Raw genomic sequence first — 144,179 nt, 5'->3', positions numbered from 1 at the left:
TCCTCTCTTCGCTCTAACGATTGAGCCATTGGCTGCTAAAATAAGAGCAAATAGTAATATACATTGTATATAGTGATTGCGAAAACAAATGATAAAATCTCATTATTCGCAGACGATATTATTCTGACTTTAGCAAGCCCTCAGACTTCTTTACTCAACCTCCAAAAGGCGCTATCAGACTTTGGAAAAATCTCTGGATATAAAATGAACAGCGACAAGTCACAGTCTTTTAATCTGAATCTTTCGGATCCAGAGATAAAATTACCAAAACTGAATTTCAGCTACAGATGGAGTTCCTCACATATTAAATATCTGGGAGTAAATGTGTCTAGGAACTACCACTCCCTATATCAAGGCAACTATCCACCATTGTTTGATAAGATTAAAAGGGATCTGGCAAAGTGGGAAGGATATCAGGTGTCATGGATTGGGAGAATAGTATCAGTCAAGATGAATATACTCCCTAGGTTATTATATCATTTCCAGACTCTCCCAGTCCGGATACCGGGATCCGAACTGAAAAATTTCCCAAATAGAATATTTAATTTTATTTGGCAAGGTAAAAGGCCTAGAACAGCTAGATCGGTGATGATGGCTTTAAAGACAAGAGGAGGTTTGGGTGTCCCAGATATCTCGAAATACTACCAAGCTGCCCAACTAAGGCAGGTGGTGATGTGGAACGCTGATCCAACACAATATTGTTGGTTAGCCATAGAATCCCAATATGCTAGAACGTCTTCTCTGCCAGTGTCCCTATGGGCACTGGCTAAGGAGGTGTACGCCAAAATGTTTGAGCTAGAAAATGTTTGAGCTAGATCCGACGAGATTTACCTGGGAGAGTTGGAGCAAGTCTAAGGGCAAATTTAATCTTGTGTCTCCCGTTTCGCAACTCACTCCGCTTTTTAACAATCCCAATTTCCCCCCAGGCTGTGATTATAAACAATTCGACCAAATTAAAGCTAAACATATTAGAGTAGTTGCCGACCTAGTGCATAAAGGAAAACTTTCTAGTTTCCAAGAGTTCCTAACTAGGTATGAGGCACCAGACCTTAGTATGTTTAAATATCTACAGATCAGAATTTTTTTCCAAAAATGTCCCCAAAATTAGAATTTACTCCCTTCACAAGTTTTGAAGCACTATGTAGGAGAGGTAAGTGGTGTTTATGGTACATCACCATAGATGGCTCATTAGTATACTGATAATTCCATATACCATAATGGATCCAGGTTCAGGGACATAGAGTATAATCCACCTTGAGAAAGTCCTTTACGGACGAAACGCGTAGGTGCGCTCCTACCATTGTTCTGTTTTGCACTGACCATTAAAGTACTCTTTGGAGTTACCCTCATTTTGGCGATCCACTAGCTGGTATGCTGCCAAGAAACGCTGCTGTGCTCCTCTACATCTCAGGAAGAAGGGGGTAGGATGGTCCGTGGTTCACAGCAACTTCAGCAGCCAACGCATGGATGTCTAAAAAAACTTTATTGATCGCTAGCAGCAAACATCAGGCAACCACTCTAACATGTTTCGTCCAGGCTATGGACTTTTGAAAGCTATCTTCATGTCATGTGTTTCAGCCTGCGTTCCATCTGTATCCAAGATGGCCGCCTCCCGTTTCAGTTAAAGACACAGCTTCCCTAAAAAAAAAAACCACAGCCAGATCCTAAGTTGTCTATGACAATACTGAATGTTGATGATCCATTAAAAATGTGCTAAAGGGATGGGTTTCCGATGATGTCATCAGGAATGGGGGTGTAGGAGGGGAGCTCCGCAGACCCACCGGCTAAAACTTAATAAATAACGCTCCCAAACCAGAAATTCAAGGCTCAAAAACATACCCCCATTACTTGGAGAGATCGGAGCATGTCCAAACACACAAAGAAGCCCGCAGCACCGGCGGTGTCACGGTTCTTCTCCCCGACACAGAAGAGTCCAGCAAACCAAGAGGGTGGCGGACCACGAGGCTCACAAGAGCCGCAAGCAGCTCTAAATATGGGTACGAAAGCCCATGCAACTCTTGAAATGGAGATAGAGGAACCGATCACCCGATCCTACCTGGAGAGCCTATTCTCCACCATGCATGTCAAGCTCCAAACATCCCTGCAGGCAGAAATCAAAGCAGCAGTAGCGGAGATTAAACAGGAGATGTCTGGCCTAACAGAGAGGACAACGACTCTGGAAGGTGGACTGGAGGAGTCCCTGGCAAGACAAACAGCAGCCGAGGAAGAAATTATCCGGCTAGGAGAGGAGATCTCCCGTCTCAAAGACGGGCAGGAAGACCAAGAAAATAGGGACAGGCGCCAGAATCTGCGCATAAGAAATGTACCGGAGACGGTCTTACCTGGCCAGCTTCGTCCCTATCTTGCGGAACTGTTCACATCGCTCTGCGGCCCGCTAGAGGACATGGACCTAGAGATGGATAGGGCCCACCGGGCGGTAGCTCCCAGATCAGAAGATCCCAACTGGCGACGCGATGTAATCATAAGATTACACAGCTATACAGTAAAGGAGAAGATCATCACCGCCTTTCCAAAATGAAACTCTCCAAATTTTCAACGACCTGTCACGGATAACAGTCGACCGAAGGAGAGAAATGAAGCCCTTGACCTCATTCCTCCGGGAGGAGGTGAAGTACCGCTGGGGCTTTCCGTTCAAGCTTACGGTAAGCTATGACGGCAAATTCCTAACCATCCGCCGCCCTGAGGACATGGCCCCATTCGTGAAAGCCCTGGGTCTGACCCCGCCGCTTTCCTGGACAACGGAGCAACTACAAGACCCACCGCACCGGGAGGACGCGGAACCACGCAGCACCCGTCCCACGAGGAGAACGGCGGCGCCAAGGCAGTCTAAGAACAGATGAGAAGCACCGTAGTCCACAGCGAAGACGGGAGCACATGACGGCTCAAGAACCACACCAGACCCAGCCAGATGCATAGCTTCTGAATCCGACCCCTGACGATCGGAGGCAACCCACAGCTGAAGCTACTATAACTTTTGACGCTGACCGAATGGCAGTTGAAGAGTGCTGAGGTCCGGCTGGGCTTTAGGGGTTGGCGGGGGGAATAGGAGGGGAGCGCGATGCTCCGACAACAGCACTGCGATCTACTAAATGTAAGTAGCAAAATTTAATCTGTCTAAGGCCCGGGTACAGGACTATGGACCCCAGGCTCGGTTCGCACGACTGTTGCTACCCTCCCCACCCCCCCGGACTAGGAAATACTAGTTAACAGGGAAGCTGCCTAATGAGCCCTGCACAAGACAGGAAGCCCAAATGACTTCGATAATGGAAGCAGCGGCAGTGACACTATTATAGTAACTGGCAGTCTAGATTAGCTGGCCACATGGATCTAGTGCTAAGCCGTCCCTATGCCACAGTTGAGTTATGTAAAAAAAAAAAAAAACCTGTTCCTCAGTTGATGAATGTTGAAGTTGAGAAAAGTTGTATGTGTTATAATATAATGTACTCCCTTTTCTCTCCCCCCCTCACGCTCCAAATCCCATAAGCCTGCCCTTCCGCCGCAGAAGATATGGCCGCACGGCCCCATACTAATGATGCTGCCTGCAGTAATAAAATACGTTGTCAAACCCTCTGAGGAAGGCACACGGCGGGCCACATAGATCAAATAGAAATGTCATAAGGATCCTCGGATATTAACTTCACTAAATGTAAGAGCCCCATCCCTCCCCCCCTCTTCCCCGACCAGCAAGCGTAGGAAGTATTCCGTTTATGTTCAGCATGATACCTAAAAACATTAATGCAATGTGCTGTTGTGTTACCTGTCAACCCAGGTCTCCCCCTCCCCCCTATCTCCCCACCCCCCCATCTCCCCCCCTTTTCCCAGGTCCAAAACCTATAAGCTTGACCGTCTGACAAAAAGAGAGGTTATAATGCTTTTCATGTACTGAGCTTGTTAAGAGTTGTTCTCACGTTTATTACACTGGTTTTAAGGATTGTCAGAAAGATCTCCATGTTATGGCTATGCTAGGAGTTTTCCCTCCCCTCCCCACGCCTTCCCCATGTCCAAAACCTATAAGCTTGACCGTAGTGGGTGAGGGATATTATCCCAATATTCAGGGCTCTGCTGTCCTAGGAACATACATGCATATTCAGAGTAATAAAATATGTAACCAAGGCATTAGAGCATGTATAAGAGCTAAGGAGACTCATTAGGATGATATAAACATAGGAGTGTACTAGTTACGCTGGACGGCTAACACAGATCTCTATATATACCATAAAAGTCCTGTATAGACCCCCAGCAAAACAAAAGTACATACCAATCAAACGATCAATGTGAGGAACTCCCTTGAAGCACAGCTCAGTCCTTGATTAGTGGGTGCATCATGCCAGACGTAATTGCAGAGAGTAGTCCCATAGGGTACAGTGGCGGAGCACAACCGTGCAAACAATGGGGGCTGCAAACCAGTATCGGATATAAAAAGGTTTATTAAGTGGTCAAAAGGAGTACATAGTAACTCTGACGCGTTTCGGGACCTGCGTCCCTTTGACCCCTTTCCCCCCCTCCCATTTCCCCCCCCCCCTCTTAAACTAAGGTAGAGCTTACACAAAGCAAGTACAAGGGTCCGCACCTTCCCTGCACGCCCATGCCTGAACCATCGGATTCCCCCCCCCCCATTGGGCCTTAAGCCCAAATGCCGGTAGCCAATCCCGGCCGTACTTATTGGAGGTCCTTAGCTGACCTCGTCCCACTTTGCCTCTTGCTGCTGACCCTGTCCCAGCAGCCTATTCCCCCCCCCCTCTCGACCTTCCCTGCCCTCCTCCCACCCAACCCCTCGTCGGGCGGGCCTGACACCCATACTCAAACAGCACCATCAAGAAGCGTTAAAAAGGTTCTCTGAACCAACGAACCAGGTTCTCCCCGGTGGGAAGGGCGAGACCCCGATGGATACTAAACTCTCTCGCCCAAATGGCTAGTCAGTCCGCAATTAAACTTGTATCACTAAACGTAAAGGGCCTGAATAATAATAGAAAAAGACGACTGGCGCTCCAAGAGCTGAAAAAGTCCAAGGGAGATATCATCTTCCTCCAAGAGACGCACTTTACATCCCAAGAGCTGCCCAAATTGATTAGCAATGTATTCCCTACGGGTTTCTTCTCATCATTTAACAGTAAAAAGCGGGGAGTAGCGATCCTGCTCCGACAAGGAACCCCATTCAATATCACCAAAACCACTTCAGACCCAGAGGGTAGATTTCTAATGGTATATGGCTCACTGGCTGGCTCGCCGGTCGCTCTGATCAACATCTACGCGCCAAATGATAATCAAACGGAATTCCTGAAAGCAGTGTTAGAAAAGGTTGACCCTACCTACCTATCTTCGTTGATTGTGGGCGGAGACTTTAATATGGCCATAAACTCTGCGGAGGACAGAACCTCAGGCCAACAAGGCCAACACAGAGCTCCACCTCAGAGGATGGAGAAACAATTTAAAACAATCACCAAGGAATATTCCTTAATGGACATCTGGAGAATCCAACACCAGGGCCAAAAAGATTACACATTCTATTCCGCACCCCACCAGTCATACTCTCGTATAGACTATTTTTTTGCTACCAAATATATCCTGGAAGCCTGCACAAATTCGGACTTAGGCCCCATTACATGGTCAGATCACGCCCCCATCACATTAACCCTATCCACCCCATTTCATAAGTTAACCGCCTACACTTGGAAGCTGAACGACTCCCTACTGAACCACCCGGAGGTAGAAAAAGAAATTAAAAAGGCTCTTAGGGAGTACTTCGCTCTCAACTGGGGCATAGTAGACTCTCCGGCGGTTCTGTGGGAAGCGCATAGGGCAGCAATTAGGGGAACTTTTATTTCAATTGCATCCCACAGAAAGGCCAAGGTGAAATTAATAACAGATCTGACAACTAAAATAATTATACATATATAAGGAGACAAAGGATGCTCCTAAAAAGATCCCACTTTAATGCACAGCAAAGCCGAAAATAGTCCACAGGTATAGTAACCCACTAGAGTAATGGTAAGGCTATAAGGGTACAATTAAGTAACCCGCTCCCAACACCGTGGGAGGACAATTACCACTAAAATGCCCTAGGGCAAAAATAATAAATGATTTATTGATATTCAGAAGTCGACGCAGTAACACACACTCAAAATAACCATAAAAACAATTAAAACATAAATCACGGGTGAGGCTGAACCTTGAGAAAGCGCCAGCCTCTTATGCGCGAAACGATCGTCGGCATGACGTCACCACGTTGACGTCGTGTAGGAGGAGTCACGGGTGAGACTGTTCCTGGTAGTTTGTGTGGGGTTGTTCGAGTTGTTAACTGCCTAGCAGAGGTAGTTTATGCATATATCAGGTCCGGTTTTTGATGCACATGCCGCGATTCATTTATATAATGTGGTATAATGTGCACTAATGATTTACTGAATCATTGATCATGTGACCTAGTACCTATATAGGTTTTGTGATATATGACAGTGGCACATTTATTTGCATTCACTACTCTGCATGCATCACTACCTACTGTCAGTGTGATATCCAACTATTGATACTGAGCAGATCAATCACAGCATGCAATGATTAGTGCAACCTCCACCATACCCTGAGACCAGAGGCTCTAGCATTCTCTATTGCCTATCATTTGTATTTACCATTGTGTCTCACACTACCACCTGGTACTGGTAAGGGGACATACACTAATATTTGGGAATTCATCTTATAATAATATCCCCTTACCCTGCCTCACCCGTGATTTATGTTTTAATTGTTTTTATGGTTATTTTGAGTGTGTGTTACTGCGTCGACTTCTGAATATCAATAAATCATTTATTATTTTTGCCCTAGGGCATTTTAGTGGTAATTGTCCTCCCACAGTGTTGGGAGCGGTTACTTAATTGTACCCTTATAGCCTTACCATTACTCTAGTGGGTTACTATACCTGTGGACTATTTTCGGCTTTGCTGTGCATTAAAGTGGGATCTTTTTAGGAGCATCCTTTGTCTCCTTATATATGTATGTCTGTCATCCCTATCATAGAGTTGGTATTCAATATTGAGGTGAGCGGTATGTCACTAGTTGTTACAACTAAAATAATTAAGCTGGAACAACAGCACAAACCCAACCCCTCGAAAAAGATTTATAAAACCTTGACCGCAGCCAGGAATGAGCTAAAACAAGCCCAAATGGAAGAAGTAGAAAAAGCTCTTACATGGACTTGTCAGAAATACTCTGACAAGGGCAATAAGGCTGACAGACTTTTGGCGAGCAAACTAAGAGGTATACAGAAGCGTTCCCAGATCACAGCGATAAAAAATTAATCGTGAGAAATAATCTATAACGAACAGAAAATAGCGGAGGAATTTACCGCATTTTATATTAAACTTTATAACCTCAAGGCTCAGGGTGGGAACACGGGGACACCAACCACTGAACCTATTAGTAATTACCTGTCCGATTGCCTCCTACCAACACTGACAGAGGAGGAGAATCAAATGCTTAACGCAAAAATTACCCAAAAAGAGCTGGCGGACGCAATAAAAACATTAAAAATCTCAAAAGCCGGAGACTTCCGGTGACGTCAAGGGGAATGGCAGCTTGAAAGAGACGCTCCCGACCCCCTCTGAATGAATAGCACTAACGAAGCATATTAAATAATAAAATAATCAGGAGAAGCGGAGGAATCCCTAAGTGAACCCCCAAAGACTTTGCTCCGGTGACTAGCTGGGCTCCGAAGTGGCTGGCTCCGGCGTCCCGGAGAGCTGTGTCGGAGACCCCCTGCCCCCGGTGCGGGACTTTCCCCTCTGCAGCCCGCAAAATTCAAATCTGACGGAGAGACTCCGGAGACGAGAGGCGACGGGACTCCGCGCGCCCCGAGGAGCCAAGAATAGAGGGGAATCAGCGGTGATCGGGGACGGAACCCCCGACCCCGTGTGGGGTAAGAGAAGCGCCCGCTGTGGCCGCCTGAGGCCGTGAGGAAAGGCGCGAGCGGAGACCCCCGTTACGGGTCCAGCTCCCCCCCCCAGGACGGCACACGTAAATAAAAGGTACAAACCTGACCTAGGACCCTGCTGGGAGTGAAGAACACCGGGAGGGGACCCACTAGTGAAGGGAGCCATAGGCCTCAGTAGCGTGGTGAGGGAGGAGGCGGCCATCTTGGAGGAGCACCACCATGTGGAAGCACCACCACCACACAAAGGTGCCTCAGAGAGAACGTAGGTTGGTAAGGGTGCCTCAGGTGCCTCAGAGAGAACGACCTGCAGGTCAGAAACACAGCCCTAAGGCCAGAACCCCTGGGTCCAATAACCAGATATCTACCCAGACAAGCTGTACTAGACTAAACAAGCAATCCTATCCTACTGCACTAAAAAGACCCCACAGTTCCTGCGGCATCTCTACATCTAAACCCCCCCAATAAATACATACAAGCGGAGGGGAAGGTAGCCAGCATGAGCGGCAAAAATAAGAAGGCAGCTCAGCAGTCAGTGACGAGCTACTTCCCACAAAGCCAGCGGACCGCGGGGAGTTGCGAGACCTCCCAAGATGGCGGCTTAGCCGATACGCGGGTGGGCCCGAGCGGGGCGCACGAGCAGGAAATTGAAAACATAGATGTGAACAAAACATATTTAGAAAACCTCTTCACCAGAATGAGGAAGGAGTTTCGGGATGATTTGGGTAAAGCCATTAACACCCTAAGGGCGGACTTGAATCTCCAGAATGAGGAAGGAGTTTCGGGATGATTTGGGTAAAGCCATTAACACCCTAAGGGCAGACTTGAATCTCCTAACGGCCAAAACAGATGGGCTGGCAAACACAGTGGAAACACTGGAGCAGGCTCAGTCCTCCGCGGAGGACGAGATCAACCGCCTGCACTGGGAGATCAGAGGGCTCAAGGAAAGTGCCGAGGACCAGGAAAACCGCGATCGGCGGCAGAACTTGAGACTGAGGTATGTCCCAGAAACAGTGGAGACTGAACAGCTGCACACATACCTATCAGACCTCTTTATTCATCTGGTACCTGACCTAACTCCTTAAAAGCTAGAGATGGACAGAGCCCATAGGGCCCTCGGACCTAGGTCCACAGACCCCAAGAGGACCAGAGATATACTGGTCAGGTTCCATTATTACTCCACAAAGGAGAAAATACTGACGGCGAGCAGGGAGAAAGGACACATCCAGTTCCGGAATGTACATATTGAGATATACAGTGATCTCTCAAAACGTACAGTAGACCGCAGGAGAGAGCTCAGACCCCTCACACTAAAATTAAGGGACAACAAGATTAAATATCGCTGGGGATTCCCTTTTAAAATTGTGGCCCAGGCTGGAGGCAAATTCCACACCCTTTCCTACCCGGAAGAGATACCAAGATTCCTAAAGGGGCTCGGTGTCCCCCACAAGAATGGAGGTGGAATTGCCCCTGAAGATACGGACGGAGACCCAGATCACAGGCCAACAGAGAGGGGACCACGCTCCTCTCAGAGAATAGCCACCCAACGTAACCAGGCAGGTGAGGACTGAGAAATGTCACCTGGAGAGGAAAAGACTACTCCCGGCAAAATTTATATGTTTGGACGACCTATTGCCCCCCCCCCCCCCTTACGAGCTTCTGAGACACATACGAGATGAGGAACGCTGGTCTGCCCCCGGCGGGGAACACATACCTACCTGTCCACAAAGAGGGCGCATGCCCCTGGAGCTACAAGGATCTACACATCCCAGCGCAGCAAAGAAGTGGAGACCCCTTTGACCTGGTGAAAGGATTTGAACGCAGAGCCTAAAGCTTATGGGAAAGAGGGGACCCGACTGTATCCGGAAAGTCCTGGAGCTGTTTGCTGGATGGCTCCGAAAATGGCTCCAAATACAACACTTAATGGCTCCAAATACAACACTTAGGGACTAGTGTCCCTAAATGTTAGGGGACTTAACTCAGCAATCAAAAGAAAGCTCGCCTTACAAGAATTAAAAAAAACAAAAGGAGATGTGCTATTCTTACAAGAAACGCACATTAATACGATATCGCCCCCTAACACCTTTCAGAGATACTACCCCCAGGCATATTATGCATCCTGCTCCACTAAAAAAAAAGGGGTAGCCATCTTATTTAGACAAAATGTCAAATTCACACTTCAAAAACAGACCGTAGACCCAGAAGGTAGATTCCTCATTCTGCAAGGCACACTATCAGATGTGGAGATTACCCTTGTTAATATATACGCCCCAAATGAGGGTCAAGCTGACTTTTTGAGAGATCTATGTGACAAGCTAGCCCCCCAACCTAGAACTACGCTATTGATAGCAGGAGATTTTAATATGGTTGTAGCACCTGATCAAGATAGGACAAGCCCACTGGGTACTCCCGACCCACGCATTACGACCACAAATGCCAAAAGGTTTCAGAACATACTGAAAGAGTTTTCGCTGATAGATATTTGGCGGGCGCAGCATCAGGGCCAGAGGGACTATTCGTATTTTTCTCCCCCGCACCAGACCTATTCAAGGATTGATTATTTTCTGGGTACTAAAGATATCTTTCAGGCAACCTCCCAGTCGGACATAGGTTCTATAACATGGTCGGACCACGCTCCGATCTCGCTGACGCTCTCCCTCCCCTTCTATAAATATAATCAATATAATTGGAAACTAAACGATTCTGTTAAACCAAATAGATGTAGAGATAGAGAGATAGAGATTAAGCAAAAGCTCAGAGAATATTTTGCGCTGAACAAGGGCTCTGTAAAGTCATCAGCGATGCTATGGGAGGCCCATACGGCCACGATTCGAGGGAATATAATTTCCATAGCATCATATAAGAAAAAGCAAAAACAGAAATTGTACGACGAATTAGCGGAGAAAGTTAAACTCCTAGAACATAAACATAAAGCTAATCCCTCAAAACAACTACGCAAAGTACTGGACAAGGCTAGATCTGATTTCAGGCAGATACAAATAGATGAAGTGGAGAGGGCGCTGAGGTGGACGAAGCAGAAATATTATGACAAAGGAAATAAGGCCGACCGGTTATTAGCATCTAAATTAAGAGGTCTGAGAACCAAATCCCAAATATCCGTCATACAAACAAAGACGGGCATCAAAACATATTGCGAAAAACAGATAGCGGCCACATTCTCAGACTTCTACTCCAAACTATATAATTTGAACTTCCCCCAAAACAGCTCCTCAAATGCAGAAGCTATTACTAAGTACCTAGCGTCATGTAACCTTCCAAGCCTTTCAGAAGCTGACTTACTAGAGCTAAATAAAGAAATCGCGCAGGATGATTTACTAGAAGCCATCTCACAACCAAAACCTAGTAAAACGCCAGGCCCGGATGGGTTTTCCAATCAATACTATAAAAAATTTAAATTGATCTTGGCACCACATCTCCTGGATATGTTTAATGAGTTTCTGGAGGGAACGGCTATCCCCGCTTCTATGTCTAGAGCGAATTTGGCACTCATACCAAAGGAAGGGAGAGACCCACTACAGTGTGGTAATTATCGCCCCATAGCCCTCCTTAATTCGGACCTAAAACTTTATAGCAAAATCCTAGCTAACAGACTAACTCCCATTCTCCCAGGCCTGATCCACAAGGACCAAGTCGTATTTATTTCAGGCAGACAAGCCTCAGATAATACGAGAAAAATTATAAACATAATCGACCATGTACATCTCTCATCCACGAAAGCCATCCTGTTACGTTTAGACGCGGAAAAGGCGTTTGACAGGATCAGATGGGAATTTTTAGACCAAACATTAATTAAATTCGGATTTAAGGGCCCATATCTTGAGGGGGTTAGAGTCCTCTATAAAACTCCCACGGCTGTAGTGAAACTCCCAGGAGGAAACTCGAACCCTATAAACATTAGGAATGGTACTAGACAGGGATGTCCCTTGTCTCCACTTCTGTTTGCCCTCTCTATAGAACCCTTGGCAACAACAATCAGAGAGGACAACAATATAAGTGGCATTACAATTGGAGATACGGATTACAAGATATCCCTTTTTGCTGACGACATTATCCTAACTCTAGCCAACCCCTTGACTTCACTCCCGAATTTACATTCACAATTAGATACATTTAGCAAAATCTCGGGGTATAAAATCAATATGGATAAGTCGGAAGCATTAAATGTATCTCTACCTAATCCCGAGGCCAAACTGCTACAATTAAATTTTCATTATAAGTGGAGTTCCACGAAAATCAAATACTTGGGAATCCAAATAACACGGGAGGACAAATCACTATATCAATATAACTATCCGTCCCTATTTGAGAGGCTAAAAAAAGACTTACAGAGCTGGAATGAATACCAGATATCTTGGTTAGGCAGAATAGCTACGGTCAAAATGAATATCCTGCCAAGACTTCTGTATTACTTCCAGACTCTCCCAATTGATATCCCAATGTCGGAATTAAATAATATGAAACAAGTGATAATGTGGAACAATGACCCAACTACAAGCTGTTGGACAGGGATAGAGTTTTCCTACGCGAGACCCCTCTCACTCCCGGCCACCCTGTGGACTGTGCGGGGTAGAGAGATCCTCTCGGAAACATTAAAACTGGGAGCAATGAAATGTACATGGAGAGTATGGACCAAAAATAAAGACAAATATGGCTTGACGGCTCACCCCTCCCTATTAACACCCATATTCGATAACCCAGAATTTCCCCCCGGCGGGTTCCCACAGAGACTCAGTAAATTTAAACAGCTGAAGATGATGATAGCAGAGGATTTCTCTGGGCAAGGTAGGCTCTTGCTGACCCAAGAACTGGAAAAAAAATATCAAACGACAAACCTCCCAATATTTGGCTTTTTACAAATCAGGCACTACCTGCAAACAGTATCCAAAGATAAGGCTTTCCAGCAGCTAACAAATTTTGAACGACTGTGCAGGAAAGGGTACTATGCTAAAGGATTGGTCTGGGAAATATATCTGGGCCTGGCGCGATCAACAGGCTGTTCCCAACACAGGTATATGTCCAAATGGGCGGAGGATTTAAATATAGAGATTGATAGAGAAGACTGGGAGGATATCTGGGAGGCAGCATCCAAAACATCGATTTGTACTACCATTAAAGAGAACATCTATAAAATTATATTTTACTGGTACCTAACCCCGAATAGGTTGAGCCAGATCTTCCCCGGGACCCCAGATTTGTGTTGGAGGAGTTGCGGGCAAAGAGGAGACATGGCTCATATCTGGTGGAACTGCCCCAAGACTCAGGTGTTCTGGGTCATGATTCAAACACTAATCCGAGAGTACCTGGGGGTAGAGATTGAGGTGGACCCGCTGACCATGGTGCTGGCCAAGCCAATTGACGAATTAGACACAGCAGAGAGTAAGATGGTGAGCCATGTGCTCACGGCGGCACGTTGTTCCGTTGCTGCAGCGTGGAAGAAGGTGAATGCCCCTGCTAAACAGACCGTACTCCGCAGAATGCGAGAAATAAAGACAATGGAACTTCTTATGGCAAAACTGACCCAAAAGATGGATAAGTTCCATAAGACATGGGAAATTTGGTCAGGTACATAATAAATTCCTAAAGGAAAAGGCAGGATATATACAAAACTGGACGCCATCCCGCAGCACCTCCCCCCCCCTTATCTCCCTTCTTTTTTCTCTCCTCTCTCTTTCTCTGCTCTCCACCTTTTCTTTTCTCTACTATACTACTAAAAACAGGACACACGGAAGCGGCAGCTTCCTAGTTAGAACCATAACAGCAGAAACGTACGAGCATTCAGACATACAAACATTTAGATAAACACCTATCTGAATAAAGAAAACGGAATACGGATGTTTTTATTAATATATGCAAATATCAATGTTTATCCAATCTATGTACAACAAAGTTTACTATCTGTTGTGTACCCTGATAAAACAATAAAAAAATTGAAACAAAAAAAAATATCTCAAAAGCCCCTGGCCCCGACGGCTTCTCCAATGTTTATTACAAAAGATTCTCCCCGATCCTAACTAAACACCTACTCAGCTTATTCAATTCATTCATGGAGGGCAGCCCAATCCCCCCATCAATGACCCAGGCCAATCTCGCCATCATCCACAAAGAGGGTAGGGACCCACTGCTATGTGGGAGCTACCGACTAATCTCCCTACTAAATAACGATCTTAAGCTATACAGCAAAATCCTGGCAAATAGACTGAATCCCATCCTACCGAGATTAATTCACAACGACCAGGTGGGGTTTGTATCTGGCAGACAAGCCTCAGACAACACCCGCAAAATTATAAATATAGTTGATCATGCCCACCTCACAGCTACCAAAGCGGTTCTGTTAAGCCTGGACGCAGAGAAGACGTTCGATAGAATTGATTGGCTATTTCTTGACAAAACAATGCAGAAATTCAGCTTAAAAGATGCGTATCTAGCGGGAGTCCGAGCGCTGTACTGCTGCCCGTCTGCAGTGGTGAAACTCCCGGGGGGTACAGCAAAAAAATTTGAAATGAAAAATGGAACGAGACAGGGATGCCTTTTGTCCCCTCTCCTCTTCGCCCTAACAATCGAACCACTAGCGTCTAAAATACGAGACAATATAAATATACAGGGGGTACCAATTGGCGGAATAAACTATAAAGTCTCATTGTTCGCAGACGATATCATATTAACATTAACGCAGCCCCAGATCTCCCTTCCCAACTTACACAAAGAATTAAAGGAATTTGGCAAAATATCAGGATACAAAATTAACAGTGATAAGTCAGAAGTCCTCAACTTAAATCTATCAGAACCAGAGATGCGGACATTGAAATCAAACTTTAATTATAAGTGGAGCCCTATATACATCAAATACCTGGGAGTACATGTATCGAGGCACTATTGCTCCCTATACCAAAATAATTATCCCAACCTATTTAGGAAAATTAAAAAAGATCTGGATAAATGGGAAAAATACCAGATCTCATGGATCGGGAGAATGATCTCAGTTAAAATGAATATACTCCCCCGATTATTATATTATTTCCAGACGCTCCCGATCCATGTCCCTGGTTCTGAATTAAAAACTATCCAAAATAAAATCCTCCAATTTATTTGGAACGGAAGGAGACCCCGGGTAGCTAGGTCGGTTCTTATGGCGCCTAGGACAAAAGGAGGACTGGGGGTCCCAGACATTAATAGATATTACCAAGCTGCCCAATTAAAACAGGCGGTAATGTGGAACTCGGACCCAGACAAGCTATGTTGGCTAGCAATTGAATCTCATTACTCCAGAACGCCTTCTCTACCAGCTTTTCTCTGGAGCGGTGACAGGGGAAATGACATGGCGCCCAAATTCGGGCTGGGGGCAATGAAACATACTTGGGACATATGGGCAAAAACTAAAACTAAATTCTTACTCTCGTCCCCTTGCTCTCAGCTCATTCCAATATTTGACAACCCTAAATTCCCACCAGGGTGTGAAACCCGACAATTCGACCTATTTAAAACAATGGGGATCAGAGCGATCGCGGACCTGCTGAGCGATGGACAGTTCCTGAGTCTCCAAGAATTGCGAACCAAATTAAAATGACCCCACCTGGATACATTTAAGTTTCTCCAAATTCGACACTTTCTACAAAAAATGTCCCCATCATTGAAATTCCCCCCTCTCACAAAATTTGAGAAACTCTGTCGCGAAGGAGTACATCAAAAAGGTCTAATAACACAAATATATGCCGGCATGGAGAATCCGGTGAACTCTACCGCTCACGACTATATGCTTAAATGGGAAGCGGAATTGGACATAGTTATTGACAGAGAGGACTGGGAGGAAATATGAGACGCAGCCTCAGGAACTTCCATCTGTACCACGGTGAAGGAAAACATCTATAAAATAATGTATCATTGGTATCTTACCCCAGTGAGGTTAAAACAAATCTACCCTCTGGCCTCAGATCTATGCTGGAGAGGCTGTGGACATAGAGGGGACATGGCCCATATCTGGTGGTCATGTCCAGAAATTCAGAAATACTGGCTTACGGTACAAGATTTGATAAAAGAGGTCACAGGCCTCACAATTCCTATAGATCCACTGACCTTCCTACTGGGCAGGCCGATAGAGGACATCGATCGCCCAGTATGGAAATTAATCTCCTTTATTCTAACAGCAGCAAGGTGTTCAGTCGCATACTCTTGGAAGAAGATAGCGCCCCCCACCAAACAGCTAGTGAAAAAAAGAGTTAACGATGTTATGAGTTTGGAAAAACTCACGGCCTTCTTGAACTGCTCAACTGAAGGTTTCTATAAAATCTGGGAACCCTGGTTAACCCATTAATCCGAACCAAATCAGGATACAACCCCAGACGGATCTGAACCACAGTAGAGCCGTGAAGGATGGATGCCGGGACCCGGCCGGACGAGGGTGGAATGACTCCCTCTCTCCCCCCCCCTCCTCCTCTCTTTCTTTTTCCACACCCCAGAGACCATGACGTGGCCTTAGGGGATCTTTCCTTTCTTTCTCTCTCCCCCCACATGAACAAGGAAAATACAACTGTATCAGGCCAACACTGATAATGTAAAACCAATGTCTGTAAAGATGATTATGCCTATTAAAAAGGTTTGGGGAAATTTTTTTTTTTAAATGGTACGAGACAAGGGTACCCATTATCTCCTCCTCTCTTCGCTCTAACGATTGAGCCATTGGCTGCTAAAATAAGAGCAAATAGTAATATACATTGTATATAGTGATTGCGAAAACAAATGATAAAATCTCATTATTCGCAGACGATATTATTCTGACTTTAGCAAGCCCTCAGACTTCTTTACTCAACCTCCAAAAGGCGCTATCAGACTTTGGAAAAATCTCTGGATATAAAATGAACAGCGACAAGTCACAGTCTTTTAATCTGAATCTTTCGGATCCAGAGATAAAATTACCAAAACTGAATTTCAGCTACAGATGGAGTTCCTCACATATTAAATATCTGGGAGTAAATGTGTCTAGGAACTACCACTCCCTATATCAAGGCAACTATCCACCATTGTTTGATAAGATTAAAAGGGATCTGGCAAAGTGGGAAGGATATCAGGTGTCATGGATTGGGAGAATAGTATCAGTCAAGATGAATATACTCCCTAGGTTATTATATCATTTCCAGACTCTCCCAGTCCGGATACCGGGATCCGAACTGAAAAATTTCCCAAATAGAATATTTAATTTTATTTGGCAAGGTAAAAGGCCTAGAACAGCTAGATCGGTGATGATGGCTTTAAAGACAAGAGGAGGTTTGGGTGTCCCAGATATCTCGAAATACTACCAAGCTGCCCAACTAAGGCAGGTGGTGATGTGGAACGCTGATCCAACACAATATTGTTGGTTAGCCATAGAATCCCAATATGCTAGAACGTCTTCTCTGCCAGTGTCCCTATGGGCACTGGCTAAGGAGGTGTACGCCAAAATGTTTGAGCTAGAAAATGTTTGAGCTAGATCCGACGAGATTTACCTGGGAGAGTTGGAGCAAGTCTAAGGGCAAATTTAATCTTGTGTCTCCCGTTTCGCAACTCACTCCGCTTTTTAACAATCCCAATTTCCCCCCAGGCTGTGATTATAAACAATTCGACCAAATTAAAGCTAAACATATTAGAGTAGTTGCCGACCTAGTGCATAAAGGAAAACTTTCTAGTTTCCAAGAGTTCCTAACTAGGTATGAGGCACCAGACCTTAGTATGTTTAAATATCTACAGATCAGAATTTTTTTCCAAAAATGTCCCCAAAATTAGAATTTACTCCCTTCACAAGTTTTGAAGCACTATGTAGGAGAGGTAAGTGGTGTTTATGGTACATCACCATAGATGGCTCATTAGTATACTGATAATTCCATATACCATAATGGATCCAGGTTCAGGGACATAGAGTATAATCCACCTTGAGAAAGTCCTTTACGGACGAAACGCGTAGGTGCGCTCCTACCATTGTTCTGTTTTGCACTGACCATTAAAGTACTCTTTGGAGTTACCCTCATTTTGGCGATCCACTAGCTGGTATGCTGCCAAGAAACGCTGCTGTGCTCCTCTACATCTCAGGAAGAAGGGGGTAGGATGGTCCGTGGTTCACAGCAACTTCAGCAGCCAACGCATGGATGTCTAAAAAAACTTTATTGATCGCTAGCAGCAAACATCAGGCAACCACTCTAACATGTTTCGTCCAGGCTATGGACTTTTGAAAGCTATCTTCATGTCATGTGTTTCAGCCTGCGTTCCATCTGGATCCAAGATGGCCGCCTCCCGTTTCAGTTAAAGACACAGCTTCCCTAAAAAAAAAAACCACAGCCAGATCCTAAGTTGTCTATGACAATACTGAATGTTGATGATCCATTAAAAATGTGCTAAAGGGATGGGTTTCCGATGATGTCATCAGGAATGGGGGTGTAGGAGGGGAGCTCCGCAGACCCACCGGCTAAAACTTAATAAATAACGCTCCCAAACCAGAAATTCAAGGCTCAAAAACATACCCCCATTACTTGGAGAGATCGGAGCATGTCCAAACACACAAAGAAGCCCGCAGCACCGGCGGTGTCACGGTTCTTCTCCCCGACACAGAAGAGTCCAGCAAACCAAGAGGGTGGCGGACCACGAGGCTCACAAGAGCCGCAAGCAGCTCTAAATATGGGTACGAAAGCCCATGCAACTCTTGAAATGGAGATAGAGGAACCGATCACCCGATCCTACCTGGAGAGCCTATTCTCCACCATGCATGTCAAGCTCCAAACATCCCTGCAGGCAGAAATCAAAGCAGCAGTAGCGGAGATTAAACAGGAGATGTCTGGCCTAACAGAGAGGACAACGACTCTGGAAGGTGGACTGGAGGAGTCCCTGGCAAGACAAACAGCAGCCGAGGAAGAAATTATCCGGCTAGGAGAGGAGATCTCCCGTCTCAAAGACGGCAGGAAGACCAAGAAAATAGGGACAGGCGCCAGAATCTGCGCATAAGAAATGTACCGGAGACGGTCTTACCTGGCCAGCTTCGTCCCTATCTTGCGGAACTGTTCACATCGCTCTGCGGCCCGCTAGAGGACATGGACCTAGAGATGGATAGGGCCCACCGGGCGGTAGCTCCCAGATCAGAAGATCCCAACTGGCGACGCGATGTAATCATAAGATTACACAGCTATACAGTAAAGGAGAAGATCATCACCGCCTGCAGAGGGAAAGAGTCACTACCTTTCCAAAATGAAACTCTCCAAATTTTCAACGACCTGTCACGGATAACAGTCGACCGAAGGAGAGAAATGAAGCCCTTGACCTCATTCCTCCGGGAGGAGGTGAAGTACCGCTGGGGCTTTCCGTTCAAGCTTACGGTAAGCTATGACGGCAAATTCCTAACCATCCGCCGCCCTGAGGACATGGCCCCATTCGTGAAAGCCCTGGGTCTGACCCCGCCGCTTTCCTGGACAACGGAGCAACTACAAGACCCACCGCACCGGGAGGACGCGGAACCACGCAGCACCCGTCCCACGAGGAGAACGGCGGCGCCAAGGCAGTCTAAGAACAGATGAGAAGCACCGTAGTCCACAGCGAAGACGGGAGCACATGACGGCTCAAGAACCACACCAGACCCAGCCAGATGCATAGCTTCTGAATCCGACCCCTGACGATCGGAGGCAACCCACAGCTGAAGCTACTATAACTTTTGACGCTGACCGAATGGCAGTTGAAGAGTGCTGAGGTCCGGCTGGGCTTTAGGGGTTGGCGGGGGGAATAGGAGGGGAGCGCGATGCTCCGACAACAGCACTGCGATCTACTAAATGTAAGTAGCAAAATTTAATCTGTCTAAGGCCCGGGTACAGGACTATGGACCCCAGGCTCGGTTCGCACGACTGTTGCTACCCTCCCCACCCCCCCGGACTAGGAAATACTAGTTAACTGGGAAGCTGCCTAATGAGCCCTGCACAAGACAGGAAGCCCAAATGACTTCGATAATGGAAGCAGCGGCAGTGACACTATTATAGTAACTGGCAGTCTAGATTAGCTGGCCACATGGATCTAGTGCTAAGCCGTCCCTATGCCACAGTTGAGTTATGTAAAAAAAAAAAAAAACCTGTTCCTCAGTTGATGAATGTTGAAGTTGAGAAAAGTTGTATGTGTTATAATATAATGTACTCCCTTTTCTCTCCCCCCCTCACGCTCCAAATCCCATAAGCCTGCCCTTCCGCCGCAGAAGATATGGCCGCACGGCCCCATACTAATGATGCTGCCTGCAGTAATAAAATACGTTGTCAAACCCTCTGAGGAAGGCACACGGCGGGCCACATAGATCAAATAGAAATGTCATAAGGATCCTCGGATATTAACTTCACTAAATGTAAGAGCCCCATCCCTTCCCCCCTCTTCCCCGACCAGCAAGCGTAGGAAGTATTCCGTTTATGTTCAGCATGATACCTAAAAACATTAATGCAATGTGCTGTTGTGTTACCTGTCAACCCAGGTCTCCCCCTCCCCCCTATCTCCCCCCCCATCTCCCCCCCTTTTCCCAGGTCTAAAACCTATAAGCTTGACCGACTGACAAAAAGAGAGGTTATAATGCTTTTCATGTACTGAGCTTGTTAAGAGTTGTTCTCACGTTTATTACACTGGTTTTAAGGATTGTCAGAAAGATCTCCATGTTATGGCTATGCTAGGAGTTTTCCCTCCCCTCCCCAAGCCTTCCCCATGTCCAAAACCTATAAGCTTGACCGTAGTGGGTGAGGGATATTATCCCAATATTCAGGGCTCTGCTGTCCTAGGAACATACATGCATATTCAGAGTAATAAAATATGTAACCAAGGCATTAGAGCATGTATAAGAGCTAAGGAGACTCATTAGGATGATATAAACATAGGAGTGTACTAGTTACGCTGGACGGCTAACACAGATCTCTATATATACCATAAAAGTCCTGTATAGACCCCCAGCAAAACAAAAGTACATACCAATCAAACGATCAATGTGAGGAACTCCCTTGAAGCACAGCTCAGTCCTTGATTAGTGGGTGCATCATGCCAGACGTAATTGCAGAGAGTAGTCCCATAGGGTACAGTGGCGGAGCACAACCGTGCAAACAATGGGGGCTGCAAACCAGTATCGGATATAAAAAGGTTTATTAAGTGGTCAAAAGGAGTACATAGTAACTCTGACGCGTTTCGGGACCTGCGTCCCTTTGACCCCTTTCCCCCCCTCCCATTTCCCCCCCCCCCTCTTAAACTAAGGTAGAGCTTACACAAAGCAAGTACAAGGGTCTGCACCTTCCCTGCACGCCCATGCCTGAACCATCGGATTCCCCCCCCCATTGGGCCTTAAGCCCAAATGCCGGTAGCCAATCCCGGCCGTACTTATTGGAGGTCCTTAGCTGACCTCGTCCCACTTTGCCTCTTGCTGCTGACCCTGTCCCAGCAGCCTATTCCCCCCCCCCCTCTCGACCTTCCCTGCCCTCCTCCCACCCAACCCCTCGTCGGGCGGGCCTGACACCCATACTCAAACAGCACCATCAAGAAGCGTTAAAAAGGTTCTCTGAACCAACGAACCAGGTTCTCCCCGGTGGGAAGGGCGAGACCCCGATGGATACTAAACTCTCTCGCCCAAATGGCTAGTCAGTCCGCAATTAAACTTGTATCACTAAACGTAAAGGGCCTGAATAATAATAGAAAAAGACGACTGGCGCTCCAAGAGCTGAAAAAGTCCAAGGGAGATATCATCTTCCTCCAAGAGACGCACTTTACATCCCAAGAGCTGCCCAAATTGATTAGCAATGTATTCCCTACGGGTTTCTTCTCATCATTTAACAGTAAAAAGCGGGGAGTAGCGATCCTGCTCCGACAAGGAACCCCATTCAATATCACCAAAACCACTTCAGACCCAGAGGGTAGATTTCTAATGGTATATGGCTCACTGGCTGGCTCGCCGGTCGCTCTGATCAACATCTACGCGCCAAATGATAATCAAACGGAATTCCTGAAAGCAGTGTTAGAAAAGGTTGACCCTACCTACCTATCTTCGTTGATTGTGGGCGGAGACTTTAATATGGCCATAAACTCTGCGGAGGACAGAACCTCAGGCCAACAAGGCCAACACAGAGCTCCACCTCAGAGGATGGAGAAACAATTTAAAACAATCACCAAGGAATATTCCTTAATGGACATCTGGAGAATCCAACACCAGGGCCAAAAAGATTACACATTCTATTCCGCACCCCACCAGTCATACTCTCGTATAGACTATTTTTTTGCTACCAAATATATCCTGGAAGCCTGCACAAATTCGGACTTAGGCCCCATTACATGGTCAGATCACGCCCCCATCACATTAACCCTATCCACCCCATTTCATAAATTAACCGCCTACACTTGGAAGCTGAACGACTCCCTACTGAACCACCCGGAGGTAGAAAAATAAATTTAAAAGGCTCTTAGGGAGTACTTCGCTCTCAACTGGGGCATAGTAGACTCTCCGGCGGTTCTGTGGGAAGCGCATAGGGCAGCAATTAGGGGAACTTTTATTTCAATTGCATCCCACAGAAAGGCCAAGGTGAAATTAATAACAGATCTGACAACTAAAATAATTATACATATATAAGGAGACAAAGGATGCTCCTAAAAAGATCCCACTTTAATGCACAGCAAAGCCGAAAATAGTCCACAGGTATAGTAACCCACTAGAGTAATGGTAAGGCTATAAGGGTACAATTAAGTAACCGCTCCCAACACCGTGGGAGGACAATTACCACTAAAATGCCCTAGGGCAAAAATAATAAATGATTTATTGATATTCAGAAGTCGACGCAGTAACACACACTCAAAATAACCATAAAAACAATTAAAACATAAATCACGGGTGAGGCTGAACCTTGAGAAAGCGCCAGCCCCTTATGCGCGAAACGATCGTCGGCATGACGTCACCACGTTGACGTCGTGTAGGAGGAGTCACGGGTGAGACTGTTCCTGGTAGTTTGTGTGGGGTTGTTCGAGTTGTTAACTGCCTAGCAGAGGTAGTTTATGCATATATCAGGTCCGATTTTTGATGCACATGCCGCGGTTCATTTATATAATGTGGTATAATGTGCACTAATGATTTACTGAATCATTGATCATGTGACCTAGTACCTATATAGGTTTTGTGATATATGACAGTGGCACATTTATTTGCATTCACTACTCTGCATGCATCACTACCTACTGTCAGTGTGATATCCAACTATTGATACTGAGCAGATCAATCACAGCATGCAATGATTAGTGCAACCTCCACCATACCCTGAGACCAGAGGCTCTAGCATTCTCTATTGCCTATCATTTGTATTTACCATTGTGTCTCACACTACCACCTGGTACTGGTAAGGGGACATACACTAATATTTGGGAATTCATCTTATAATAATATCCCCTTACCCTGCCTCACCCGTGATTTATGTTTTAATTGTTTTTATGGTTATTTTGAGTGTGTGTTACTGCGTCGACTTCTGAATATCAATAAATCATTTATTATTTTTGCCCTAGGGCATTTTAGTGGTAATTGTCCTCCCACAGTGTTGGGAGCGGTTACTTAATTGTACCCTTATAGCCTTACCATTACTCTAGTGGGTTACTATACCTGTGGACTATTTTCGGCTTTGCTGTGCATTAAAGTGGGATCTTTTTAGGAGCATCCTTTGTCTCCTTATATATGTATGTCTGTCATCCCTATCATAGAGTTGGTATTCAATATTGAGGTGAGCGGTATGTCACTAGTTGTTACAACTAAAATAATTAAGCTGGAACAACAGCACAAACCCAACCCCTCGAAAAAGATTTATAAAACCTTGACCGCAGCCAGGAATGAGCTAAAACAAGCCCAAATGGAAGAAGTAGAAAAAGCTCTTACATGGACTTGTCAGAAATACTCTGACAAGGGCAATAAGGCTGACAGACTTTTGGCGAGCAAACTAAGAGGTATACAGAAGCGTTCCCAGATCACAGCGATAAAAAATTAATCGTGAGAAATAATCTATAACGAACAGAAAATAGCGGAGGAATTTACCGCATTTTATATTAAACTTTATAACCTCAAGGCTCAGGGTGGGAACACGGGGACACCAGCCACTGAACCTATTAGTAATTACCTGTCCGATTGCCTCCTACCAACACTGACAGAGGAGGAGAATCAAATGCTTAACGCAAAAATTACCCAAAAAGAGCTGGCGGACGCAATAAAAACATTAAAAATCTCAAAAGCCGGAGACTTCCGGTGACGTCAAGGGGAATGGCAGCTTGAAAGAGACGCTCCCGACCCCCTCTGAATGAATAGCACTAACGAAGCATATTAAATAATAAAATAATCAGGAGAAGCGGAGGAATCCCTAAGTGAACCCCCAAAGACTTTGCTCCGGTGACTAGCTGGGCTCCGAAGTGGCTGGCTCCGGCGTCCCGGAGAGCTGTGTCGGAGACCCCCTGCCCCCGGTGCGGGACTTTCCCCTCTGCAGCCCGCAAAATTCAAATCTGACGGAGAGACTCCGGAGACGAGAGGCGACGGGACTCCGCGCGCCCCGAGGAGCCAAGAATAGAGGGGAATCAGCGGTGATCGGGGACGGAACCCCCGACCCCGTGTGGGGTAAGAGAAGCGCCCGCTGTGGCCGCCTGAGGCCGTGAGGAAAGGCGCGAGCGGAGACCCCCGTTACGGGTCCAGCTCCCCCCCCCCAGGACGGCACACGTAAATAAAAGGTACAAACCTGACCTAGGACCCTGCTGGGAGTGAAGAACACCGGGAGGGGACCCACTAGTGAAGGGAGCCATAGGCCTCAGTAGCGTGGTGAGGGAGGAGGCGGCCATCTTGGAGGAGCACCACCACGTGGAAGCACCACCACCACACAAAGGTGCCTCAGAGAGAACGTAGGTTGGTAAGGGTGCCTCAGGTGCCTCAGAGAGAACGACCTGCAGGTCAGAAACACAGCCCCAAGGCCAGAACCCCTGGGTCCAATAACCACATATCTACCCAGACAAGCTGTACTAGACTAAACAAGCAATCCTATCCTACTGCACTAAAAAGACCCCACAGTTCCTGCGGCATCTCTACATCTAAACCCCCCCAATAAATACATACAAGCGGAGGGGAAGGTAGCCAGCATGAGCGGCAAAAATAAGAAGGCAGCTCAGCAGTCAGTGACGAGCTACTTCCCACAAAGCCAGCGGACCGCGGGGAGTTGCGAGACCTCCCAAGATGGCGGCTTAGCCGACACGCGGGTGGGCCTGAGCGGGGCGCACGAGCAGGAAATTGAAAACATAGATGTGAACAAAACATATTTAGAAAACCTCTTCACCAGAATGAGGAAGGAGTTTCGGGATGATTTGGGTAAAGCCATTAACACCCTAAGGGCGGACTTGAATCTCCAGAATGAGGAAGGAGTTTCGGGATGATTTGGGTAAAGCCATTAACACCCTAAGGGCAGACTTGAATCTCCTAACGGCCAAAACAGATGGGCTGGCAAACACAGTGGAAACACTGGAGCAGGCTCAGTCCTCCGCGGAGGACGAGATCAACCGCCTGCACTGGGAGATCAGAGGGCTCAAGGAAAGTGCCGAGGACCAGGAAAACCGCGATCGGCGGCAGAACTTGAGACTGAGGTATGTCCCAGAAACAGTGGAGACTGAACAGCTGCACACATACCTATCAGACCTCTTTATTCATCTGGTACCTGACCTAACTCCTTAAAAGCTAGAGATGGACAGAGCCCATAGGGCCCTCGGACCTAGGTCCACAGACCCCAAGAGGACCAGAGATATACTGGTCAGGTTCCATTATTACTCCACAAAGGAGAAAATACTGACGGCGAGCAGGGAGAAAGGACACATCCAGTTCCGGAATGTACATATTGAGATATACAGTGATCTCTCAAAACGTACAGTAGACCGCAGGAGAGAGCTCAGACCCCTCACACTAAAATTAAGGGACAACAAGATTAAATATCGCTGGGGATTCCCTTTTAAAATTGTGGCCCAGGCTGGAGGCAAATTCCACACCCTTTCCTACCCGGAAGAGATACCAAGATTCCTAAAGGGGCTCGGTGTCCCCCACAAGAATGGAGGTGGAATTGCCCCTGAAGATACGGACGGAGACCCAGATCACAGGCCAACAGAGAGGGGACCACGCTCCTCTCAGAGAATAGCCACCCAACGTAACCAGGCAGGTGAGGACTGAGAAATGTCACCTGGAGAGGAAAAGACTACTCCCGGCAAAATGTATATGTTTGGACGACCTATTGCCCCCCCCCCCCCTTACGAGCTTCTGAGACACATACGAGATGAGGAACGCTGGTCTGCCCCCGGCGGGGAACACATACCTACCTGTCCACAAAGAGGGCGCATGCCCCTGGAGCTACAAGGATCTACACATCCCAGCGCAGCAAAGAAGTGGAGACCCCTTTGACCTGGTGAAAGGATTTGAACGCAGAGCCTAAAGCTTATGGGAAAGAGGGGACCCGACTGTATCCGGAAAGTCCTGGAGCTGTTTGCTGGATGGCTCCGAAAATGGCTCCAAATACAACACTTAATGGCTCCAAATACAACACTTAGGGACTAGTGTCCCTAAATGTTAGGGGACTTAACTCAGCAATCAAAAGAAAGCTCGCCTTACAAGAATTAAAAAAAACAAAAGGAGATGTGCTATTCTTACAAGAAACGCACATTAATACGATATCGCCCCCTAACACCTTTCAGAGATACTACCCCCAGGCATATTATGCATCCTGCTCCACTAAAAAAAAAGGGGTAGCCATCTTATTTAGACAAAATGTCAAATTCACACTTCAAAAACAGACCGTAGACCCAGAAGGTAGATTCCTCATTCTGCAAGGCACACTATCAGATGTGGAGATTACCCTTGTTAATATATACGCCCCAAATGAGGGTCAAGCTGACTTTTTGAGAGATCTATGTGACAAGCTAGCCCCCCAACCTAGAACTACGCTATTGATAGCAGGAGATTTTAATATGGTTGTAGCACCTGATCAAGATAGGACAAGCCCACTGGGTACTCCCGACCCACGCATTACGACCACAAATGCCAAAAGGTTTCAGAACATACTGAAAGAGTTTTCGCTGATAGATATTTGGCGGGCGCAGCATCAGGGCCAGAGGGACTATTCGTATTTTTCTCCCCCGCACCAGACCTATTCAAGGATTGATTATTTTCTGGGTACTAAAGATATCTTTCAGGCAACCTCCCAGTCGGACATAGGTTCTATAACATGGTCGGACCACGCTCCGATCTCGCTGACGCTCTCCCTCCCCTTCTATAAATATAATCAATATAATTGGAAACTAAACGATTCTGTTAAACCAAATAGATGTAGAGATAGAGAGATAGAGATTAAGCAAAAGCTCAGAGAATATTTTGCGCTGAACAAGGGCTCTGTAAAGTCATCAGCGATGCTATGGGAGGCCCATACGGCCACGATTCGAGGGAATATAATTTCCATAGCATCATATAAGAAAAAGCAAAAACAGAAATTGTACGACGAATTAGCGGAGAAAGTTAAACTCCTAGAACATAAACATAAAGCTAATCCCTCAAAACAACTACGCAAAGTACTGGACAAGGCTAGATCTGATTTCAGGCAGATACAAATAGATGAAGTGGAGAGGGCGCTGAGGTGGACGAAGCAGAAATATTATGACAAAGGAAATAAGGCCGACCGGTTATTAGCATCTAAATTAAGAGGTCTGAGAACCAAATCCCAAATATCCGTCATACAAACAAAGACGGGCATCAAAACATATTGCGAAAAACAGATAGCGGCCACATTCTCAGACTTCTACTCCAAACTATATAATTTGAACTTCCCCCAAAACAGCTCCTCAAATGCAGAAGCTATTACTAAGTACCTAGCGTCATGTAACCTTCCAAGCCTTTCAGAAGCTGACTTACTAGAGCTAAATAAAGAAATCGCGCAGGATGATTTACTAGAAGCCATCTCACAACCAAAACCTAGTAAAACGCCAGGCCCGGATGGGTTTTCCAATCAATACTATAAAAAATTTAAATTGATCTTGGCACCACATCTCCTGGATATGTTTAATGAGTTTCTGGAGGGAACGGCTATCCCCGCTTCTATGTCTAGAGCGAATTTGGCACTCATACCAAAGGAAGGGAGAGACCCACTACAGTGTGGTAATTATCGCCCCATAGCCCTCCTTAATTCGGACCTAAAACTTTATAGCAAAATCCTAGCTAACAGACTAACTCCCATTCTCCCAGGCCTGATCCACAAGGACCAAGTCGTATTTATTTCAGGCAGACAAGCCTCAGATAATACGAGAAAAATTATAAACATAATCGACCATGTACATCTCTCATCCACGAAAGCCATCCTGTTACGTTTAGACGCGGAAAAGGCGTTTGACAGGATCAGATGGGAATTTTTAGACCAAACATTAATTAAATTCGGATTTAAGGGCCCATATCTTGAGGGGGTTAGAGTCCTCTATAAAACTCCCACGGCTGTAGTGAAACTCCCAGGAGGAAACTCGAACCCTATAAACATTAGGAATGGTACTAGACAGGGATGTCCCTTGTCTCCACTTCTGTTTGCCCTCTCTATAGAACCCTTGGCAACAACAATCAGAGAGGACAACAATATAAGTGGCATTACAATTGGAGATACGGATTACAAGATATCCCTTTTTGCTGACGACATTATCCTAACTCTAGCCAACCCCTTGACTTCACTCCCGAATTTACATTCACAATTAGATACATTTAGCAAAATCTCGGGGTATAAAATCAATATGGATAAGTCGGAAGCATTAAATGTATCTCTACCTAATCCCGAGGCCAAACTGCTACAATTAAATTTTAATTATAAGTGGAGTTCCACGAAAATCAAATACTTGGGAATCCAAATAACACGGGAGGACAAATCACTATATCAATATAACTATCCGTCCCTATTTGAGAGGCTAAAAAAAGACTTACAGAGCTGGAATGAATACCAGATATCTTGGTTAGGCAGAATAGCTACGGTCAAAATGAATATCCTGCCAAGACTTCTGTATTACTTCCAGACTCTCCCAATTGATATCCCAATGTCGGAATTAAATAATATGAAACAAGTGATAATGTGGAACAATGACCCAACTACAAGCTGTTGGACAGGGATAGAGTTTTCCTACGCGAGACCCCTCTCACTCCCGGCCACCCTGTGGACTGTGCGGGGTAGAGAGATCCTCTCGGAAACATTAAAACTGGGAGCAATGAAATGTACATGGAGAGTATGGACCAAAAATAAAGACAAATATGGCTTGACGGCTCACCCCTCCCTATTAACACCCATATTCGATAACCCAGAATTTCCCCCCGGCGGGTTCCCACAGAGACTCAGTAAATTTAAACAGCTGAAGATGATGATAGCAGAGGATTTCTCTGGGCAAGGTAGGCTCTTGCTGACCCAAGAACTGGAAAAAAAATATCAAACGACAAACCTCCCAATATTTGGCTTTTTACAAATCAGGCACTACCTGCAAACAGTATCCAAAGATAAGGCTTTCCAGCAGCTAACAAATTTTGAACGACTGTGCAGGAAAGGGTACTATGCTAAAGGATTGGTCTGGGAAATATATCTGGGCCTGGCGCGATCAACAGGCTGTTCCCAACACAGGTATATGCCCAAATGGGCGGAGGATTTAAATATAGAGATTGATAGAGAAGACTGGGAGGATATCTGGGAGGCAGCATCCAAAACATCGATTTGTACTACCATTAAAGAGAACATCTATAAAATTATATTTTACTGGTACCTAACCCCGAATAGGTTGAGCCAGATCTTGCCCGGGACCCCAGATTTGTGTTGGAGGGGTTGCGGGCAAAGAGGAGACATGGCTCATATCTGGTGGAACTGCCCCAAGACTCAGGTGTTCTGGGTCATGATTCAAACACTAATCCGAGAGTACCTGGGGGTAGAGATTGAGGTGGACCCGCTGACCATGGTGCTGGCCAAGCCAATTGACGAATTAGACACAGCAGAGAGTAAGATGGTGAGCCATGTGCTCACGGCGGCACGTTGTTCCGTTGCTGCAGCGTGGAAGAAGGTGAATGCCCCTGCTAAACAGACCGTACTCCGCAGAATGCGAGAAATAAAGACAATGGAACTTCTTACGGCAAAACTGACCCAAAAGATGGATAAGTTCCATAAGACATGGGAAATTTGGTCAGGTACATAATAAATTCCTAAAGGAAAAGGCAGGATATATACAAAACAAGACGCCATCCCGCAGCACCTCCCCCCCCCTTATCTCCCTTCTTTTTTCTCTCCTCTCTCTTTCTCTGCTCTCCACCTTTTCTTTTCTCTACTATACTACTAAAAACAGGACACACGGAAGCGGCAGCTTCCTAGTTAGAACCATAACAGCAGAAACGTACGAGCATTCAGACATACAAACATTTAGATAAACACCTATCTGAATAAAGAAAACGGAATACGGATGTTTTTATTAATATATGCAAATATCAATGTTTATCCAATCTATGTACAACAAAGTTTACTATCTGTTGTGTACCCTGATAAAACAATAAAAAAATTGAAACAAAAAAAAATATCTCAAAAGCCCCTGGCCCCGACGGCTTCTCCAATGTTTATTACAAAAGATTCTCCCCGATCCTAACTAAACACCTACTCAGCTTATTCAATTCATTCATGGAGGGCAGCCCAATCCCCCCATCAATGACCCAGGCCAATCTCGCCATCATCCACAAAGAGGGTAGGGACCCACTGCTATGTGGGAGCTACCGACTAATCTCCCTACTAAATAACGATCTTAAGCTATACAGCAAAATCCTGGCAAATAGACTGAATCCCATCCTACCGAGATTAATTCACAACGACCAGGTGGGGTTTGTATCTGGCAGACAAGCCTCAGACAACACCCGCAAAATTATAAATATAGTTGATCATGCCCACCTCACAGCTACCAAAGCGGTTCTGTTAAGCCTGGACGCAGAGAAGACGTTCGATAGAATTGATTGGCTATTTCTTGACAAAACAATGCAGAAATTCAGCTTAAAAGATGCGTATCTAGCGGGAGTCCGAGCGCTGTACTGCTGCCCGTCTGCAGTGGTGAAACTCCCGGGGGGTACAGCAAAAAAATTTGAAATGAAAAATGGAACGAGACAGGGATGCCTTTTGTCCCCTCTCCTCTTCGCCCTAACAATCGAACCACTAGCGTCTAAAATACGAGACAATATAAATATACAGGGGGTACCAATTGGCGGAATAAACTATAAAGTCTCATTGTTCGCAGACGATATCATATTAACATTAACGCAGCCCCAGATCTCCCTTCCCAACTTACACAAAGAATTAAAGGAATTTGGCAAAATATCAGGATACAAAATTAACAGTGATAAGTCAGAAGTCCTCAACTTAAATCTATCAGAACCAGAGATGCGGACATTGAAATCAAACTTTAATTATAAGTGGAGCCCTATATACATCAAATACCTGGGAGTACATGTATCGAGGCACTATTGCTCCCTATACCAAAATAATTATCCCAACCTATTTAGGAAAATTAAAAAAGATCTGGATAAATGGGAAAAATACCAGATCTCATGGATCGGGAGAATGATCTCAGTTAAAATGAATATACTCCCCCGATTATTATATTATTTCCAGACGCTCCCGATCCATGTCCCTGGTTCTGAATTAAAAACTATCCAAAATAAAATCCTCCAATTTATTTGGAACGGAAGGAGACCCCGGGTAGCTAGGTCGGTTCTTATGGCGCCTAGGACAAAAGGAGGACTGGGGGTCCCAGACATTAATAGATATTACCAAGCTGCCCAATTAAAACAGGCGGTAATGTGGAACTCGGACCCAGACAAGCTATGTTGGCTAGCAATTGAATCTCATTACTCCAGAACGCCTTCTCTACCAGCTTTTCTCTGGAGCGGTGACAGGGGAAATGACATGGCGCCCAAATTCGGGCTGGGGGCAATGAAACATACTTGGGACATATGGGCAAAAACTAAAACTAAATTCTTACTCTCGTCCCCTTGCTCTCAGCTCATTCCAATATTTGACAACCCTAAATTCCCACCAGGGTGTGAAACCCGACAATTCGACCTATTTAAAACAATGGGGATCAGAGCGATCGCGGACCTGCTGAGCGATGGACAGTTCCTGAGTCTCCAAGAATTGCGAACCAAATTAAAATGACCCCACCTGGATACATTTAAGTTTCTCCAAATTCGACACTTTCTACAAAAAATGTCCCCATCATTGAAATTCCCCCCTCTCACAAAATTTGAGAAACTCTGTCGCGAAGGAGTACATCAAAAAGGTCTAATAACACAAATATATGCCGGCATGGAGAATCCGGTGAACTCTACCGCTCACGACTATATGCTTAAATGGGAAGCGGAATTGGACATAGTTATTGACAGAGAGGACTGGGAGGAAATATGAGACGCAGCCTCAGGAACTTCCATCTGTACCACGGTGAAGGAAAACATCTATAAAATAATGTATCATTGGTATCTTACCCCAGTGAGGTTAAAACAAATCTACCCTCTGGCCTCAGATCTATGCTGGAGAGGCTGTGGACATAGAGGGGACATGGCCCATATCTGGTGGTCATGTCCAGAAATTCAGAAATACTGGCTTACGGTACAAGATTTGATAAAAGAGGTCACAGGCCTCACAATTCCTATAGATCCACTGACCTTCCTACTGGGCAGGCCGATAGAGGACATCGATCGCCCAGTATGGAAATTAATCTCCTTTATTCTAACAGCAGCAAGGTGTTCAGTCGCATACTCTTGGAAGAAGATAGCGCCCCCCACCAAACAGCTAGTGAAAAAAAGAGTTAACGATGTTATGAGTTTGGAAAAACTCACGGCCTTCTTGAACTGCTCAACTGAAGGTTTCTATAAAATCTGGGAACCCTGGTTAACCCATTAATCCGAACCAAATCAGGATACAACCCCAGACGGATCTGAACCACAGTAGAGCCGTGAAGGATGGATGCCGGGACCCGGCCGGACGAGGGTGGAATGACTCCCTCTCTCCCCCCCCCCTCCTCCTCTCTTTCTTTTTCCACACCCCAGAGACAATGACGTGGCCTTAGGGGATCTTTCCTTTCTTTCTCTTTCCCCCCACATGAACAAGGAAAATACAACTGTATTAGGCCAACACTGATAATGTAAAACCACATGAACAAGGAAAATACAACTGTATTAGGCCAACACTGATAATGTAAAACCAATGTCTGTAAAGATGATTATGCCTAATAAAAATGTTTGGGGAAATTTTTTTTTTAAATGGTACGAGACAAGGGTACCCATTATCTCCTCCTCTCTTCGCTCTAACGATTGAGCCATTGGCTGCTAAAATAAGAGCAAATAGTAATATACATTGTATATAGTGATTGGGAAAACAAATGATAAAATCTCATTATTCGCAGACGATATTATTCTGACTTTAGCAAGCCCTCAGACTTCTTTACCCAACCTCCAAAAGGCGCTATCAGACTTTGGAAAAATCTCTGGATATAAAATGAACAGCGACAAGTCACAGTCTTTTAATCTGAATCTTTCAGATCCAGAGATAAAATTACCAAAACTGAATTTCAGCTACAGATGGAGTTCCTCACATATTAAATATCTGGGAGTAAATGTGTCTAGGAACTACCACTCCCTATATCAAGGCAACTATCCACCATTGTTTGATAAGATTAAAAGGGATCTGGCAAAGTGGGAAGGATATCAGGTGTCATGGATTGGGAGAATAGTATCAGTCAAGATGAATATACTCCCTAGGTTATTATATCATTTCCAGACTCTCCCAGTCCGGATACCGGGATCCGAACTAAAAAAATTCCCAAATAGAATATTTAATTTTATTTGGCAAGGTAAAAGGCCTAGAACAGCTAGATCGGTGATGATGGCTTTAAAGACAAGAGGAGGTTTGGGTGTCCCAGATATCTCGAAATACTACCAAGCTGCCCAACTAAGGCAGGTGGTGATGTGGAACGCTGATCCAACACAATATTGTTGGTTAGCCATAGAATCCCAATATGCTAGAACGTCTTCTCTGCCAGTGTCCCTATGGGCACTGGATAAGGAGGTGTACGCCAAAATGTTTGAGCTAGATCCGACGAGATTTACCTGGGAGATTTGGAGCAAGTCTAAGGGCAAATTTAATCTTGTGTCTCCCGTTTCGCAACTCACTCCGCTTTTTAATAATCCCAATTTCCCCCCAGGCTGTGATTATAAACAATTCGACCAAATTAAAGCTAAACATATTAGAGTAGTTGCCGACCTAGTGCATAAAGGAAAACTTTCTAGTTTCCAAGAGTTCCTAACTAGGTATGAGGCACCAGACCTTAGTATGTTAAAATATCTACAGATCAGAAATTTTTTCCAAAAATGTCCCCAAAATTAGAATTTACTCCCTTCACAAGTTTTGAAGCACTATGTAGGAGAGGTAGTTATCAAAAAGGTTTGATAACTAGAATAAAAGCCAGTTTGGAGGCCTTGGTCAATTCACATGATCATGACTGCATGCTCAAATGGGCAGCGGATTTGTAAATATAAATTGACAGGGATGATTGGGAGGATATATGGGAGTTTGCTGCAAAAACTTCCATATGCACAGCAACTAAAGAAAATATATATAAAATTGTATTCATTGGTACCTCACGCCATGGCGGCTGAAGCAAATCTACCCTGTGGTGTCTGATCTGTGCTGGAGGGGTTGTGGGCAGAGAAGCGATATGGTCCACATTTGGTGGACGTGTCCGGCAATAGAAATATTGGATCGTTATCCAATCTATTAAAAAAAGAAATAACGGATGTGTCCATTTCTATGGACCCACTGACTATTTTGTTGGCTAAAACAGTTGAAGATATTGGCTGCCCGCCTTCTTGCGCCCTACCTGATCCCTCCTGAGCCTGCCTGCGCCCCCACTGTGAAGAGAGGGTCTGATCAGAGCTGTGGTCTGAAAAAGAGCTTTCTGAGTAGGAGCTATCTTCATGTCATGTGTTTCAGCCTGCGTTCCATCTGGATCCAAGATGGCCGCCTCCCGTTTCAGTTAAAGACACAGCTTCCCTAAAAAAAAAAAACCACAGCCAGATCCTAAGTTGTCTATGACAATACTGAATATTGATGATCCATTAAAAATGTGCTAAAGGGATGGGTTTCCGATGATGTCATCAGGAGTGGGGGTGTAGGAGGGGAGCTCCGCGGACCCACCGGCTAAAACTTAATAAATAACGCTCCCAAACCAGAAATTCAAGGCTCAAAAACATACCCCCATTACTTGGAGAGATCGGAGCATGTCCAAACACACAAAGAAGCCCGCAGCACCGGCGGTGTCACGGTTCTTCTCTCCGACACAGAAGAGTCCAGCAAACCAAGAGGGTGGCGGACCACGAGGCTCACAAGAGCCGCAAGCAGCTCTAGATATGGGTACGAAAGCCCATGCAACTCTTGAAATGGAGATAGAGGAACCGATCACCCGATCCTACCTGGAGAGCCTATTCTCCACCATGCATGTCAAGCTCCAAACATCCCTGCAGGCAGAAATCAAAGCAGCAGTAGCGGAGATTAAACAGGAGATGTCTGGCCTAACAGAGAGGACAACGACTCTGGAAGGTGGACTGGAGGAGTCCCTGGCAAGACAAACAGCAGCCGAAGAAGAAATCATCCGGCTAGGAGAGGAGATCTCCCGTCTCAAAGACGGGCAGGAAGACCAAGAAAATAGGGACAGGCGCCAGAATCTGCGCATAAGAAATGTACCGGAGACGGTCTTACCTGGCCAGCTTCGTCCCTATCTTGCGGAACTGTTCACATCGCTCTGCGGTCCGCTAGAGGACATGGACCTAGAGATGGATAGGGCCCACCGGGGGTAGCTCCCAGATCAGAAGATCCCAACCGGCGACGCGATGTAATCATAAGATTACACAGCTATACAGTAAAGGAGAAGATCATCACCGCCTGCAGAGGGAAAGAGTCACTACCTTTCCAAAATGAAACTCTCCAAATTTTTAACGACCTGTCACGGATAACAGTCGACCGAAGGAGAGAAATGAAGCCCTTGACCTCATTCCTCCGGGACAAGGAGGTGAAGTACCGCTGGGGCTTTCCGTTCAAGCTTACGGTAAGCTATGACGGCAAATTCCTAACCATCCGCCGCCCTGAGGACATGGCCCCATTCGTGAAAGCTCTGGTCTGCCCCCGCCGCTTTCCTGGACAACGGAGCAACTACAAGACCCACCGCACCGGGAGGACGCGGAACCACGCAGCACCCGTCCCGCGAGGAGAACGGCGGCGCCAAGGCAGTCTAAGAACAGATGAGAAGCACCGTAGTCCACAGCGAAGACGGGAGCACATGACGGCTCAAGAACCACACCAGACCCAGCCAGACGCATAGCTTCAGAATCCGACCCCTGACGATCGGAGGCAGCCCCCAGCTGAAGCTACTATAACTTTTGCCGCTGACCGGATGGCAGTTGAAGAGTGCTGAGGTCCGGCTGGGCTTTAGGGGTTGGCGGGGGGATTTGTGGGTGGGATAGGAGGGGAGCGCGATGCTCCGACAACAGCACTGCGATCTACTAACTGTAAGTAGCAAAATGTAATCTGTCTAAGGCCCGGGTACAGGACTATGGACCCCAGGCTCGGTTCGCACGACTGTTGCTACCCTCCCCACCCCCCCGGACTAGGAATTACTAGTTAACTGGGAAGCTGCCTAATGAGCCCTGCACAAGACAGGAAGCCCAAATGAATTCGATAATGGAAGCAGCGGCAGTGACACTATTACAGTAACTGGCAGTCTAGATGAGCTGGCCACATGGATCTAGTGCTAAGCCGTCCCTATGCCACAGTTGAGTTATGTAAAAAAAAAAACCTGTTCCTCAGTTGATGAATGTGTAAGTTGAGAAAAGTTGTATGTGTTATAATATAATGTACTCCCTTTTCTCTCCCACCCCTTTCCCCTCCACCCCCTCACGCTCCAAATCCCATAAGCCTGCCCTTCCGCCGCAGAAGATATGGCCGCACGGCCCCATACTAATGATGCTGCCTGCAGTAATAAAATACGTTGTCAAACCCTCTGAGGAAGGCACACGGCGGGCCACATAGATCAAATAGAAATGTCATAAGGATCCTCGGATATTAACTTCACTAAATGTAAGAGCCCCATCCCTCCCCCCCTCTTCCCCGACCAGCAAGCGTAGGAAGTATTCCGTTTATGTTCAGCATGATACCTAAAAACATTAATGCAATGTGCTGTTGTGTTACCTGTCAACCCAGGTCTCCCCCTCCCCCCTATCTCCCCACCCCCCCATCTCCCCCCCTTTTCCCAGGTCCAAAACCTATAAGCTTGACCGTCTGACAAAAAGAGAGGTTATAATGCTTTTCATGTACTGAGCTTGTTAAGAGTTGTTCTCACGTTTATTACACTGGTTTTAAGGATTGTCAGAAAGATCTCCATGTTATGGCTATGCTAGGAGTTTTCCCTCCCCTCCCCACGCCTTCCCCATGTCCAAAACCTATAAGCTTGACCGTAGTGGGTGAGGGATATTATCCCAATATTCAGGGCTCTGCTGTCCTAGGAACATACATGCATATTCAGAGTAATAAAATATGTAACCAAGGCATTAGAGCATGTATAAGAGCTAAGGAGACTCATTAGGATGATATAAACATACTGTAGGAGTGTACTAGTTACGCTGGACGGCTAACACAGATCTCTATATATACCATAAAGGTCCTGTATAGACCCCCAGCAAAACAAAAGTACATACCAATCAAACGATCAATGTGAGGAACTCCCTTGAAGCACAGCTCAGTCCTTGATTAGTGTGTGCGTCACGCCAGACGTAATTGCAGAGAGTAGTCCCATAGGGTACAGTGGCGGAGCACAACCGTGCAAACAATGGGGGCTGCAAACCAGTATCGGATATAAAAAGGTTTATTAAGTGGTCAAAAGGAGTACATAGTAACTCTGACGCGTTTCGGGACCTGCGTCCCTTTGACCCCTTTCCCCCCCTCCCATTTCCCCCCCTCCCCCCCCTCTTAAACTAAGGTAGAGCTTACACTAAGCAAGTACAAGGGTCCGCACCTTCCCTGCACGCCCATGCCTGAACCATCGGATTCCCCCCCCATTGGGCCTTAAGCCCTAATGCCGGTAGCCAATCCCGGCCGTACTTATTGGAGGTCCTTAGCTGACCTCGTCCCACTTTGCCTCTTGCTGCTGACCCTGTCCCAGCAGCCTATTCCCCCCCCCCCTCTCGACCTTCCCTGCCCTCCTCCCACCCAACCCCTCGTCGGGCGGGCCTGACACCCATACTCAAACAGCACCATCAAGAAGCGTTAAAAAGGTTCTCTGAACCAACGAACCAGGATCTCCCCGGTGGGAAGGGCGAGACCCCGATGGACACTAAACTCTCTCGCCCAAATGGCTAGTCAGTCCGCAATTAAACTTGTATCACTAAACGTAAAGGGCCTGAATAATAATAGAAAAAGACGACTGGCGCTCCAAGAGCTGAAAAAGTCCAAGGGAGATATCATCTTCCTCCAAGAGACGCACTTTACATCCCAAGAGCTGCCCAAATTGATTAGCAATGTATTCCCTATGGGTTTCTTCTCGTCATTTAACAGTAAAAAGCGGGGAGTAGCGATCCTGCTCCGACAAGGAACCCCATTCAATATCACCAAAACCACTTCAGACCCAGAGGGTAGATTTCTAATGGTATATGGCTCACTGGCTGGCTCGCCGTTCGCTCTGATCAACATCTACGCGCCAAATGATAATCAAACGGAATTCCTGAAAGCAGTGTTAGAAAAGGTTGACCCTACCTACCTATCTTCGTTGATTGTGGGCGGAGACTTTAATATGGCCATAAACTCTGCGGAGGACAGAACCTCAGGCCAACAGGGCTAACACAGAGCTCCACCTCAGAGGATGGAGAAACAATTTAAAACAATCACCAAGGAATATTCCTTAATGGACATCTGGAGAATCCAACACCAGGGCCAAAAAGATTACACATTCTATTCCGCACCCCACCAGTCATACTCTCGTATAGACTATTTTTTTGCTACCAAATATATCCTGGAAGCCTGCACAAATTCGGACTTAGGCCCCATTACATGGTCAGATCACGCCCCCATCACATTAACCCTATCCACCCCATTTCATAAATTAACCGCCTACACTTGGAAGCTGAACGACTCCCTACTGAACCACCCGGAGGTAGAAAAAGAAATTAAAAAGGCTCTTAGGGAGTACTTCGCTCTCAACTGGGGCATAGTAGACTCTCCGGCGGTTCTGTGGGAAGCCCATAGGGCAGCAATTAGGGGAACTTTTATTTCAATTGCATCCCACAGAAAGGCCAAGGTGAAATTAATAACAGATCTGACAACTAAAATAATTATACATATATAAGGAGACAAAGGATGCTCCTAAAAAGATCCCACTTTAATGCACAGCAAAGCCGAAAATAGTCCACAGGTATAGTAACCCACTAGAGTAATGGTAAGGCTATAAGGGTACAATTAAGTAACCGCTCCCAACACCGTGGGAGGACAATTACCACTAAAATGCCCTAGGGCAAAAATAATAAATGATTTATTGATATTCAGAAGTCGACGCAGTAACACACACTCAAAATAACCATAAAAACAATTAAAACATAAATCACGGGTGAGGCTGAACCTTGAGAAAGCGCCAGCCCCTTATGCGCGAAACGATCGTCAGCATGACGTCACCACATTGACGTCGTGTAGGAGGAGTCACGGGTGAGACTGTTCCTGGTAGTTTGTGTGGGGTTGTTCGAGTTGTTAACTGCCTAGCAGAGGTAGTTTATGCATATATCAGGTCCGGTTTTTGATGCACATGCCGCGGTTCATTTATATAATGTGGTATAATGTGCACTAATGATTTACTGAATCATTGATCATGTGACCTAGTACCTATATAGGTTTTGTGATATATGACAGTGGCACATTTATTTGCATTCACTACTCTGCATGCATCACTACCTACTGTCAGTGTGATATCCAACTATTGATACTGAGCAGATCAATCACAGCATGCAATGATTAGTGCAACCTCCACCATACCCTGAGACCAGAGGCTCTAGCATTCTCTATTGCCTATCATTTGTATTTACCATTGTGTCTCACACTACCACCTGGTACTGGTAAGGGGACATACACTAATATTTGGGAATTCATCTTATAATAATATCCCCTTACCCTGCCTCACCCGTGATTTATGTTTTAATTGTTTTTATGGTTATTTTGAGTGTGTGTTACTGCGTCGACTTCTGAATATCAATAAATCATTTATTATTTTTGCCCTAGGGCATTTTAGTGGTAATTGTCCTCCCACAGTGTTGGGAGCGGTTACTTAATTGTACCCTTATAGCCTTACCATTACTCTAGTGGGTTACTATACCTGTGGACTATTTTCGGCTTTGCTGTGCATTAAAGTGGGATCTTTTTAGGGGCATCCTTTGTCTCCTTATATATGTATGTCTGTCATCCCTATCATAGAGTTGGTATTCAATATTGAGGTGAGCGGTATGTCACTAGTTGTTACAACTAAAATAATTAAGCTGGAACAACAGCACAAACCCAACCCCTCGAAAAAGATTTATAAAACCTTGACCGCAGCCAGGAATGAGCTAAAACAAGCCCAAATGGAAGAAGTAGAAAAAGCTCTTACATGGACTTGTCAGAAATACTCTGACAAGGGCAATAAGGCTGACAGACTTTTGGCGAGCAAACTAAGAGGTATACAGAAGCGTTCCCAGATCACAGCGATAAAAAATTAATCGTGAGAAATAATCTATAACGAACAGAAAATAGCGGAGGAATTTACCGCATTTTATATTAAACTTTATAACCTCAAGGCTCAGGGTGGGAACACGGGGACATCAACCACTGAACCTATTAGTAATTACCTGTCCGATTGCCTCCTACCAACACTGACAGAGGAGGAGAATCAAATGCTTAACGCAAAAATTACCAAAAAAGAGCTGGCGGACGCAATAAAAACATTAAAAATCTCAAAAGCCGGAGACTTCCGGTGACGTCAAGGGGAATGGCAGCTTGAAAGAGACGCTCCCGACCCCCTCTGAATGAATAGCACTAACGAAGCATATTAAATAATAAAATAATCAGGAGAAGCGGAGGAATCCCTAAGTGAACCCCCAAAGACTTTGCTCCGGTGACTAGCTGGGCTCCGAAGTGGCTGGCTCCGGCGTCCCGGAGAGCTGTGTCGGAGACCCCCTGCCCCCGGTGCGGGACTTTCCCCTCTGCAGCCCGCAAAATTCAAATCTGACGGAGAGACTCCGGAGACGAGAGGCGATGGGACTCCGCGCGCCCCGAGGAGCCAAGAATAGAGGGGAATCAGCGGTGATCAGGGACGGAACCCCCGACCCCGTGTGGGGTAAGAGAAGCGCCCGCTGTGGCCGCCTGAGGCCGTGAGGAAAGGCGCGAGCGGAGACCCCCCGTTACGGGTCCAGCTCCCCCCCCCAGGACGGCACACGTAAATAAAAGGTACAAACCTGACCTAGGACCCTGCTGGGAGTGAAGAACACCGGGAGGGGACCCACTAGTGAAGGGAGCCATAGGCCTCAGTAGCGTGGTGAGGGAGGAGGCGGCCATATTGGGGGTGCACCACCACGTGGAAGCACCACCACCACACAAAGGTGCCTGAATATTGATGATCCATTAAAAATGTGCTAAAGGGATGGGTTTCCGATGATGTCATCAGGAATGGGGGTGTAGGAGGGGAGCTCCGTGGACCCACCGGCTAAAACTTAATAAATAACGCTCCCAAACCAGAAATTCAAGGCTCAAAAACATACCCCCATTACTTGGAGAGATCGGAGCATTTCCAAACACACAAAGAAGCCCGCAGCACCGGCGGTGTCACGGTTCTTCTCCCCGACACAGAAGAGTCCAGCAAACCAAGAGGGTGGCGGACCACGAGGCTCACAAGAGCCGCAAGCAGCTCTAAATATGGGTACGAAAGCCCATGCAACTCTTGAAATGGAGATAGAGGAACCGATCACCCGATCCTACCTGGAGAGCCAATTCTCCACCATGCATGTCAAGCTCCAAACATCCCTGCAGGCAGAAATCAAAGCAGCAGTAGCGGAGATTAAACAGGAGATGTCTGGCCTAACAGAGAGGACAACGACTCTGGAAGGTGGACTGGAGGAGTCCCTGGCAAGACAAACAGCAGCCGAGGAAGAAATCATCCGGCTAGGAGAGGAGATCTCCCGTCTCAAAGACGGGCAGGAAGACCAAGAAAATAGGGACAGGCGCCAGAATCTGCGCATAAGAAATGTACCGGAGACGGTCTTACCTGGCCAGCTTCGTCCCTATCTTGCGGAACTGTTCACATCGCTCTGCGGCCCGCTAGAGGACATGCACCTAGACATGGATAGGGCCCACCGGGGGTAGCTCCCAGATCAGAAGATCCCAACTGGCGACGCGATGTAATCATAAGATTACACAGCTATACAGTAAAGGAGAAGATCATCACCGCCTGCAGAGGGAAAGAGTCACTACCTTTCCAAAATGAAACTCTCCAAATTTTCAACGACCTGTCACGGATAACAGTCGACCGAAGGAGAGAAATGAAGCCCTTGACCTCATTCCTCCGGGAGAAGGAGAAGTACCGCTGGGGCTTTCCGTTCAAGCTTACGGTAAGCTATGACGGCAAATTCCTAACCATCCGCCGCCCTGAGGACATGGTCCCATTCGTGAAAGCCCTGGGTCTGCCCCCGCCGCTTTCCTGGACAACGGAGCAACTACAAGACCCACCGCACCGGGAGGACGCGGAACCACGCAGCACCCGTCCCACGAGGAGAACGGCGGCGCCAAGGCAGTCTAAGAACAGATGAGAAGCACCGTAGTCCACAGCGAAGACGGGAGCACATGACGGCTCAAGAACCACACCAGACCCAGCCAGACGCATAGCTTCAGAATCCGACCCCTGACGATCGGAGGCAGCCCCCAGCTGAAGCTACTATAACTTTTGCCGCTGACCGGATGGCAGTTGAAGAGTGCTGAGGTCCGGCTGGGCTTTGGGGGTTGGCGGGGGGATTTGTGGGTGGGATAGGAGGGGAGCGCGATGCTCCGACAACAGCACTGCGATCTACTAACTGTAAGTAGCAAAATTTAATCTGTCTAAGGCCCGGGTACAGGACTATGGACCCCAGGCTCGGTTCGCACGACTGTTGCTACCCTCCCCACCCCCCCGGACTAAGAAAAACTAGTTAACTGGGAAGCTGCCTAATGAGCCCTGCACAAGACAGGAAGCCCAAATGACTTCGATAATGGAAGCAGCGGCAGTGACACTATTACAGTAACTGGCAGTCTAGATTAGCTGGCCACATGGATCTAGTGCTAAGCCGTCCCTATGCCACAGTTGAGTTATGTAAAAAAAAAAAACCTGTTCCTCAGTTGATGAATGTTGAAGTTGAGAAAAGTTGTATGTGTTATAATATAATGTACTCCCTTTTCTCTCCCCCCCTTCCCCCTCCACCCCTCACGCACCAAAGCCCATAAGCCTGCCCTTCCGCCGCAGAAGATATGGCCGCACAGCCCCATACTAATGATGCTGCCTGCAGTAATAAAATACGTTGTCAAACCCTCTGAGGAAGGCACACGGCGGGCCACATAGATCAAATAGAAATGTCATAAGGATCCTCGGATATTAACTTCACTAAATGTAAGAGCCCCATCCCTCCCCCCCCCTCTTCCCCGACCAGCAAGCGTAGGAAGTATTCCGTTTATGTTCAGCATGATACTTAAAAACATTAATGCAATGTGCTGTTGTGTTACCTGTCAACCCAGGTCTCCCCCTCCCCCCTCCCTCTTATCTCCCCACCCCCCCATCTCCCCCCCTTTTCCCAGGTCCAAAACCTATAAGCTTGACCGACTGACAAAAAGAGAGGTTATAATGCTTTTCATGTACTGAGCTTGTTAAGAGTTGTTCTCACGTTTATTACGCTGGTTTTAAGGATTGTCAGATAGATCTCCATCTTATGGCTATGCTAGGAGTTTTCCCTCCCCTCCCCACGCCTTCCCCATATCCAAAACCTATAAGATTGACCGTAGTGGGTGAGGGATATTATCCCAATATTCAGGGCTCTGCTGTCCTAGGAACATACATGCATATTCAGAGTAATAAAATATGTAACTGTGACGATAGTGAGGGTTATAAAATTTTATATATTTTTTCTTTAGTTGCTCTGCATATGGAAGTTTTTGCAGCAAACTCCCATATATCCTCCCAATCATCCCTGTCAATTTCTATTTTCAAATTAATTTGTGCTCCGACCTGTTTAACCCCGGGGTGCGTCTGGCCAGCAGAAACAACCAGGGGTCGGTCCAAAGGGATCGCGCAATCGAGAATTCTCTGGAGCCAATTTCTGATATCTTCCCAGATTGGGAGTACAGTATCTTGGTGCAACCCCACAGCATGTGCAGCAAGTCTGCCTGCTCCCCACATTGTTTAGGGCACAATGGAGGGTAGCCCCAGACAAACTTTGATAATCGTAATGGGGTCAAATACCACCTCATCAGGACCTTATACGCGTTCTCCTTCAATGTCGTGCAGATTGAGCTCTTAGCTGCCGCCAAGGCAATATAGTCCCAGTCCTCGTCCTCTAGTGTGTCCCCCAGATCTCTTTCCCATCTATTCTTATATTTTAGTGTCACGTCGGCGTCAGGAGTCGGACAGACTACCGCTTTGTACATCGTAGAGATAAGTCCCTTGGTTCCTGTTCCAGTAGAACACAGCTGTTTAAAATTAGTGCGTTGAGCTCGAATGGGAAATTTATCATAGAAAGCTCTTAGCTGGAGGTATCTAAAAAATTCTGAATTTGGAACTGATTTTTCAGACTTAATTTGCTCAAACGGTTTGATACTGTAGATATTCTACCCTCCAGGTGTAAAAGGCGAGTGTAGCCCTTCTGTGTCCATATAGTTAAATCTTTCTTCTGCAGGCCCAGAGCGAAATCAGGGTTTCCCAAAATTGGGGTCATCAAGGAGTGTTGTCTCATTAATACGTGCTTATATTTGCTTTTGTCCCATACTGCCAAAGAGCTGGCAATCGCGGGGAGCGGGTGTTTGAAGTCCTTGCGAACCTTATTTGGGAGCCAGATCAGGTCCTGCAATGCCACCGGGGCACAGCAGGCCGCCTCCAGTTCCACCCATCGCCTCCGACTAGGGTGGGTGTGCCACTGGATAATTTGGGTCAATTGGGCCGCTCTGAAGTATGATAACAGGTAAGGTACCGCTAATCCTCCTCTTGTTGTGGGCCGAATTAGTGTGCTAGTTTTGATGCGGGGGGTTTTATTACCCCAGACAAACTTCACCATTGCGGACTGTAACCGAAGGATCTCTTCCCTGATTATAGGGACCGGAAGAGTCTGAAATAGGTACAGAATTCTGGGAAGTAGATTCATTTTTAGAGACTGAATTCTGCCAATCCTGGATATGTTGTACCCTGCCCATTTCCGTAGATCTTCCTTCAGTGTCCGTATTAGTCTGGGGTAATTCGCCTTATAAAGGGTGCCTGATTGCTTCGTGATATTTATCCCTAAATATTTTATGGAGGAGGTTTGCCATTTGAATTCAAAGTTCACCGTGATCAGTTTCTCGGTGGCCTTAGGTAAGTTGATATTTAGGGCTTCTGATTTTGCCTGGTTAATTTTGAACCCAGATATCGCATTAAATTCCCCTAGCAATTGAAAGACGTTCGGCAGAGAGGTGAGGGGCTGTGATAACGTGAGTATCACGTCATCAGCGTATAGGGCCACCTTATGTGGCTGGTCACTAATTTGGATTCCTGCTATATTCGGGCTGAGGCGGATGTGCGCCGCTAGGGGTTCGATGCATAGCGCAAAGAGAAGGGGTGACAGAGGACAGCCTTGTCTGGTGCCGCTCTTAATCAGGAATTCATCCGAGGGGAAGCCCTGGTGCCTGACCTTCGCCGTCGGTCCCCGATACAGAGCGAGAATTGCCTCTATCATTCTCCCACCCAAGCCGAACGCTCATAGCGTCTCCCTCAAGTAGGGCCAATCAATTCTGTCGAACGCTTTTTCTGCATCTAAACTAAGCACCATAGACGGGATATGTTTTTTTTGCGCCAGATCAATCAAATCTATAATCCGGCTGGTGTTATCAGCTGCTTGTCAACCACATATGAACCCCACTTGATCAGGATGGACCAACTTGGACAACACCTGGTTAAGGCGGTTAGCTAAAAGTTTGGAAAAGATTTTTGTATCAGAGTTTATTAAAGAGATGGGCCTATAGCTTTTACAGTCCGCTGGGTCTTTTCCTTGTTTGTGGATTACTGAGATAGACGCCTGGAGCATCGAGCTCGGGATGGGGGCACCATCCAGGAAAGAATTACACAGTTTTAGTAGATGAGGAGCTAATATTTTGCGAAATTTCTTATAATAGAGATTGGAAAAGCCATCTGGGCCTGGGGCCTTGGCTGCTTTTAATGACTTCATTACCTCTAGAGGTGTTCCTCGATAGTAAAGTCTGCCTGTAGTGCGTCCCTCTCCTCTCTGGTCACTTTAGGCAATTGAGCCTCTGTTAAGAACGTCTTTAGTCGTGCTTTTGTGGTTGGCGTGTGTGCCACCTTCGCCCCATAATATAGGGTTTCATAATGTTTTAAATTCATAAACTATTTTTTTGGGGTCAGAGGTCAGATCCCCCTGTTCTGTTCGAATTATCTGAATTTGGGAGACGTGGTTTTTGTCTCGTAATTTGTTGGCAAGTAGGGTATCTGGCCTGTTTGCTTTCTCAAAAAAATTCCGCTTAGACCATGCCAGCTCCTTTTCAGCACGGGAAGTTAATCTGGGCTCAGCCTGCCTTTCTTTTTCAAGTATCGCCTTATGGTGAGTTATGTCCTGCACTAAGCAGAGAGCACCGACCACAATGTCGTACTTGCAAAGTCTCGGCCACACTCTCACATATTAATAATATTATGGAGAGTATTGTGAGATTATTATAAAGAAAGGTCACTTAGAGTTTGTATAAGATAAGGTTTATCATTTATTGTATCACAACAATATTCAGAAATATCAGAAATATCACAACAAGCTTCTTATAAGCTGATGGCTAGCAGTTACAGTATGTTACCAATCCATTCCTAACTATGCAGAGATTATAACTATACAGTATATGCATTGTCAATACTCACAAACCAAAAGATATTACGATAGGTCAGCCAGTCCCAGCTCAAGTCTCATCTGTGTGACTTCACACCTAAGTTCGGTTCTGGTTTAACATGGAGTCGTGCAAACCTATTATAGTGTTCATTGTTTGCTGCGTACGTGTGACACGTGTCATGTGTCCATGCTCTGTGGTTTGTGACGTATGATGTTTACCATCAGAATTTACAGTTAGTGACGTATGATATATGTCGTAAGTTACCTTTAAACCACGGCCTGTTTACCGGTGTTAGTTCCCCTTTTATGTCTATGTAACCTGTCCCAATATCCTGCCACTTCTGAGCAAAACAAGCTATTATTTCTAAGACAAGAAAAACCAGGATTTTAACAGTATACTCTAAGCTATACAAGGCCTTATAATGATACTATGTATATATGTACCTGTGACCTGTATTCATTATGCGTTATATGCCAGAAAATACCTGTAATCCATAACACCCTCTCCTACACATAATTATCATATGTTTGCAAATGCAGAAAAACTATCAAAGCAGAAAATATTCATTATGTGTACTTTTGGAAGACAGTGTCACCGCTCTCTGATGTTGATGAGCTTGAACTCACAGGAGTATGTGATTGATCGCCAAAACACCCACAACTGCGCATATGTGCACAAGTTATTCCACGATGGGAAGGTATCAATTTGTAAAAATCACCCAATTGTAAAGCGGGTTGATGTTGACGTTCATACATACTTAAAAGCGTAGTATCCCAACGGGCCCCAAAACAATGTTGATGTTTATTACCTGAACATGCAAACAAAGTGGTACAATTATATGACCCGTGGCTAACAATGCTGATATGACCTTCTTCAATTGTATAAAAAGACATTTGAAATATTTGACGGTGAATGTCTCTACACTTGAAGTTGGGTTGATCACCAAGAGATAGCAAAGATTTCACTTGCCAAAAATTACATAACATTAGCAAGCTACGCGGTAGCAATGTCCCATTAGGTGTTAAAACTGAAAACTGTCCTGAGGAAGCAAGAGAGTTCTGATACATAAAGTCTCTCATCGTGTTGTGAACTGCATGCACTTTGCGTGGTTTCCGATGTGGTAAAACCAGTTCATCTACAGTAAGTACATCCTCATGGAAGTTTGATAGGACCGTGGTAGACGCAAGATTTGTGAAGTATCTTTCTTTTCGTCTGTGTCCTTGCAACAAAGCATACTGCAGCAGGTTAGATTTGACCTGTGTGCTTAAAACAGTATATTAGTATCTAGGTAAAAATATAAGAATATATGCTAGAAAGCAAAATGTGATTAAGCTGAACGCCTCTTCTTCTTCGGAAGAAAAGAGAAAATACAAAGCAAAATAACAAGGATTATTATCCCTAAAATAAAAAACAATAGTGGTTTCAAATAACCTAGGATTCCAAACGCATTTCCTAGTCCACTAAAAATACTTTTACCAGTAGTTTGTAGGCTAGTGCCTATTTTTGTCAAAAAATTACCTGTCATTGGCCAAAAAGTTTTCAATGATTCACCTAGTGTAGTCAACCACTGGGGAAAATCACCCGGGTGTAAATCAACACGTAGTAATTCACTGTGAACTCTCTGTCAAAGGGTATGAACTATATCATGTGTGAACCCTATAGTAACCTTCATTTTCTTTAAATGTGCCAAATAGGCTGTCATGTGAGGAAGGATCAGTGTGATAGCTGGTACCTGGAAATGTACTCCAGATGTGAGTGTCTGATGTAACAGAGGTGGAATAAGTGTAGTACCATAACACTGTATACATTAACCGTGACAAGTCATGCCTGAAAAGGAGGAATATCGCAATCCTCTTCTGTAGATAATACTATGTAACTCCCATTATCTAAGCTGTGAATTAATGTAAAAGGAGTTTGAATGGGTGTTGCAGTTATCGGGCAGTTGCTACCTTGCATTTGATCATTGCAAGGCATGTGCTGTATAATGTCATCACAAATTAAATAACCTCTATCAACACATCTTCTAGTGCTGATGAAAAATTCACGATCACATTTCACAGACATGTACTGAAATGGTTGAGCAACCTGTACCCTTGCGAAATAAGAACCTGTGTGTGTTAAGTGTCCAAAATTAAGCAGTTCCCAATTTGTTGTATAAACCTCTCCTGGAATAAATAATTCATAGTACAAAAATACTTCCCATAATGAGTCATCAGGGTTATGAACCCGTCTGTGGTTTCTTTCTCGTATGTCATAAACTACAGTATAGACCATGTCAGCTCCTTTTCAGCACGGGAGGTCAGCAAGATATTAAGTTTGGTTTTGGTGTCTAGCAACTCCTTAAGGGTCATTCCATCTTTGTTATTTTTATGTCGAGCTGAGAGGACTGCCAATTCCTTCTGTAACTGATTGATTTTTTTGTCCTTCTCCCTCTTTCGCCTGCTTGCAATCCTTATGAGCTCTCCTCTCAGTGTCGCCTTATGGGCTTCCCATAGGGTAGCCTGCGAAGTCACACTTCCCATATTCTCCTGAAAATATTCCCTGATTCTATCCCCCACATTTTGTGCAATTTCGGGGATTTTTAGTAAAACTTCGTTAAGTTTCCAGTTCGCTCCTGGTCTGTCCAGAATAAAATCGGAGCACCGCAACTCTATCGGCGCATGATCTGACCACGAAATATCGTGGATGCCCGAGTGGGAGATCTGTGAAACCATTCTACTGGATACAAAGAGGTAGTCTATCCTACTATATCTGTCTTGCGGGTGGGAGTAAAATGTAAATCCTTTGTCCTGGCGGTGCTGTTCCCGCCATATATCTAAAAGATTATTAGTTCTCAGCCCTCTATTCCAGGTTTGTCTAACCTTTGAGTTAGCTTTACCGCTCGGGGTGCATCTATCCATTACTGGATCTAGTGTCTGATTAAAGTCATCCCCTAGTATTACGCATCCCTGTGCCATCCTCTGGAGGATGGAGAAGAACCTTTCCAGGAAAGCCTCTGTGCCTTCACTTGGAGCATAAACGTTTGCCAATGTGATCGGCTGACCTCTTATTTCGCCGCTTATAATCAGAAATCGGCCGTTGTTGTCTTTTTTAATGGTTTTAATCGCATAGGGCAAACGGTTATGTAGTAGAATGGCTACTCCTCTTTTTTTTTGTTGGATGAAGCTGAGAACCAATTCCTAAACCTATAGTCAATATATTTCGGGGAACTGGATTTCGAAAAGTGTGTTTCTTGTAATAGAATTATGTCAGGGTCTGTTTTCTTATAGTCTGCCATAGCTAGCCTGCGCTTCCCTGGACTGTTAAAGCCTTTCACATTGTGTGAAATAATAGTGATCTCTTTACTCATGAGTGTATTTCCAAACCTTTACTCGTTTGTAATCAACCGTCCGAGCCCATGGTGTCAGCGTCGAGAATCTTCTATTTCTTTCCGAGGATTCGGACTGCAGCCGGGAAGAACAAGGGAAAGTACACTGGGGGAACAGATAAACACATGTAACGAAACATAAAAACACAAAATTAGCACATCCGGCAATAGGGCGAGACAAGTCCTCCCCAAGTGCCTTCTCTGCCTCTCCTAAACGTACAGCACGAGCGTAGTCCGGGATGGACCTCCATCCCCCTCTACCGCTCCTCGTTGCTGGTTCAGTGAGGACTTTCATGGGCCGCCGGACGGAGTTACCCCCCGCGCCCATGTGGAGGCTCATGCCCTCGTTGAGACTGGAGGGCACTCCACCCTCCCCCCGACAACATTAGGTGATTCATCTTCATTATAGATAATATAGATAAATGAACAAACAGAAAAACAGAACCCTTCTTTTGGCAGTTTAACTGAGATACTGCAACTTTTTCTCCCCCTCCCCCCCCCCCCTTCTCGGTCCCGAGTCTTTTCTTTATATATTTGTTTTTATTCCCCCTTTTTTTTTATTATTTTTTTTTTTATTATTTTTTTTTTCTCCCCCCCCTTTTTTTTTCAAGGGGGACTGCCACTTTAATAAGCTAGTGTGGCTTTATGACCCTCCCAACACCCCCAATTTGGTATCGTGTCTTTGGGTGGGGGGATTAGCCCCTAGGGGAATGAATGGGCACACAGCTACATTTGCCTGGGGACAGTGTTTATTATCTCCGCTACTCCGCTGCTTGCATGATGGGCCTTGCTTGCTTGCAACGTGGTGGTGTGGTGGTTCGTGGGCCCTCCTTCCGGATCGCTGTAGGATGTTGTCCACGCCTTCTCTTCTTCCTCTGCCATCAGGTAGAGAGTTGTCCCTCTGCTGCATTCCTGGTACTTTATCCTCTTCCTTACCCGGTTTATGAGTCAGAGTCTCTTCTCGCGAGACTAGATGGTGTTCGGCGCTCCGAGATGACGTCAGCGGTAATCTCTCTTTAGCCTCCTACAAGATGGCGCCCAGCACACTTCCGGTGACGCTGTTCCGGGGAACGCCATTTTCTCACCTGAAGCCCGCGAGGAAGGTCGCCACTCCCATAGCTCTCCCGCCGAAACTTGCAGCACTTCCGTAAAGCCGCCTTGTGGACTCCATCGAGCTCTTCCGCCATGATGGGCAGCTTGTGTTCCACCGCCCACCGCCATGATGTATGCAGGTACGATTTTCCACTTTTTAGTTGGTGTTTCTTGCAGGAATGCCTTGGAGGGTTGCAGGGTCCCATAATGTGCAGTGTTGAGTCCGGCTATAGCCACGTAAGCAGCCAGCTCCTTGTTCGTCACACTCGGGGTTAATCAAGGGGGGAGACAGTTCAGGAGCAACATATAACTTTACTAACTAGCCTCTAACCATGAGGTAACTTCAAGATACGAGACTTTAAGCGAGCTCATGTGAGAGCTTCCCGGCTTTCGCCCACAGCCCCCACCACTTGCCAATCCGTTTCTTTGGGCTTTTCTCCTCTAGGGCTCGTGGGTGAGTTCTCCTTGATCCCTAGTTTTTGTAGGAACTCAGCTCCCTCTTCTATCTCCTTCATGGAGATGGCCCTTCCGTTGCGGATGACCAGCAGGCCAAACGGAAAGGTCCACCTATATCTGATGGCTCTGTCCCTCAGTGTGCGGGTGATGGGCTGGAGTTTCCTTCTCCTGGCCAGGGTAAGCGGTGAGAGATCTTGGAAGAGTTGCATTGTGATCTCCTCGAATCTGCAGGCTTCTGCCACTCTGGCCTTCTGTAGGATAGCATCTCTGGTGCGATAATGGTGCAGCCGGGCTATTACATCTCTCGGCTGCTCTGTTGCTGCTGGTTTGCTTCTTAGGGCACGATGGCAGCGATCCATTATTCTTTCATTGGGTGGGCAGTCAGGGAGTAACTCCGCCATCCATCTTGAGATGAAATCCTCCACATTGGTGACGGTTTCAGGGATCCCCCGTACCCTAATGTTATTCCTGCGGTCCCTGTTCTCCGCATCTTCCTGTCTGTCAGCCAATTCCGAAAGTTGTACTTGTAAGTATGTGGATCGTTTGTCAGCTTTTTTAATCAGTTTTGTATTGGTGCTGACTTTCTCTTCCAGGGCTCAGGTGCACTCACGAGCCCCTGCACCTCCTTTTTTAAGTCCTGCATTTCCAGGTGTATAAGGGCTTTCATGTCTCTATACAACCTCTCAAAATCACAGCGGCGGACAGGTAATTGCTCCGGTCCCTCCGCTGTGTCTTCGTCGCGTTCTGACTCTGATCCTGCATTTGAATCCGGCGCCATTGTTGCTGCCACGCTCCGTGAGCTCGATCGGCCCAGATATTTGCGGAGGTCTCCTTCTTTTTTGCCTGCATCGGTGCCATCTCTAATGTTTTAATGGTATTGTGAAAGTAGTTAGGGGTGATAAAGGTTCGTTTTGCTTGCTTTATGAGTGTATTGTCGGGGATGAGGGATGGAGCTCAAGGCTTAAGCTGCCATCCGTCTCACTCTGGGGGCGGGGTCTCCGTCTAAGGGCAAATTTAATCTTGTGTCTCCCGTTTCGCAACTCACTCCGCTTTTTAATAATCCCAATTTCCCCCCAGGCTGTGATTATAAACAATTCGACCAAATTAAAGCTAAACATATTAGAGTAGTTGCCGACCTAGTGCATAAAGGAAAACTTTCTAGTTTCCAAGAGTTCCTAACTAGGTATGAGGCACCAGACCTTAGTATGTTTAAATATCTACAGATCAGAAATTTTTTCCAAAAATGTCCCCCAAAATTAGAATTTACTCCCTTCACAAGTTTTGAAGCACTATGTAGGAGGTAGTTATCAAAAAGGTTTGATAACTAGAATAAAAGCCAGTTTGGAGGCCTTGGTCAATTCACATGATCATGACTGCATGCTCAAATGGGCAGCGGATTTGAAAATAGAAATTGACAGGGATGATTGGGAGGATATATGGGAGTTTGCTGCAAAAACTTCCATATGCACAGCAACTAAAGAAAATATATATAAAATTGTATTCATTGGTACCTCACGCCATGGCCGCTGAAGCAAATCTACCCTGTGGTGTCTGATCTGTGCTGGAGGGGTTGTGGGCAGAGAAGCGATATGGTCCACATTATGTGGACGTGTCCGGCAATAGAAATATTGGATCGTTATCCAATCTATTAAAAAAAGAAATAACGGATTTAATCTGTCTAAGGCCCGGGTACAGGACTATGGACCCCAGGCTCGGTTCGCACGACTGTTGCTACCCTCCCCACCGCCCGGACTAGGAAATACTAGTTAACTGTGAAGCTGCCTAATGAGCCCTGCACAAGACAGGAAGCCCAAATGACTTCGATAATGGAAGCAGCGGCAGTGACACTATTACAGTAACTGGCAGTCTAGATTAGCTGGCCACATGGATCTAGTGCTAAGCCGTCCCTATGCCACAGTTGAGTTATGTAAAAAAAAAAAACCTGTTCCTCAGTTGATGAATGTTGAAGTTGAGAAAAGTTGTATGTGTTATAATATAATGTACTCCCTTTTCTCTCCCCCCCTTCCCCCTCCACCCCTCACGCACCAAAGCCCATAAGCCTGCCCTTCCGCCGCAGAAGATATGGCCGCACGGCCCCATACTAATGATGCTGCCTGCAGTAATAAAATACGTTGTCAAACCCTCTGAGGAAGGCACACGGCGGGCCACATAGATCAAATAGAAATGTCATAAGGATCCTCGGATATTAACTTCACTAAATGTAAGAGCCCCATCCCTCCCCCCCCCTCTTCCCCGACCAGCAAGCGTAGGAAGTATTCCGTTTATGTTCAGCATGATACTTAAAAACATTAATGCAATGTGCTGTTGTGTTACCTGTCAACCCAGGTCTCCCCCCTCCCTCTTATCTCCCCACCCCCCCATCTCCCCCCCTTTTCCCAGGTCCAAAACCTATAAGCTTGACCGACTGACAAAAAGAGAGGTTATAATGCTTTTCATGTACTGAGCTTGTTAAGAGTTGTTCTCACGTTTATTACACTGGTTTTAAGGATTGTCAGAAAGATCTCCATGTTATGGCTATGCTAGGAGTTTTCCCTCCCTCCCCACGCCTTCCCCATGTCCAAAACCTATAAGCTTGACCGTAGTGGGTGAGGGATATTATCCCAATATTCAGGGCTCTGCTGTCCTAGGAACATACATGCATATTCAGAGTACTAAAATATGTAACCAAGGCATTAGAGCATGTATAAGAGCTAAGGAGACTCATTAGGATGATATAAACATAGGAGTGTACTAGTTACGCTGGACGGCTAACACAGATCTCTATATATACCATAAAGGTCCTGTATAGACCCCCAGCAAAACAAATGTACATACCAATCAAACGATCAATGTGAGGAACTCCCTTGAAGCACAGCTCAGTCCTTGATTAGTGTGTGCGTCACGCCAGACGTAATTGCAGAGTAGTCCCATAGGGTACAGTGGCGGAGCACAACCGTGCAAACAATGGGGGCTGCAAACCAGTATCGGATATAAACAGGTTTATTAAGTGGTCAAAAGGAGTACATAGTAACTCTGACGCGTTTCGGGACCTGCGTCCCTTTGACCCCTTTCCCCCCCTCCCATTTCCCCCCCTCCCCCCCTCTTAAACTAAGGTAGAGCTTACACTAAGCAAGTACAAGGGTCCGCACCTTCCCTGCACGCCCATGCCTGAACCATCGGATTCCCCCCCCCCCATTGGGCCTTAAGCCCTAATGCCGGTAGCCAATCCCGGCCGTACTTATTGGAGGTCCTTAGCTGACCTCGTCCCACTTTGCCTCTTGCTGCTGACCCTGTCCCAGCAGCCTATTCCCCCCCCCCTCTCGACCTTCCCTGCCCTCCTCCCACCCAACCCCTCGTCGGGCGGGCCTGACACCCATACTCAAACAGCACCATCAAGAAGCGTTAAAAAGGTTCTCTGAACCAACGAACCAGGATCTCCCCGGTGGGAAGGGCGAGACCCCGATGGACACTAAACTCTCTCGCCCAAATGGCTAGTCAGTCCGCAATTAAACTTGTATCACTAAACGTAAAGGGCCTGAATAATAATAGAAAAAGACGACTGGCGCTCCAAGAGCTGAAAAAGTCCAAGGGAGATATCATCTTCCTCCAAGAGACGCACTTTACATCCCAAGAGCTGCCCAAATTGATTAGCAATGTATTCCCTATGGGTTTCTTCTCGTCATTTAACAGTAAAAAGCGGGGAGTAGCGATCCTGCTCCGACAAGGAACCCCATTCAATATCACCAAAACCACTTCAGACCCAGAGGGTAGATTTCTAATGGTATATGGCTCACTGGCTGGCTCGCCGTTCGCTCTGATCAACATCTACGCGCCAAATGATAATCAAACGGAATTCCTGAAAGCAGTGTTAGAAAAGGTTGACCCTACCTACCTATCTTCGTTGATTGTGGGCGGAGACTTTAATATGGCCATAAACTCTGCGGAGGACAGAACCTCAGGCCAACAAGGCTAACACAGAGCTCCACCTCAGAGGATGGAGAAACAATTTAAAACAATCACCAAGGAATATTCCTTAATGGACATCTGGAGAATCCAACACCAGGGCCAAAAAGATTACACATTCTATTCCGCACCCCACCAGTCATACTCTCGTATAGACTATTTTTTTGCTACCAAATATATCCTGGAAGCCTGCACAAATTCGGACTTAGGCCCCATTACATGGTCAGATCACGCCCCCATCACATTAACCCTATCCACCCCATTTCATAAATTAACCGCCTACACTTGGAAGCTGAACGACTCCCTACTGAACCACCCGGAGGTAGAAAAAGAAATTAAAAAGGCTCTTAGGGAGTACTTCGCTCTCAACTGGGGCATAGTAGACTCTCCGGCGGTTCTGTGGGAAGCCCATAGGGCAGCAATTAGGGGAACTTTTATTTCAATTGCATCCCACAGAAAGGCCAAGGTGAAATTAATAACAGATCTGACAACTAAAATAATTATACATATATAAGGAGACAAAGGATGCTCCTAAAAAGATCCCACTTTAATGCACAGCAAAGCCGAAAATAGTCCACAGGTATAGTAACCCACTAGAGTAATGGTAAGGCTATAAGGGTACAATTAAGTAACCGCTCCCAACACCGTGGGAGGACAATTACCACTAAAATGCCCTAGGGCAAAAATAATAAATGATTTATTGATATTCAGAAGTCGACGCAGTAACACACACTCAAAATAACCATAAAAACAATTAAAACATAAATCACGGGTGAGGCAGGGTAAGGGGATATTATTATAAGATGAATTCCCAAATATTAGTGTATGTCCCCTTACCAGTACCAGGTGGTAGTGTGAGACACAATGGTAAATACAAATGATAGGCAATAGAGAATGCTAGAGCCTCTGGTCTCAGGGTATGGTGGAGGTTGCACTAATCATTGTATGCTGTGATTGATCTGCTCAGTATCAATAGTTGGATACCTGAACCTTGAGAAAGCGCCAGCCCCTTATGCGCGAAACGATCGTCGGCATGACGTCACCATGTTGACGTCGTGTAGGAGGAGTCACGGGTGAGACTGTTCCTGGTAGTTTGTGTGGGGTTGTTCGAGTTGTTAACTGCCTAGCAGAGGTAGTTTATGCATATATCAGGTCCGGTTTTTGATGCACATGCCGCGGTTCATTTATATAATGTGGTATAATGTGCACTAATGATTTACTGAATCATTGATCGTGTGACCTAGTACCTATATAGGTTTTGTGATATATGACAGTGGCACATTTATTTGCATTCACTACTCTGCATGCATCACTACCTACTGTCAGTGTGATATCCAACTATTGATACTGAGCAGATCAATCACAGCATGCAATGATTAGTGCAACCTCCACCATACCCTGAGACCAGAGTCTCTAGCATTCTCTATTGCCTATCATTATAAAACCTTGACCGCAGCCAGGAATGAGCTAAAACAAGCCCAAATGGAAGAAGTAGAAAAAGCTCTTACATGGACTAGTCAGAAATACTATGATAAGGGCAATAAGGCTGACATACTTTTGGCGAGCAAACTCAGAGGTATACAGAAGCGTTCCCAGATCACAGCGATAAAAAATTAATCGTGAGAAATAATCTATAACGAACAGAAAATAGCGGAGGAATTTACCGCATTTTATATTAAACTTTATAACCTCAAGGCTCAGGGTGGGAACACGGGGACACCAGCCACTGAACCTATTAGTAATTACCTGTCCGATTGCCTCCTACCAACACTGACAGAGGAGGAGAATCAAATGCTTAACGCAAAAATTACCCAAAAAGAGCTGGCGGACGCAATAAAAACATTAAAAATCTCAAAAGCCCCTGGCCCCGACGGCTTCTCCAATGTTTATTACAAAAGATTCTCCCCGATCCTAACTAAACACCTACTCAGCTTATTCAATTCATTCATGGAGGGCAGCCCAATCCCCCCATCAATGACCCAGGCCAATCTCGCCATCATCCACAAAGAGGGTAGGGACCCACTGCTATGTGGGAGCTACCGACTAATCTCCCTACTAAATAACGATCTTAAGCTATACAGCAAAATCCTGGCAAATAGACTGAATCCCATCCTACCGAGATTAATTCACAACGACCAGGTGGGGTTTGTATCTGGCAGACAAGCCTCAAACAACACCCGCAAAATTATAAATATAGTTGATCATGCCCACCTCACAGCTACCAAAGCGGTTCTGTTAAGCCTGGACGCAGAGAAGACGTTCGATAGAATTGATTGGCTATTTCTTGACAAAACAATGCAGAAATTCGGCTTAAAAGATGCGTATCTAGCGGGAGTCCGAGCGCTGTACTGCTGCCCGTCTGCAGTGGTGAAACTCCCGGGGGGTACAGCAAAAAAATTTGAAATGAAAAATGGAACGAGACAGGGATGCCCTTTGTCCCCCCTCCTCTTCGCCCTAATAATCGAACCACTAGCGTCTAAAATACGAGACAATATAAATATACAGGGGGTACCAATTGGCGGAATAAACTATAAAGTCTCATTGTTCGCAGACGATATCATATTAACATTAACGCAGCCCCAGATCTCCCTTCCCAACTTACACAAAGAATTAAAGGAATTTGGCAAAATATCAGGATACAAAATTAACAGTGATAAGTCAGAAACCCTCAACTTAAATCTATCAGAACCTGGGCGTGGCCTGGAGTCTAACTGCAAAGGCTGTGTCTGTCTTAAGCTCCTGCAGACAAAACTTCAAACAAAGAAATAGCGAACATCAATCTGGCCAAAATAAATTTAAAACACCACACTATAAGACAGCAGGAGACGGGGGTGATTTTAACACAAACAATAACGAAATTGGACATTGCTAAGCCCCCCAAATATACAGAACAAGGGAGCAGAAAATAAAGTGAGTAAAAGAAGCTGCTGAGGCCCGTGCGTGACAGGGAGACTCTGTGGAGCTGAGAGGTTCAGCGTGGCCCCCGACAAAACCGCCCAGCCCCCCCCCCCCTCTCCGCTTCCCCGCAAAAGATTATCACAGCAGACAGATCCCGGAGCAGCTTACCAGCCGGTAGGAGACTCGCCAGCACCAGTGGCGATCTCGAGTGCTCGGGAGGGAGCCGAGGGGGAAGGCGGAGCGGCCATCTTGACTCGGCAGCGGAGGCTCACGTGGCTTCCCCGAGGGGGTGAGTGACACGGCGGGGTCCCGGAGGGGAGAGGAGGAAGCCCCACAGAGGTGAGCAGAGCCGTGGGCCGGGGGAGACGAGGCCGAGAGTACCCCTCCAGTCCCGATTGAGCCCCGGCGTGGAGGAGCAGCACCACCTAAGATGGCCGCCGGGCTCACACGCAGGGAATAGTGGCATAACATAGTGGCATAACAGACGGGGAGGCTCCCCAGAGACGACCGGACAGCTGACCGCAGGCAGAGTGGGGAAGCCTGGCCAAGTGATACCAGAGCACCCCTCCCCCCCCGGCGGTGAATAGTGCTGCCTGGCTCCCTGCGTTTCAGCCTGTGTGTCGGCTACATCCAAGATGGCCGCCGCAGGTCTGATTTAAATACACAGCCCCCCACAGGAAAATAAATAATTAAATAAACAGAAAATAAAAAAACAAAGCCAGATAAGATGGACGTGTGAGAGCTGAGCTCCGCCGGCCCGCGCGCATAGACCGCTATACAAGCGCCCCTCACCCCACCACCCAACCCCAAAAACATAACCCCTAGCAGAATAAACACCCCGCAATGGCTGCGAAGCAAAAAGCGCCGCCCGGCCAGGGCTCATTAAACTTTTTTCCGCCATCTCAGCGGAGCTCGGAGCCTACCCCGAGAAACCAAGATGGTGCCGGGCCAACGAACACACGAGGCCCTAAGCAGCAGGCCGCGGCCCGAGAACAAAGGGAGCGAGCGCAAAGCCCAGAGACTATCCCAACAAGGGAATTCATGCAAGACTTGATGAAGGGCATGCTAGACAAACTGCACACTTCTATACAGCAAGACCTGAAGGCTGCCGTAACAGAACTGAGGCACGAAATAGCAGGCCTCGCTGAACGGACGACAACACTAGAAACTAAAATGGTGGAATCTCTCCAGACACAAACAGATGCAGACAATGAAATCTTCCGGCTTGGAATGGAGATTAGATATCTGAAAGATAACCTCGAGGACCAGGAAAACCGCGAGAGACGACAGAACCTGCGGATCCGCGGAATTCCAGAGACGATCCAGTCAGATAAACTACAGCCATACCTCTTAGGGCTCTTCTCCTCGCTGTGCGCAGACCTGGACAAAAAGGACTTTGAGATGGATAGGGCCCATCGCGCCCTCGGGCCAAGGTCAGACGACCCAAATAAGACCAGGGACACCATAGTCAGGCTACACCGCTACACCACTACACCACCAAAGAGAAGCTTATGACAGCCTGCAGGAAAAAAGACCCGCTCACTTACCAAGATGACCATATGCAAATCTATAATGATTTAGCAAAGCAAACTATCAACAAGCGGATGGACTTAAAACCCCTGACCACCCTCCTCAGAGACAAAGGTATCAAGTACAAATGGGGGTTCCCATTTAAACTAATAATCATCAGAAATGGGAAGACACATGTCATTAGACACCCGACTGAGATGTCCAGACTGGCGAAAGCAGTGGGCCTGTCTCCCCCCCCCATCGTGGAATGCTGATCCACCTGACTCCCACGAACAGGAGAATGAGGGTCCCTCAGTGAGGACCTCAGAGCGCCTCGCAGGTCGAAAACAAAGAAAATAAAGACATAATAAACGTATCTTTCTGTTGTCTGTTCTCCCAGTTTCAGCGCTATAGTGTCACAAAAACGCCACACGAGGACTCAGCAAGATACCTACCCATAAACCAGAGCGACTACTAGAAACCCAGCCACAACGAGGATCAAGCATAACAGAGGGAGACGCCATACCTGCCTGCTGCAGAGAATAAAGAAGACCGCCTGCCAAGCCGGAGTGTCCACCATGAAAGGCTGCTCATCCGCCCAAGAGGAGCCGGCCGCAAGACCGACACAAGGCTGTCAGCCGGAGCCGTATTAAAGAGGCCTTCTATTTGGGAGGGGGTGGGGCTCACTGTTGCGGGAGGGGGGAGGGAAGAGAATCTTACAGGAGGAGCAAGGTTCGATGGGGAACCCCATGGCCCCCTCTACCCCCGTCGCCCCCACTCCTCACTAACCCCCGAGCAACAGCAGCCGGCACCTCAGGGCAATCAGCCCTATGAGAGGCCGGCACACAGGTCCACACCAGGTAGGCATCGGCCCCCCCCCCCGAAACTGTAAGTACGTTACCCTTACAAGTGTGGCATCTGCGTTCCCTGGAATAACTCCCCATACGCAGGCAATCCCTGAGTCCTCAGAGTCCTTACAACCTAATAGATGACACTAAGCTGTGCGTAAGGACTGAAGCGAGAGTGACACTAGCTATCCCCCATCCCTACAAGTTCAAAATTGCTAGGAGTTTATAGAAGCACACCCCCTACCCCATCCCTACCCGTTTCCCTCCTGCCCCCACTCCCCCCCCTACATTTCCCTCTCCCCCCCCAGTCTACCCGTAACCCCCCCTCCCCTTTCCCCCCCCTCCCCGCACTCCCCTATCCCCCCCACTTACTAACCTAAACAGAAGCACTACAAGACTCGCTGAATCCGGAGCTTGCCTCCAACTCCTACCACTCCAACCAACAGACCGAGAACAGTGCTGAAACGAAGGCGCTAAGGAAGAACCAGCAGGTTCCAGTAACACCAGTTGCGGTCTGTGTCTTGCCGGATCGACACTGTATTATCACATGCATATCATATGTCAAAAGCTAGGCATCAGCTATGTCGACATAATTGTACTCACCGTTAGCCACCCACCCAAACAGCAGACCCCACCCCCCTTCCCCTCTCTCCCCTCCCTTGCCCCCCACATGCTCCCCCCCCCCCCGCAACCCACCCCGAAATCCACCCAGGTTCCCCCCCGCGCATCCTCTGCTAACCCACGGATAGAAATAAAACATACAGCCTAACAGAGGGAAGGCGGGTGGCCATGACAACCGCTAGGAATCACGTGGTGATAAAAACAAAGCGTTATACCAAATGTATACCATGTACGTAAATCAATGTACCCGCACTGAAATGATAAACGCATGTATTCCCCTTTCCCAATTTCAACAAATGTACTAATATATGTATGTATGTATGTATGTATAACATGCACTGAGCTTCATACCCCAGCAAAAGATGGGGTAAAAGGGGTAAATGTGAAATATGGTTTGCATCTGACCAACTAAAGACCCGGACCTACCTCCCTCTTTCCCCTCCTACTTACTTTCCCTTCCCCTCCCTCCCCCCCCAACCCCCCCCAACCCTTCACCTCCTCACCGCACTGCTCTTCCCTCTATAGCCCCTCCCCCACCGCTCTCTACTCCGACACCCGGCCAAAAATCCCTCCCCCCTCTCCTCACCCGTCACTCCCCCCCCCCACACCTTTACCTTGGTCCCCCCCATCATAGCCACCCGTACCCAAGGGTCGAGGGGTCGAAGGGCAACATACGCAGCAGCGGGCCAGGACCTCCCTGTTGCACTCCGGCCTCGGGCTCCGGACCCACCCCAGAATGGGCAAATTTGTCCGAATGCCGGTCTCCAGGAGACATGGCAATATCACTTTAGGACCTGTACAAGGCCTAATCCTACTTCTCTTCCATCTGCTGACCCTGTCCCAGCAGATCTTTCCCCCCCCTCCCCCCCTCCCCTTGGCAGCTCAACAGCAAGCCGCAAAGGGCCAATAAAGAAGTTACACCTTCAACCCACCAAGCCCATAGACGAAAATATGTCACACTCCCAGGAAACAGGAGCAAGGTCTCAACTAGTGGGAAAGATGAGACCCCGAGTCCACGACCCACGAAAATAAAATATAAGAATGGCAAATACAGCCCCGATTAAAGTGAGATCTTTAAACGTCAAAGGGTTGCAAATCAACAGGAAACGGAGATTGGCCCTTCGGGACATGAAAAAATCAGGGGGGGACATCATATTCTTACAGGAGACACACTTCACATCTCAAGACCCCCCAAATTTATTCAAAAAAATGTTCCCAACAAGCTTTTTTGCTTCATTTAGTAGTAAAAAGAGGGGTGTGGCTATCCTAATCAGACAAGGCACCCCATTCAATCATATCAAAACGACAGTGGACCCAGAGGGTAGATTCCTTGTGGTATATGGCTCCTTAGCGGGCTCGACAATTGCCCTGATCAATGTATACGCCCCAAACGAGAACCAAACAGAATTTCTCCAAGCTGTTCTCGAGGGCGTAGACCCGGGATATCTATCATCGATGATAGGGGGTGATCTAAATATGGTCTTAAACCCTACCGAGGATAGATCAACCACGATGGGTCCCCCCCGTACAACCTACTCCCAGATCATGGGGAAAAGGTTCAGGGGAATTCTAAACGGATTTTCACTAGTGGACGTGTGGAGATCCCAACATCAAGGCCAGAGAGACTATACCTTTTTCTCAGCGCCTCACCAGACTTACTCTCGAATAGACTTTTTCTTGACCACAAAAAACGTGATGGCGGCAGCCATTGAATCAGACATTGGCTCAATCACCTGGTCGGATCATGCCCCAATCACCTTAACACTATCACTCCCCTTTGAAAAAACAACAAGCTATTCCTGGAGACTTAATGATTCGTTATTAAACCACCCAGAGATAGAAAGAGAAATTAGAGCCTCACTTAAGGACTATTTCTTCTTCAACGCAGGAACAGTCTCCTCTCCAGCAATCCTATGGGAAGCCCATAAGGCAAACATCAGAGGGAAATTTATTTCCATCGCCTCCCATAGGAAAAAAGCCCGCCTAACACAAATCAAAGAAGTTACAGATAGCATTAAAACCATAGAACAAGCCCATAAGGCCAACCCTACAAAGAAATTATATAAAACGCTGGTTACAGCTAGAACAAAACTTAGGCAGATTCAGCTGGAGGATGTAGAAAAGGCCCTCAAATGGACAAACCAACTCTATTACGACAAGGGAAACAAGGCTGATAGACTCTTAGCAAGTAAACTAAGAGGGGTGCAAAAGAGATCTCAAATAACAGCTATCAAAAGTAAATCTGGTGAGATACAATATACTGTAGTGACAAGAAAATTGCAGAGGAATTTACAAAATACTATACTGAGTTATATAATTTAAGATCTAAAATTGACCGCCCCGCACCAATAGCCATAGAGGCCATAACACAATATTTGAACAAATGTCAGCTCCCCACTTTAACGGAGGAGGAAAACACAGTCCTCAATGCTGAGATTACAAAAGAGGAACTGGAGGAGGCGGTCAAATCATTAAAGATCACTAAGTCTCCTGGCCCTGACGGTTTCACCAACGTCTACTACAGTATAAAAGATTCTTGCCCACACTATCTAAGCATCTTCTAAAAACATTTAACTATTTCATGGAAGGGAACCATATTCCCACATCAATGTCTTTAGCCAACCTGGCCATTATACATAAGGAAGGCAGAGACCCGATGCAGTGTGGAAGCTATCGTCCAATCTCCCTCCTCAACAGTGATCTCAAATTATATAGTAAAATTTTAGCAAACAGATTAAACCCCATCTTGCCGAGATTAATTAATATTGACCAAGTCGGATTTGTCAAGGGCAGACAAGCCTCGGATAACACTCGGAAGATAATCAACATCATTGAACATGTACACCTCACAGGGACCAAAGCACTTTTGTTAAGCCTAGATGCAGAGAAGGCGTTCGATAGAATAAACTGGCAATTCCTGGACCAAACTATGCGCAAATTTGGCTTCAAAGACGCATATCTAGAGGGGGTCCGTAGATTATACCAAAACCCATCAGCAACGGTAAAACTACCAGGGGGCAATAACCAGAGGTTTGAGATCACCAATGGTACTCGACAGGGATGCCCCTTATCTCCTCTCCTCTTTGCACTAACCATAGAACCGCTGGCATCAGCAATACGACTCAATAGAGACATCCAAGGAATAGAAATTGGACACAGGCAGCACAAAATATCCCTATTCGCTGATGATGTCATCCTAACCCTTTCCAAACCCCAAATCTCCCTGCCCAACCTACAAAAAGAGCTCCGAGACTTTGGACAAATCTCGGGATATAAAATAAATAACGACAAATCGGAGGCCCTGAACCTCAGCCTGCCGGAGCCAGAGGTGGAACTCCTCAAATTAAATTTTAACTATCGTTGGAGCTCCTCTTGTATCAAATACTTGGGAGTTAAGATATCGAGGACCTACCAAACACTATATCAATATAACTATCCGGCCCTGTTCAAAAAAATTAAGCAAGACTTAGATAAATGGGGAGGATACCAGATATCATGGATCGGGAGGATGGTCTCGGTCAAAATGAACATACTCCCTAGGCTACTATACTATTTCCAGACCCTCCCGGTTCCCATCCCTGGCTCAGAATTAAAAAATATTCAAAAATTAATCTTCCACTTTATCTGGCAAGGCAAAAAGCCTAGAGTCGCCAAAACGTTTCTCTTGGCCTCAAGGGGGAGAGGAGGACTAGGAGTTCCAGACATAACAAGATACTACCTAGCCGCACAACTACGGCAGGCAGTGGTATGGAACGCTAGCCCAAAACAATACTGTTGGCTAGGTATAGAAACACACTATGCCGGGACGCCTTCACTACCAGCTTGCCTTTGGTCCATGAGCAGGGAAGACATGCTAAGCAACAAATTCAAACTAGGCCCGATGAGACACACTTGGGAGACCTGGACGAAATGCAGATATAAATTTAAGCTCACGACACCTCGTTCCCAACTCACACCAATCTACCAATCTACAAAAATCCAAAATTCCCACCTGGATGTGAGCCCAGACAATTTGATCAATTTGAAATCAATAATATTAGAGCAATTGTCCAACTCCTGAGCTTCGGGGAGTTCCTGAGTTACCAAAACTTAAAATCCAAATATGAGATAGTAGGGCTGAATGTCTTCAAATACAAATTCGACACTTTACCCAAACATTATCCCCAACGTTGGAATTTCCCCCTCTCACTGGCTTTGAAAGGCTATGCAGGGAGTCCGGCCATCAGAAAGGTCTCATAACACAAATCTGTGCAGAACAGCTTCAGGAACTTCCATATGTACCACAATAAAAGAGAATCTATATAAAATACTGTTTCGCTGGTATCTCACCCCAGCCAAAATTAACCAAATCTACCCCCTGGCCTCTGATCTGTGCTGGAGAGGCTGCGGTCAAAAGGGGGACATGGCCCACATCTGGTGCTCATTTCCAGAAATTCAGAAATACTGGGAAACCATACACAATCTTATAAAAAGAGGTCACAGACCTCACAATCCCGGTTGAACCGCTGACCTACCTATTGGCCAGGCCCCTAGAAACACTGGACCGACCAACAGGCAAATTGATCTCCTTTATTCTCACTGCGGCTAGATGTGCGGTGGCAGCCGCCTGGAAGAAAGTGTCCCCCCCCTCCAAACAGACAGTAATAAATAGAATCAACGAAGTAAAGGAAATGGAGAGACTGTCAGCATTTCTGAAACGGTCCACCACTGCCTTCTACAATATTTGGGACCCATGGTTCACTAGAATGGCCCTGACACACAGAAACGCCATATAAGGATAGAGGTAGGAGCCACAATGGGTAACGGAAACTAAAGGCGCATGACAAGGCGAGGGAAGGGTACAACTACTCCCCTCCTCCCCCCCCCCCCACCTCTCCTCTCTCTCTTTTCCCCTCCTTCTCTTCCCTTTTCTACTTCAATTCTCGCGTCACCCCAACAGACCCTGGAGGAACAGGGGGACGTCGAGACTTTTCTTTCATATGTAAAAAATTGTGTTAGGCCACAAATGGACTGTCATAGAAAATATGTTTACTGTTATAACTGCCTAATAAAAAAATTGAAATCAAAAAAATCTATCAGAACCAGAGATGCGGACATTGAAATCAAACTTTAATTATAAGTGGAGCCCTATATACATCAAATACCTGGGAGTACATGTATCGAGGAACTATTGCTCCCTATACCAAAATAATTATCCCAACCTATTTAGGAAAATTAAAAAAGATCTGGATAAATGGGAAAAATACCAGATCTCATGGATCGGGAGAATGATCTCAGTTAAAATGAATATACTCCCCAGATTATTATATTATTTCCAGACGCTCCCGATCCATGTCCCTGGTTCTGAATTAAAAACTATCCAAAATAAAATCCTCTAATTTATTTGGATGGAAGGAGACCCCGGGTAGCTAGGTCGGTTCTTATGGCGTCAAGGACAAAAGGAGGACTGGGGGTCCCAGACATTAATAGATATTACCAAGCTGTCCAATTAAAACAGGCGGTAATGTGGAACTCGGGACCCAGACAAGCTATGTTGGCTAGCAATTGAATCTCATTACTCCAGAACGCCTTCTCTACCAGCTTTTCTCTGGAGCGGTGACAAGGGAAATGACATGGCGCCCAAATTCGGGCTGGGGGCAATGAAACATACTTGGGACATATGGGCAAAAACTAATACTTAATTCTTACTCTCGTCCCCTTGCTCTCAGCTCATTCCAATATTTGACAACCCTAAATTCCCACCAGGGTGTGAAACCCGACAATTCGACCTATTTAAAACAATGGGGATCAGAGCGATCGCGGACCTGCTGAGCGATGGACAGTTCCTGAGTCTCCAAGAATTGCGAACCAAATTAAAATTACCCCACCTGGATACATTTAAGTTTCTCCAAATTCGACACTTTCTACAAAAAATGTCCGCATCATTGAAATTCCCCCCTCTCACAAAATTTGAGAAACTCTGTCACGAAGGAGTACATCAAAAAGGTCTAATAACACAAATATATGCCGGCATGGAGAATCCGGATAACTCTACCGCTCACGACTATACACTGGCGACACACTTTATTCGAGCTCGGCTAGTCCCACGAATTCGGGTATACCCGGGTGTATTGAGGTTTGTGACTGTTTTCTGCCCGAGTGCATTGAGTTATTTTCCAAGCAGGGATTGAAGCATTTTATTCCTGCTGGCTTCAATTCTGCACAGTATATATATATATACTGCATTACAATTCATGAATTTATGCCATCTGGTAGACACGCGAAGCATTGCAGCCTATTAAATCCTAATCATTATCATTTAACAGATCATCCGCCCATCAGCCAGGCATGAACCCAGGCTGGGAAGGCAAATGCAACGGGGCTTGTCAGAGGTGAGGAGCGGCGCATTCCAGGTATCTGCCAGGTACATACCGGGTATTTGCTCGAATAAAGTGTGTCGGTGCAGTATGCTTAAATGGGAAGCGGAATTGGACATAGTTATTGACAGAGAGGACTGGGAGGAAATATGAGACGTGGCCTCAGGAACTTCCATCTGTACCACGGTGAAGGAAAACATCTATAAAATAATGTATCATTGGTATCTTACCCCAGTGAGGTTAAAACAAATCTAGCCTCTGGCCTCAGATCTATGCTGGAGAGGCTGTGGACATAGAGGGGACATGGCCCATATCTGGTGGTCATGTCCAGAAATTCAGAAATACTGGCTTACGGTACAAGATTTGATAAAAGAGGTCACAGGCCTCACAATTCCTATAGATCCACTGACCTTCCTACTGGGCAGGCCGATAGAGGACATCGATCGCCCAGTATGGAAATTAATCTCCTTTATTCTAACTCCAGCAAGGTGTTCAGTCGCATACTCTTGGAAGAAGATAGCGCCCCCCACCAAACAGCTAGTGAAAAAAAGAGTTAACGATGTTATGAGTTTGGAAAAACTCACGGCCTTCTTGAACTGCTCAACTGAAGGTTTCTATAAAATCTGGGAACCCTGGTTAACCCATTAATCCGAACCAAATCAGGATACAACCCCAGACGGATCTGAACCACAGTAGAGCCGTGAAGGATGGATGCCGGGACCCGGCGGGACGGGGGTGGAATGACTCCCTCTCTCCCCCCCTCCCCCTCCTCTCTTTCTTTTTCCACACCCCAGAGACCATGACGTGGCCTTAGGGGATCTTTCCTTTCTTTCTCTCTCCCCCCACATGAACAAGGAAAATACAACTGTATTAGGCCAACACTGATAATGTAAAACCACATGAACAAGGAAAATACAACTGTATTAGGCCAACACTGATAATGTAAAACCAATGTCTGTAAAGATGATTTTGCCTAATAAAAATGTTTGGGGAAATTTTTTTTTTTTAAATGGTACGAGACAAGGGTACCCATTATCTCCTCCTCTCTTCGCTCTAACGATTGAGCCATTGGCTGCTAAAATAAGAGCAAATAGTAATATACATTGTATATAGTGATTGGGAAAACAAATGATAAAATCTCATTATTCGCAGACGATATTATTCTGACTTTAGCAAGCCCTCAGACTTCTTTACCCAACCTCCAAAAGGCGCTATCAGACTTTGGAAAAATCTCTGGATATAAAATGAACAGCGACAAGTCACAGTCTTTTAATCTGAATCTTTCAGATCCAGAGATAAAATTACCAAAACTGAATTTCAGCTACAGATGGAGTTCCTCACATATTAAATATCTGGGAGTAAATGTGTCTAGGAACTACCACTCCCTATATCAAGGCAACTATCCACCATTGTTTGATAAGATTAAAAGGGATCTGGCAAAGTGGGAAGGATATCAGGTGTCATGGATTGGGAGAATAGTATCAGTCAAGATGAATATACTCCCTAGGTTATCATATCATTTCCAGACTCTCCCAGTCCGGATACCGGGATCCGAACTGAAAAATTTCCCAAATAGAATATTTAATTTTATTTGGCAAGGTAAAAGGCCTAGAACAGCTAGATCGGTGATGATGGCTTTAAAGACAAGAGGAGGTTTGGGTGTCCCAGATATCTCGAAATACTACCAAGCTGCCCAACTAAGGCAGGTGGTGATGTGGAACGCTGATCCAACACAATATTGTTGGTTAGCCATAGAATCCCAATATGCTAGAACGTCTTCTCTGCCAGTGTCCCTATGGGCACTGGCTAAGGAGGTGTACGCCAAAATGTTTGAGCTAGATCCGACGAGATTTACCTGGGAGAGTTGGAGCAAGTCTAAGGGCAAATTTAATCTTGTGTCTCCCGTTTCGCAACTCACTCCGCTTTTTAATAATCCCAATTTCCCCCCAGGGTGTGATTATAAACAATTCGACCAAATTAAAGCTAAACATATTAGAGTAGTTGCCGACCTAGTGCATAAAGGAAAACTTTCTAGTTTCCAAGAGTTCCTAACTAGGTATGAGGCACCAGACCTTAGTATGTTTAAATATCTACAGATCAGAATTTTTTTCCAAAAATGTCCCCAAAATTAGAATTTACTCCCTTCACAAGTTTTGAAGCACTATGTAGGAGAGGTAGTTATCAAAATGGTTTGATAACTAGAATAAAAGCCAGTTTGGAGGCCTTGGTCAATTCACATGATCATGACTGCATGCTCAAATGGGCAGCGGATTTGAAAATAGAAATTGACAGGGATGATTGGGAGGATATATGGGAGTTTGCTGCAAAAACTTCCATATGCACAGCAACTAAAGAAAATATATATAAAATTTTATTCATTGGTACCTCACGCCATGGCGGCTGAAGCAAATCTACCCTGTGGTGTCTGATCTGTGCTGGAGGGGTTGTGGGCAGAGAAGCGATATGGTCCACATTTGGTGGACGTGTCCGGCAATAGAAATATTGGATCGTTATCCAATCTATTAAAAAAAGAAATAACGGATGTGTCCATTTCTATGGACCCACTGACTATTTTGTTGGCTAAACCAGTTGAAGATATTGGCGGCCCGCCTTCTTGCGCCCTACCTGATCCCTCCTGAGCCTGCCTGCGCCCCCACTGTGAAGAGAGGGTCTGATCAGAGCTGTGGTCTGAATAAGAGCTTTCTGAGTAGGAGCTATCTTCATGTCATGTGTTTCAGCCTGCGTTCCATCTGGATCCAAGATGGCGCCTCCCGTTTCAGTTAAAGACACAGCTTCCCTAAAAAAAAAAAAAAACCACAGCCAGATCCTAAGTTGCCTATGACAATACTGAATATTGATGATCCATTAAAAATGTGCTAAAGGGATGGGTTTCCGATGATGTCATCAGGAGTGGGGGTGTAGGAGGGGAGCTCCGCGGACCCACCGGCTAAAACTTAATAAATAACGCTCCCAAACCAGAAATTCACGGCTCAAAAACATACCCCCATTACTTGGAGAGATCGGAGCATGTCCAAACACACAAAGAAGCCCGCAGCACCGGCGGTGTCACGGTTCTTCTCTCCGACACAGAAGAGTCCAGCAAACCAAGAGGGTGGCGGACCACGAGGCTCACAAGAGCCGCAAGCAGCTCTAAATATGGGTACGAAAGCCCATGCAACTCTTGAAATGGAGATAGAGGAACCGATCACCCGATCCTACCTGGAGAGCCTATTCTCCACCATGCATGTCAAGCTCCAAACATCCCTGCAGGCAGAAATCAAAGCAGCAGTAGCGGAGATTAAACAGGAGATGTCTGGCCTAACAGAGAGGACAACGACTCTGGAAGGTGGACTGGAGGAGTCCCTGGCAAGACAAACAGCAGCCGAGGAAGAAATCATCCGGCTAGGAGAGGAGATCTCCCGTCTCAAAGACGGGCAGGAAGACCAAGATAATAGGGACAGGCGCCAGAATCTGCGCATAAGAAATGTACTGGAGACGGTCTTACCTGGCCAGCTTCGTCCCTATCTTGCGGAACTGTTCACATCGCTCTGCGGCCCGCTAGAGGACATGGACCTAGAGATGGATAGGGCCCACCGGGGGTAGCTCCCAGATCAGAAGATCCCAACCGGCGACGCGATGTAATCATAAGATTACACAGCTATACAGTAAAGGAGAAGATCATCACCGCCTGCAGAGGGAAAGAGTCACTACCTTTCCAAAATGAAACTCTCCAAATTTTCAACGACCTGTCACGGATAACAGTCGACCGAAGGAGAGAAATGAAGCCCTTGACCTCATTCCTCCGGGAGAAGGAGGTGAAGTACTGCTGGGGCTTTCCGTTCAAGCTTACGGTAAGCTATGACGGCATATTCCTAACCATCCGCCACCCTGAGGACATGGCCCCATTCGTGAAAGCCCTGGGTCTGCCCCCGCCGCTTTCCTGGACAACGGAGCAACTACAAGACCCACCGCACCGGGAGGACGCGGAACCACGCAGCACCCGTCCCACGAGGAGAACGGCGGCGCCAAGGCAGTCTAAGAACAGATGAGAAGCACCGTAGTCCACAGCGAAGTCGGGAGCACATGACGGCTCAAGAACCACACCAGACCCAGCCAGACGCATAGCTTCAGAATCCGACCCCTGACGATCGGAGGCAGCCCCCAGCTGAAGCTACTATAACTTTTGCCGCTGACCGGATGGCAGTTGAAGAGTGCTGAGATCCGGCTGGGCTTTGGGGGTTGGCGGGGGGATTTGTGGGTGGGATAGGAGGGGAGCGCGATGCTCCGACAACAGCACTGCGATCTACTAACTGTAAGTAGCAAAATTTAATCTGTCTAAGGCCCGGGTACAGGACTATGGACCCCAGGCTCGGTTCGCACGACTGTTGCTACCCTCCCCACCCCCCCGGACTAGGAAATACTAGTTAACTGGGAAGCTGCCTAATGAGCCCTGCACAAGACAGGAAGCCCAAATGACTTCGATAATGGAAGCAGCGGCAGTGACACTATTACAGTAACTGGCAGTCTAGATTAGCTGGCCACATGGATCTAGTGCTAAGCCGTCCCTATGCCACAGTTGAGTTATGTAAAAAAAAAAAATCTGTTCCTCAGTTGATGAATGTTGAAGTTGAGAAAAGTTGTATGTTTTATAATATAATGTACTCCCTTTTCTCTCCCCCCGCTTTCCCCTCCACCCCCTCACGCTCCAAATCCCATAAGCCTGCCCTTCCGCCGCAGAAGATATGGCCGCACGGCCCCATACTAATGATGCTGCCTGCAGTAATAAAATACGTTGTCAAACCCTCTGAGGAAGGCACACGGCGGGCCACATAGATCAAATAGAAATGTCATAAGGATCCTCGGATATTAACTTCACTAAATGTTACCCCCATGTTTTATGCTATGGTTGTGAGGTTAGTCAGGAAGGTTCCTATGCTAAGAGCCCCATCCCTCCCCCCCCCCTCTTCCCCGACCAGCAAGCGTAGGAAGTATTCCGTTTATGTTCAGCATGAAACCTAAAAACATTAATGCAATGTGCTTTTGTGTTACCTGTCAACCCAGGTCTCCCCCTCCCCCCTATCTCCCCCCCCCCCCCCCCCTCATCTCTCCCCCTTTTCCCAGGTCCAAAACCTATAAGCTTGACCGACTGACAAAAAGAGAGGTTATAATGCTTTTCATGTACTGAGCTTGTTAAGAGTTGTTCTCACGTTTATTACGCTGGTTTTAAGGATTGTCAGAAAGATCTCCATGTTATGGCTATGCTAGGAGTTTTCCCTCCCCTCCCCACGCCTTCCCCATATCCAAAACCTATAAGCTTGACCGTAGTGGGTGAGGGATATTATCCCAATATTCAGGGCTCTGCTGTCCTAGGAACATACATGCATATTCAGAGTAATAAAATATGTAACTGTGACGATAGTGAGGGTTTGGCCCAGGATTAACGGGGTTACTCCCCAAGGGCCCCCCTCTAACCTCGCCAGGGAGACAAGGGGTTAACTGGGCTGAGGTCTAGAAATGTGATTTAACCCTTGTTATAACATGAAAATGCTTATTCCCCTATGTAAAATGTATTGTTGCTGGGTCAGTGTCTGCATAACCCACCCACTGGGACTTAAGGGGTTAATCTTATATGCAGTGCTGAATAAACAGTTACGTGAAAACTGGTAATTTGGTAACGGAGTAAGCCAGGACCCTGAGCCTTGGGGGTACAGCCTCCGGGTCACCCCCCAAGTACACACATATTAAAAATATAACTTTGTCTTAAGAGGAACATATATTTTTGATAAAGTGACTTTTTGCAGTCTTACAAGGTACAGGCCAAATGCTAACTACCTCTGCCTGCCTTTGTAATGCGTGCCAGGACCAACTGGTTTGACTCATGAGTCTATTCACGTTTGATATGCAAGATTCCTCTCTGGAAGTGCATATCCAAAAAGGAGGTGTGAATTGGCCAGTTGGATGCTAAATAGGACATCCTGCTAGAGTTTAGCCTGCTTCACAGGGGAATTGCTATGCAAGACCCAGGAAGGATCAACAGGTAACTACCTAGTTGGTTATGCGAGAAGCCACAAGCCTACTTCAAAAGGTTTTATTGATGGGGTAGGGGTGGAGCTACCCAAGAAGGGAATCAAAAGGAGTAACCTTATTAAATATAAGAATATTATGAGATGTCCTTGGCTGAAAAGGATAAGAATTACATATTTGTATTCGTGGGACTTAGCATATCTTTGGGAGTCTAAACACTGTATATGTAACTGCTGCTAAATGCCAGATATTAATATCTCTATTAATTTTCATATTACACTGTAATGTTTGGTCTCTCTGTGAGCGTCCGGTGGCACGGACTGTATTAATATATCTCACCTGACTGTATGTATTACTGAACTCAAGTTATGAGGTGATTTGCAGTAAATATGACATTTTGGTTGAGTTCTGAGGAACCCCTGTTGTGATGAGCAGGAAAGGCTAGAATTTACATAGCCTGGTCATCAAAGACCAAATTGCTAATTGTTTATGCTTGGCCTAGGGACCAAGGGAAGTGGATGTTTTTGTAAATGTGGTAATTCACACTTCAATGGAAGCCAAAGGAGCTTCAAAGACTTTTTGCTAGCCGTCGCGGCACCTAGGGTTAAAGAGATGAGTTTGACATAGTATATAAGTCAAAGCCATCCTTTACCCATGTTGTTCATGTTCTTCATTGTCTTGATGCAAATGTCTTGATGCCTGCATGCAAAGGCTTCATGTCCTGCATTTGTCCTGCATGTATTGCTGTGATGTCAACTGAAATCTGGGAGAAGTGGCCAAGTCTGTGTCCTGATGGCCTTCTGTCCTAATCTTTAAATAAGTGTCTATATTTTGCCTGTTATTTGTACATATCTGTTGTGTTCACCTTTATCAAGGAATAAATTATATTTATCATATCTAAGTCTCGTCCCAGTTCAAACCCAGGTATATATATATTTATATATAGTTTTGGTGTAAATTACAACCTGTCACAAGCTACCGTGACAGTAACCAAGGCATTAGAGCGTGTATAAGAGCTAAGGAGACTCATTAGGATGATATAACATAGGAGTGTACTAGTTACGCTGGACGGCTAACACAGATCTCTATATATACCATAAAGGTCCTGTATAGACCCCCAGCAAAACAAAAGTACATACCAATCAAACGATCAATGTAAGGAACTCCCTCGAAGCACAGCTCAGTCCTTGATTAGTGGGTGCGTCACGCCAGATGTAATTGCAGAGAATAGTCCCATAGGGTACAGTGGCGGAGCACAACCGTGCAAACAATGGGGGCTGAAAACCAGTATCGGATATAAAAGGGTTTATTAAGTGGTCAAAAGGAGTACATAGTAACTCTGATGCGTTTCGGGACCTGCATCCCTTTGACCCCTTTCCCCTCCTCCCATTTCCCCCCCTCCCCCCCGCCTTCCCCCCCCCCCCTCTTAAACTAAGGTAGAGCTTACACTAAGCAAGTACATGGGTCCGCACCTTCCCTGCACGCCCATGCCTGAACCGTCGGATTCCCCCCCATTGGGCCTTAAGCCAAAATGCCGGAAGCCAATCCCGGACGTACTCATTGGAGGTCATTAGCTGACCTCGTCCCACTTTGCCTCTTGCTGCTGACCCTGTCCCAGCAGCCTATTCCCCCCCCCCTCTCGACCTTCCCTGCCCTCCTCCCACCCAACCCCTCGTCGGGCGGGCCTGACACCCATACTCAAACAGCACCATCAAGAAGCGTTATAAAGGTTCGATGAACCAACGAACCAGGATCTCCCCGGTGGGAAGGGCGAGACCCCGATGGACACTAAACTCTCTCGCCCAAATGGCTAGTCAGTCCGCAATTAAACTTGTATCACTAAACGTAAAGGGCCTGAATAATAATAGAAAAAGACGACTGGCGCTCCAAGAGCTGAAAAAGTCCAAGGGAGATATCATCTTCCTCCAAGAGACGCACTTTACATCCCAAGAGCTGCCCAAATTGATTAGCAATGTATTCCCTACAGGTTTCTTCTCGTCATTTAACAGTAAAAAGCGGGGAGTAGCGATCCTGCTCCGACAAGGAACCCCATTCAATATCACCAAAACCAGAGGGTAGATTTCTAATGGTATATATGGCTCACTGGCTGGCTCGCCGGTCGCTCTGATCAACATCTACGCGCCAAATGATAATCAAACGGAATTCCTGAAAGCAGTGTTAGGTAGGTAGGGTCAACCTTTTCTATCTTCGTTGATTGTGGGCGGAGACTTTAATATGGCCATAAACTCTGCGGATGTCAGAACATCAGGCCAACAAGGCCAACACAGAGCTCCACCTCAGAGGATGGAGAAACAATTTAAAACGATCACCAAGGAATATTCCTTAATGGACATCTGGAGAATCCAACACCAGGGCCAAAAAGATTACACATTCGCACCCCACCGGTCATATTCTCGTATAGACTATTTTTTTGCTACCAAATATATCCTGGAAGCCTGCACAAATTCGGACTTAGGCCCCATTACATGGTCAGATCACGCCCCCATCACATTAACCCTATCCACCCCATTTCATAAATTAACCGCCTACACTTGGAAGCTGAACGACTCCCTACTGAACCACCCGGAGGTAGAAAAAGAAAGTAAAAAGGCTCTTAGGGAGTACTTCGCTCTCAACTGGGGTATAGTAGACTCTCCGGCGGTTCTGTGGGAAGCCCATAGGGCAGCAATTAGGGGAACTTTTATTTCAATTGCATCCCACAGAAAGGCCAAGGTGAAATTAATAACAGATCTGACAACTAAAATAATTATACATATATAAGGAGACAAAGGATGCTCCTAAAAAGATCCCACTTTAATGCACAGCAAAGCCGAAAATAGTCCACAGGTATAGTAACCCACTAGAGTAATGGTAAGGCTATAAGGGTACAATTACGTAACCGCTCCCAACACTGTGGGAGGACAATTACCACTAAAATGCCCTAGGGCAAAAATAATAAATGATTTATTAATATTCAGAAGTCGACGCAGTAACACACACTCAAAATAACCATAAAAACTATTAAAACATAAATCACGGGTGAGGCAGGGTAAGGGGATATACTTATAAGGTGAATTCCCAAATATTAGTGTATGTCCCCTTACCAGTACCAGGTGGTAGTGTGAGACACAATGGTAAATACAAATGATAGGCAATAGAGAATGCTAGAGCCTCTGGTCTCAGGGTATGGTGGAGGTTGCACTAATCATTGCATGCTGTGATTGATCTGCTCAGTATCAATAGTTGGATACCTGAACCTTGAGAAAGCGCCAGCCCCTTATGCGCGAAACGATCGTCGGCATGACGTCACCATGTTGACGTCGTGTAGGAGGAGTCACGGGTGAGACTGTTCCTGGTAGTTTGTGTGGGGTTGTTCGAGTTGTTAACTGCCTAGCAGAGGTAGTTTATGCATATATCAGGTCCGGTTTTTGATGCACATGCCGCGGTTCATTTATATAATGTGGTATAATGTGCACTAATGATTTACTGAATCATTGATCGTGTGACCTAGTACCTATATAGGTTTTGTGATATATGACAGTGGCACATTTATTTGCATTCACTACTCTGCATGCATCACTACCTACTGTCAGTGTGATATCCAACTATTGATACTGAGCAGATCAATCACAGCATGCAATGATTAGTGCAACCTCCACCATACCCTGAGACCAGAGGCTCTAGCATTCTCTATTGCCTATCATTATAAAACCTTGACCGCAGCCAGGAATGAGCTAAAACAAGCCCAAATGGAAGAAGTAGAAAAAGCTCTTACATGGACTAGTCAGAAATACTATGATAAGGGCAATAAGGCTGACATACTTTTGGCGAGCAAACTCAGAGGTATACAGAAGCGTTCCCAGATCACAGCGATAAAAAATGAATCGTGAGAAATAATCTATAACGAACAGAAAATAGCGGAGGAATTTACCGCATTTTATATTAAACTTTATAACCTCAAGGCTCAGGGTGGGAACACGGGGACACCAGCCACTGAACCTATTAGTAATTACCTGTCCGATTGCCTCCTACCAACACTGACAGAGGAGGAGAATCAAATGCTTAACGCAAAAATTACCCAAAAAGAGCTGGCGGACGCAATAAAAACATTAAAAATCTCAAAAGCCCCTGGCCCCGACGGCTTCTCCAATGTTTATTACAAAAGATTCTCCCCGATCCTAACTAAACACCTACTCAGCTTATTCAATTCATTCATGGAGGGCAGCCCAATCCCCCCATCAATGACCCAGGCCAATCTCGCCATCATCCACAAAGAGGGTAGGGACCCACTGCTATGTGGGAGCTACCGACTAATCTCCCTACTAAATAACGATCTTAAGCTATACAGCAAAATCCTGGCAAATAGACTGAATCCCATCCTACCGAGATTAATTCACAACGACCAGGTGGGGTTTGTATCTGGCAGACAAGCCTCAGACAACACCCGCAAAATTATAAATATAGTTGATCATGCCCACCTCACAGCTACCAAAGCGGTTCTGTTAAGCCTGGACGCAGAGAAGACGTTCGATAGAATTGATTGGCTATTTCTTGACAAAACAATGCAGAAATTCGGCTTAAAAGATGCGTATCTAGCGGGAGTCTGAGCGCTGTACTGCTGCCCGTCTGCAGTGGTGAAACTCCCGGGGGGTACAGCAAAAAAATTTGAAATGAAAAATGGAACGAGACAGGGATGCCCTTTGTCCCCCCTCCTCTTCGCCCTAACAATCGAACCACTAGCGTCTAAAATACGAGACAATATAAATATACAGGGGGTACCAATTGGCGGAATAAACTATAAAGTCTCATTGTTCGCAGACGATATCATATTAACATTAACGCAGCCCCAGATCTCCCTTCCCAACTTACACAAAGAATTAAAGGAATTTGGCAAAATATCAGGATACAAAATTAACAGTGATAAGTCAGAAGCCCTCAACTTAAATCTATCAGAACCTGGGCGTGGCCTGGAGTCTAACTGCAAAGGCTGTGTCTGTCTTAAGCTCCTGCAGACAAAACTTCAAACAAAGAAATAGCGAACATCAATCTGGCCAAAATAAATTTAAAACACCACACTATAAGACAGCAGGAGACGGGGGTGATTTTAACACAAACAATAACGAAATTGGACATTGCTAAGCCCCCCAAATATACAGAACAAGGGAGCAGAAAATAAAGTGAGTAAAAGAAGCTGCTGAGGCCCGTGCGTGACAGGGAGACTCTGTGGAGCTGAGAGGTTCAGCGTGGCCCCCGACAAAACCGCCCAGCCCCCCCCCCCCCTCTCCGCTTCCCCGCAAAAGATTATCACAGCAGACAGATCCCGGAGCAGCTTACCAGCCGGTAGGAGACTCGCCAGCACCAGTGGCGATCTCGAGTGCTCGGGAGGGAGCCGAGGGGGAAGGCGGAGCGGCCATCTTGACTCGGCAGCGGAGGCTCACGCAGGGAGAAGCGTGGCTTCCCCGAGGGGGTGAGTGACACGGCGGGGTCCCGGAGGGGAGAGGAGGAAGTCCCACAGAGGTGAGCAGAGCCGTGGGCCGGGGGAGACGAGGCCGAGAGTACCCCTCCAGTCCCGATTGAGCCCCGGCGTGGAAGAGCAGCACCACCTAAGATGGCCGCCGGGCTCACACGCAGGGAATAGTGGCATAACATAGTGGCATAACAGACGGGGAGGCTCCCCAGAGACGACCGGACAGCTGACCGCAGGGAGAGTGGGGAAGCCTGGCCAAGTGATACCTGAGCCCCCCCCCCCCCTGGCGGTGAATAGTGCTGCCTGGCTCCCTGCGTTTCAGCCTGTGTGTCGGCTACATCCAAGATGGCCGCCGCAGGTCTGATTTAAAGTCACAGCCCCCCACAGGAAAATAAATAATTAAATAAACAGAAAATAAAAAAACAAAGCCAGATAAGATGGACGTGTGAGAGCTGAGCTCCGCCGGCCCGCGCGCATAGACCGCTATACAAGCGCCCCTCACCCCACCACCCGACCCCAAAAAACATAACCCCTAGCAGAATAAACACCCCGCAATGGCTGCGAAACAAAAGCGCCGCCCGGCCAGGGCTCATTAAACTTTTTTCCGCCATCTCAGCGGAGCTCGGAGCCTACCCCGAGAAACCAAGATGGCGCCGGGCCAACGAACACACGAGGCCCTAAGCAGCAGGCCGCGGCCCGAGAACAAAGGGAGCGAGCGCAAAGCCCAGAGACTATCCCAACAAGGGAATTCATGCAAGACTTGATGAAGGGCATGCTAGACAAACTGCACACTTCTATACAGCAAGACCTGAAGGCTGCCATAACAGAACTGAGGCACGAAATAGCAGGCCTCGCTGAACGGACGACAACACTAGAAACTAAAATGGCGGAATCTCTCCAGACACAAACAGATGCAGACAATGAAATCTTCCGGCTTGGAATGGAGATTAGATATCTGAAAGATAACCTCGAGGACCAGGAAACCCGCGAGAGACGACAGAACCTGCGGATCCGCGGAATTCCAGAGACGATCCAGTCAGATAAACTACAGCCATACCTCTTAGGGCTCTTCTCCTCGCTGTGCGCAGACCTGGACAAAAAGAACTTTGAGATGGATAGGGCCCATCGCGCCCTCGGGCCAAGGTCAGACGACCCAAATAAGACCAGGGACACCATAGTCAGGCTACACCACTACACCACCAAAGAGAAGCTTATGACAACCTGCAGGAAAAAAGACCCGCTCACTTACCAAGATGACCATATGCAAATCTATAATGATTTAGCAAAGCAAACTATCAACAAGCGGATGGACTTAAAACACCTCACCACCCTCCTCAGAGACAAAGGTATCAAGTACAAATGGGGGTTCCCATTTAAACTAATAATCATCAGAAATGGGAAGACACATGTCATTAGACACCCGACTGAGATGTCCAGACTGGCGAAAGCAGTGGGCCTGTCTCCCCCCCCATCGTGGAATGCTGATCCACCTGACTCCCACGAACAGGAGAATGAGGGTCCCTCAGTGAGGACCTCAGAGCGCCTCGCAGGTCGAAAACAAAGAAAATAAAGACATAATAAACGTATCTTTCTGTTGTCTGTTCTCCCAGTTTCAGCGCTATAGTGTCACAAAAACGCCACACGAGGACTCAGCAAGATACCTATCCATAAACCAGAGCGACTACTAGAAACCCAGCCACAACGAGGATCAAGCATAACAGAGGGAGACGCCGTACCTGCCTGCTGCAGAGAATAAAGAAGACCGCCTGCCAAGCCGGAGTGTCCACCATGAAAGGCTGCTCATCCGCCCAAGAGGAGCCGGCCGCAAGACCGACACAAGGCTGTCAGCCGGAGCCGTATTAAAGAGGCCTTCTATTTGGGAGGGGTGGGGGCTCACTGTTGCGGGAGGGGGGAGGGAAGAGAATCTTACAGGAGGAGCAAGGTTCGATGGGGAACCCCATGGCCCCCTCTACCCCCACTCCTCACCAACCCCCGAGCAACAGCAGCCGGCACCTCAGGGCCATCAGCCCTATGAGAGGCCGGCACACAGGTCCACACCAGGTAGGCATCGCCCCCCCCCCGAAACTGTAAGTACGTTACCCTTACAAGTGTGGCATCTGCGTTCCCTGGAACAACTCCCCATACGCAGGCAATCCCTGAGTCCTCAGAGTCCTTACAACCTAATAGATGACACTAAGCTGTGCGTAAGGACTGAAGCGAGAGTGACACTAGCTATCCCCCATCCCTACAAGTTCAAAATTGCTAGGAGTTTATAGAAGCACACCCCCTACCCCATCCCTACCCGTTTCCCTCCTGCCCCCACTCCCCCCCCTACATTTCCCTCTCCCCCCCCAGTCTACCCGTAACCCCCCCCTCCCCTTTCCCCCCCCTCCCCGCACTCCCCTATCCCCCCCCCTTACTAACCTAAACAGAAGCACTACAAGACTCGCTGAATCCGGAGCTTGCCTCCAACTCCTACCACTCCAACCAACAGACCGAGAACAGTGCTGAAACGAAGGCGCTAAGGAAGAACCAGCAGGTTCCAGTAACACCAGTTGCGGTCTGTGTCTTGCCGGATCGACACTGTATTATCACATGCATATCATATGTCAAAAGCTAGGCATCAGCTATGTCGACATAATTGTACTCACCGTTAGCCACCCACCCAAACAGCAGACCCCACCCCCCCTTCCCCTCTCTCCCCTCCCTTGCCCCCCACATGCCCCCCCCCCCCCCACAACCCACCCCGAAATCCACCCAGGTTCCCCCCCGCGCATCCTCTGCTAACCCACGGATAGAAATAAAACATACAGCCTAACAGAGGGAAGGCGGGTGGCCATGACAACCGCTAGGAATCACGTGGTGATAAAAACAAAGCGTTATACCAAATGTATACCATGTACGTAAATCAATGTACCCGCACTGAAATGATAAACGCATGTATTCCCCTTTCCCAATTTCAACAAATGTACTAATATATGTATGTATGTATGTATGTATAACATGCACTGAGCTTCATACCCCAGCAAAAGATGGGGTAAAAGGGGTAAATGTGAAATATGGTTTGCATCTGACCAACTAAAGACCCGGACCTACCTCCCTCTTTCCCCTCCTACTTACTTTCCCTTCCCCTCCCTCCCCCCCCTCCCCCCCCAACCCTTCACCTCCTCACCGCACTGCTCTTCCCTCTATAGCCCCTCCCCCACCGCTCTCTACTCCGACACCTGGCCAAAAATCCCTCCCCCCTCTCCTCACCCGTCACTCCCCCTCCCCCCCCCCCACACCTTTACCTTGGTCCCCCCCCATCATAGCCACCCGTACCCAAGGGTCGAGGGGTCGAAGGGCAACATACGCAGCAGCGGGCCAGGACCTCCCTGTTGCACTCCGGCCTCGGGCTCCGGACCCACCCCAGAATGGGCAAATTTGTCCGAATGCCGGTCTCCAGGAGACATGGCAATATCACTTTAGGACCTGTACAAGGCCTAATCCTACTTCTCTTCCATCTGCTGACCCTGTCCCAGCAGATCTTTCCCCCCCTCCCCCCCTCCCCTTGGCAGCTCAACAGCAAGCCGCAAAGGGCCAATAAAGAAGTTACACCTCCAACCCACCAAGCCCATAGACGAAAATATGTCACACTCCCAGGAAACAGGAGCAAGGTCTCAACTAGTGGGAAAGATGAGACCCCGAGTCCACGACCCATGAAAATAAAATATAAGAATGGCAAATACAGCCCCGATTAAAGTGAGATCTTTAAACGTCAAAGGGTTGCAAATCAACAGGAAGCGGAGATTGGCCCTTCAGGACATGAAAAAATCAGGGGGGGACATCATATTCTTACAGGAGACACACTTCACATCTCAAGACCCCCCAAATTTATTCAAAAAAATGTTCCCAGCAAGCTTTTTTGCTTCATTTAGTAGTAAAAAGAGGGGTGTGGCTATCCTAATCAGACAAGGCACCCCATTCAATCATATCAAAACGACAGTGGACCCAGAGGGTAGATTCCTTGTGGTATATGGCTCCTTAGCGGGCTCGACAATTGCCCTGATCAATGTATACGCCCCAAACGAGAACCAAACAGAATTTCTCCAAGCTGTTCTCGAGGGCGTAGACCCGGGATATCTATCATCGATGATAGTAGGGGGTGATCTAAATATGGTCTTAAACCCTACCGAGGATAGATCAACCACGATGGGTCCCCCTCGTACAACCTACTCCCAGATCATGGGGAAAAGGTTCAGGGGAATTCTAAACGGATTTTCACTAGTGGACGTGTGGAGATCCCAACATCAAGGCCAGAGAGACTATACCTTTTTCTCAGCGCCTCACCAGACTTACTCTCGAATAGACTTTTTCTTGACCACAAAAAACGTGATGGCGGCAGCCATTGAATCAGACATTGGCTCAATCACCTGGTCGGATCATGCCCCAATCACCTTAACACTATCACTCCCCTTTGAAAAAACAACAAGCTATTCCTGGAGACTTAATGATTCGTTATTAAACCACCCAGAGATAGAAAGAGAAATTAGAGCCTCACTTAAGGACTATTTCTTCTTCAACGCAGGAACAGTCTCCTCTCCAGCAATCCTATGGGAAGCCCATAAGGCAAACATCAGAGGGAAATTTATTTCCATCGCCTCCCATAGGAAAAAAGCCCGCCTAACACAAATCAAAGAAGTTACAGATAGCATTAAAACCATAGAACAAGCCCATAAGGCCAACCCTACAAAGAAATTATATAAAACGCTGGTTACAGCTAGAACAAAACTTAGGCAGATTCAGCTGGAGGATGTAGAAAAGGCCCTCAAATGGACAAACCAACTCTATTACGACAAGGGAAACAAGGCTGATAGACTCTTAGCAAGTAAACTAAGAGGGGTGCAAAAGAGATCTCAAATAACAGCTATCAAAAGTAAATCTGGTGAGATACAATATACTGTAGTGACAAGAAAATTGCAGAGGAATTTACAAAATACTATACTGAGTTATATAATTTAAGATCTAAAATTGACCGCCCCGCACCAATAGCCATAGAGGCCATAACACAATATTTGAACAAATGTCAGCTCCCCACTTTAACGGAGGAGGAAAACACAGTCCTCAATGCTGAGATTACAAAAGAGGAACTGGAGGAGGCGGTCAAATCATTAAAGATCACTAAGTCTCCTGGCCCTGACGGTTTCACCAACGTCTACTATAAAAGATTCTTGCCCACACTATCTAATCATCTTCTAAAAACATTTAACTATTTCATGGAAGGGAACCATATTCCCACATCAATGTCTTTAGCCAACCTGGCCATTATACATAAGGAAGGCAGAGACCCGATGCAGTGTGGAAGCTATCGTCCAATCTCCCTCCTCAACAGTGATCTCAAATTATATAGTAAAATTTTAGCAAACAGATTAAACCCCATCTTGCCGAGATTAATTAATATTGACCAAGTCGGATTTGTCAAGGGCAGACAAGCCTCGGATAACACTCGGAAGATAATCAACATCATTGAACATGTACACCTCACAGGGACCAAAGCACTTTTGTTAAGCCTAGATGCAGAGAAGGCGTTCGATAGAATAAACTGGCAATTCCTGGACCAAACTATGCGCAAATTTGGCTTCAAAGACGCATATCTAGAGGGGGTCCGTAGATTATACCAAAACCCATCAGCAACGGTAAAACTACCAGGGGGCAATAACCAGAGGTTTGAGATCACCAATGGTACTCGACAGGGATGCCCCTTATCTCCTCTCCTCTTTGCACTAACCATAGAACCGCTGGCATCAGCAATACGACTCAATAGAGACATCCAAGGAATAGAAATTGGACACAGGTAGCACAAAATATCCCTATTCGCTGATGATGTCATCCTAACCCTTTCCAAACCCCAAATCTCCCTGCCCAACCTACAAAAAGAGCTCCGAGACTTTGGACAAATCTCGGGATATAAAATAAATAACGACAAATCGGAGGCCCTGAACCTCAGCCTGCCGGAGCCAGAGGTGGAACTCCTCAAATTAAATTTTAACTATCGTTGGAGCTCCTCTTGTATCAAATACTTGGGAGTTAAGATATCGAGGACCTACCAAACACTATATCAATATAACTATCCGGCCCTGTTCAAAAAAATTAAGCAAGACTTAGATAAATGGGGAGGATACCAGATATCATGGATCGGGAGGATGGTCTCGGTCAAAATGAACATACTCCCTAGGCTACTACACTGGCGACACACTTTATTCGAGCTTGGCTAGTCCCACGAATTCGGGTATACCCGGGTGTATTGAGGTTTGTGACTGTTTTCTGCCCGAGTACATTGAGTTATTTTCCAAGCAGGGATTGAAGCATTTTATTCCCACTGGCTGCAATACTGCACAGTATATATATATAAACTGCATTACAATTCATGAATTTATGCCATCTGGTAGACACGCGAAGCATTGCAGCCTATTAAATCCTAATCATTATCATTTAACAGATCAGCCGCCCATCAGCCAGGCATGAACCCAGGCTGGGAAGGCAAATGCAACGGGGCTTGTCAGAGGTTAGGAGTGGCGCATTCCAGGTATCTGCCAGGTACATACCGGGTATTTGCTCGAATAAAGTGTGTCGGTGCAGTATACTATTTCCAGACCCTCCCGGTTCCCATCCCTGGCTCAGAATTAAAAAATATTCAAAAATTAATCTTCCACTTTATCTGGCAAGGCAAAAAGCCTAGAGTCGCCAAAACGTTTCTCTTGGCCTCAAGGGGGAGAGGAGGACTAGGAGTTCCAGACATAACAAGATACTACCTAGCCGCACAACTACGGCAGGCAGTGGTATGGAACGCTAGCCCAAAACAATACTGTTGGCTAGGTATAGAAACACACTATGCCGGGACGCCTTCACTACCAGCTTGCCTTTGGTCCATGAGCAGGGAAGACATGCTAAGCAACAAATTCAAACTAGGCCCGATGAGACACACTTGGGAGACCTGGACAAAATGCAGATATAAATTTAAGCTCACGACACCTCGTTCCCAACTCACACCAATCTACAAAAATCCAAAATTCCCACCTGGATGTGAGCCCAGACAATTTGATCAATTTGAAACCAAAAATATTAGAGCAATTGTCGAACTCCTGAGCTTCGGGGAGTTCCTGAGTTACCAAAACTTAAAATCCAAATATGAGATAGTAGGGCTGAATGTCTTCAAATACAAATTCGACACTTTACCCAAACATTATCCCCAACGTTGGAATTTCCCCCTCTCACTGGCTTTGAAAGGCTATGCAGGGAGTCCGGCCATCAGAAAGGTCTCATAACACAAATCTGTGCAGAACTGGAGAGAGCCTCAGAAGCCCCCACGCATGACTATATGCTGCATTGGGCAGCAGAATTGGACATCGTTATAGACCGAGAGGATTGGGAAAGTATTTGGGAAACAGCTTCAGGAACTTCCATATGTACCACAATAAAAGAGAATCTATATAAAATACTGTTTCGCTGGTATCTCACCCCAGCCAAAATTAACCAAATCTACCCCCTGGCCTCTGATCTGTGCTGGAGAGGCTGCGGTCAAAAGGGGGACATGGCCCACATCTGGTGCTCATGTCCAGAAATTCAGAAATACTGGGAAACCATACACAATCTTATAAAAAGAGGTCACAGACCTCACAATCCCGGTTGATCCGCTGACCTACCTATTGGCCAGGCCCCTAGAAACACTGGACCGACCAACAGGCAAATTGATCTCCTTTATTCTCACTGCGGCAAGATGTGCGGTGGCAGCCGCCTGGAATAAATTGTCCCCCCCTCCAAACAGACAGTAATAAATAGAATCAACGAAGTAAAGGAAATGGAGAGACTGTCAGCATTTCTGAAACGGTCCACCACTGCCTTCTACAATATTTGGGACCCATGGTTCACTAGAATGGCCCTGACACACAGAAACGCCATATACAGTAAGGATAGAGGTAGGAGCCACAATGGGTAACGGAAACTAAAGGCGCATGCCAAGGCGAGGGAAGGGTACAACTACTCCCCTCCCCCCCCTCCTCTCCTCTCTCTCTTTTCCCCTCCTTCTCTTCCCTTTTCTACTTCAATTCTCGCGTCACCCCGACAGACCCTGGAGGAACAGGGGGACGTCGAGACTTTTCTTTCATATGTAAAAAATTGTGTTAGGCCACAAATGGACTGTCATAGAAAATATGTTGACTGTTATAACTGCCTAATAAAAAAATTGAAACAAAAAAAATCTATCAGAACCAGAGATGCGGACATTGAAATCAAACTTTAATTATAAGTGGAGCCCTATATACATCAAATACCTGGGAGTACAGTACATGTATCGAGGAACTATTGCTCCCTATACCAAAATAATTATCCCAACCTATTTAGGAAAATTAAAAAAGATCTGGATAAATGGGAAAAATACCAGATCTCATGGATCGGGAGAATGATCTCAGTTAAAATGAATATACTCCCCAGATTATTATATTATTTCCAGACGCTCCCGATCCATGTCCCTGGTTCTGAATTAAAAACTATCCAAAATAAAATCCTCTAATTTATTTGGATGGAAGGAGACCCCGGGTAGCTAGGTCGGTTCTTATGGCGTCTAGGACAAAAGGAGGACTGGGGGTCCCAGACATTAATAGATATTACCAAGCTGCCCAATTAAAACAGGCGGTAATGTGGAACTCGGGACCCAGACAAGCTATGTTGACTAGCAATTGAATCTCATTACTCCAGAACGCCTTCTCTACCAGATTTTCTCTGGAGCAGTGACAGGGGAAATGACATGGCGCCCAAATTCGGGCTGGGGGCAATGAAACATACTTGGGACATATGGGCAAAAACTAAAACTAAATTCTTACTCTCTTCCCCTTGCTCTCAGCTCATTCCAATATTTGACAACCCTAAATTCCCACCAGGGTGTGAAACCCGACAATTCGACCTATTTAAAACAATGGGGATCAGAGCGATCGCGGACCTGCTGAGCGATGGACAGTTCCTGAGTCTCCACGAATTGCGAACCAAATTAAAATTACCCCACCTGGATACATTTAAGTTTCTCCAAATTCGACACTTTCTACAAAAATGTCCCCATCATTGAAATTCCCCCCTCTCACAAAATTTGAGAAACTCTGTCGCGAAGGAGTACATCAAAAAGGTCTAATAACACAAATATATGCCGGCATGGAGAATCCGGTGAACTCTACCGCTCACGACTATATGCTTAAATGGGAAGCGGAATTGGACATAGTTATTGACAGAAAGGACTGGGAGGAAATATGAGACGCGGCCTCAGGAACTTCCATCTGTACCACGGTGAAGGAAAACATCTATAAAATAATGTATCATTGGTATCTTACCCCAGTGAGGTTAAAACAAATCTACCCTCTGGCCTCAGATCTATGCTGGAGAGGCTGTGGACATAGAGGGGACATGGCCCATATCTGGTGGTCATGTCCAGAAATTCAGAAATATTGGCTTACGGTACAAGATTTGATAAAAGAGGTCACAGGCCTCACAATTCCTATAGATCCACTGACCTTCCTACTGGGCAGGCCGATAGAGGACATTGATCGCCCAGTATGGAAATTAATCTCCTTTATTCTAACAGCAGCAAGGTGTTCAGTCGCATACTCTTGGAAGAAGATAGCGCCCCCCACCAAACAGCTAGTGAAAAATAGAGTTAACGATGTTATGAGTTTGGAAAAACTCACGGCCTTCTTGAACTGCTCAACTGAAGGTTTCTATAAAATCTGGGAACCCTGGTTAACCCATTAATCCGAACCAAATCAGGATACAACCCCAGACGGATCTGAACCACAGTAGAGCCGTGAAGGATGGATGCCGGGACCCGGACGGACGAGGGTGGAATGACTCCCTCTCTCCCCCCCTCCTCACTTTCTTTTTCCACACCCCAGAGACCATGACGTGGCCTTAGGGGATCTTTCCTTTCTTTCTCTCTCCCTCTGGATATAAAATGAACAGCGACAAGTCACAGTCTTTTAATCTGAATCTTTCAGATCCAGAGATAAAATTACCAAAACTGAATTTCAGCTACAGATGGAGTTCCTCACATATTAAATATCTGGGAGTAAATGTGTCTAGGAACTACCACTCCCTATATCAAGGCAACTATCCACCATTGTTTGATAAGATTAAAAGGGATCTGGCAAAGTGGGAAGGATTATGTATACATAACTTGTAGATTCACCGCTCACCTGGACAGTTGTGTTAATGCTCAGATAATTCTATATTCCCTGCCGGTGCAGAAGAGGATAATGTAGACAAGCGACAAACACATAAAAGTGGGTTTAGAGACCCACTCAAAAGATCCTCATTGAGTGCACACTAGGCCAGGGATAGTATATACGGTATCAATACCTATCTACAATGATGGTTCAGTCAACCTTTACAGGGAAGCAATTGCTCACTGCATTGAGTGAGGACAATTGCCACTAAAATGCCATAGCCAAAATAACAAAATTTTATTAAATATCAGCAAAACTCACAACATAAACGGCGCATGCTCTAAACTAACTAAAACCAATTAAAATCTGGATCCGGGAAACAGTCTCAATTGTAGCGGTCGGAATAATTCACCATCTATTTACCATATAGGTATATATAAATTGCCACCATTCATTGGCTATAATTGGAACGAATAGCTATGCAACCATATTGTGTAGGTGTGCATAGGATAAATGCACAACGTGGCAGCACAGGTAGAAAACAATACTTAAACGCCACCGTGGCTTAGTATCTCCAATAGTACTCGCAGCTGTTATGACACAATTATGGATTGTACATAGACTGACCGCTTAGGCAGCGGGGCGGCTCTAATAATTAGGCTTAAGGTATCGCCCTATGTGATCAGTGATAATGTATTATGCCCACTTATGATATTGAGTGTATAAGTGTGTGTGGAGCAAGTGTATAGTATTAGTGGCGCTGATAAATAATACAACTGCATACCGCAGTAATCCACATAGTGTTCGCAGGGTCTCCAGCACCAGTGTATGTTACACCCCTCCAGCCGTTAGTATAGCGAAGCGGTTGCGCATAAAAATCCACACAATAATACACTCTGTAGGTGGAACCTCCCACACACTTCAGTATAACCCGATCACATACACACTAAATACAAACGAGCCTGTATATTGTAACCCCGCTGCAGCCCGATGCACGGACTGGTCTCACCGGATTCCTGCCTCCTTCAAGACGTCAGCGTGATGACGTCATTCCGACGTACGTTTCGCGCGTAGGGGGACCTGCGCTTTCTCAAGGATGGGAGGTGCCAGTATGGAGCAGCGCTATATCCATATATATGCTGCTAATTGATTGCAGAAAGTGCCTGCAATTGTTTATTAAAGCCATAGGCATCTACAGCTGAACTTCAATAAAGTATAATATGGAGTTTGTGATTGTGGTTTTTTGAGTGTGTGTGTTTTGCTTCCAACCTATATGTAGTAGTAGCTGTTTAATGCTTCTACATGCATATCATTGTACCAATTACAAAGAGAATGTCTAAATTGTATAAATAGTTATACTGCTTGGTACTTATAAAGCTGTCCTGTTATATACATATCCTTCCCACTCTAAGACATTTATATTAGGGTGCCCAATTTGTATGGAAGTAGTTTAGGCAGTGTGCAGGGTATAGGGCAATGTCATAAATCAGTCTCACATTCACCTCCTTCATATGATACTGTGATTAGCAAAATGGTCTTAAGAAATCGTGAGGGAATAATCCAGTAGTGCAGTCTAATGTAATTGCTATGTAGGAGTGTTCTAACCTAAGTTGTCCACCCCGAGGGTCAAAACGAACTTCTAAATTTTAAGCTGTATCCCACTAAAGCCCTCCCACTAGATATTTGACATAAACTCGTGTAAGCCACTCAACATTCCATAAGTGTGGTAGTAATTGTGTAGGAGTGTTACTAGTATTACTAATGTCCGCCCAAAGGGTCAATACGGACAGATATGGGGATAATTCCCGATCCGATTATATATCCATAGCTTACATCTTATCGCAGCATACTGTGTGTTGTGTATGTATTTTATATGAAGGAGGTGTATATGTAGCCCTCATTCAGACCTACAGGGCTGAGTGTTTTTAATGTATATATCCATCTGCATTCTGTTTGCAGAAGGATCCTATTCCAGTCGCCCTTGCGTTGGCCCCATGGGATATGCTGAATACCAATGAATACTAGTTTATCACTATTTCCATTGTGTTCAGTCAATACATGCCGTGCCAGTGGAGTATCTTTCGCATTTCGTATTGATCCCAGATGTTCAAGTATTCTGGTTTTGAAGTGTCTGAATGTTTTCCCTACATACAATTTCCCGCAGGAGCAGATGATCAGGTAAATAACCCCCTCAGTAGTACAGTTAATGTACTGTTTGATTTTGAATGTTCTTGTTTTACTTGAATCTGAAAATTCAATGGTCTTTGGCACATATTTGCAGGCTTTACACCTTCCGCAGGCATATGATCCTACTGGTTTTGGATCTAACCAGGTACCCTTTTGTTTAGACTTAAAGTGGCTTCTCACTAGGATGTCTTTTAGGTTCCGACTCCTCCTACTAGTGAGTTTGGGGTGTGTTGGCAACACCTCCTTTATGTCATCGTCATCTAGAAGGATATGCCAATGTTTATTAAGAATGCGGTAGATTGAGCCCCATTGGTCACTAAAAGTTCCAACAAATCGTATGGGTTTAAATCCATCTCCTCCATTCCTCTGGTTAGTAGTTGCTAAAAGTTGTGTCCGTGGTGTATGTATGGCCCGATTATAAGCTTTTACTAAACTGCCTTTCGAGTGTCCCCTCTCCAGGAATCTATTTGTAAGTGAATTGGCCTGTTCCTTGTATTCTGCAAGCGTCGAGCAGTTACGCCGGACCCTTAGATATTGCCCTATAAGAATCGCATTTATGACATGTCGTGGGTGTTGGCTCTCTGCTCTGAGCAGGCTATTTGTTGCCGTGCTTTTCCTAAAGATAGTAGTCTCTATTTTACCTATTGCATCTTTTAGGATGGTGATGTCCAGAAAGTCTATTTTTGAAAGACTTGAGACAGTGGTGAGTTTAAGGTTATTTTCGTTAATATTTAGCTTATTCACAAATTCGGTTAGAAGATCCGCCGGACCTGTCCAAAGGAGGAAGATATCATCAATGAACCTTACCCATAGGTCAATGAAGATGGTATAGGCCTCCAGGTCCTCGCCAAAGACCACCGTTTCCTCCCACCAGCCAAGATATAAATTCGCATAAGTGGGGGTACAGGTGGTCCCCATGGCGGTACCCTGGATTTGATGATAATACCTATTGTTGAATACAAAATAGTTCTTTGTAAGGGTAAGGTTCAGAAGTTGTAGGATAAAATCATTGTGACCTACTAGATCTTGTCCTCTTGATCGTAAAAAATGGGCAACGGCTTTCATACCAACCATGTGTGGGATGCTGGTATAAAGTCCCTCAACATCCAGGCTAACTAGGAGTGTGTTAGGGCCTGTAGTGATGCCCTCCAGTTTAAGCAGTATATCCTTAGTATCGCGCAGATATGACGGGAGAGAACTGACAAATGGTCTCAATAATTTGTCCACATAGATACTGGCATTGGACGTCAAATTCCCAATGCCAGAAACTATGGGTCTCCCTGGGGGCGGTATCTTGTCCTTATGTAGCTTTGGAAGGTGATAAAATGTCGCCACCTTCGGGTTCTTAATATAAAGAAACTCAAACTCTTTATTCGTAATGATCTTATTAGTTTACCTGTCTCTAGTATATTGAATAGTTCTTTTTGGAAATTAGATGTGGGGTCATAGTCGAGTATATGGTAACAGGATTTATCAGACAGTAGTCTAAGGCATTCACGTTGATAGGCTACCTTATCTAACACCACCACATTCCCACCTTTATCTGATGGCTTGATTATCAAGTCATCATCTTGGCTCAGTTCTTTCAATGCATTGTGTTCATCTCTAGTCAAGTTGTACTTGCTTGTCCTGTTGTTTAGTTTTTCAAGGTCATGTGTGACTAGTTCAGTGAACACTTTGATTTGTGCACTAATCTCCTGTGGTGGTGTAAAGGTAGATTTTGCCCTAAACTGTGTAAACGGACCTTCCCCTATAGGTCTGTCACTGTCTATTACAAGTTCCTCAAGAGTGGCCAAATTGTCCAGATCATTAGTATTTAGATTCTCCAAATCAGGGTTGTTAACTAAGCTCCTTTTCTTTTGTTTAATGAAAAATTTCTGAAGAAGTAACTTCCTGGAGAAGAGGTTCAGATCTTTAACAATTTCGAACAGATTCATTTTACTTGTTGGGCAAAATGATAGGCCTTTTGCTAGAACCTGCAAGTGATGGGTATTAAGAATCTTAGAGGATAGGTTTATGACCTGTAATTTGGTTGCTTTTTCTTTTTGTTCCTGCTGCCTCTCTGGTGGCCGGGACCTTTGTACCCCCATACTTTTCTGTCTCTCAGATAATCGTCCTGATCCCCTTCTGGTTTTCCTCCTAGTGTGTCGCTTAGGTATGAAGGCCCCTCCAAATCTAAAAAAAACCCTGTACTGTTGGCGACTAAGGATGTAGTGGTGGTTTGTTTAGGGTCTTTACTTTTTTCTTGTTCTAGGTCACTTGCAGATCCTTCCCACTCAGTTGACGAATTGAGCGGTGTAGGGCGACGTGTATTTCTATTTTGTTTGAAGATTTTATATTTAAAGATTCTGTTTTCCTCAAAATCTACTTTGTCGCGTAGGTATTTCCTTTGTTTTCTCTCTTTTAAGTCTGCCTAAGCGGTCAGTCTATGTACAATCCATAATTGTGTCATAACAGCTGCGAGTACTATTGGAGATACTAAGCCACGGTGGCGTTTAAGTATTGTTTTCTACCTGTGCTGCCACGTTGTGCATTTATCCTATGCACACCTACACAATATGGTTGCATAGCTATTCGTTCCAATTATAGCCAATGAATGGTGGCAATTTATATATACCAATATGGTAAATAGATGGTGAATTATTCCGACCGCTACAATTGAGACTGTTTCCCGGATCCAGATTTTAATTGGTTTTAGTTAGTTTAGAGCATGCGCCGTTTATGTTGTGAGTTTTGCTGATATTTAATAAAATTTTGTTATTTTGGCTATGGCATTTTAGTGGCAATTGTCCTCACTCAATGCAGTGAGCAATTGCTTCCCTGTAAAGGTTGACTGAACCATCATTGTAGATAGGAATTGATACCGTATATACTATCCCTGGCCTAGTGTGCACTCAAAGTGGGAAGGATATCAGGTGTCATGGATTGGGAGAATAGTATCAGTCAAGATGAATATACTCCCTAGGTTATTATATCATTTCCAGACTCTCCCAGTCCGGATACCGGGATCCGAACTGAAAAAATTCCCAAATAGAATATTTAATTTTATTTGGCAAGGTAAAAGGCCTAGAACAGCTAGATCGGTGATGATGGCTTTAAAGACAAGAGGAGGTTTGGGTGTCCCAGATATCTCGAAATACTACCAAGCTGCCCAACTAAGGCAGGTGGTGATGTGGAACGCTGGTCCAACACAATTGTTGGTTAGCCATAGAATCCCAATATGCTAGAAAGTCTTCTCTGCCAGTGTCCCTATGGGCACTGGATAAGGAGGTGTACGCCAAAATGTTTGAGCTAGATCCGACGAGATTTACCTGGGAGATTTGGAGCAAGTCTAAGGGCAAATTTAATCTTGTGTCTCCCGTTTCGCAACTCACTCCGCTTTTTAATAATCCCAATTTCCCCCCAGGCTGTGATTATAAACAATTCGACCAAATTAAAGCTAAACATATTAGAGTAGTTGCCGACCTAGTGCATAAAGGAAAACTTTCTAGTTTCCAAGAGTTCCTAACTAGGTATGAGGCACCAGACCTTAGTATGTTTAAATATCTACAGATCAGAAATTTTTTCCAAAAATGTCCCCAAAATTAGAATTTACTCCCTTCACAAGTTTTGAAGCACTATGTAGGAGAGGTAGTTATCAAAAAGGTTTGATAACTAGAATAAAAGCCAGTTTGGAGGCCTTGGTCAATTCACATGATCATGACTGCATGCTCAAATGGGCAGCGGATTTGAAAATAGAAATTGACAGGGATGATTGGGAGGATATATGGGAGTTTGCTGCAAAAACTTCCATATGCAGAGCAACTAAAGAAAATATATATAAAATTGTATTCATTGGTACCTCACGCCATGGCGGCTGAAGCAAATCTACCCTGTGGTGTCTGATCTGTGCTGGAGGGGTTGTGGGCAGAGAAGCGATATGGTCCACATTTGGTGGACGTGTCCGGCAATAGAAATATTGGATCGTTATCCAATCTATTAAAAAAAGAAATAACGGATGTGTCCATTTCTATGGACCCACTGACTATTTTGTTGGCTAAACCAGTTGAAGATATTGGCTGCCCGCCTTCTTGCGCCCTACCTGATCCCTCCTGAGCCTGCCTGCGCCCCCACTGTGAAGAGAGGGTCTGATCAGAACTGTGGTCTGAATAAGAGCTTTCTGAGTAGGAGCTATCATCATGTCATGTGTTTCAGCCTGCGTTCCATCTGGATCCGAGATGGCCGCCTCCCGTTTCAGTTAAAGACACAGCTTCCCTAAAAAAAAAAAACCACAGCCAGATCCTAAGTTGTCTATGACAATACTGAATGTTGATGATCCATTAAAAATGTGCTAAAGGGATGGGTTTCCGATGATGTCATCAGGAGTGGGGGTGTAGGAGGGGAGCTCCGTGGACCCACCGGCTAAAACTTAATAAATAACGCTCCCAAACCAGAAATTCAAGGCTCAAAAACATACCCCCATTACTTGGAGAGATCGGAGCATGTCCAAACACACAAAGAAGCCCGCAGCACCGGCGGTGTCACGGTTCTTCTCTCCGACACAGAAGAGTCCAGCAAACCAAGAGGGTGGTGGACCACGAGGCTCACAAGAGCCGCAAGCAGCTCTAAATATGGGTACGAAAGCCCATGCAACTCTTGAAATGGAGATAGAGGAACCGATCACCCGATCCTACCTGGAGAGCCAATTCTCCACAATGCATGTCAAGCTCCAAACATCCCTGCAGGCAGAAATCAAAGCAGCAGTAGCGGAGATTAAACAGGAGAGGTCTGGCCTAACAGAGAGGACAACGACTCTGGAAGGTGGACTGGAGGAGTCCCTGGCAAGACAAACAGCAGCCGAGGAAGAAATCATCCGGCTAGGAGAGGAGATCTCCCGTCTCAAAGACGGGCAGGAAGACCAAGAAAATAGGGACAGGCGCCAGAATCTGCGCATAAGAAATGTACCGGAGACGGTCTTACCTGGCCAGCTTCGTCCCTATCTTGCGGAACTGTTCACATCGCTCTGCGGCCCGCTAGAGGACATGGACCTAGACATGGATAGGGCCCACCGGGGGTAGCTCCCAGATCAGAAGATCCCAACCGGCGACGCGATGTAATCATAAGATTACACAGCTATACAGTAAAGGAGAAGATCATCACCGCCTGCAGAGGGAAAGAGTCACTACCTTTCCAAAATGAAACTCTCCAAATTTTCAACGACCTGTCACGGATAACAGTCGACCAAAGGAGAGAAATGAAGCCCTTGACCTCATTCCTCCGGGAGAAGGAGGTGAAGTACCGCTGGGGCTTTCCGTTCAAGCTTACGGTAAGCTATGACGGCAAATTCCTAACCATCCGCCTCCCTGAGGACATGGTCCCATTCGTGAAAGCCCTGGGTCTGCCCCCGCCGCTTTCCTGGACAACGGAGCAACTACAAGACCCACCGCACCGGGAGGACGCGGAACCACGCAGCACCCGTCCCACGAGGAGAACGGCGGCGCCAAGGCAGTCTAAGAACAGATGAGAAGCACCGTAGTCCACACGAAGACGGGAGCACATGACGGCTCAAGAACCACACCAGACCCAGCCAGACGCATAGCTTCAGAATCCGACCCCTGACGATCGGAGGCAGCCCCCAGCTGAAGCTACTATAACTTTTGCCGCTGACCGGATGGCAGTTGAAGAGTGCTGAGGTCCGGCTGGGCTTTGGGGGTTGGCGGGGGGATTTGTGGGTGGGATAGGAGGGGAGCGCGATGCTCCGACAACAGCACTGCGATCTACTAACTGTAAGTAGCAAAATTTAATCTGTCTAAGGCCCGGGTACAGGACTATGGACCCCAGGCTCGGTTCGCACGACTGTTGCTACCCTCCCCACCCCCCCGGACTAGGAAATAATAGTTAACTGGGAAGCTGCCTAATGAGCCCTGCACAAGACAGGAAGCCCAAATGAATTCGATAATGGAAGCAGCGGCAGTGACACTATTACAGTAACTGGCAGTCTAGATTAGCTGGCCACATGGATCTAGTGCTAAGCCGTCCCTATGCCACAGTTGAGTTATGTAAAAAAAAAAAACCTGTTCCTCAGTTGATGAATGTTGAAGTTGAGAAAAGTTGTATGTGTTATAATATAATGTACTCCCTTTTCTCCCCCTCCCCTTTCCCCTCCACCCCCTCACGCTCCAAATCCCATAAGCCTGCCCTTCCGCCGCAGAAGATATGGCCGCACGGCCCCATACTAATGATGCTGCCTGCAGTAATAAAATACGTTGTCAAACCCTCTGAGGAAGGCACACGGCGGGCCACATAGATCAAATAGAAATGTCATAAGGATCCTCGGATATTAACTTCACTAAATGTTACCCCCATGTTTTATGCTATGGTTGTGAGGTTAGTCAGGAAGGTTCCTATGCTAAGAGCCCCATCCCTCCCCCCCCCTCTTCCCCGACCAGCAAGCGTAGGAAGTATTCCATTTATGTTCAGCATGATACCTAAAAACATTAATGCAATGTGCTGTTGTGTTACCTGTCAACCCAGGTCTCCCCCTCCCCCCTATCTCCCCACCCCCCCCTCATCTCCACCCCCTTTTCCCAGGTCCAAAACCTATAAGCTTGACCGACTGACAAAAAGAGAGGTTATAATGCTTTTCATGTACTGAGCTTGTTAAGAGTTGTTCTCACGTTTATTACGCTGGTTTTAAGGATTGTCAGATAGATCTCCATCTTATGGCTATGCTAGGAGTTTTCCCTCCCCTCCCCACGCCTTCCCCATATCCAAAACCTATAAGCTTGACCGTAGTGGGTGAGGGATATTATCCCAATATTCAGGGCTCTGCTGTCCTAGGAATATACATGCATATTCAGAGTAATAAAATATGTAACTGTGACGATAGTGAGGGTTATAAAATTTTATATATTTTTTCTTTAGTTGCTCTGCATATGGAAGTTTTTGCAGCAAACTCCCATATATCCTCCCAATCATCCCTGTCAATTTCTATTTTCAAATTAATTTGTGCTCCGACCTGTTTAACCCCGGGGTGCGTCTGGCCAGCAGAAACAACCAGGGGTCGGTCCAAAGGGATCGCGCAATCGAGAATTCTCTGGAGCCAATTTCTGATATCTTCCCAGATTGGGAGTACAGTATCTTGGTGCAACCCCACAGCATGTGCAGCAAGTCTGCCTGCTCCCCACATTGTTTAGGGCACAATGGAGGGTAGCCCCAGACAAACTTTGATAATCGTAATGGGGTCAAATACCACCTCATCAGGACCTTATACGCGTTCTCCTTCAATGTCGTGCAGATTGAGCTCTTAGCTGCCGCCAAGACAATATAGTCCCAGTCCTCGTCCTCTAGTGTGTCCCCCAGATCTCTTTCCCATCTATTCTTATATTTTAGTGTCACGTCGGCGTCAGGAGTCGGACAGACTACCGCTTTGTACATCGTAGAGATAAGTCCCTTGGTTCCTGTTCCAGTAGAACACAGCTGTTTAAAATTAGTGCGTTGAGCTCGAATGGGAAATTTATCATAGAAAGCTCTTAGCTGGAGGTATCTAAAAAATTCTGAATTTGGAACTGATTTTTCAGACTTAATTTGCTCAAACGGTTTGATACTGTAGATATTCTACCCTCCAGGTGTAAAAGGCGAGTGTAGCCCTTCTGTGTCCATATAGTTAAATCTTTCTTCTGCAGGCCCGGAGTGAAATCAGGGTTTCCCAAAATTGGGGTCATCAAGGAGTGTTGTCTCATTAATACGTGCTTATATTTGCTTTTGTCCCATACTGCCAAAGAGCTGGCAATCGCGGGGAGCGGGTGTTTGAAGTCCTTGCGAACCTTATTTGGGAGCCAGATCAGGTCCTGCAATGCACCGGGGCACAGCAGGCCGCCTCCAGTTCCACCCATCGCCTCCGACTAGGGTGGGTGTGCCACTGGATAATTTGGGTCAATTGGGCCGCTCTGAAGTATGATAACAGGTAAGGTACCGCTAATCCTCCTCTTGTTGTGGGCCGAATTAGTGTGCTAGTTTTGATGCGGGGGGTTTTATTACCCCAGACAAACTTCACCATTGCGGACTGTAACCGAAGGATCTCTTCCCTGATTATAGGGACCGGAAGAGTCTGAAATAGGTACAGAATTCTGGGAAGGAGATTCATTTTTAGAGACTGAATCCTGCCAATCCAGGATATGTTGTACCCTGCCCATTTCCGTAGATCTTCCTTCAGTGTCCGTATTAGTCTGGGGTAATTCGCCTTATAAAGGGTGCCTGATTGCTTCGTGATATTTATCCCTAAATATTTTATGGAGGAGGTTTGCCATTTGAATTCAAAGTTCACCGTGATCAGTTTCTCGGTGGCCTTAGGTAAGTTGATATTTAGGGCTTCTGATTTTGCCTGGTTAATTTTGAACCCAGATATCGCATTAAATTCCCCTAGCAATTGAAAGACGTTCGGCAGAGAGGTGAGGGGCTGTGATAACGTGAGTATCACGTCATCAGCGTATAGGGCCACCTTATGTGGCTGGTCACTAATTTGGATTCCTGCTATATTCGGGCTGAGGCGGATGTGCGCCGCTAGGGGTTCGATGCATAGCGCAAAGAGAAGGGGTGACAGAGGACAGCCTTGTCTGGTGCCGCTCTTAATCAGGAATTCATCCGAGGGGAAGCCCTGGTGCCTGACCTTCGCCGTCGGTCCCCGATACAGAGCGAGAATTGCCTCTATCATTCTCCCACCCAAGCCGAACGCTCATAGCGTCTCCCTCAAGTAGGGCCAATCAATTCTGTCGAACGCTTTTTCTGCATCTAAACTAAGCACCATAGACGGGATATGTTTTTTTTGCGCCAGATCAATCAAATCTATAATCCGGCTGGTGTTATCAGCTGCTTGTCAACCACATATGAACCCCACTTGATCAGGATGGACCAACTTGGACAACACCTGGTTAAGGCGGTTAGCTAAAAGTTTGGAAAAGATTTTTGTATCAGAGTTTATTAAAGAGATGGGCCTATAGCTTTTACAGTCCGCTGGGTCTTTTCCTTGTTTGTGGATTACTGAGATAGACGCCTGGAGCATCGAGCTCGGGATGGGGGCACCATCCAGGAAAGAATTACACAGTTTTAGTAGATGAGGAGCTAATATTTTGCGAAATTTCTTATAATAGAGATTGGAAAAGCCATCTGGGCCTGGGGCCTTGGCTGCTTTTAATGACTTCATTACCTCTAGAGGTGTTCCTCGATAGTAAAGTCTGCCTGTAGTGCGTCCCTCTCCTTTCTGGTCACTTTAGGCAATTGAGCCTCTGTTAAGAACGTCTTTAGTCGTGCTTTTGTGGTTGGCGTGTGTGCCACCTTCGCCCCATCATATAGGGTTTCATAATGTTTTAAATTCATAAACTATTTTTTTGGGGTCAGAGGTCAGATCCCCCTGTTCTGTTCGAATTATCTGAATTTGGGAGACGTGGTTTTTGTCTCGTAATTTGTTGGCAAGTAGGGTATCTGGCCTGTTTGCTTTCTCAAAAAAATTCCGCTTAGACCATGTCAGCTCCTTTTCAGCACGGGAAGTTAATCTGGGCTCAGCCTGCCTTTCTTTTTCAAGTATCGCCTTATGGTGAGTTATGTCCTGCACTAAGCAGAGAGCACCGACCACAATGTCGTACTTGCAAAGTCTCGGCCACACTCTCACATATTAATAATATTATGGAGAGTATTGTGAGATTATTATAAAGAAAGGTCACTTAGAGTTTGTATAAGATAAGGTTTATCATTTATTGTATCACAACAATATTCAGAAATATCAGAAATATCACAACAAGCTTCTTATAAGCTGATGGCTAGCAGTTACAGTATGTTACCAATCCATTCCTAACTATGCAGAGATTATAACTATACAGTATATGCATTGTCAATACTCACAAACCAAAAGATATTACGATAGGTCAGCCAGTCCCAGCTCAAGTCTCATCTGTGTGACTTCACACCTAAGTTCGGTTCTGGTTTAACATGGAGTCGTGCAAACCTATTATAGTGTTCATTGTTTGCTGCGTACGTGTGACACGTGTCATGTGTCCATGCTCTGTGGTTTGTGACGTATGATGTTTACCATCAGAATTTACAGTTAGTGACGTATGATATATGTCGTAAGTTACCTTTAAACCACGGCCTGTTTACCGGTGTTAGTTCCCCTTTTATGTCTATGTAACCTGTCCCAATATCCTGCCACTTCTGAGCAAAACAAGCTATTATTTCTAAGACAAGAAAAAACAGGATTTTAACAGTATACTCTAAGCTATACAAGGCCTTATAATGATACTATGTATATATGTACCTGTGACCTGTATTCATTATGCGTTATATGCCAGAAAATACCTGTAATCCATAACACCCTCTCCTACACATAATTATCATATGTTTGCAAATGCAGAAAAACTATCAAAGCAGAAAATATTCATTATGTGTACTTTTGGAAGACAGTGTCACCGCTCTCTGATGTTGATGAGCTTGAACTCACAGGAGTATGTGATTGATTGCCAAAACACCCACAACTGCGCATATGTGCACAAGTTATTCCACGATGGGAAGGTATCAATTTGTAAAAATCACCCAATTGTAAAGCGGGTTGATGTTGACGTTCATACATACTTAAAAGCGTAGTATCCCAACGGGCCCCAAAACAATGTTGATGTTTATTACCTGAACATGCAAACAAAGTGGTACAATTATATGACCCGTGGCTAACAATGCTGATATGACCTTCTTCAATTGTATAAAAAGACATTTGAAATATTTGACGGTGAATGTCTCTACACTTGAAGTTGGGTTGATCACCAAGAGATAGCAAAGATTTCACTTGCCAAAAATTACATAACATTAGCAAGCTACGCGGTAGCAATGTCCCATTAGGTGTTAAAACTGAAAACTGTCCTGAGGAAGCAAGAGAGTTCTGATACATAAAGTCTCTCATCGTGTTGTGAACTGCATGCACTTTGCGTGGTTTCCGATGTGGTAAAACCAGTTCATCTACAGTAAGTACATCCTCATGGAAGTTTGATAGGACCGTGGTAGACGCAAGATTTGTGAAGTATCTTTCTTTTCGTCTGTGTCCTTGCAACAAAGCATACTGCAGCAGGTTAGATTTGACCTGTGTGCTTAAAACAGTATATTAGTATCTAGGTAAAAATATAAGAATATATGCTAGAAAGCAAAATGTGATTAAGCTGAACGCCTCTTCTTCTTCGGAAGAAAAGAGAAAATACAAAGCAAAATAACAAGGATTATTATCCCTAAAATAAAAAACAATAGTGGTTTCAAATAACCTAGGATTCCAAACGCATTTCCTAGTCCACTAAAAATACTTTTACCAGTAGTTTGTAGGCTAGTGCCTATTTTTGTCAAAAAATTACCTGTCATTGGCCAAAAAGTTTTCAATGATTCACCTAGTGTAGTCAACCACTGGGGAAAATCACCCGGGTGTAAATCAACACGTAGTAATTCACTGTGAACTCTCTGTCAAAGGGTATGTACTATATCATGTGTGAACCCTATAGTAACCTTCATTTTCTTTAAATGTGCCAAATAGGCTGTCATGTGAGGAAGGATCAGTGTGATAGCTGGTACCTGGAAATGTACTCCAGATGTGAGTGTCTGATGTAACAGAGGTGGAATAAGTGTAGTACCATAACACTGTATACTCCCATTAACCGTGACAAGTGATGCCTGAAAAGGAGGAATATCGCAATCCTCTTCTGTAGATAATACTATGTAACTCCCATTATCTAAGCTGTGAATTAATGTAAAAGGAGTTTGAATGGGTGTTGCAGTTATCGGGCAGTTGCTACCTTGCATTTGATCATTGCAAGGCATGTGCTGTATAATGTCATCACAAATTAAATAACCTCTATCAACACATCTTCTAGTGCTGATGAAAAATTCACGATCACATTTCACAGACATGTACTGAAATGGTTGAGCAACCTGTACCCTTGCGAAATAAGAACCTGTGTGTGTTAAGTGTCCAAAATTAAGCAGTTCCCAATTTGTTGTATAAACCTCTCCTGGAATAAATAATTCATAGTACAAAAATACTTCCCATAATGAGTCATCAGGGTTATGAACCCGTCTGTGGTTTCTTTCTCGTATGTCATAAACTACAGTATAGACCATGTCAGCTCCTTTTCAGCACGGGAGGTCAGCAAGATATTAAGTTTGGTTTTGGTGTCTAGCAACTCCTTAAGGGTCATTCCATCTTTGTTATTTTTATGTCGAGCTGAGAGGACTGCCAATTCCTTCTGTAACTGATTGATTTTTTTGTCCTTCTCCCTCTTTCGCCTGCTTGCAATCCTTATGAGCTCTCCTCTCAGAGTCGCCTTATGGGCTTCCCATAGGGTAGCCTGCGAAGTCACACTTCCCATATTCTCCTGAAAATATTCCCTGATTCTATCCCCCACATTTTGTGCAATTTCGGGGATTTTTAGTAAAACTTCGTTAAGTTTCCAGTTCGCTCCTGGTCTGTCCAGAATAAAATCGGAGCACCGCAACTCTATCGGCGCATGATCTGACCACGAAATATCGTGGATGCCCGAGTGGGAGATCTGTGAAACCATTCTACTGGATACAAAGAGGTAGTCTATCCTACTATATCTGTCTTGCGGGTGGGAGTAAAATGTAAATCCTTTGTCCTGGCGGTGCTGTTCCCGCCATATATCTAAAAGATTATTAGTTCTCAGCCCTCTATTCCAGGTTTGTCTAACCTTTGAGTTAGCTTTACCGCTCGGGGTGCATCTATCCATTACTGGATCTAGTGTCTGATTAAAGTCACCCCCTAGTATTACGCATCCCTGTGCCATCCTCTGGAGGATGGAGAAGAACCTTTCCAGGAAAGCCTCTGTGCCTTCACTTGGAGCATAAACGTTTGCCAATGTGATTGGCTGACCTCTTATTTCGCCGCTTATAATCAGAAATCGGCCGTTGTTGTCTTTTTTAATGGTTTTAATCGGATAGGGCAAACGGTTATGTAGTAGAATGGCTACTCCTCTTTTTTTTTGTTGGATGAAGCTGAGAACCAATTCCTAAACCTATAGTCAATATATTTCGGGGAACTGGATTTCGAAAAGTGTGTTTCTTGTAATAGAATTATGTCAGGGTCTGTTTTCTTATAGTCTGCCATAGCTAGCCTGCGCTTCCCTGGACTGTTAAAGCCTTTCACATTGTGTGAAATAATAGTGATCTCTTTACTCATGAGTGTATTTCCAAACCTTTACTCGTTTGTAATCAACCGTCCGAGCCCATGGTGTCAGCGTCGAGAATCTTCTATTTCTTTCCGAGGATTCGGACTGCAGCCGGGAAGAACAAGGGAAAGTACACTGGGGGAACAGATAAACACATGTAACGAAACATAAAAACACAAAATTAGCACATCCGGCAATAGGGCGAGACCCGTCCTCCCCAAGTGCCTTCTCTGCCTCTCCTAAACGTACAGCACGAGCGTAGTCCGGGATGGACCTCCATCCCCCTCTACCGCTCCTCGTTGCTGGTTCAGTGAGGACTTTCATGGGCCGCCGGACGGAGTTACCCCCCGCGCCCATGTGGAGGCTCATGCCCTCATTGAGACTGGAGGGCACTCCACCCTCCCCCCGACAACATTAGGTGATTCATCTTCATTATAGATAATATAGATAAATGAACAAACAGAAAAACAGAACCCTTCTTTTGGCAGTTTAACTGAGATACTGCAACTTTTTCTCCCCCTCCCCCCCCCCTTCTCGGTCCCGAGTCTTTTCTTTATATATTTGTTTTTATTCCCCCTTTTTTTTTTTATTATTTTTTTTTTCTCCCCCCCCTTTTTTTTTCAAGGGGGACTGCCACTTTAATAAGCTAGTGTGGCTTTATGACCCTCCCAACACCCCCAATTTGGTATCGTGTCTTTGGGTGGGGGGATTAGCCCCTAGGGGAATGAATGGGCACACAGCTACATTTGCCTGGGGACAGTGTTTATTATCTCCGCTACTCCGCTGCTTGCATGATGGGCCTTGCTTGCTTGCAACGTGGTGGTGTGGTGGTTCGTGGGCCCTCCTTCCGGATCGCTGTAGGATGTTGTCCACGCCTTCTCTTCTTCCTCTGCCATCAGGTAGAGAGTTGTCCCTCTGCTGCATTCCTGGTACTTTATCCTCTTCCTTACCCGGTTTATGAGTCAGAGTCTCTTCTCGCGAGACTAGATGGTGTTCGGCGCTCCGAGATGACGTCAGCGGTAATCTCTCTTTAGCCTCCTACAAGATGGCGCCCAGCACACTTCCGGTGACGCTGTTCCGGGGAACGCCATTTTCTCACCTGAAGCCCGCGAGGAAGGTCGCCACTCCCCTAGCTCTCCCGCCGAAACTTGCAGCACTTCCGTAAAGCCGCCTTGTGGACTCCATCGAGCTCTTCCGCCATGATGGGCAGCTTGTGTTCCACCGCCCGCCGCCATGATGTATGCAGGTACGATTTTCCACTTTTTAGTTGGTGTTTCTTGCAGGAATGCCTTGGAGGGTTGCAGGGTCCCATAACGTGTAGTGTTGAGTCCGGCTATAGCCACGTAAGCAGCCAGCTCCTTGTTCGTCACACTCGGGGTTAATCAAGGGGGGAGACAGTTCAGGAGCAACATATAACTTTACTAACTAGCCTCTAACCATGAGGTAACTTCAAGATACGAGACTTTAAGCGAGCTCATGTGAGAGCTTCCCGGCTTTCGCCCACAGCCCCCACCACTTGCCAATCCGTTTCTTTGGGCTTTTCTCCTCTAAGGCTCGTGGGTGAGTTCTCCTTGATCCCTAGTTTTTGTAGGAACTCAGCTCCCTCTTCTATCTCCTTCATGGAGATGGCCCTTCCGTTGCGGATGACCAGCAGGCCAAACGGAAAGGTCCACCTATATCTGATGGCTCTGTCCCTCAGTGTGCGGGTGATGGGCTGGAGTTTCCTTCTCCTGGCCAGGGTAAGCGGTGAGAGATCTTGGAAGAGTTGCATTGTGATCTCCTCGAATCTGCAGGCTTCTGCCACTCTGGCCTTCTGTAGGATAGCATCTCTGGTGCGATAATGGTGCAGCCGGGCTATTACATCTCTCGGCTGCTCTGTTCCTGCTGGTTTGCTTCTTAGGGCACGATGGCAGCGATCCATTATTCTTTCATTGGGTGGGCAGTCAGGGAGTAACTCCGCCATCCATCTTGAGATGAAATCCTCCACATTGGTGACGGTTTCAGGGATCCCCCGTACCCTAATGTTATTCCTGCGGTCCCTGTTCTCCGCATCTTCCTGTCTGTCAGCCAATTCCGAAAGTTGTACTTGTAAGTATGTGGATCGTTTGTCAGCTTTTTTAATCAGTTTTGTATTGGTGCTGACTTTCTCTTCCAGGGCTCAGGTGCACTCACGAGCCCCTGCACCTCCTTTTTTAAGTCCTGCATTTCCAGGTGTATAAGGGCTTTCATGTCTCTATACAACCTCTCAAAATCACAGCGGCGGACAGGTAATTGCTCCGTCCCTCCGCTGTGTCTTCGTCGCGTTCTGACTCTGATCCTGCATTTGAATCCGGCGCCATTGTTGCTGCCACGCTCCGTGAGCTCGATCGGCCCAGATATTTGCGGAGGTCTCCTTCTTTTTTGCCTGCATCGGTGCCATCTCTAATGTTTTAATGGTATTGTGAAAGTAGTTAGGGGTGATAAAGGTTCGTTTTGCTTGCTTTATGAGTGTATTGTCGGGCATGAGGGATGGAGCTCAAGGCTTAAGCTGCCATCCGTCTCACTCTGGGGGCGGGGTCTCCGTCTAAGGGCAAATTTAATCTTGTGTCTCCCGTTTCGCAACTCACTCCGCTTTTTAATAATCCCAATTTCCCCCCAGGCTGTGATTATAAACAATTCGACCAAATTAAAGCTAAACATATTAGAGTAGTTGCCGACCTAGTGCATAAAGGAAAACTTTCTAGTTTCCAAGAGTTCCTAACTAGGTATGAGGCACCAGACCTTAGTATGTTTAAATATCTACAGATCAGAAATTTTTTCCAAAAATGTCCCCCAAAATTAGAATTTACTCCCTTCACAAGTTTTGAAGCACTATGTAGGAGGTAGTTATCAAAAAGGTTTGATAACTAGAATAAAAGCCAGTTTGGAGGCCTTGGTCAATTCACATGATCATGACTGCATGCTCAAATGGGCAGCGGATGTGAAAATAGAAATTGACAGGGATGATTGGGAGGATATATGGGAGTTTGCTGCAAAAACTTCCATATGCACAGCAACTAAAGAAAATATATATAAAATTGTATTCATTGGTACCTCACGCCATGGCCGCTGAAGCAAATCTACCCTGTGGTGTCTGATCTGTGCTGGAGGGGTTGTGGGCAGAGAAGCGATATGGTCCACATTATGTGGACGTGTCCGGCAATAGAAATATTGGATCGTTATCCAATCTATTAAAAAAAGAAATAACGGATTTAATCTGTCTAAGGCCCGGGTACAGGACTATGGACCCCAGGCTCGGTTCGCACGACTGTTGCTACCCTCCCCACCGCCCGGACTAGGAAATACTAGTTAACTGTGAAGCTGCCTAATGAGCCCTGCACAAGACAGGAAGCCCAAATGACTTCGATAATGGAAGCAGCGGCAGTGACACTATTACAGTAACTGGCAGTCTAGATTAGCTGGCCACATGGATCTAGTGCTAAGCCGTCCCTATGCCACAGTTGAGTTATGTAAAAAAAAAAAACCTGTTCCTCAGTTGATGAATGTTGAAGTTGAGAAAAGTTGTATGTGTTATAATATAATGTACTCCCTTTTCTCTCCCCCCCTTCCCCCTCCACCCCTCACGCACCAAAGCCCATAAGCCTGCCCTTCCGCCGCAGAAGATATGGCCGCACGGCCCCATACTAATGATGCTGCCTGCAGTAATAAAATACGTTGTCAAACCCTCTGAGGAAGGCACACGGCGGGCCACATAGATCAAATAGAAATGTCATAAGGATCCTCGGATATTAACTTCACTAAATGTAAGAGCCCCATCCCTCCCCCCCCCTCTTCCCCGACCAGCAAGCGTAGGAAGTATTCCGTTTATGTTCAGCATGATACTTAAAAACATTAATGCAATGTGCTGTTGTGTTACCTGTCAACCCAGGTCTCCCCCTCCCCCCTCCCTCTTATCTCCCCACCCCCCCATCTCCCCCCCTTTTCCCAGGTCCAAAACCTATAAGCTTGACCGACTGACAAAAAGAGAGGTTATAATGCTTTTCATGTACTGAGCTTGTTAAGAGTTGTTCTCACGTTTATTACACTGGTTTTAAGGATTGTCAGAAAGATCTCCATGTTATGGCTATGCTAGGAGTTTTCCATCCCTCCCCACGCCTTCCCCATGTCCAAAACCTATAAGCTTGACCGTAGTCGGTGAGGGATATTATCCCAATATTCAGGGCTCTGCTGTCCTAGGAACATACATGCATATTCAGAGTACTAAAATATGTAACCAAGGCATTAGAGCATGTATAAGAGCTAAGGAGACTCATTAGGATGATATAAACATAGGAGTGTACTAGTTACGCTGGATGGCTAACACAGATCTCTATATATACCATAAAGGTCCTGTATAGACCCCCAGCAAAACAAATGTACATACCAATCAAACGATCAATGTGAGGAACTCCCTTGAAGCACAGCTCAGTCCTTGATTAGTGGGTGCGTCACGCCAGACGTAATTGCAGAGTAGTCCAATAGGGTACAGTGGCGGAGCACAACCGTGCAAACAATGGGGGCTGCAAACCAGTATCGGATATAAACAGGTTTATTAAGTGGTCAAAAGGAGTACATAGTAACTCTGACGCGTTTCGGGACCTGCGTCCCTTTGACCACTTTCCCCCCCCCCCCTCTTAAATTAAGGTAGAGCTTACACTAAGCAAGTACAAGGGTCCGCACCTTCCCTGCACGCCCATGCCTGAACCATCGGATTCCCCCCCCCCCATTGGGCCTTAAGCCCAAATGCCGGTAGCCAATCCCGGCCGTACTTATTGGAGGTCCTTAGCTGACCTCGTCCCACTTTGCCTCTTGCTGCTGACCCTGTCCCAGCAGCTTATTCCCCCCCCCCCTCTCGACCTTCCCTGCCTCCTCCCACCCAAACCCTCGTCGGGCGGGCCTGACACCCATACTCAAACAGCACCATCAAGAAGCATTAAAAAGGTTCTCTGAACCAACGAACCAGGATCTCCCCGGTGGGAAGGGCGAGACCCCGATGGACACTAAACTCTCTCACCCAAATGGCTAGTCAGTCCGCAATTAAACTTGTATCACTAAACGTAAAGGGCCTGAATAATAATAGAAAAAGACGACTGGCGCTCCAAGAGATGAAAAAGTCCAAGGGAGATATCATCTTCCTCCAAGAGACGCACTTTACATCCCAAGAGCTGCCCAAATTGATTAGCAATGTATTCCCTATGGGTTTCTTCTCGTCATTTAACAGTAAAAAGCGGGGAGTAGCGATCCTGCTCCGACAAGGAACCCCATTCAATATCACCAAAACCAGAGGGTAGATTTCTAATGGTATATGGCTCACTGGCTGGCTCGCCGGTCGCTCTGATCAACATCTACGCACCAAATGATAATCAAACGGAATTCCTGAAAGCAGTGTTAGAAAAGGTTGACCCTACCTACCTATCTTCGTTGATTGTGGGCGGAGACTTTAATATGGCCATAAACTCTGCGGAGGACAGAACCTCAGGCCAACAAAGAGCTCCACCTCAGAGGATGGAGAAACAATTTAAAACGATCACCAAGGAATATTCCTTAATGGACATCTGGAGAATCTAACACCAGGGCCAAAAAGATTACACATTCTATTCCGCACCCCACCAGTCATACTCTTGTATAGACTATTTTTTTGCTACCAAATATATTCTGGAAGCCTGCACAAATTCGGACTTAGGCCCCATTACATGGTCAGATCACGCCCCCATCACATTAACCCTATCCACCCCATTTCATAAATTAACCGCCTACACTTGGAAGCTGAACGACTACCTACTGAACCACCCGGAGGTAGAAAAAGAAAGTAAAAAGGCTCTTAGGGAGTACTTCGCTCTCAACTGGGGCATAGTAGACTCTCCGGCGGTTCTGTGGGAAGCCCATAGGGCAGCAATTACGGGAACTTTTATTTCAATTGCATCCCACAGAAAGGCCAAGGTGAAATTAATAACAGATCTGACAACTAAAATAATTATACATATATAAGGAGACAAAGGATGCTCCTAAAAAGATCCCACTTTAATGCACAGCAAAGCCGAAAATAGTCCACAGGTATAGTAACCCACTAGAGTAATGGTAAGGCTATAAGGGTACAATTAAGTAACCGCTCCCAACACTGTGGGAGGACGATTACCACTAAAATGCCCTAGGGCAAAAATAATAAATGATTTATTTATTTATTAATATTCTGAAGTCAACGAAGTAACACACACTCAAAATAACCATAAAAACTATTAAAACATAAATCACGGGTGAGGCAGGGTAAGGGGATATTATTATAAGGTGAATTCCCAAATATTAGTGTATGTCCCCTTACCAGTACCAGGTGGTAGTGTGAGACACAATGGTAAATACAAATGATAGGCAATAGAGAATGCTAGAGCCTCTGGTCTCAGGGTATGGTGGAGGTTGCACTAATCATTGCATGCTGTGATTGATCTGCTCAGTATCAATAGTTGGATACCTGAACCTTGAGAAAGCGCCAGCCCCTTATGCGCGAAACGATCGTCGGCATGACGTCACCACGTTGACGTTGTGTAGGAGGAGTCACGGGTGAGACTGTTCCTGGTAGTTTGTGTGGGGTTGTTCGAGTTGTTAACTGCCTAGCAGAGGTAGTTTATGCATAAATCAGGTCCGGTTTTTGATGCACATGCCGCGGTTCATTTATATAATGTGGTATAATGTGCACTAATGATTTACTGAATCATTGATCGTGTGACCTAGTACCTATATAGGTTTTGTGGTATATGACAGTGGCACATTTATTTGCATTCACTACTCTGCATGCATCACTACCTACTGTCAGTGTGATATCCAACTATTGATACTGAGCAGATCAATCACAGCATGCAATGATTAGTGCAACCTCCACCATACCCTGAGACCAGAGGCTCTAGCATTCTCTATTGCCTATCATTTGTATTTACCATTGTGTTTCACACTGCTATGTGGGAGCTACCGACTAATCTACCTACTAAATAACGATCTTAAGCTATACAGCAAAATCCTGGCAAATAGACTGAATCCCATCCTACCGAGATTAATTCACAACGACCAGGTGGGGTTTGTATCTGGCAGACAAGCCTCAGACAACACCCGCAAAATTATAAATATAGTTGATCATGCCCACCTCACAGCTACCAAAGCGTTTCTGTTAAGCCTGGACGCAGAGAAGACGTTCGATAGAATTGATTGGCTATTTCTTGACAAAACAATGCAGAAATTCGGCTTAAAAGATGCGTATCTAGCGGGAGTCCGAGCGCTGTACTGCTGCCCGTCTGCAGTGGTGAAACTCCCGGGGGGTACAGCAAAAAAATTTGAAATTAAAAATGGAACGAGACAGGGATGCCCTTTGTCCCCTCTCCTCTTCGCCCTAACAATCGAACCACTAGCGTCTAAAATACGAGACAATATAAATATACAGGGGGTACCAATTGGCGGAATAAACTATAAAGTCTCATTGTTCGCAGACGATATCATATTAACATTAACGCAGACCCAGATCTCCCTTCCCAACTTACACAAAGAATTAAAGGAATTTGGCAAAATATCAGGATACAAAAGTACAGTAACAGTGATAAGTCAGAAGCCCTCAACTTAAATCTACTGTATCAGAACCAGAGATGCGGACATTGAAATCAAACTTTAATTATAAGTGGAGCCCTATATACATCAAATACCTGGGAGTACATGTATCGAGGCACTATTGCTCCCTATACCAAAATAATTATCCCAACCTATTTAGGAAAATTAAAAAAGATCTGGATAAATGGGAAAAATACCAGATCTCATGGATCGGGAGAATGATCTCAGTTAAAATGAATATACTCCCCCGATTATTATATTATTTCCAGGCGCTCCCGATCCATGTCCCTGGTTCTGAATTAAAAACTATCTAAAATAAAATCCTCCAATTTATTTGGAACGGAAGGAGACCCCGGGTAGCTAGGTCGGTTCTTATGGCGTCTAGGACAAAAGGAGGACTGGGGGTCCCAGACATTAATAGATATTACCAAGCTGCCCAATTAAAACAGGTGGTAATGTGGAACTCGGACCCAGACAAGCTATGTTGGCTAGCAATTGAATCTCATTACTCCAGAACGCCTTCTCTACCAGCTTTTCTCTGGAGCGGTGACAGGGGAAATGACATGGCGCCCAAATTCGGGCTGGGGGCAATGAAACATACTTGGGACATATGGGCAAAAACTAAAACTAAATTCTTACTCTCGTCCCCTTGCTCTCAGCTCATTCCAATATTTGACAACCCTAAATTCCCACCAGGGTGTGAAACCCGACAATTCGACCTATTTAAAACAATGGGGATCAGAGCGATCGCGGACCTGCTGAGCGATGGACAGTTCCTGAGTCTCCAAGAATTGCGAACCAAATTAAAATTACCCCACCTGGATACATTTAAGTTTCTCCAAATTTGACACTTTCTACAAAAAATGTCCCCATCATTGAAATTCCCCCCTCTCACAAAATTTGAGAAACTCTGTCGCGAAGGAGTACATCAAAAAGGTCTAATAACACAAATATATGCCGGCATGGAGAATCCGGATAACTCTACCGCTCATGACTATATGCTTAAATGGGAAGCGGAATTGGACATAGTTATTGACAGAGAGGACTGGGAGGAAATATGAGACGCGGCCTCAGGAACTTCCATCTGTACCACGGTGAAGGAAAACATCTATAAAATAATGTATCATTGGTATCTTAACCCAGTGAGGTTAAAACAAATCTACCCTCTGGCCTCAGATCTATGCTGGAGAGGCTGTGGACATAGAGGGGACATGGCCCATATCTGGTGGTCATGTCCAGAAATTCAGAAATACTGGCTTACGGTACAAGATTTGATAAAAGAGGTCACAGGCCTCACAATTCCTATAGATCCACTGACCTTCCTACTGGGCAGGCCGATAGAGGACATCGATCGCCCAGTATGGAAATTAATCTCCTTTATTCTAACAGCAGCAAGGTGTTCAGTCGCATACTCTTGGAAGAAGATAGCGCCCCCCACCAAACAGCTAGTGAAAAAAAGAGTTAACGATGTTATGAGTTTGGAAAAACTCACGGCCTTCTTGAACTGCTCAACTGAAGGTTTCTATAAAATCTGGGAACCCTGGTTCACCCATTAATCCGAACCAAATCAGGATACAACCCCAGACGGATCTGAACCACAGTAGAGCCGTGAAGGATGGATGCCGGGACCCGGCCGGACGAGGGTGGATTGACTCCCTCTCTCCCCCCCCCCCTCCTCTCTTTCTTTTTCCACACCCCAGAGACCATGACGTGGCCTTAGGGGATCTTTCCTTTCTTTCTCTCTCCCCCCACATGAACAAGGAAAATACAACTGTATTAGGCCAACACTGATAATGTAAAACCACATGAACAAGGAAAATACAACTGTATTAGGCCAACACTGATAATGTAAAACCAATGTCTGTAAAGATGATTATGCCTAATAAAAATGTTTGGGGAAATTTTTTTTTTTAAATGGTATGAGACAAGGGTACCCATTATCTCCTCCTCTCTTCGCTCTAACGATTGAGCCATTGGCTGCTAAAATAAGAGCAAATAGTGATATACATGGTATATAGTGATTGGGAAAACAAATGATAAAATCTCATTATTCGCAGACGATATTATTCTGACTTTAGCAAGCCCTCAGACTTCTTTACCCAACCTCCAAAAGGCGCTATCAGACTTTGGAAAAATCTCTGGATATAAAATGAACAGCGACAAGTCACAGTCTTTTAATCTGAATCTTTCAGATCCAGAGATAAAATTACCAAAACTGAATTTCAGCTACAGATGGAGTTCCTCACATATTAAATATCTGGGAGTAAATGTGTCTAGGAACTACCACTCCCTATATCAAGGCAACTATCCACCATTGTTTGATAAGATTAAAAGGGATCTGGCAAAGTGGGAAGGATATCAGGTGTCATGGATTGGGAGAATAGTATCAGTCAAGATGAATATACTCCCTAGGTTATTATATCATTTCCAGACTCTCCCAGTCCGGATACCGGGATCCGAACTGAAAAATTTCCCAAAGAGAATATTTAATTTTATTTGGCAAGGTAAAAGGCCTAGAACAGCTAGATCTGTGATGATGGCTTTAAAGACAAGAGGAGGTTTGGGTGTCCCAGATATCTCGAAATACTACCAAGCTGCCCAACTAAGGCAGGTGGTTATGTGGCACGCTGATCCAACACAATATTGTTGGTTAGCCATAGAATCCCAATATGCTAGAACGTCTTCTCTGCCAGTGTCCCTATGGGCACTGGATAAGGAGGTGTACGCCAAAATGTTTGAGCTAGATCCGACGAGATTTACCTGGGAGATTTGGAGCAAGTCTAAGGGCAAATTTTTTTTTTCAACCAAAAAAGTTTTTATTGAGTTTATGGTACAATCATCACATAATCTACCAACCCATTGTCGTATATAACAGTACACATGTCAACTCATTTTGTATTTGGACTCACAAAAGACATACCGGGGATACGCACAGACCGACCAGACTTACAACCAGAATACACCAGGGAAGAAGTAGGGAGGGGGGAGGAGTGGGGGGGGGAGGGGTGAGGCTGCCACAGAAAGGCTCCGAATCATCTGGGCTCTTTTTGGAGACTTCAGGTCCGTCAGATCTCGGGCTAGCTTCTATCTTAATGTTTGCGTACGTCCGCGGATGTGTACACTTAAACCTGCTCACTCACTCTACTACCGAATTTAGTTGTCCCTCTCCGCTGTCTGTATTCTATGTCTCCCCGTCAGCCACACTCATCCAAGGAGAACGCGTCTAGAGCTATTAAAGCAGTATATTGGAGGCATTGACCCCTGGGATATCGTTCAGGGCTAACCATGGAGCCCAGACTTTTAGAAAGTTTGTGCTGGTGTCATTAACCAGACTCGTTAACTGTTCCATCCGGCAAACATGCCAAATTCTATTTCTGATTTTTGGGATATTTGGTAATTCGGGCTGCTTCCACAATGATGCTATTTCGCACCTCAGGGCAGTTGCAAAATGTGCAATTAATTTGTGCTCCGACCTGTTTAACCCCGGGGTGCGTCTGGCCAGCAGAAACAACCAGGGGTCGGTCCAAAGGGATCGCTCAATCGAGAATACTCTGGAGCCAATTTCTGATATCTTCCCAGATTGGGAGTATCTTGGTGCAACCCCACAGCATGTGCAGCAAGTCTGCCTGCTCCCCACATTGTTTAGGGCACAATGGAGGGTAGCCCCTGACAAACTTTGATAATCGTAATGGGGTCAAATACCACCTCATCAGGACCTTATACGCGTTCTCCTTCAATGTCGTGCAGATTGAGCTCTTAGCTGCCGCCAAGACAATATAGTCCCAGTCCTCGTCCTCTAGTGTGTCCCCCAGATCTCTTTCCCATCTATTCTTATATTTTAGTGTCACGTCGGCGTCAGGAGTCGGACAGACTACCGCTTTGTACATCGTAGAGATAAGTCCCTTGGTTCCTGTTCCAGTAGAACAGAGCTGTTCAAAATTAGTGCGTTGAGCTCGAATGGGAAATTTATCATAGAAAGCTCTTAGCTGGAGGTATCTAAAAAATTCTGAATTTGGAACTGATTTTTCAGACTTAATTTGCTCAAACGGTTTGATACTGTAGATATTCTACCCTCCAGGTGTAAAAGGCGAGTGTAGCCCTTCTGTGTCCATATAGTTAAATCTTTCTTCTGCAGGCCCGGAGCGAAATCAGGGTTTCCCAAAATTGGGGTAATCAAGGAGTGTTGTCTCATTAATACGTGCTTATATTTGCTTTTGTCCCATACTGCCAAAGAGCTGGCAATCGTGGGGAGCAGGAGTTTGAAGTCCTTGCGAACCTTATTTGGGAGCCAGATCAGGTCCTGCAATGCCACCGGGGCACAGCAGACCGCCTCCAGTTCCACCCATCGCCTCCGACTAGGGTGGGTGTGCCACTGGATAATTTGGGTCAATTGGGCCGCTCTGAAGTATGATAACAGGTAAGGTACCGCTAATCCTCCTCTTGTTGTGGGCCGAATTAGTGTGCTAGTTTAGATGCGAGGGGTTTTATTACCGCAGACAAACTTCACCATTGCGGACTGTAACCGAAGGATCTCTTCCCTGATTATAGGCACCGGAAGAGTCTGAAATAGGTACAGAATTCTGGGAAGGAGATTCATTTTTAGAGACTGAATCCTGCCAATCCAGGATATGTTGTACCCTGCCCATTTCCGTAGATCTTCCTTCAGTGTCCGTATTAGTCTGGGGTAATTCGCCTTATAAAGGGTGCCTGATTGCTTCGTGATATTTATCCCTAAATATTTTATGGAGGAGGTTTGCCATTTGAATTCAAAGTTCACCGTGATCAGTTTTTCGGTGGCCTTAGGTAAGTTGATATTTAGGGCTTCTGATTTTGCCTGGTTAATTTTGAACCCAGATATCGCATTAAATTCCCCTAGCAATTGAAAGACGTTCGGCAGAGTGGTGATGGGCTGTGATAACGTGAGTATCACGTCATCAGCGTACAGGGCCACCTTATGTGGCTGGTCACTAATTTGGATTCCTGCTATATTCGGGCTGAGGCGGATGTGCGCCGCTAGGGGTTCGATGCATAGTGCAAAGAGAAGGGGTGACAGAGGACAGCCTTGCCTGGTGCCGCTCTTAATCAGGAATTCATCCGAGGGGAAGCCCTGGTGCCTGACCTTCACCGTCGGTCCCCGATACAGAGCGAGAATTGCCTCTATCATTCTCCCACCCAAGCCGAACGCTCCCAGCATCTCCCTCAAGTAGGGCCAATCAATTCTGTCGAACACTTTTTCTGCATCTAAACTAAGCACCATAGACGGGATATGTTTTTTTTGCGCCAGATCAATCAAATCTATAATCCGGCTGGTGTTATCAGCTGCTTGTCGACCACATATGAACCCCACTTGATCAGGATGGACCAACTTGGACAACACCTGGTTAAGGCGGTTAGCTAAAAGTTTGGAAAAGATTTTTGTATCAGAGTTTATTAAAGAGATGGGCCTATGGGGGCGTGGCCAACTGCAGAGCCGAGAAGACGTGCAGCTCAAGAGCTCCGGGCCCCAAAGCCCCGTAAAGCCTTTCCCCTGCAAACCCACAGGGAATTATACCAGCGGAAGGCGCGGGCGGCGGAGCTATTAAATAAATAATAAAATATTAAAAAAAAAACACCAACCAGCCGGCGGAGAGCAAGTAGGAGCCGGGAGACGCGGTGCAGCAGCCATTTTCCCCAGGGGACGGCCCGGACGTGGCTGAGAGCGGCGCTCCTCCTTGACCCCACAGTGCGTGGGTGGCCGGGTAAGAAGCGGGACGAGAGGCTGTCTGCCGTTAGTCCCCGCGCGGCTGCAAGTGTGCGACTGGAGGTTGGTGGGGCTGCAGCAGAGAGTTGAGAGGAGCGGGGGCGGCCATTTTGACCCGGCACTCTGCAGAAGTGCCTGCAGAGTGTGCGGACTACCCCGGCCCCCTCCCCCCTCCCCCCCCCCCCCCTCCCCAAAAACCACAGACCAGGGACTCCAGGAGATTGGGAAGACCCAGAAGAGACATCCCCTGGGGAAAGAGCACTTTTGCAGAAGTGCACAAAGAGCCTACAGAGGAGAGGGCTTTAACAAATGTACACAGCCCACCCCCCCCCCCCCCATAATTAAAGGGGACATGCATGATTTAAAATAAAACCTAATGGGGGGACTTCCGGAGACGTCACCCGGTATGGACGGGTAGAAGAGGAGCTCCATAGACCCGCGCATTAAAAGACGCAAAAACCCACATTTTTCCCCAAAATTGCCGGGTAACACTTACACCCCCGGATAGCTAAAGAACTAGGCGATGTCAAAAACCAAAAAAGCGAGCAATCAGGGAGTTGCCAAATACTTTTCTCCGTCGCAACGGGCCAGGGACAGCACGATGGAGCCTCAAGATGGCGGCGGACCGCATGGCGCCACGGCGCTTTCAGGGAAAAAAACCCAGCCAAAAGATCGCACCCCAGCAAGTCCTGATCAACCCATAACCAGGGCATACTTGGAAGAACTCCTGGGGGCTATGGCAACGACGCTCCAATCCTCCTTTCAGACTGAGCTCAGAACCGCAGTGAGCGACATAAGGAAGGAAATCTCAGGGCTGACAGAGAAAACAACTACCCTGGAGAAAAAACTCACTGAGTCTCAACAAAGACAGAGTGAAGCGGAGGAAGAGATAGGCCGTCTAGGAGAAGAGATCACCCTCCTTAAAGAAGCTATGGAGGAGCAAGAAAATCGTGACCGGCGCCAAAACATCCGCGTCCGGAACGTACCGGAGTCGGTCGCACAGGATCAACTCCGACCATACCTCATGGAGCTCTTTAATCTAGTATGCGGGGAGCTGGAGGAGAAAGAGCTCGAAATGGATAGGGCTCATCGTGCCCTAGGACCTAAATCAGACGACCCGAGGCGGCGTAGGGACATTATAATAAAGATGCATAAATACACATCAAAAGAAAAAATAATTGCGGCCTGCCGGGACCTGGGGGAAATAACCTTTCAAAACGAAACTCTCCAAGTCTATAACGACTTGTCAAAGGCAACGAGAGACCGCAGACGTGAATTAAAACCTTTAACCAACCTACTCCGCGAGAAAGGAATCCAATACAGATGGGGATTCCCTTTCAAACTCACAGTTAACAGGAATGGAAAGTTCCTGTCCATGAAATACCCCGTGGACATGGCCCCCTTCGCAAAAGCATTAGGTCTAACTCCACCTCAAACGTGGATAACGACCAATCCTACCGCTGAAAATACATCAGGAGACCCCCCCCGAACATCGGAGAGAATTGCGGCCCAACACCCTAGAGAAAAATGACAACCGCCGCGGCACTCAGAGAAATCCCCCCGGACAGACCCGGAGGGGGAAGAGTGCCCCCACTTACCTTGTTGGTCCGGGGCCGCACTGGAGCGCGGGCTGCGGACCCCCATGGTAATCCGGCGCCAACCTCCACTCCCAATGTGAAGTCACGAGGCGCCTGTTCTCGAGATGGCTCTGAGGAGACTTCGAGGAGGGGGGACGCCTCTGCTCATCGTTAAAATCATCTTACCAGACCAGAACAGCACCAAGAAGTAAGCCGCCAACTTCTAGGATGAGCTGACACAGAACACCGCCCTTCAAGTTGGTTCACGAATCGCCTACTCCTGCGATGACTCAGAAGAGGATCCCGTCCGCCGACGGTAAGACCGGGAAACCGACTGACTCAACCCGGAGCAGTAGGATCGCTGATCGTCTAACTCCGGAGCATAAGAGGAATTTAGATCCCGGTTTTGCCCCCACCAGCCTCAATCTCCGGCTTTTCGGTCCCGCTTTAAATATGATCTCCCTCCCCCTCCTTTTGCCGGTTTCTCCGGTCCCGTGGAGCGGGGCTCTGGATTGGGGGGAGGGGGGGGGTCGGTGTCGGCATCCAGCCTTTCCGCCAACGATCCATGGACCCCGTTGCCACAGAGGACTCCCCAGTCTGTGGGACTAGGGGCGGCTAGGATACCAGGAAGACGGACCACCCAGACTGAATCAAAGAACTTAAAATCATAAGTTAATAGTGATGATCCGGAGGTCGTGAGTAGATTAAAATAATATAACTGTTATATCTCAATTAACACCTTGCTTCCCCTCTATCCTTCCCCCCCCCCCCCTGTAACCCAGACACGCAATCGCCCCCCCCCTCCCCCTTCCCCCCTTCCCCATGCATACCCCCCCCTCTTCCACCCCTCCCCCCACACACTCGCATGTCCCACGTGTCCCCCCCCCTCCTCCCCCCCCTTTTTCTCCCCCTCCCTCTCCCCCCTATTCCCCCACCCCCCCCTCATCTCCCCTTCTCTTCCACCTCCCCTCCCCACCCTTACTAGCAAACCCACCTAGCACCCTACTTAAGCACAAAAACAATGGGAGAAACATACTAAGAGGAAACGAATATATAAAATAAAGTTGTATTAATCTTATTTAGTCACAAAACGATTCACAATATATCTTTAGCGCAGAGTTACACAATAGCTGTGTTATACAGAAATGGGAGATGTCTGAAATGTTTGAACTGCAACCAGGCCCACATCCTACCCCCCCCTCCCCTCTTTCCCTCCCCCCCCCCTCCCCTCCCTATACTCCCTATGTAGAGTTACATAATAGTTGTGCTATACAGAAATGTGAAATGCTTGAGCCGCACCTAGGCCCCTCCCCTCCTACCCCTGCTAACAAGCCTACCTAGTACCTCACCTAAACGCAAAGATAAATAAGAGGGAAAAACACTAAGGAGAAAACAAACATACGAAAGAAAGCCGAACTTATCTTGTATGGTCACAGAATTGTATAAAATATGTTTTCGGCACAGAGTTGTATAAGAGTTATGTTACACAAAAATGTGAAGTGAAATATTTGAAATGTTTTAATTGCACCTAGACCCTCCTCCCCCTCCCCACCCCTCTCCCCTCCCCCCCTTTCCCTCCCCTCCCCCCCTTCCCCCCCTCCCCCCTCCAAACCCTTCCCCTCCCCCCTCTCCCCCCCCTTCCCCCCCCTCCCTCCCCCCCTTCCCCCCCCTCCCTCCCCCCCTTCCCCCCCTCCCCCCCTCCCTCCTCCCCTCCCCCCATTCCCCCCCCCTCCCCTCTTTCCCTCCCCTCTCTCCCTCCCCCCCCCTCCCCTCCCTATACTCCCTGTGTAGAGTTACATAATAGTTGTGCTATACAGAAATGTGAAATGCTTGGGCCGCACCTAGACCCCCCCCCCTCTTACCCCTGCTAACAAGCCTACCTAGTACCTCACATAAACGCAAAGATAAATAAGAGGGAAAAACACTAAGGGGAAAACAAACATACGAAAGAAAGCCGAACTTATCTTGTATGGTCACAGAATTGTATAAAATATGTTTTCTGCGCAGAGTTGTATAAGAGTTATGTTACACAAAAATGTGAAGTGAAATATTTGAAATGTTTTAATTGCACCTAGACCCTCCTCCCCCTCCCCACCCCCCTCCCCACCCCCCTCCCCACCCCTCTCCCCTCCCCCCCCCCCTCCCCACCCCTCTCCCCTCCCCCCCCTCCCCACCCCTCTCCCCTCCCCCCCCTTCCCCTCCCACCCCCCCTTCCCCCCCCTCTCCCCTCCCCCCCCCTCCCTTCCCCCTCCCTCCCCCCCTTCCCCCCCCTCTCCCCTCCCCCCCCTTCCTCTCCCCTCCCCCCCCTTCCCCTCCCTCCCCCTCTTCCCCCCCTTCCCCCCCCTCCCTCCCCCCCTTCCCCCCTCCCTCCCCCCCCTTCCCCCCCTTCCTCCCCCTCCCCCCCTCCCCCTCCCCCCCTCCCCCCCTCCCTCCCTCCCCCCCTCCCTCCCCCCCTCCCCCCTCCTCCTCCCCTCCCCCTCCTCCTCCCCTCCCCCCCCTCTCCTCCCCCCCCTCCTCCTCCTCCCCCCTCCCTTCCTCCTTACCCCCTCCCCTCTCCCCTCCCCTCTCCCCCTCTCCCCTCCCCTCCTCCCCCTATCCCTCCCACCCAAGGGAAGCGAGCATACACACACCCCCACCTACCCCTTCCCACGCCCCCCTTCCTCAGCTTAAGATATCTATTCTAACCGAAAAAAACACACAACCTCTATACCTTCAGAAATTTAAACCAGACTCAGAGTTACTGGATCATGGCCTCTCAAGTGGGAAAGAGAAGGCCTTATGGTATTATCCAAAAAAAAAAAAAGAACCCAAATGGCTAGCCAAGCCACAATTAAATTAACCTCACTCAACGTAAAAGGGCTCCAAAATAACCGAAAAAGGAGAGTAGCACTTCAAGATATGAAAAGATCAGGGGGAGACATCATATTCCTACAGGAGACCCATTTCACATCACAAGACCCCCCAAATTTATTCAAAAAAGTGTTCCCAATGTGTTTTTGCGCATCGTTTACTAGTAAAAAGAGGGGTGTAGCTGTCCTGATCAGACAGGGCACCCCATTTAATCATATCAAAACAACGGCGGACCCAGAGGGTAGATTTCTAGTGGTATATGGCTCCTTAGCGGGCTCAGCAATCGCTCTGGTCAATGCATATGCCCCGAACGAGAATCAAACAGAATTCCTAAAGAAAGTTCTCGAGGGCATAGACCCGGGATATCTGTCATCGATGATAGTGGGAGGAGACCTAAACATGGTCCTTAACCCTACCGAGGACAGATCAACCACAATGGGTCCCCCCCGCACAACCCCCTCCCAGATCATAGGGAAAAGGTTTAGGGGAATCTTAAGCGAGTTCTCACTAGTGGACATATGGAGGGCCCAACATCAGGGCCAGAGAGACTATACTTTTTACTCAGCACCTCACCAGACCTACTCTCGAATAGATCACTTTTTGGCCACAAAAAATGTGGTGGCGGCGACATCCGACTCCGACATAGGACCAATCACATGGTCTGATCATGCCCCGATTACCTTAACCTTGACGACCCCCTTTGAAAAAACAATAAATTACTCATGGAGACTAAATGATTCATTACTCAATCATCCTGAGATAGAAAGAGAGATCAGAGCCGCTATTCGGGACTATTTTTTTTTTTAACTCAGGATCCGTCTCCTCACCAGCAATCCTGTGGGAGGCCCATAAGGCAACCATTAGAGGGAAATTCATTTCTATCGCATCCCACAGGAAAAAAGCCCGCCAAAAATTAATAAAGGAGCTTACGGATAATATCAAAATAATAGAACAATCTCATAAAATCAACCCCTCAAAAAAAATATATAAAACATTGACAACAGCCAGAGTAAAACTTAGACAAATCCAGCTGGAGGATGTTGAGAAGGCCCTCAAATGGACTAATCAACAATATTATGACAAGGGGAACAAGGCAGACAGACTTTTGGCGACTAAATTAAGAGGGGTACATAAACGGTCCCAAATCACGGCAATCAAGAGTAGGTCTGGTGAAATACAACATAGTGATAGCAAAATAGCAGCTGAATTTACAAAATTTTACACCGAACTGTATAATCTAAGATCAAAAAATGGCCGGCCTGAATCAATAGCATCCGAATTAATAGCGCAATATTTAGATAAATGTAAGCTCCCCACACTAACGGAGGAGGAAAACACAGTCCTCAACGCTGAGATCTCAAAAGAGGAACTGGAAGAGGCGGTCAAATCACTAAAAATTACTAAGTCTCCTGGCCCCGACGGGTTCACTAATGTCTACTATAAGAGATTCTTGCCAGTACTATCCACGCATCTTCTAAAGATATTTAACGATTTCATGGAAGGAAATCAAATCCCCACGTCAATGTCCCTGGCCACCCTGGCCATTATACATAAAGAAGGCAGGGACCCGATGCAATGTGGAAGCTATCGTCCAATCTCCCTGCTCAATTGTGATCTCAAGCTATATAGCAAAATACTCGCAAATAGATTAAACCCCATCTTACCGAGATTAATAGATAGTGATCAAGTAGGATTCGTAGCAGGCAGACAGGCCTCGGACAATACTCGGAAGATAATAGACATTATCGAACATGTCCATCTCACAGAGACCAAAGCACTACTCCTAAGCCTAGATGCAGAGAAGGCGTTCGATAGAATAGACTGGCTATTCATGGACCAAGTTATGTGTAAATTCGGATTCAAAGACGCATACCTAGAAGGAGTCCGTAGATTATATCAAAACCCGTCTGCAACAGTAAAACTACCAGGGGGCAGTAACCAGAGATTTGAGATCACTAATGGAACTCGACAGGGATGCCCCCTATCTCCTCTCCTCTTTGCATTAACCATAGAACCCCTAGCATCTGCAATTAGAGCCAATAGAGACATCAAAGGAATAGAAATTGGACACAGGCAGCACAAAATATCGCTATTCGCAGATGATGTCATCCTAACCCTTACACAACCCCAAACATCCCTACCTAACCTCCAAAAAGAGCTCCGGGACTTTGGAGATATCTCAGGTTATAAAATCAATAATGACAAATCGGAAGCACTAAATTTAAGCCTGCCAGAGCCAGAGGTGAAACTCCTCAAACTAAACTTTAACTATCATTGGAGCTCCTCGAGTATCAAATATTTGGGAGTAAAGATAACGAGGAACTACCAATCCCTATATCAACAAAATTATCCGACTCTGTTCCGGAAAATCAAACAAGATCTAGAGAAATGGGGAGGATATCAGATATCATGGATCGGGAGGATGATATCAGTTAAAATGAACATACTCCCTAGATTATTATATTATTTTCAGACTCTCCCGGTCCACATCCCTGGCTCAGAATTAAAGAACATTCAAAAACTAATCTTCCACTTTATTTGGCAGGGTAAGAAACCCAGAATCACCAGGACAGTTCTTTTGGCATCAAGGGGGAGAGGAGGACTTGGTGTTCCAGACATCACAAAATACTACCAAGCCGCCCAATTGCGACAGGTAGTAGTTTGGAACGCCAACCCAAACCAATACTGTTGGCTAGATATAGAATCATACTATGCCGGGACGCCTTCACTGCCGGCTTGCCTTTGGTCCCTGAGCAGGGAAGACATGCAGAACAGTAAATTTAAGTTAGGCCCAATGAGACACACATGGGAGATTTGGACAAAATGCAAATTTAAATTTAAGCTCACCACACCTCAATCCCAACTCATACCAATTTATAAAAATCTGAAATTCCCCCCTGGCTGTGAGCCCAGACAATGGGACCAATTTAAAACAAAAAATATTAGAGCGGTTGCTGACCTCCTGAGCTTTGAGGAGTTCCTGAGTTATCAACACCTAAAAACCAAATATGAAATAGCAAGATTGGATGTCTTCAAGTATCTACAAATTCGGCATTTTATTCAAACTTTATCCCCAACGTTGAAATTTCCCCCTCTCACCAGTTTCGAGCGGCTCTGTAGAGAAACAGGCCACCAGAAAGGTCTTATAACACAAATCTACGGTGAATTGGAAAGGGCCATAGAAGCCCCTACACATGACTATATGCTGCATTGGGCAGCAGAATTGGAAATAGTTATAGACCGAGAGGATTGGGAAAGAATTTGGGAAAATGCCTCAGGAACTTCCATATGTACCACAATCAAAGAAAACATATATAAAATACTGTTTCGCTGGTATCTTACCCCAGTTAGAATAAATCAAATTTACCCCCAGGCGTCCGATTTATGCTGGAGAGGTTGCGGTCAGAAGGGGGACATGGCCCATATTTGGTGGACATGTCCGGAAATTCAAAAATATTGGGGAACAATACAAAAATTAATAGAGGAGGTCACAGACCTCAAAATCCCTATTGACCCGTTGACCTACCTGTTGGCCAGGCCCTTAGAAAATTTGGACCGACCAGCAAGTAAATTAATCTCCTTCATTCTTACAGCGGCTAGATGTGCGGTGGCAGCCGCCTGGAAGAAGGTGTCTCCCCCCTCAAAACAAACGGTAAAAAATAGGGTGCAAGAGGTGATGAATATGGAGAAACTATCTGCCTTCTTGAAAAGATCCACTGACTCCTTTAACAAAATATGGGATCCGTGGCTATCCCATATGGCACCTCTACGCCACTAATCCACATATGGGAGAAAAAAAAAAAAAAAAAAAAAGAGAGAAAGGAAAACCAGGTCAGGGGCACCAATGAAAATAGACTGAGGATACGGGAAGCAATGGGTATCTCCCCCCCCCCCCACCCACCCTCCCCTTCCTATTCCCACTCTTACTCTCTGTTTCCATACTCGCGCTCCCCACATAGCCCCTGGAGGGTCAGGGGAGCGGTGAGCTTTCCTCTTTTATTTCCGGTTTCTCTAACCAACAAAAGGAGAAAATCTGTATTAGGCTGTATTATCGTTTGTTTCATGCATACTGTGAATTATCTAAATGCCTAATAAAAAATTTTGAAAAAAAAAAAAAAAATCCTCAGCCATCCAGTATCCGTATGATCCAAATTCGCTAATAAAATTGGGCTGATCGAAAAAAAAAAAAAAAAAAAAAAAAAAAAAGAGATGGGCCTATAGCTTTTACAGTCCGCTGGGTCTTTTCCTTGTTTGTGGATTACTGAGATAGACGCCTGGAGCATCGAGCTCGGGATGGGGGCACCATCCAGGAAAGAATTACACAGTTTTAGTAGATGAGGAGCTAATATTTTGCGAAATTTCTTATAATAGAGATTGGAAAAGCCATCTGGGCCTGGGGCCTGGGGCCTTGGCTGCTTTTAATGACTTCATTACCTCTAGGAGTTCCTCGATAGTAAAGTCTGCCCTCTCCTCTCTGGTCACTTTAGGCAATTGAGCCTCTGTTAAGAACGTCTTTAGTCGTGCTTTTGTGGTTGGCGTGTGTGCCACCTTCGCCCCATCATATAGGGTTTCATAATATGTTTTAAATTCATAAACTATTTTTTTGGGGTCAGAGGTCAGATCCCCCTGTTCTGTTCGAATTATCTGAATTTGGGAGACGTGGTTTTTGTCTCATAATTTGTTGGCAAGTAGGGTATCTGGCCTGTTTGCTTTCTCAAAAAATTTCCGCTTAGACCATGTCAGCTCCTTTTCAGCACGGGAGGTCAGCAAGATATTAAGTTTGGTTTTGGTGTCTAGCAACTCCTTAAGGGTCATTCCATCTTTGTTATTTTTATGTCGAGCTGAGAGGACTGCCAATTCCTTCTGTAACTAGATTGATTTTTTGTCCTTCTCCCTCTTTCGCCTGCTTGCAATCCTTATGAGCTCTCCTCTCAGTGTCACCTTATGGGCTTCCCATAGGGTAGCCTGCGAAGTCACACTTCCCATATTCTCCTGAAAATATTCCCTGATTCTATCCCCCACATTTTGTGCAATTTCGGGGATTTTTAGTAAAACTTCGTTAAGTTTCCAGTTCGCTCCTGGTCTGTCCAGAATAAAATCGGAGCACCGCAGCTCTATCGGCGCATGATCTGACCACGAAATATCGTGGATGCCCGAGTGGGAGATCTGTGAAACCATTCTACTGGATACAAAGAGGTAGTCTATCCTACTATATCTGTCATGCGGGTGGGAGTAAAATGTAAATCCTTTGTCCTGGCGGTGCTGTTCCCGCCATATATCTAAAAGATTATTAGTTCTCAGCCCTCTATTCCAGGTTTGTCTAACCTTTGAGTTAGCTTTACCGCTCGGGGTGCATCTATCCATTACTGGATCTAGTGTCTGATTAAAGTCGCCCCCTAGTATTACGCATCCCTGTGCCATCCTCTGGCGGATGGAGAAGAACCTTTCCAGGAAAGCCTCTGTGCCTTCACTTGGAGCATAAACGTTTGCCAATGTGATCGGCTGACCTCTTATTTCGCCGCTTATAATCAGAAATCGGCCGTTGTTGTCTTTTTTAATGGTCTTAATCGCAAAGGGCAAACGGTTATGTAGTAGAATGGCTACTCCTCTTTTTTTATGTTGGATGAAGCTGAGAACCAATTCCTAAACCTATAGTCAATATATTTCGGGGAACTGGATTTCGAAAAGTGTGTTTCTTGTAATAGAATTATGTCAAGGTCTGTTTTCTTATAGTCCGCCATAGCTAGCCTGCGCTTCCCTGGACTGTTAAAGCCTTTCACATTGTGTGAAATAATAGTGATCTCTTTACTCATGAGTGTATTTCCAAACCTTTACTCGTTTGTAATCAACCGTCCGAGCCCATGGTGTCAGCGTCGAGAATCTTCTATTTCTTTCCGAGGATTCTGACTGCAGCCGGGAAGAACAAGGGAAAGTACACTGGGGGAACAGATAAACACATGTAACGAAACATAAAAACACAAAATTAGCACATCCGGCAATAGGGCGAGACCAGTCCTCCCCAAGTGCCTTCTCTGCCTCTCCTAAACGTACAGCACGAGCGTAGTCCGGGATGGACCTCCATCCCCCTCTATCGCTCCTCGTTGCTGGTTCAGTGAGGACTTTCATGGGCCGCCGGACGGAGTTACCCCCCGTGCCCATGTGGAGGCTCATGCCCTCGTTGAGACTGGAGGGCACTCCACCCTCCCCCCGACAACATTAGGTGATTCATCTTCATTATAGATAATATAGATAAATGAACAAACAGAAAAACAGAACCCTTCTTTTGGCAGTTTAACTGAGATACTGCAACTTTTTCTCCCCCTCCCCCCCCCCCTTCTCGGTCCCGAGTCTTTTCTTTATATATTTGTTTTTATTCCCCCTTTTTTTTTTATTATTTTTTTTTTCTCCCCCCCCTTTTTTTTTCAAGGGGGACTGCCACTTTAATAAGCTAGTGTGGCTTTATGACCCTCCCAACACCCCCAATTTGGTATCGTGTCTTTGGGTGGGGGGATTAGCCCCTAGGGGAATGAATGGGCACACAGCTACATTTGCCTGGGGACAGTGTTTATTATCTCCGCTACTCCGCTGCTTGCATGATGGGCCTTGCTTGCTTGCAACGTGGTTGTGTGGTGGTTCGTGGGCCCTCCTTCCGGATCGCTGTAGGATGTTGTCCACGCCTTCTCTTCTTCCTCTGCCATCAGGTAGAGAGTTGTCCCTCTGCTGCATTCCTGGTACTTTATCCTCTTCCTTACCCGGTTTATGAGTCAGAGTCTCTTCTCGCGAGACTAGATGGTGTTCGGCGCTCCGAGATGACGTCAGCGGTAATCTCTCTTTAGCCTCCTACAAGATGGCGCCCAGCACACTTCCGGTGACGCTGTTCCGGGGAACGCCATTTTCTCACCTGAAGCCCGCGAGGAAGGTCGCCACTCCCCTAGCTCTCCCGCCGAAACTTGCAGCACTTCCGTAAAGCCGCCTTGTGGACTCCATCGAGCTCTTCCGCCATGATGGGCAGCTTGTGTTCCACCGCCCGCCGCCATGATGTATGCAGGTACGATTTTCCACTTTTTAGTTGGTGTTTCTTGCAGGAATGCCTTGGAGGGTTGCAGGGTCCCATAACGTGTAGTGTTGAGTCCGGCTATAGCCACGTAAGCAGCCAGCTCCTTGTTCGTCACACTCGGGGTTAATCAAGGGGGGAGACAGTTCAGGAGCAACATATAACTTTACTAACTAGCCTCTAACCATGAGGTAACTTCAAGATACGAGACTTTAAGCGAGCTCATGTGAGAGCTTCCCGGCTTTCGCCCACAGCCCCCACCACTTGCCAATCCGTTTCTTTGGGCTTTTCTCCTCTAGGGCTCGTGGGTGAGTTCTCCTTGATCCCTAGTTTTTGTAGGAACTCAGCTCCCTCTTCTATCTCCTTCATGGAGATGGCCCTTCCGTTGCGGATGACCAGCAGGCCAAACGGAAAGGTCCACCTATATCTGATGGCTCTGTCCCTCAGTGTGCGGGTGATGGGCTGGAGTTTCCTTCTCCTGGCCAGGGTAAGCGGTGAGAGATCTTGGAAGAGTTGCATTGTGATCTCCTCGAATCTGCAGGCTTCTGCCACTCTGGCCTTCTGTAGGATAGCATCTCTGGTGCGATAATGGTGCAGCCGGGCTATTACATCTCTCGGCTGCTCTGTTGCTGCTGGTTTGCTTCTTAGGGCACGATGGCAGCGATCCATTATTCTTTCATTGGGTGGGCAGTCAGGGAGTAACTCCGCCATCCATCTTGAGATGAAATCCTCCACATTGGTGACGGTTTCAGGGATCCCCCGTACCCTAATGTTATTCCTGCGGTCCCTGTTCTCCGCATCTTCCTGTCTGTCAGCCAATTCCGAAAGTTGTACTTGTAAGTATGTGGATCGTTTGTCAGCTTTTTTAATCAGTTTTGTATTGGTGCTGACTTTCTCTTCCAGGGCTCAGGTGCACTCATGAGCCCCTGCACCTCCTTTTTTAAGTCCTGCATTTCCAGGTGTATAAGGGCTTTCATGTCTCTATACAACCTCTCAAAATCACAGCGGCGGACAGGTAATTGCTCCGTCCCTCCGCTGTGTCTTCGTCGCGTTCTGACTCTGATCCTGCATTTGAATCCGGCGCCATTGTTGCTGCCACGCTCCGTGAGCTCGATCGGCCCAGATATTTGCGGAGGTCTCCTTCTTTTTTGCCTGCATCGGTGCCATCTCTAATGTTTTAATGGTATTGTGAAAGTAGTTAGGGGTGATAAAGGTTCGTTTTGCTTGCTTTATGAGTGTATTGTCGGGGATGAGGGATGGAGCTCAAGGCTTAAGCTGCCATCCGTCTCACTCTGGGGGCGGGGTCTCCGTCTAAGGGCAAATTTAATCTTGTGTCTCCCGTTTCGCAACTCACTCCGCTTTTTAATAATCCCAATTTCCCCCCAGGCTGTGATTATAAACAATTCGACCAAATTAAAGCTAAACATATTAGAGTAGTTGCCGACCTAGTGCATAAAGGAAAACTTTCTAGTTTCCAAGAGTTCCTAACTAGGTATGAGGCACCAGACCTTAGTATGTTTAAATATCTACAGATCAGAATTTTTTTCCAAAAATGTCCCCAAAATTAGAATTTACTCCCTTCACAAGTTTTGAAGCACTATGTAGGAGAGGTAGTTATCAAAAAGGTTTGATAACTAGAATAAAAGCCAGTTTGGAGGCCTTGGTCAATTCACATGATCATGACTGCATGCTCAAATGGGCAGCGGATTTGAAAATAGAAATTGACAGGGATGATTGGGAGGATATATGGGAGTTTGCTGCAAAAACTTCCATATGCACAGCAACTAAAGAAAATATATATAAAATTGTATTCATTGGTACCTCACGCCATGGCCACTGAAGCAAATCTACCCTGTGGTGTCTGATCTGTGCTGGAGGGGTTGTGGGCAGAGAAGCGATATGGTCCACATTTGGTGGACGTGTCCGGCAATAGAAATATTGGATCGTTATCCAATCTATTAAAAAAAGAAATAACGGATGTGTCCATTTCTATGGACCCACTGACTATTTTGTTGGCTAAACCAGTTGAAGATATTGGCTGCCCGCCTTCTTGCGCCCTACCTGATCCCTCCTGAGCCTGCCTGCGCCCCCACTGTGAAGAGAGGGTCTGATCAGAGCTGTGGTCTGAATAAGAGATTTCTGAGTAGGAGCTATCTTCATGTGTTTCAGCCTGCGTTCCATCTGGATCCAAGATGGCACCTCCCGTTTCAGTTAAAGACAAAGCTTCCCAAAAAAAAAAAAACCACAGCCAGATCCTAAGTTGTCTATGACAATACTGAATATTGATGATCCATTAAAAATGTGCTAAAGGGATGGGTTTCCGATGATGTCATCAGGAATGGGGGTGTAGGAGGGGAGCTCCGCGGACCCACCGGCTAAAACTTAAAAAATAACGCTCCCAAACCAGAAATTCACGGCTCAAAAACATACCCCCATTACTTGGAGAGATCGGAGCATGTCCAAACACACAAAGAAGCCCGCAGCACCGGCGGTGTCACGGTTCTTCTCCCCGACACAGAAGAGTCCAGTAAACCAAGAGGGTGGCGGACCACGAGGCTCACAAGAGCCGCAAGCAGCTCTAAATATGGGTACGAAAGCCCATGCAACTCTTGAAATGGAGATACAGTAGAGGAACCGATCACCCGATCCTACCTGGAGAGCCTATTCTCCACCATGCATGTCAAGCTCCAAACATCCCTGCAGGCAGAAATCAAAGCAGCAGTAGCGGAGATTAAACAGGAGATGTCTGGCCTAACAGAGAGGACAACGACTCTGGAAGGTGGACTGGAGGAGTCCCTGGCAAGACAAACAGCAGCCGAGGAAGAAATCATCCGGCTAGGAGAGGAGATCTCCCGTCTCAAAGACGGGCAGGAAGACCAAGAAAATAGGGACAGGCGCCAGAATCTGCCCATAAGAAATGTACCAGAGACGGTCTTACCTGGCCAGCTTCGTCCCTATCTTGCGGAACTGTTCACATCGCTCTGCGGCCCGCTAGAGGACATGGACCTAGAGATGGATAGGGCCCACCGGGCGGTAGCTCCCAGATCAGAAGATCCCAACCGGCGACGCGATGTAATCATAAGATTACACAGCTATACAGTAAAGGAGAAGATCATCACCGCCTGCAGAGGGAAAGAGTCACTACCTTTCCAAAATTAAACTCTCCAAATTTTCAACGACCTGTCACGGATAACAGTCGACCGAAGGAGAGAAATGAAGCCCTTGACCTCATTCCTCCGGGAGGAGGTGAAGTACCGCTGGGGCTTTCCATTCAAGCTTACGGTAAGCTATGACGGCAAATTCCTAACCATCCGCCGCCCTGAGGACATGGCCCCATTCGTGAAAGCCCTGGGTCTGCCCCCGCCGCTTTCCTGGACAACGGAGCAACTACAAGACCCACCGCACCGGGAGGACGCGGAACCACGCAGCACCCGTCCCGCGAGGAGAACGGTGGCGCCAAGGCAGTCTAAGAACAGATGAGAAGCACCGTAGTCCACAGCGAAGACGGGAGCACATGACGGCTCAAGAACCACACCAGACCCAGCCAGACGCATAGCTTCAGAATCCGACCCCTGACGATCGGAGGCAGCCCCCAGCTGAAGCTACTATAACTTTTGCCGCTGACCGGATGGCAGTTGAAGAGTGCTGAGGTCCGGCTGGGCTTTAGGGGTTGGCGGGGGGATTTGTGGGTGGGATAGGAGGGGAGCGCGATGCTCCGACAACAGCACTGCGCTCTACTAACTGTAAGTAGCAAAATTTAATCTGTCTAAGGCCCGGGTACAGGACTATGGACCCCAGGCTCGGTTCGCACGACTGTTGCTACCCTCCCCACCCCCCCGGACTAGGAAATACTAGTTAACTGGGAAGCTGCCTAATGAGCCCTGCACAAGACAGGAAGCCCAAATGACTTCGATAATGGAAGCAGCGGCAGTGACACTATTACAGTAACTGGCAGTTCCCCCCTATCTCCCCACCCACCCATCTCCCCCCCTTTTCCCAGGTCCAAAACCTATAAGCTTGACCGTCTGACAAAAAGAGAGGTTATAATGCTTTTCATGTACTGAGCTTGTTAAGAGTTGTTCTCACGTTTATTACACTGGTTTTAAGGATTGTCAGAAAGATCTCCATGTTATGGCTATGCTAGGAGTTTTCCCTCCCCTCCCCACGCCTTCCCCATGTCCAAAACCTATAAGCTTGACCGTAGTGGGTGAGGGATATTATCCCAATATTCAGGGCTCTGCTGTCCTAGGAACATACATGCATATTCAGAGTAATAAAATATGTAACCAAGGCATTAGAGCATGTACAGTATAAGAGCTAAGGAGACTCATTAGGATGATATAAACATAGGAGTGTACTAGTTACGCTGGACGGCTAACACAGATCTCTATATATACCATAAAGGTCCTGTATAGACCCCCAGCAAAACAAAAGTACATACCAATCAAACGATCAATGTGAGGAACTCCCTTGAAGCACAGCTCAGTCCTTGATTAGTGTGTGCGTCACGCCAGACGTAATTACAGAGAGTGGTCCCATAGGGTACAGTGGCGGAGCACAACCGTGCAAACAATGGGGGCTGCAAACCAGTATCGGATATAAAAAGGTTAATTAAGTGGTCAAAAGGAGTACATAGTAACTCTGACGCGTTTCGGGACCTGCGTCCCTTTGACCCCTTTCCCCCCCTCCCCCCCATCTTAAACTAAGGTAGAGCTTACACTAAGCAAGTACAAGGGTCCGCACCTTCCCTGCACGCCCATGCCTGAACCATCGGATTCCCCCCCCCATTGGGCCTTAAGCCCTAATGCCGGTAGCCAATCCCGGCCGTACTTATTGGAGGTCCTTAGCTGACCTCGTCCCACTTTGCCTCTTGCTGCTGACCCTGTCCCAGCAGCCTATTCCCCCCCCCCCCTCTCGACCTTCCCTGCCCTCCTCCCACCCAACCCCTCGTCGGGCGGGCCTGACACCCATACTCAAACAGCACCATCAAGAAGCGTTAAAAAGGTTCTCTGAACCAACGAACCAGGATCTCCCCGGTGGAAAGGGCGAGACCCCGATGGACACTAAACTCTCTCGCCCAAATGGCTAGTCAGTCCGCAATTAAACTTGTATCACTAAACGTAAAGGGCCTGAATAATAATAGAAAAAGACGACTGGCGCTCCAAGAGCTGAAAAAGTCCAAGGGAGATATCATCTTCCTCCAAGAGACGCACTTTACATCCCAAGAGCTGCCCAAATTGATTAGCAATGTATTCCCTACGGGTTTCTTCTCGTCATTTAACAGTAAAAAGCGGGGAGTAGCGATCCTGCTCCGACAAGGAACCCCATTCAATATCACCAAAACCACTTCAGACCCAGAGGGTAGATTTCTAATGGTATATGGCTCACTGGCTGGCTCGCCGTTCGCTCTGATCAACATCTACGCGCCAAATGATAATCAAACGGAATTCCTGAAAGCAGTGTTAGAAAAGGTTGACCCTACCTACCTATCTTCGTTGATTGTGGGCGGAGACTTTAATATGGCCATAAACTCTGCGGAGGACAGAACCTCAGGCCAACAAGGCCAACACAGAGCTCCACCTCAGAGGATGGAGAAACAATTTAAAACAATCACCAAGGAATATTCCTTAATGGACATCTGGAGAATCCAACACCAGGGCCAAAAAGATTACACATTCTATTCCGCACCCCACCAGTCATACTCTCGTATAGACTATTTTTTTGCTACCAAATATATCCTGGAAGCCTGCACAAATTCGGACTTAGGCCCCATTACATGGTCAGATCACGCCCCCATCACATTAACCCTATCCACCCCATTTCATAAATTAACCGCCTACACTTGGAAGCTGAACGACTCCCTACTGAACCACCCGGAGGTAGAAAAAGAAATTAAAAAGGCTCTTAGGGAGTACTTCGCTCTCAACTGGGGCATAGTAGACTCTCCGGCGGTTCTGTGGGAAGCCCATAGGGCAGCAATTAGGGGAACTTTTATTTCAATTGCATCCCACAGAAAGGCCAAGGTGAAATTAATAACAGATCTGACAACTAAAATAATTATACATATATAAGGAGACAAAGGATGCTCCTAAAAAGATCCCACTTTAATGCACAGCAAAGCCGAAAATAGTCCACAGGTATAGTAACCCACTAGAGTAATGGTAAGGCTATAAGGGTACAATTAAGTAACCGCTCCCAACACTGTGGGAGGACAATTACCACTAAAATGCCCTAGGACAAAAATAATAAATGATTTATTGATATTCAGAAGTCGACGCAGTAACACACACTCAAAATAACCATAAAAACAATTAAAACATAAATCACGGGTGAGGCTGAACCTTGAAAAAGCGCCAGCCCCTTATGCGCGAAACGATCGTCAGCATGACGTCACCACGTTGACGTCGTGTAGGAGGAGTCACGGGTGAGACTGTTCCTGGTAGTTTGTGTGGGGTTGTTCGAGTTGTTAACTGCCTAGCAGAGGTAGTTTATGCATATATCAGGTCCGGTTTTTGATGCACATGCCGCGGTTCATTTATATAATGTGGTATAATGTGCACTAATGATTTACTGAATCATTGATCATGTGACCTAGTACCTATATAGGTTTTGTGATATATGACAGTGGCACATTTATTTGCATTCACTACTCTGCATGCATCACTACCTACTGTCAGTGTGATATCCAACTATTGATACTGAGCAGATCAATCACAGCATGCAATGATTAGTGCAACCTCCACCATACCCTGAGACCAGAGACTCTAGCATTCTCTATTGCCTATCATTTGTATTTACCATTGTGTCTCACACTACCACCTGGTACTGGTAAGGGGACATACACTAATATTTGGGAATTCATCTTATAATAATATCCCCTTACCCTGCCTCACCCGTGATTTATGTTTTAATTGTTTTTATGGTTATTTTGAGTGTGTGTTACTGCGTCGACTTCTGAATATCAATAAATCATTTATTATTTTTGCCCTAGGGCATTTTAGTGGTAATTGTCCTCCCACAGTGTTGGGAGCGGTTACTTAATTGTACCCTTATAGCCTTACCATTACTCTAGTGGGTTACTATACCTGTGGACTATTTTCGGCTTTGCTGTGCATTAAAGTGGGATCTTTTTAGGAGCATCCTTTGTCTCCTTATATATGTATGTCTGTCATCCCTATCATAGAGTTGGTATTCAATATTGAGGTGAGCAGTATGTCACTAGTTGTTACAACTAAAATAATTAAGCTGGAACAACAGCACAAACCCAACCCCTCGAAAAAGATTTATAAAACCTTGACCGCAGCCAGGAATGAGCTAAAACAAGCCCAAATGGAAGAAGTAGAAAAAGCTCTTACATGGACTTGTCAGAAATACTATGACAAGGGCAATAAGGCTGACAGACTTTTGGCGAGCAAACTAGGAGGTATACAGAAGCGTTCCCAGATCACAGCGATAAAAAAATAATCGTGAGAAATAATCTATAACGAACAGAAAATAGCGGAGGAATTTACCGCATTTTATATTAAACTTTATAACCTCAAGGCTCAGGGTGGGAACACGGGGACACCAGCCACTGAACCTATTAGTAATTACCTGTCCGATTGCCTCCTACCAACACTGACAGAGGAGGAGAATCAAATGCTTAACGCAAAAATTACCCAAAAAGAGCTGGCGGACGCAATAAAAACATTAAAAATCTCAAAAGCCGGAGACTTCCGGTGACGTCAAGGGGAATGGCAGCTTGAAAGAGACGCTCCCGACCCCCTCTGAATGAATAGCACTAACGAAGCATATTAAATAATAAAATAATCAGGAGAAGCGGAGGAATCCCTAAGTGAACCCCCAAAGACTTTGCTCCGGTGACTAGCTGGGCTCCGAAGTGGCTGGCTCCGGCGTCCCGGAGAGCTGTGTCGGAGACCCCCTGCCCCCGGTGCGGGACTTTCCCCTCTGCAGCCCGCAAAATTCAAATCTGACGGAGAGACTCCGGAGACGAGAGGCGACGGGACTCCGCGCGCCCCGAGGAGCCAAGAATAGAGGGGAATCAGCGGTGATCGGGGACGGAACCCCCGACCCCGTGTGGGGTAAGAGAAGCGCCCGCTGTGGCCGCCTGAGGCCGTGAGGAAAGGCGCGAGCGGAGACCCCCCGTTACGGGTCCAGCTCCCCCCCCCCAGGACGGCACACGTAAATAAAAGGTACAAACCTGACCTAGGGCCCTGCTGGGAGTGAAGAACACCGGGAGGGGACCCACTAGTGAAGGGAGCCATAGGCCTCAGTAGCGTGGTGAGGGAGGAGGCGGCCATCTTGGGGGAGCACCACCACGTGGAAGCACCACCACCACACAAAGGTGCCTCAGAGAGAACGTAGGTTGGTAAGGGTGCCACAGGTGCCTCAGAGAGAACGACCTGCAGGTCAGAAACACAGCCCTAAGGCCAAAACCCCTGGGTCCAATAACCCCATATCTACCCAGACAAGCTGTACTAGACTAAACAAACAATCCTATCCTACTGCACTAAAAAGACCCCACAGTTCCTGCGGCATCTCTACATCTAAACCCCCCCAATAAATACATACAAGCGGAGGGGAAGGTAGCCAGCATGAGCGGCAAAAATAAGAAGGCAGCTCAGCAGTCAGTGACGAGCTACTTCCCACAAAGCCAGCGGACCGCGGGGAGTTGCGAGACCTCCCAAGATGGCGGCTTAGCCGACACGCGGGTGGGCCCGAGCGGGGCGCACGAGCAGGAAATTGAAAACATAGATGTGAACAAAACATATTTAGAAAACCTCTTCACCAGAATGAGGAAGGAGTTTCGGGATGATTTGGGTAAAGCCATTAACACCCTAAGGGCGGACTTGAATCTCCAGAATGAGGAAGGAGTTTCGGGATGATTTGGGTAAAGCCATTAACACCCTAAGGGCAGACTTGAATCTCCTAACGGCCAAAACAGATGGGCTGGCAAACACAGTGGAAACACTGGAGCAGGCTCAGTCCTCCGCGGAGGACAAGATCAACCGCCTGCACTGGGAGATCAGAGGGCTCAAGGAAAGTGCCGAGGACCAGGAAAACCGCGATCGGCGGCAGAACTTGAGACTGAGGTATGTCCCAGAAACAGTGGAGACTGAACAGCTGCACACATACCTATCAGACCTCTTTATTCATCTGGTACCTGACCTAACTCCTTAAAAGCTAGAGATGGACAGAGCCCATAGGGCCCTCGGACCTAGGTCCACGGACCCCAAGAGGACCAGAGATATACTAGTCAGGTTCCATTATTACTCCACAAAGGAGAAAATACTGACGGCGAGCAGGGAGAAAGGACACATCCAGTTCCGGAATGTACATATTGAGATATACAGTGATCTCTCAAAACGTACAGTAGACCGCAGGAGAGAGCTCAGACCACTCACACTAAAATTAAGGGACAACAAGATTAAATATCGCTGGGGATTCCCTTTTAAAATTGTGGCCCAGGCTGGAGGCAAATTCCACACCCTTTCCTACCCGGAAGAGATACCAAGATTCCTAAAGGGGCTCGGTGTCCCCCACAAGAATGGAGGTGGAATTGCCCCTGAAGATACGGACGGAGACCCAGATCACAGGCCAACAGAGAGGGGACCACGCTCCTCTCAGAGAATAGCCACCCAATGTAACCAGGCAGGTGAGGACTGAGAAATGTCACCTGGAGAGGAAAAGACTACTCCCGGCAAAATTTATATGTTTGGACGACCTATTGCCCCCCCCCCCCCCCCCCCCCCTTACGAGCTTCTGAGACACATACGAGATGAGGAACGCTGGTCTGCCCCCGGCGGGGAACACATACCTACCTGTCCACAAAGAGGGCGCATGCCCCTGGAGCTACAAGGATCTACACATCCCAGCGCAGCAAAGAAGTGGAGACACCTTTGACCTGGTGAAAGGATTTGAACGCAGAGCCTAAAGCTTATGGGAAAGAGGGGACCCGACTGTATCCGGAAAGTCCTGGAGCTGTTTGCTGGATGGCTCTGAAAATGGCTCCAAATACAACACTTAATGGCTCCAAATACAACACTTAGGGACTAGTGTCCCTAAATGTTAGGGGACTTAACTCAGCAATCAAAAGAAAGCTCGCCTTACAAGAATTAAAAAAAACAAAAGGAGATGTGCTATTCTTACAAGAAACGCACATTAATACGATATCGCCCCCTAACACCTTTCAGAGATACTACCCCCAGGCATATTATGCATCCTGCTCCACTAAAAAAAAGGGGTAGCCATCTTATTTAGACAAAATGTCAAATTCACACTTCAAAAACAGACCGTAGACCCAGAAGGTAGATTCCTCATTCTGCAAGGCACACTATCAGATGTGGAGATTACCCTTGTTAATATATACGCCCCAAATGAGGGTCAAGCTGACTTTTTGAGAGATCTATGTGACAAGCTAGCCCCCCAACCTAGAACTACGCTATTGATAGCAGGAGATTTTAATATGGTTGTAGCACCTGATCAAGATAGGACAAGCCCACTGGGTACTCCCCACCCACGCATTACGACCACAAATGCCAAAAGGTTTCAGAACATACTGAAAGAGTTTTCGCTGATAGATATTTGGCGGGCGCAGCATCAAGGCCAGAGGGACTATTCGTATTTTTCTCCCCCGCACCAGACCTATTCAAGGATTGATTATTTTCTGGGTACTAAAGATATCTTTCAGGCAACCTCCCAGTCGGACATAGGTTCTATAACATGGTCGGACCACGCTCCGATCTCGCTGACGCTCTCCCTCCCCTTCTATAAATATAATCAATATAATTGGAAACTAAACGATTCTGTTAAACCAAATAGATGTAGAGATAGAGATTAAGCAAAAGCTCAGAGAATATTTTGCGCTGAACAAGGGCTCTGTAAAGTCATCAGCGAAGCTATAGGAGGCCCATACGGCCACGATTCGAGGGAATATAATTTCCATAGCATCATATAAGAAAAAGCAAAAACAGAAATTGTACGACGAATTAGCGGAGAAAGTTAAACTCCTAGAACATAAACATAAAGCTAATCCCTCAAAACAACTACGCAAAGTACTGGACAAGGCTAGATCTGATTTCAGGCAGATACAAATAGATGAAGTGGAGAGGGCGCTGAGGTGGACGAAGCAGAAATATTATGACAAAGGAAATAAGGCCGACCGGTTATTAGCATCTAAATTAAGAGGTCTGAGAACCAAATCCCAAATATCCGTCATACAAACAAAGACGGGCATCAAAACATATTGTGAAAAACAGATAGCGGCCACATTCTCAGACTTCTACTCCAAACTATATAATTTGAACTTCCCCCAAAACAGCTCCTCAAATGCAGAAGCTATTACTAAGTACCTAGCGTCATGTAACCTTCCAAGCCTTTCAGAAGCTGACTTACTAGAGCTAAATAAAGAAATCGCGCAGGATGATTTACTAGAAGCCATCTCACAACCAAAACCTAGTAAAACGCCAGGCCTGGATGGGTTTTCCAATCAATACTATAAAAAATTTAAATTGATCTTGGCACCACATCTCCTGGATATGTTTAATGAGTTTCTGGAGGGAACGGCTATCCCCGCTTCTATGTCTAGAGCGAATTTGGCACTCATTCCAAAGGAAGGGAGAGACCCACTACAGTGTGGTAATTATCGCCCCATAGCCCTCCTTAATTCGGACCTAAAACTTTATAGCAAAATCCTAGCTAACAGACTAACTCCCATTCTCCCAGGCCTGATCCACAAGGACCAAGTCGTATTTATTTCAGGCAGACAAGCCTCAGATAATACGAGAAAAATTATAAACATAATCGACCATGTACATCTCTCATCCACGAAAGCCATCCTGTTACGTTTAGACGCGGAAAAGGCGTTTGACAGGATCAGATGGGAATTTTTAGACCAAACATTAATTAAATTCGGATTTAAGGGCCCATATCTTGAGGGGGTTAGAGCCCTCTATAAAACTCCCACGGCTGTAGTGAAACTCCCAGGAGGAAACTCGAACCCTATAAACATTAGGAATGGTACTAGACAGGGATGTCCCTTGTCTCCACTTCTGTTTGCCCTCTCTATAGAACCCTTGGCAACAACAATCAGAGAGGACAACAATATAAGTGGCATTACAATTGGAGATACGGATTACAAGATATCCCTTTTTGCTGACGACATTATCCTAACTCTAGCCAACCCCTTGACTTCACTCCCGAATTTACATTCACAATTAGATACATTTAGCAAAATCTCGGGGTATAAAATCAATATGGATAAGTCGGAAGCATTAAATGTATCTCTACCTAATCCCGAGGCCAAACTGCTACAATTAAATTTTAATTATAAGTGGAGTTCCACGAAAATCAAATACTTGGGAATCCAAATAACACGGGAGGACAAATCACTATATCAATATAACTATCCGCCCCTATTTGAGAGGCTAAAAAAAGACTTACAGAGCTGGAATGAATACCAGATATCTTGGTTAGGCAGAATAGCTACGGTCAAAATGAATATCCTGCCAAGACTTCTGTATTACTTCCAGACTCTCCCAATTGATATCCCAATGTCGGAATTAAATAATATACAAAACAGAATTTTTCAATTCATTTGGCAAAACAAAAGACCAAGAGTAGCTAGAACCATAATGTTAGCACCAAAAGAATGTGGAGGCTTGGCAGTCCCAGATATCATTAAATATTATTTGGCGGCCCAACTGAAACAAGTGATAATGTGGAACAATGACCCAACTACAAGCTGTTGGACAGGGATAGAGTTTTCCTACGCGAGACCCCTCTCACTCCCGGCCACCCTGTGGACTGTGCGGGGTAGAGAGATCCTCTCGGAAACATTAAAACTGGGAGCAATGAAATGTACATGGAGAGTATGGACCAAAAATAAAGACAAATATGGCTTGACGGCTCACCCCTCCCTATTAACACCCATATTCGATAACCCAGAATTTCCCCCCGGCGGGTTCCCACAGAGACTCAGTAAATTTAAACAGCTGAAGATGATGATAGCAGAGGATTTCTCTGGGCAAGGAAGGCTCTTGCTGACCCAAGAACTGGAAAAAAAATATCAAACGACAAACCTCCAAATATTTGGCTTTTTACAAATCAGGCACTACCTGCAAACAGTATCCAAAGATAAGGCTTTCCAGCAGCTAACAAATTTTGAACGACTGTGCAGGAAAGGGTACTATGCTAAAGGATTGGTCTGGGAAATATATCTGGGCCTGGCGCGATCAACAGGCTGTTCCCAACACAGGTATATGTCCAAATGGGCGGAGGATTTAAATATAGAGATTGATAGAGAAGACTGGGAGGATATCTGGGAGGCAGCATCCAAAACATCGATTTGTACTACCATTAAAGAGAACATCTATAAAATTATATTTTACTGGTACCTAACCCCGAATAGGTTGAGCCAGATCTTCCCCGGGACCCCAGATTTGTGTTGGAGGGGTTGCGGGCAAAGAGGAGACATGGCTCATATCTGGTGGAACTGCCCCAAGACTCAGGTGTTCTGGGTCATGATTCAAACACTAATCCGAGAGTACCTGGGGGTAGAGATTGAGGTGGACCCGCTGACCATGGTGCTGGCCAAGCCAATTGACGAATTAGACACAGCAGAGAGTAAGATGGTGAGCCATGTGCTCACGGCGGCACGTTGTTCCGTTGCTGCAGCGTGGAAGAAGGTGAATGCCCCTGCTAAACAGACCGTACTCCGCAGAATGCGAGAAATAAAGACAATGGAACTTCTTACGGCAAAACTGACCCAAAAGATGGATAAGTTCCATAAGACATGGGAAATTTGGTCAGGTACATAATAAATTCCTAAAGGAAAAGGCAGGATATATACAAAACTGGACGCCATCCCGCAGCACCTCCCCCCCCCCTTATCTCCCTTCTTTTTTCTCTCCTCTCTCTTTCTCTGCTCTCCACCTTTTCTTTTCTCTACTATACTACTAAAAACAGGACACACGGAAGCGGCAGCTTCCTAGTTAGAACCATAACAGCAGAAACGTACGAGCATTCAGACATACAAACATTTAGATA

This window comes from Ascaphus truei, chromosome 3 (assembly GCF_040206685.1).
Source record: "Ascaphus truei isolate aAscTru1 chromosome 3, aAscTru1.hap1, whole genome shotgun sequence".
NCBI classification, from domain to species: Eukaryota; Metazoa; Chordata; class Amphibia; order Anura; family Ascaphidae; genus Ascaphus; species Ascaphus truei.
Note: the sequence above shows the minus strand (reverse complement) of the source record.